At 41.7% G+C, this 126,211-nt stretch overlaps 2 protein-coding genes across 3 annotated transcripts; both read left to right on the top strand.

Annotated features, from left to right (window-relative positions):
- Positions 1-5,368: 5,368 nt before the first annotated feature.
- On the top strand, positions 5,369-90,106 carry CARD9 (caspase recruitment domain family member 9). Of its 2 annotated transcripts, none has more exons than XM_089677032.1 (13): positions 5,369-5,509; positions 37,122-37,327; positions 37,729-37,866; positions 40,732-41,057; positions 49,541-49,720; positions 52,785-52,940; positions 60,738-60,863; positions 61,088-61,273; positions 69,010-69,051; positions 69,538-69,583; positions 73,487-73,551; positions 75,805-75,878; positions 85,666-90,106. In XM_089677032.1, exons 2-13 carry the CDS (start codon positions 37,147-37,149, stop codon positions 85,745-85,747), a joined length of 1,602 nt encoding a protein of 533 aa, XP_089533158.1. In that variant the 5' UTR covers positions 5,369-5,509; positions 37,122-37,146; the 3' UTR covers positions 85,748-90,106. The 2 variants fall into 2 exon arrangements, with proteins under 2 accessions (XP_089533158.1, XP_089533157.1); XM_089677031.1 differs by having other exon boundaries at positions 5,369-5,514.
- Positions 90,107-104,437: 14,331 nt separating this feature from the next.
- On the top strand, positions 104,438-111,402 carry DNLZ (DNL-type zinc finger). The gene is made up of 3 exons (XM_089677030.1): positions 104,438-104,733; positions 108,686-108,825; positions 110,034-111,402. Exons 1-3 carry the CDS (start codon positions 104,509-104,511, stop codon positions 110,203-110,205), a joined length of 537 nt encoding a protein of 178 aa, XP_089533156.1. The 5' UTR covers positions 104,438-104,508; the 3' UTR covers positions 110,206-111,402.
- Positions 111,403-126,211: the final 14,809 nt, after the last annotated feature.

Here is a 126,211-nt window from a genome sequence, read left to right as displayed (position 1 = left end):
GATTTAAAAAAAAAAAAAAAATGAAAAACAGACTAATTTTTTTTCTTTAAGACTGTTCTTTTGGAAACCTGCAATCTTTGACGTGAGAATACAAATTTTGCTGTGCATTAATCACCTGTAAATCATCAATGATTTCTATAGTTATTACCCAGCCAATTCACAAATTGCTACTCATACAGTAGCTGTTAATTGTTTTGTAACTTTGGGGACATAAAAAACAGCTGAAAAAAAAGATCGGCTTTTGTGAGACCTCTTTAATATTGCTTGTGGATGCTGTGATGTGCTAATATGGTCATTTATAGTGATGTATGCTAATTAAAGGAAGGCTGCAGTCTTTTTGACATTTATGCTGTGTTTTTCCGTTTTTTTTTTTTTTTGTCTTAGAGGTACCTGATGGTGATGGACCTGAAATTCTAAATTTTATAAATGTAACCTGGTGGTTTATAAACCCTCCTTTTGTGTACAGTGTAATTTTAACTGTACAATAGAGGCAACCATATTTGTTAGATACAGTATACAGGCTGTGTTTCCAAGTGCTGCATAGTGATTATATTTTACTGTTCTTCTCTCAGCAAAGCTTTTTTACATGGGTCTGTGTGGTCTAAAGTTTCTGTTTAAAGTGATTGTGAACCCTTACATGTACCCAGTGAAGTGACTGGCCTAAGGTCATACACAGAGATGAAAGAAATCTTCCTACATAAGTTGTACCTATCTATCTGCAGTCTTCTCTTCTTCCATTCAAAGTGCTGAATTTACAAAGCTTGCCTGAGAGTTCAGAAAAACCTGAACTGTAATTACACACTGCAGAGCTCAGTGAGGAGAGCTCTGAGAGCTGATTGTAGGGAAAGGAGACACCCCCTTCACACAGCTCACAGGAACTGAGCTGAGGCTGTCAATCTGCTGGAGGTCCCTCCCCTGTCATCTTTTTTTTCTCCTGGTGTCAGGAAAACTTGTCAGAAGTGATTTCATGCTGATAACGGAGGAACGAAGCATCAGACAGAAATTACACTTGGTGCTCTGGATTGAGACAAATACACACTATAAAGGGATATACTTTTTCATATTTCATGTCTGAGGTTTACAACCACTTTAAGGCTAGATTTACACATGTGTGGGGCCTGCATGGTGCATTTGTGTGGGCACAGCAGCATGTTCATTTGAAGGTGTTGTTGTACCTATGGGAAAAAGGTCCCTGACCCCTAGTTCAAAATGCAACTGCAGGGAACCACATGGTGCTGTGGCACCATACGGTTTCATGCACCTGAAAACACACTGCATTTTCTGATGAGTGGGATGCCATTAACCACTTGCCCTTCAGAGGATTTACCCCCCTTCCTGCCCAGGCAATTTTTTTGCATTACGGCGCTGCATTACTTTAACTGACAACTGCGCGGTCATGCAACACTGCACCCAAATGACATTTACATCCTTTTTTTTCCCACAAATAGAGCTTGCTTTCAGTGGTATTTGATCGCCTGTGTCGTTTTTATTTTTTGCGCTATAAACAAAAAAAGCCTAAAAAGAATATATATTTTTGACTTTTTGCTATTAAACATGTCCAATAAAAAAATGTAAAAATTCAAATTTCGACATAAATTTAGGGCAAAATGTATTCTGCTACATCTTTGCAAAAAAAAAAATGTGTAAATTAATTGGTTATGTGAAAGTTATAGCGTTTACAAATGGCGGTATATACAAAAAAATAAAAATAAAATTCCAGTATACAGGTAAAACTCGAAAAATTAGAATATCGTGCAAAAGTTCATTTATGTCAGTAATGCAACTGAAAAGGTGAAACTAATATATAAGATAGACTCATTACATGCAAAGCAAGATAGTTCACGCCGTGATTTGTCATAATTGTGATGATTATGGCTTACAGCTCATGAAAACCCCAAATCTACAATCTCAGAAAATTAGAATATTGTGAAAAGGTGCAATATTCCATTTATTCTTTTATTGATATATTTATTTAGCGCTGCACTTTATTATATATATTGTTATTTCAAAGGTTACTGTGGTTACCTTGAGTGTCTCAGCTGCTATACATTAAGAGCGCTCAATATATTAACATTTTGTTATTCAATAAAACAAGGATTGTACATAGAACAATATCGGACCTCTGAAAAGTATAAGCATGCATATGTACTCAGTACTTGGTTTGGGCCCCTTTTGCAGCAATTACTGCCTCAATGCTGCGTGGCATGGAAGCTATCAGCCTGTGGCACTGCTTAGGTGTTATGGAAGACCAGGATGCTTCAACAGCGGCCTTCAGCTCTTCTGCATTGTTCGGTCTCATGTCTCTCATCTTTCTCTTGGCAGTGCCCCATAGATTCTCTATGGGGTTCAGGTCAGGCGAGTTTGCTGGCCAATCAAGCACAGTAGACCCACGGTCATTGAACCAGATTTTGGTGCTTTTGACAGTGTGGGCAGGTGCCAAGTCCTACTGGAAAATGAAGTCCGCATCCCATAAAGCTCATCTATGGAAGGAAGCATGAAGTGCTCCAAAATCTTTTGGTAGACGGCTGCGTTGACCCTGGACTTAATGAAGGACAGTGGACTAACACCAGCAGATGACATGGCTCCCCAAATCAACACAGACTGTGGAAACATCACACTGGACTTCAAGCATCTTGCAGTGTGCGCCTCTCCATTCTTCCTCCATACTCTGGGTCCTTGGTTTCCAAATGAGATGCAAAAGTTGCTCTCATCAGAAAAGAGGACTTTGGACCACTGAGCAACAGACCAGGTCTGTTTTTCTTTAGCCCAGGTAAGACGCTTCTGACGGTGTTTGTTGTTCAGGAGCGGCTTGACAAGAGGAATATGACATTTGAATCCCATGTCCAGGATCCATCTGTGTGTGGTGGCTATTGATGCACTGACTCCAGCCTCAGTCCACTCCTTGTGAAAGTTCCCAACACTTTTGAATGGCCTTTTCCTGACAATCCTCTCCAGGCTGCAGTCATCCCTGCGGCTTGTGCACCTTTTTCTTCCACAATATTCCCTTCCACATAACTTTCTATTAATGTGCTTTGATACAGCACTTTGGGAACATCGAACTTCTTTTGCAATTACCTTTTGAGGCTTTCCCTCCTTATGGAGGGTGTCAATGATGGTTTTCTGCACAACTGTCAGGTCAGCAGTCTTTCCCATGATTGTGATTCCTACTGAACCAGACTGAGAGACCATTTAAAGGCTCAGGAACCCTTTGTAGGTGTTATGGCTTAATTAGCTGATTAGAGTGGGACACTTTGAGCCTAGAATATTGCACCTTTTCACAATAATTTTCTGAGATTGTGGATTTGGAGTTTTCATGAGCTGTAAGCCATAATCCTCACAATTATGGCAAATCACGACTTAAACTATCTTGCTTTGCATGTAATGAGTCTATCTCATATATTAGTTTTACCTTTTTAGTTGCATTACTGAAATAAATGAACTTTTGCACGATATTCTAATTTTTCGAGTTTTACCTGTATACTGGAATTTTATTTATTTATTTTTTAACTAGTAATGGCTGCGATCAGCGACTGCAGCGGGCATTCTGACACTGGGGGAGGAACTAACTTGGTGTCACTAACATCCCCAGTGACATCAACACAGTGATTAGTGCTAATAAAAAGCACTGACACTGTACTAATGGCACTGGGCAGGAAAGTGTTAACGTGGAGCGATCAAAGGGTTAACTATATGCTGTTTCACAGTATGCTTTGTGTGTGCTTTCAACTGTAAGCACGCTGCTTTGTATGGCTCTGCTATGCAGAGCCATACAAAGCAGTGTGCAGGAGCTGACGGAAGAGAACTGTATTGTTTACATACAGTTCTCTTCCTCGTCGGTAATACTTGGTGATCACCGGGTGCCGGCGAGTGATCACTGGCTGGGACCCGGTGATTGACAGCCGAGGCTGCGAATGTTATGTGATTTTGCGTGCCCATGCCCCCCTGTAGCACTATTTCTGCTATAGGGCATATGGGAAGCGGATAAGAATAACAGCACCCTACATGTCTGCTAAAGAGAAACACATGTTGCCTGTGGGTCGCACACCTTTCCCAACCCGCATGTGTGAACCTAAACAGTCACATTTTCTCCAAGGTAACATACTGAATACACTGTTTGAGGTCTGCTTAAAAACCTCCCCTTTCCACTTTTTCCGGGGGGTCCACCGGTTTGGCCCCGCGGCTCACCTCAGATGTGGCTGGTGGGGTCATCCCGAGGGGATCCTGGAAGAAGATAGCCTCGTTCCTGCTTTTTGCAATTCCCGTCTCCCAATCCCCCTCTCTTCTTATCGTTCTTTATCTCTCCAACTGACTTCTCCTTTTTTCTCTTCTCCTATTTTCTTCCCCCCCCCCCTTTTTTTGTTTTGTTTTCCTTTGAATTCAGATTCATATACAAGTTTATACGGAACTAGCTCATTGTGTCTCCTACATCTCGTCGTGGATGCCCTCCTCGACACTATATTTATTCATATCTCCGTACTACATGCCATTATGTTATTGATCCTTACATTTTTCTTTTTTTTAATGGAACTATTTTCACCTATTCACATGAATCATTGTCACATTTGTGCGATGGCTTTTCTTATGTATGTCCACTTGTACCTGTTTTCATTTTGCCTTCATGCCATGTATTGTTAAACTGTTGAAAATGTAATAAAGACAAATTTGCCTTTAAAAACCTCCCCTTATACAGGCATTCAACAGGTTTAATGCTTGTAAAAGCATCTCTATGTTAGCCTGTGTGGCAATGCACATATAAGCATTTACAGGCATATTTGAAGGTGAGCATTTACAGGCAAAAAAAACCAAAAACATATCAAAGGCGCATACTGAAGCTTTTGAGCAGAAAAAACACGTATAAATGCACATAAATGTATTCCAATGGCCAGAATAATTATTATTCTCTCCAGTAGAATGCATTTATTCTTAAAACGTCATATGCGGAAAAAAAACACTTACATATTTGAACGTTAGAGGGGTTTTTTTCTGCCAAATTCTCACAGCACAAAATTGCTGTTTATTTTTATACGCCTGTGTGCATGAAGTGTAAATTGTAAGTTCTGCAGTCGAGTCTCGTAGTTGGGGAATTCACCCATTTAGCTGGATTTGGCAAGACTACAGTGATCCCCTTTATAAAGCACTGCTATAATCTTTCATTCCCCTTTTCTTAAATCAGACACAGCATTGAGTGCCTTTTACTATACCTTTTATTCATATGACTCTTATTTCTTGTGTGAAATGCCAGTCAGTACAGCATTGTCCTGCGTAGCATTAGATGTATTGATCTTGCCATCCAGGTGCGTCTACTTTTTTTATGCCTCTCCCTGTCACGAGACTCTCAGGAAATGGGTTGATACTCTTGCACTGTGGAATGCACAAGAGGAAGTATCCCACAGACAGGCAGCTCCTCCCAGCACCCAATCTATGCTCAGCCTGACACCCTCTCCCTGGAACACTCACATGGCACTGGAAAAGACCACTGGACCCTAATACTGGACCCCAAATACCTAGAGTAAGGTCAGTGCATTTTGTATTGCTAATGCTTATTGTGTTTTTACACATTGTTACATTCAAACACAGCTGCAATTTTTTGAAGCATTCCCTTTGTTTACTTTTTGAATACAGTCGGCAATCTTCAGAATGTAAGTTGTCGAACCACTACAATTAGCATGTTCTGCTAGCTCCTGCCGTCATCTGCTGTGGAACTACAAGTCCCAGCATGCCTGCCACAGCTGTGCATGTCTGTGCTTGCAATTCTTCACAACCCAGGCAGTGGTACTTTGCACCCATCTCTTTAAGTACGGACTTAAATACCAACTGTTGTTCAGTCTGTACCATCATACAAAAAGCACTTCTTTATCTGCTGCTGCAGTGTCATAACGCAAATTAGCGCTGACCAAACCGTTCCTAGAGCCCAAAGTCAATATAGAATTACCTCACTTAGTTTATTAGTTTTATAATGGCTTGGATTGGTATGTGATCGAATAGTATGGGAGAGAATAGCTCTGATTCAATCTGTGAATTGTCCGGCATCCTTAGCACTATTAATCCTTTATCAGGAAAAAACCTGATGATAAAACCAGGAAAAATAACTATGTACATCAAAGGTATTTTTCCTAATATATAATATATACATTACGATATATTATAATATATTAGGATATATTAAGGTATTTTTCCTAATATATATAATATAAATTAGGATATATTAAGGTATTTTTCTTAATATATATTTAGTGTCTGGAATAGTATTTTGTATTTTAGCGTAGTTCTGTCTCTGTATGTCAGACTCCCACTGTCTCTATTAGCTAAATTAAAATCTTTATCTGTTGTAGATTACAATGTTGTTTAAACAGAATTACAGCCAAACCCACAGGTCATATCATATTTTAGAGAAGGAACAGGCAGGCTTTATCAGGGCTTGTACCTAAAACCGTTCATAGCAAACATACTGTCTTGATGGACTTCAAAACTTTGTATACTTGCTAGGCAACAAATAGATACATTGTGACTAAATGTTTTTGAAATGAGGCTGATGAATACCCTGCCTGCCTGAAAGCTCTGTCAGGTTTTTATTGCTTTGCAGTAGGAATAATAATAATACAGTCACTTTTCCTACTTTTATCATCATTGCAAGTTATACATCAACTACACTGTACTTGAAAAATCGAGTGTAAAGACATTTTTGTACAATACACTTTAGATTTAGCAAAGCCTACCTAATTTATCCAATCATTTTTTTATCCAATCAGGCAGGCCCTTGCACTACATACAGTAGTTAATATTAAAGGAGTGGGAGATGGAAAGAAAGTGACTGTCCTTGACCTTGTAACCATGGTTTTACCGGTACCACACCCCTAAGGAAAATATGTTGAAAAAAACCCTAACCATAAAAACTAATGGGGCTTTAAAGGTAACAAACCATACGAATAAAAGTGAATTGAACAAATATAGGAACAGTAAATAAAATTGAACACCTTTTTATTAGGTTAAAAAACCATCCATAGGTGGAGCATATTCATCACACATAGAAAACCATAAAAATAAAATGCAGAAAGTGAGACCCGGCCACAGTATGTTGTTGCTGATGTCCTAGACACAGACGGTGTCATGGGTATCGGCCGCAAAAAACAGCAGCCATAGGTTAGAGCAAATAGGCTAAGCTGTACAAATAGTGGATAAGATGGTACATGGCTATCAATGGCAACAGATAATTGTATTATAGTTGATATAAAACACTTTACCAGATAGCAACATAGGTGTTGATGAATGAATAAACGTAGTTTCCACTTGAAACCATGAAAAGGTACTTTGTTTTGGGATTCCAACGTGTTTCGTGGGACAGGAACCATTTCTTTAGGGAACAAAACAAAACATAAATTCCAGTTGATGACACCAGCACAATCCCAGATAGCTCCTGCAAGATATGGGTCAATCGTATCTGGATGGACAGAGGGGGGCCTCCAACAACCATAAATAATGATAATTGATCAAGAAAGAATCCAAGTCCACTTGAAGACTTGTAAAAAAAAAAACAGAATCATCATTCATGCAATCAGATATCTATTGGCCAAATGCTACAGACCACCAAGTATAGTAGGGCTCAGATTACTTTCCATCAGTGGAGAAAAGTTCCTTATGGAAGGAGGGGGAGGGAAAAACCTCAAACCCTCTTCCCCCTGTGTTGTCCTTGTTTTTTACAAGTCTTCGTGGACTTGGATTCTTTCTTGATTGATGATCATTATTTATGGTTGTTGGATGACCCCCTCTGTCCATCCAGATACGATTGACCCATATCTGGCAGGAGCTATCTGACATTGTGTTGGTATCATCAACTGGAATTTGTTTTATTTTTTTCCCCTGAAGAAGTGGGCTCTGTCCCACGAAATGCATTGGAATCCCAAAACAAAGTACCTTCTCATGGTTTCAAGTGGAAACTACATGTTCGTTCATCAACACCTATGATACTGTCTGGTTAGGTGTCTTATATCAATATTAATACAATTATCTGTTTCCATTGATAGCCATGTACCATCTTATCCACTATTTGTACAGTTTAGCCTATTTGCTCTAAGGCTATGGCTACTGCTTTTTACGGCTGATACCCGTGACGCCGTCTGCATCTAGGACATCAGCAACAACCTACTATAGCCGAGTCTCACTTTCTGTATTTTATTTTTATGGTTTTCTATGTCTCTGTCTGATGAATATGCTCCACCTATGGGTGGTTATTTTAACCTAATTAAAGGTGTGCAATTTTATCTACTGTTCCTATATTTGTTCAATTCACTTTTATTGGTATGGTTTGGTACTTCTAAAGCCGCATTTGTTTTTCTGGTTAGGGTTTTTTTCTACATACAGTAGTTGTTGGTAGATCTAAAGGAGGTTCTACGATCAGATTGTAACATGTGTAATAAGCCTAAAGCTGGCCATGCATGGATTGAAATTCGGCCTGTTCATGCATGGTCCTGTGCTGAAAAGTGAATTCCGATGGCAGGGGAGTCCCACTGTCAGTGGGGAGGATTTCTGCATCCGCATCGAATGTGTGGATGGGGGAATTGGGTCAGTTTTCTTTTTTTTTTTGCTCAACCCACTGGCTGAATGAAAAAAAACTGACCCATGTATGGCCAACTTAGGAGTGATATTGTTCCATAGGATTTAAGCTTCAAGTACAAAGTTAGTAAAACATAATATCTCTATTGCTTTTCATCTAAAAGTAATGGGATTGTAGCCAACATGTTCAGAAATGAATCAACACAACAACAGCACTGGAAGTTAATTGCCCGCTGCCTCTTTATTACTGGTATGAAATATGTAAATAACTTGCATCACATTATCAATAACCATTTAAACTTACCGTATTTATCGCTTCATAAGACACAACTAGGTTTTAGAGGAGGAAAACAAGAAAAAAAATATTCTGAACCAAGGAGACTGTGGACATAGTACAGGGGATGACCAGAGACTGCGGACATAGTACAGGGGATGACCAGAGACTGCGGACATAGTACAGGGGATGACAAGAGACTGCGGACATAGTACAGGAGATGACCAGAAACTGCGGACATAGTACAGGAGATGACCAGAGACTGCGGACATAGTACAGGGGATGACCAGAGACTCCGTACATAGTACAGGGGATGACCAGAGACTGCGGACATAGTACAGGGGATGACCAGAGACTGCGGACATAGTACAGGAGATGACCAGAAACTGCGGACATAGTACAGGGGATGACCAGAGACTGCGGACATAGTACAGGGGATGACCAGAGACTGCGGACATAGTACAGGGGATGACCAGAGACTGCGGACACAGTACAGGGGATGACCAGAGACTGCGGACACAGTACAGGGGATGACCAGAGACTGCGGACACAGTACAGGGGATGACCAGAGACTGCGGACACAGTACAGGGGATGACCAGAGACTGCGGACACAGTACAGGGGATGACCAGAGACTGCGGACACAGTACAGGGGATGACCAGAGACTGCGGACACAGTACAGGAGATGACCAGAGACTGCGGACACAGTACAGAAGATGACCAGAGACTGCGGACACAGTACAGGGGATGACCAGAGACTGCGGACACAGTACAGGGGATGACAAGAGACTGCGGACATAGTACAGGAGATGACCAGAGACTGCGGACATAGTACAGGGGATGACCAGAGACTCCGTACATAGTACAGGGGATGACCAGAGACTGCGTACATAGTACAGGGGATGACCAGAGACTGCGGACACAGTACAGGAGATGACCAGAGACTGCGGACACAGTACAGGAGATGACCAGAGACTGCGGACACAGTACAGGGGATGACCAGAGACTGCGGACACAGTACAGGGGATGACCAGAGACTGCGGACACAGTACAGGGGATGACCAGAGACTGCGGACACAGTACAGGGGATGACCAGAGACTGCGGACACAGTACAGGGGATGACCAGAGACTGCGGACACAGTACAGGGGATGACCAGAGACTGCGGACACAGTACAGGAGATGACCAGAGACTGCGGACACAGTACAGGAGATGACCAGAGACTGCGGACACAGTACACGGGATGACCAGAGACTGCGGACATAGTACACGGGATAGCCAGAGACTGCGGACACAGTACAGGGGATGGCCAGAGACTGCGGACACAGTACAGGGGATGGCCAGAGACTGCGGACACAGTACAGGAGATGGCCAGAGATTGCGGACACAGTACAGGAGATGGCCAGAGACTGCGGACACAGTACAGGAGATGGCCAGAGACTGCGGACACAGTACAGGAGATGGCCAGAGACTGCGGACATAGTACAGGGGATGACCAGAGACTGCGGATGTACTACAGGAGATGACCAGAGACCTTTCAGCAATGCACATTTATACAGTTTGGTATAGCAGTCCACAGGCAGTCTATGGGGGGGAGGAAATACCTGGCCAGTTGGGCTCAGCATCCTCTCTGAGGGTGGGGCTCCCACTCACATTTCCTCTTCTACTAGCAGTTCCCTTCTGAGCATACAGGCTGCATGGGACAGGGTCAGTGGAGCTCCTGGACCTGCCCCCCCCCCCCCCCCCCCCCACTGCTGGCTGGGGATACAACGATGTCTTCAGTGTACCCTGTCAGCTCTGCAGTGCAGTGATCGGGGCCCCAATCTAAGGGCGGTGCGGGGTTAAGGGGCAACTGCTTTGGGCACTGCCTGCCGCTACTGTACTGCTGACTTGGACTCTTCCTCTTTCCTGCCACAGAAGAGCCAAGCGGCCGGCCTGGTATTCTAACACAGTGGCAGCGACTGGGGAAGGAGGTAGGTCTGGTCAATATTCACTCCATAAGATGTACAGACATTTCCCCCCATTTTTTTGTGGAAAAAGTGTGTCTTATGGAGCGAAAAATACGGTACTTTAACATCAACCATTGAGAGCAATCCAGCCACTATGACTCGGGTTAAAAATATATCCAAAGACATTTAAATAAACTGTCCCCCTTAGTAGATAGGTGACCAAAACCACATAATAATCTGGCTGTGACAAGGGAGGGGGGAGGAGAGCTGTCACACAGGGATATAGGGACTGGCTCAGAGCCCCTCACAGAGCCCTTTTTTATAAGGGTTAAGCCCTTTCTAGAAGGTTCCAAAAGGTCAGCTGACCCTAGCCTACAGGTCATGTGACCTTCCAGAATGTTCCCCAGGGTTAGCTGACCTATCCTGTCTCTGGGCAGATCACACCTGTGCCACCTGACAGGGAATGTTGCTAGGCAGATTTCCCACAGCTGGACCAGGTGTAACCAGACCTCTGACCACCCAGGTGCCTGAGGAGAAGGAAGGGGGGCCCTTAAGACAGGCTCCCCTTTACTTCCATTCTGCACGTAACATTCAAGTATACTTAAAGAAAAATATACACTCCTGAACTACTACAGACAAAATAAAGTGCATGCTAATATAACCCAATGGCTGTTGTACACTATATGCCACTTTAGCACTTTAATCCTTTTTGCTGCCAGCGTTGTTTTTGTGCACACGTTTAAAAAAATATTTAGGCCTGAAGATTACATAAAACCCCCAAAATATATATTTTCTAAAAGCAGACATCCTAGAGAATAAAATAGTGTACTTCTAATTTTAGGAAACTCAAAACTCAGTAAAAATGTTAAATAAAAGTTAATTTTAGGGTTCACAGAGGCAATAAATTACCCAACTTTTTGATAAAATATGAGATGAGGTTGCATCGAGTAAATAGATATGTCAAACCTTAAATATGTGTGCGCCCATGAAATGGCGGCAAATTTCAGTACCATATATTTTCCAATGGTGTCGCTTTAAAAGCCCCCAGTAGGTCGTCTGTTTATGGAGCTGGTCTGGTGCTCTCACTCCGGCATGCATGGTGATATGTAACACTGCATGTATATAGTATCTCAATCAACATTTACATGCATAGGAGCCCCCAACACGTGTGTTTACGTTCATATGTGTGTATATATGTGGGGGGGCTGCAAAAAAATTGAGGGGGGATTGTTATTTTTTTACAATTTAACCATTTCAATACCGTGCAATTTTACACCTTCCCTCCCAGGCCATTTTTCAGGTTTCAGCGCTTTCACACTTTGAATGACAATTGCGCGGTCATACAACACTGCACCCAAGCTAAAAGTTTAACATTTTCTTCACACAACTAGAGCTTTCTTTTGGTGGTATTTAATCACCACTGGGGTTTTTATTTTTTGCTAAATTAACAAAAAAAGACCCAAAATTTTGAAAAAAAAACACATTTTTCTTTGTTTCTGTTATATAAAAGTTTACAAATAAATAATTGTTCTTCATAAATTTAGGCCGAGATGTATTCTGCTACATGTCTTTGGTGAAAATAACCCAAATTAGGATGTATTTTTTAGTTTGTAGGAAAGTTATAGAGTTCACAAACTATGGTATAGATCTGAATATTGATCAATCCTGAAGTACTGACGGCCAATCTAATTTCTTGAGGTCCAAGAATGTCAGAATAGTACAGATATCCCCAAATGACCCCTTTTTGCAGAGTAGACAGTCCGACGTACTTCATAAGAGGCATGGCAAGTTTTTTGAAGTTGTATTTTTTTTGTCATAATTTTTCGGAAAATGAAAAAATTAAAAAAATTATTTTCACTATTTTTTTTTTTTTTACATACTGTCACCAGTGCAGTACAGCGTCATCATATAACTGGCATGGCGGTGAAGAGGGACACTGACTGGTGACAGTATGAAAAAAATATATATATTTTTTTTAAAAATTTTTTAATTTTTTTATTATTTTTAATTTTTTATTACTTTTTTTTAAAGATTTTTTCATATTTTACTATGACCAAAGTAGTACAATGTTACCATAGGCGGCAAATGGTTAAAAAAACCTTTTTTTTACTTAACTTTTGGCCGGGCGGCAAATGGTTAAAAAAACTTTTTTTTACTTAACTTTTTTTTTTTATCACACGGGACAAAAAGTCTGCTATGTGATGATTTATCGGTGACAGGTTCTGTTGATTGAGACATCCAGGGTCTAAAAGACCCTGGATCTCTCCCCTGTGCTACACTAAATGTAATGCAGCTGTCAGGTTTGTACTATGTATGGCCTTGGCAGCAAAAGGGTTAAAGTACCAAAAGGCTAGCTATGTATATGTTAGATTTATTAATTCATGCTAAAGAGCATGGATAGAGAAATCTCCCTGTCTACTGTTGTATTCAGAGAGCCAGCATCTGTGGCTGTCTGAGTACCCAAACAGTGACTGCATCTTTCAGTTGAAGTTTATGGTGCTGGTTGGTGCCGACAGGGCCGCCCACTACTTTGGCAAGTGAAGCAGGAGTTGACTAAAATTTGAGTTGTGTATGACATGCTTAATAATGTAAGTGGCAAAAAAAGTGGTTAACCCATACATGTACAGAGTCTTTCAGTCATTCAGTCAGACACTCTAATGTAGAACACACAAAGTAGTGACAAATCTCACCAGAGTACAATCCTTCAATATTTCTACTGTTAGCCCAGCTGGACTGTATATTTTCATAAGAGAATTATAATCGTACATGTGGTCATTTATTTAAGCCATTATGACAATGGACTGTTCCACACATAAGCATCTATTTGAATCAAAATGCAAATAGAAGATCTTGCATGAACACCTCAAGTGCCTTGGCAAGCACCCAGCACTATGTGCAATTCCTGGAATTGTCTAGAGAATACAATAAAGAATAAAATCTTTTATTCACTTGCCCTCCAGAGAATTTACCCCCTCCCCCCTCATGAACAGGCCATTTTTTGTGATACGGTGCTGCGTTACTTTAACTGACAATTGCGCGGTCATGCAACACTGCACCCACATTGTCCTTTTTTCCCCACAAATGGAGCTTTCTCTCTGTATTTGATTGCCTCTGTGGTTTTAATTTTTTGCACTATAAATAAAAAGACTGACAATTTTGAGGAAGAAAAAAAATATATTTTTGACTTTTTGCTATTAAACATGTCCAGTAAAAAAATGTAAAAAATCAAATTTCGTTGTAAATTTAGGCCAAAATGTATTCTGCTACATCTATGCTAAAAAAAAATCCCAATACGTGTAAATTGTTTTACGTGAAAGTTATAGTGTTTAAAAATGGCGGTATATATATTGAATTTTTTTTTTAAAACTAGTAATGGCAGCAATCAGCGACTTATTGCAGGACTGTGGCAGGCATTCTGACACTGGGGGGAACTGTCACTGACATCCCCCATGACACTAATACAGTTATCAGTGCTAATAAAAAGCCCTGACACTGTACTAATGACACTGAGCAGGAAGGAGTTAACATCTGGGGTGATCAAAGCATTAACTGTGTGTGTTTTACTGTGTGCTGTGTGTGTGTTTCACTGTGTATGCACATTGTTTTGTATTGCTCTGCTATGCAGAGCAATACAAAGCAGTGTGCAGGAGCTGACAAGGGAGAAATCTGTATTGTTTACATACAGACCTCTCCCCATCAGTGATACTCGGTAATCAGTTGTCTCAGGTCTTTTGCAGACTCTAACATGTTTTCTTCTAAGATTGCCCTGTATTTGGCTCTGACCAGCTTACCTGTTCCTGCTGAAGAAAAGCATCCCCACAACATGATACTGCCACCACCATGTTTCACGGTGGGGATGGTGTGTTCAGGGTGTTGTGCAGTTAGTTTTCCGCCACACATAGCGTTTTACTTTTAGGCCGAAAAGTTAAGTTTTGGTCTCATCTGACCAGAGCACCTTGTTCCACGCTTGCTGTGTCCTCCGCATGGCTTTCCACAAACTGCAAACGGGACTTCTTATGGCTTTCTTACAACAATGGTTTTCTTCTTGCCACACTTCCATGAAGGCCAGGTTTGTAAAGTGCAAGACTAATAGTTGTCTTGTGGACAGATTCTCCCACCTGAGCTGTGAATCTTTGCAGCTCCTGCGGAGTTACCATGGGCCTCTTGGTTGCTTCTCTGATTAATGCTCTCCTTACCTGGCCTGTCAGTTTTGGGGGACGGCCATGTCTTAGTAGGTTTGCAGTTGTGTCATACTCTTTCCATTTTCAGATGATGGATTGAACAGTGCTCTGTGAGATGTTCAAAGCTTGGGATATTTTTATATAACCTAACCCTGCCTTAAACTTCTCCACAACTTTATACCTGACCTGTCTGGCTTTCATGATGCTGTTTAACCACTTGCCTACCAGGCACTTATACCCCCTTATTTACCAGGCCAATTTTCAGCTTTCAGTGCTGCCGCACTTTGATTGACCATTGCGCGGTCATGCAACATTGTACCCATATGAAATTTTGATCATTTTTTTCTCACAAATAGAGCTTTCTTTTGGTGGTATTTAATCGCCGCTGGGCTCTTTACTTTTTGCGCTATAAATAAAAAAATGCAAAAAATTTGAAAAAAAAAAGTTTCTTTGTTTCTATTATAAAATTTTTCAAACAGGTATTTTTTCTCCTTCACTGATGTACGTTGATGAGGCAGCACTAAAGGGCACTGATAGACAGTACTCACACACATAGGCAGGTGTCACAGATAGGCGGCACTAATATGCAGCACTGACAGGCGGCACTGATAGGTGACACTGATGATGGGTACTGATAGACGGCACTGACTGGCATCACTGCTGGGCACTGACTGGCGGCACTGACTGGCACAACCCCTGGGCACTGACTGGTGGCACTGACTGGCAGCACTGCTGGGCTGCACTGGTGGGCGGCACTGGTGAGCAGCTCTGGTGGGTGGGCACAGGTGGGTGGCACTGGTGGGCACAGGTGGGTGGGCACAGGTGGGTGGCACTTCTGGGCACAGGTGTGTGACACTGCAGAGTGGCACAGGTGGGTGCACTGCTGGGCACAGGTGGGTGCACTGCTGGGCACAGGTGGGTGATCTGCTGGGCACAGGTGGGCGGAGCTAGTGGGCGCACTGCTGGGCACAGGTGGGCGGAACTTGCGAGTGGCACTGCTGGGCACCGATCATCAGGGCACTGATCATCAGTGCCCTGATGATCGGTGCCGATCCCCGCTCTGACAACTGCCGGTTCTCGGCAGTACTTTCCTCACGATCTGACAGCATGAGGAAAGTGCAGCCGAGAACCGGCACTTGCAATTCCCTCTGATCAGCGTGTCATTGGACACCGCTGATCACGTGGTAAAAGGCCGCTGTGATTGGCCTTTTACCAGATCACGTGATCAGCTGTGTCCGTAGGACACAGCGATCACAGAGATCGCCGGGTGCGCGCCCCCTGGGGCGCGCAGGAGAGCGCGTTCTGGGAGGCCGTCATATGACGTCCACTCAGAACTGGCCGGCCGCAGTGCAGCCGTCATTCGGCTATCTGCGGTCGGCAGCTAGTTAACTAATGTTCTTTAACCGCTTCCCGACCGCCCTATAGCAGAAATACTGCTACAGGACAGCACGGGTGCGCAAAATCACGTGTATACACACTTGATTTTGTATACCCGAGTAGCGGGCGCACGTGCCCTACCCGCGCTGCCATTAGCGGCCGCAGTTGTCAATCACGGGCCCCAGTTGGTAATTACCCGCTGGCGCCCGGTGATTACCGAGCATCTCCAATGGGGAGGAAGACTGTTTGTTTTGTTTACAATCAGTCTTCCTCCCTGTCAGCTCGGGCACACTGCTCGGAATGGCTGTGCTATCCCGATCAGTGTGCTTACAATGAAGCACACACACCACCGCTTCCTAGTAAAAAAACGACATACATATAGTTAACACTTTGATCACCTCATGTTAACCCCTTCCTGTCAGTAGTGTCAGTGCTTTTTTTTTAGCACTGATCGCTGTCAGTGACACCAAGTTAGTTCCCCCCCCAGTGTCAGAATGTCCGCCGCAGTCCCGCTAAAAGTCACTGATCGCCTCTATTACTAGTAGAAGAAAAAAAACCCCCAGTATCTATACCGCCATTTGTAAACGCTATAACTTTCACTTAAACCAATTAATTTGCATGTATTGGGATTTTTTTTAGGAAAGACGTCTCAGAATACATTTTGGCCTAAATTTATGACAAAATTCGATTTTTACATTTTTCCACTGGACTTGTTTTTAATAGCAAAAATTCCAAAATATTGTTTTTTTTTCTCAAAATTGTCGGTCATATTTTTATTTTGTATAGCGCAAAGCTCAATTTGTGGGGAAAAAAGGACATAAATTTCATTTGGGTGCAGCGTTGCATGACCACGCAATTGTCAGTTAAAGTAAAGCAGCGCCTTAAAGCAAAAAATGGCCTGGTCAGGAAGGAGGGTAAATCCTCTGGAGGGTAAGTAGTTAACAAACCTCTGAGGGCTTCACATAACAGCTGTATTTATACTGCGATTAAATTACACACAGGTGGACTCTATTTACTAATAAGGTGACTTCTGAAGGATGTAAACAAAAAAAAATGATAAACTAGCTAATGTTCTGGCTACTGTAGTATTATGATGGACGGAGAACGTCATAGATTCAATGTCCAAGTAATTTATCTCTTATCCTTATTTTTTTTTTTTTCTCCTGGGGTGCTGCAGCTCTCTGTTATCTCTACGGCAAGGGGCGGGGGGAAGAGATGACGTAAAACATACAAAGAGAGAGAGCAAATGATCACCATAGTGTAATACCCCTATATTATGATTATTATTCTACAGGATTTATATAGCACCAACAGTTTGCTCAGCGCTTTACAATATATCATAAAAAGTTTTCAGATTGCACTCACATTTTCCAAATGGTATAGAACATGTCTGCATATAGAGTGATGCGCTGCGTGGTCCCTGTAAGATCCGGGGCCTCTGGATGGTCTGCTGTCTGCCACAATCAACCAAGGACTGCACTGGAAGCGCGGTGACAGACCACTGTGCACGCGTCCGGTCCAGCCGGCTCGGCACTACGTTGCTAACTAGTGGGTATGAGGGAAGGAGAATGATGACAACAACAGGAACCCACGTCAGGACCACGTCATGGTTGCAATGTGTTTCGGAGGCGTGGCCTTCTTTTATCAACTCACCCTTGCCTAGGCACTTGATTTTATACACTTGTGACCATGGAAGTGATTGTAATATCTGAATCCAATGATTTAGAAGGGTGTCCCAATACTTTTGGCAATATTGTGTGTGTATGTATATGTGTATATATATCTATCTATATCTATCTATCTATCTATCTATCTATCTATCTATCTATCTATATATATATATAGTGTGTGTGTGCAGGGGCGGACTGACCATTTGAAAACTGGTGCACTGCCCAAGGGCCCAGGGTCAGTAGGGGGCCTCATGAGATGTCCCTGGTACCTTTTTCATAGGCTTTTTTGAGTTTGGGCAAGGACACAGGGGCCCCATGATCCCCTATTACCCGGGGGCCCCATGAGTTGTCAGTCGGTCCCTGAGTGTATGTGTGTATTTATATGTGTATGTATATAATTTTTTTTTTTTTTTTATAATATGATGTTTTTATGCAAAACATATATCTTTAGTAGATGACTAGCAATAGAAGTATGGTGATATTGTGCTTTGGCTTCTCCAAATCTTCGACATCACAGGATGAAGGAAGCAGCTGCTTGCTCAACATTGTAATGACATGGGTAGCAGATCGATGAACTCACTGCTGGACTGCCCAGATTATGCAAGATGCCAGCGAGTGACTTTCCTTCCTGTGCAGCCAGCTAAAACATGTTTTGTTTTGTGTGGTGTTACGCTTTAAAAGTAACCTAAAGGATAGCTGCTAACTATCAACGCTTAGATGGTTATCCACTGCCTATCTTCCTGAAGTGGTATTGTTGCCTTCCAGGTAGTCTCTGTGTGTGATGCTGCTGCAGCGGTGTTTTGCATACTGGAGACTTTGGGGGGTTTGGCCTAAAAGGTCCCCATTTGTAGACATAGAATGGATTTTTACTTTAAAAATGTTGGCTATAGGTGGAAAAGGCTAAATTGTCAACCTGTCCAAACCCTCATCTAATCATTCACAGATGACAGGATTATATGACCCCAGCTGCTTATAAGTGACTATATGCTGAACAAAACAAAATGAATACCAGGTTATAACGCAAACCCTAGTACCTTTTTGACTTTTTTTGAAATTACATTGGAATGCTTTGTATGTTTTTATAACCTGTCTCCATAAAAGCTTGTAAACAATACAATCCTGCTGTCCTCTGTACAGCCGCAATATCATAGTAAGCAGATATGTATTTTATGACACTGCTTCAATAAGTTCCTATATGGAGGTGTCTTCATAGAAAGCTGCCTGCAACACATGCAAACAGTGTACCTCTGATAAATGAAAGAGAATCTGGCAAGATAATTAATCTTTCAGCACTATGACGGGGCTTACTGATGCCTTGATCTGTCTAATTTTACATTCTCTGCACAATCTTTAGAGATACCAAAACTATGTGTTATGAGGGCTTCCCTAAACAATTAAATGTGTATCCATTAAGCAAACCCTACTTGGTGGTTTTTTTTAAAAGAGAGTTTACCAAGATATTGTGTAACGTGTTTGGGGAGCTTCAGATTTGCCAACAAATTTGTAAGAATCATCCTAAACATTCTATTCATGCAGGGTAGTCCCACAATACCTGCTTTTGCCAGTTTTGTTAGGGCCCTAACGGTGGTGCACAAGTGAAGGAACTCTGTGATTTCTGTGCACTTTTAGTCTGGAGAGAAGCTATAGCAGAAGTATCTGAAGGGATTAGCTCTCAGTAGATCAAAAGCAAAGTTGATAAGTTCAGATGAAGTGTAAAAGAGGAAATAGATCCTGGGTGCAGTTCTGGAGAGTTCAAGTCATACCAAAGCTAACAATGTTTTTAAATTAATGCATTCATTAGATTAAGGTAAAAAATTTTGTTTATTTCTCTACCCCCCCCTTCCCTGTTTGAAGGGGAAGAGAGGGAAGAATAGATCCAGTGTTGTTCACGACTGCATCTACTCTCCCCTCTCTTCCTCTTCACACAGCACTCGAGCAGCAGCAGGAGCCATTGGCAGTCAATCCAATGCAGTGAGGAGGAACTGGGAGGTGGAGCTAAGTACGCTGGGTAAGTCTATGGAGTGCGGCTCCATAGACACACAACTCTGGAGCGTGCAGACACTGTGTGCATCCATAGCAAGCCGCTTGTAATGGAGACATACGATGAAGAGGAGGTGCCAAGATCGCAGCCAAGGAACCCTAAGAATAAGAGGGTCGGGGTTGCTCTGTGCAATACTACTGCACAGAGCTGGTGAGTGTAACATGTTTGTTATGGTAATTTAGAAAAAAAGTTTGCCTTTAGCAACACTTTAAGGCAGTAGTGCTAAGGATAGACTGAGCAGACTAGGTGATTCCAAGAGAGTAGAACTGTGATGTTTTAAAGTGCCGGTTTCTAATATACAGTGTACACAATGGGTTGACACCCTCTCACAAAATCCTGTGCCTGAGCCGGAGGTGCCTGGGATGGAGGGAGGTGCTAGGGAGATCCAGCACTATGCTCAGGGCATCTGCTTCCTTCCCCACTCTGGCACCAAGTGCCCTAATTTTCCCCCAGTAGTCAGCAAGGGCTCTCCCATTTCCTCCTACCAGGTTGCTCAGACACCTGGGAACTGTGGTTCCTTTCAGTGAGGAGCGATTCCTCCCATAGTTCTCTTCTCAATAGCACCTCCTCAGCCCAGCATTAACCAATTAAGGAAAAGCATACAAACTCAATGGGATCACAGCAAGTGGACATGCTGGGATTTGTCCCACGATTACAGTTTTGTGCAATTCAGTTCAACTTTCCTCAAGCGGTTTTTTTCTTATGCCAGCACCTAGCTACATGTGAAATAAAAAAAATGCATATAGTGAATATTAAGATTAGACCTATTACCTGCATACTGTTAGACTATAGTATTTAAATTTTTATTTTTTTTTGCAATAATTATACAGCATTTATATAGCGCTAAAAGGTTTGCTCAGCACTGTACATTATAGTGGGGGACAGAACATGAGACAATACAGTAACAAAACAAAACATGAGGGGTTCAAGGGCCCTGCTTTTTCGAGCGTGTAATCTAGGATGCTCCTTTTAGCAGATATAATGTTACACGAATAAATTAAATATATCAAAAGTATATTCACCACACAAAACCACACCCCCCAATAAAATGAGTTAACCAATTTTAAATTGCCTAGCAATTTAATGAGTGAATAGCAAATTATTATTATATAGGACTTATATAGCGCCAACAGTTTGCTCAGCGCTTTACAATATAATGGGAGACAATACAGCAGCAATACAGTTCAATACAAGAGGGATAGGAGGGCCCTGCTCCTTGGAGCTTACAATCTAGGAGGGAGGGGCTAGTGGTACAAAATTTAGTAACTCTGGGGAATGGACTGGTTGGAAGAGTAGAAGATTCCATTATTAGCTGAGGGCAGGATAGGCTTCCCTGAAGAGATAGGTTTTCAGAGATTGCCTAAAAGTGAGCAGAGTAGGCGATAGTCTGATAAATTGGGGTAGAGAGTTCCAGAGGATGGGGGAAGCTCTGGAGAAGTCCTGGAGATGAGCATGGGAGGAGGAGACAAGGGAGCTAGAGAGCAGGAGGTCTTGCGAGGAGCCGAGAGTTTGGGTGATATTTAGAGACAAGATTGGTGATGTAATATGGGGCAGAGTTATAAATGGCTTTATACGTTATTGTTAATGTTTTGAACTTTATCCATTGAGCAATGGGAAGCCAGTGGAGGGATTGGCAGAGAGGGGTGGCAGATACAGAACGGTTAGTAAGGTGGATGAGTCTGGCAGCAACATTTGTGATAGACTGAAGAGGGGATAGCCTGCAATTCGGTAGGCCAATGAGGAGGGAGATACAATAGTCAAGACGAGATATAACAAGGGAGTGAATAAGTTGCTTAGTGGTTTCCCGAGGTTAGGAATGGGCGTATCTTGGAGATGTTGCGGAGGTGAAGTCTACAAGATTTGGACAGTGAATGGATTTGGGACTGAAAGGACAGATGGGAGTCTAGGATTACACCTAGTACCCTGACATGAGGGGAGGGACTGATGATTGTGTTATTGATCTTGATGGAGAAGTCAGGGGAGGGGGCATGGGCTGGGGGGAATACTAAGAGCTCAGTTTTGGAAAGATTGAGTTTGAGGAAGTGGAATGACATCCATGCCGATATGTCACTTGGTAGGTTAGTAATGCAAGAGGAGACTGAAGAGGTGAGGTGAGGAGTAGAAAGATAGATTTGTGTGTCATCAGCATAGAGATGGTACTTAAAGCCATGGGAGTTTATCAAGTGACCAAGGGAGGAGGTGTAGATGGAGAAGAGAAGGGGTCCAAGGACAGAACCTTGAGGGACCCCTACAGAAAGAGGGAGTGAAAAGGAGGAGCCAGCGTTTTAGGTAATGCTGAAGGAGCGCTGCGATAGGTAGGAGGAGAACCAGGAGAGAACAGAGTCTCTGAGGCCAAGTGAGTGGAGTTTTTTGAGGAGGAGGGGATGGTCAACTGTATCAAAAGCTGCAGAGAGTAGTAGTATGGAGTAGTAGCCATTGGTTTTAGCTGTTAGTAGATCATTAGTGAGTTTTAGTAGGGCAGTTTCAGTGGAGTGTAGTGAGCGAAAGCCTGACTGTAGAGGGTCAAGAAGGTTGTTGTCAGTGAGGTGGGAGCTCAGGCGATTGTAGACTAAGCGTTCTAGGAGTTTAGAGGTAAATGGCAGCAGGGAGATGGGTCTTAAGTTGTTCAGATTGGTGGGGTCCAGGGAGGGCTTTTTAAGTATGGGAGTGATGTGTGCATGCTTTAGAGGGGTGGGGAAGGCACCAGTAGAGAGGGAAAGATTGAAGATGTGAGTGAGGGAGCATAGGATGGAAGAAGAGGGTGACCGTAGTAGTTGTGAGGGGACAGGATCCAGGGGGCAGGTAGTGAGACGGGCTTCTGAGAAAACCTTAGTGACCTCTTTGGTAGTAGCAAGGTCAAAAGAAAAAAGTGTTGAGGGAGGTTTAGTATAAGGTATGCTAAGTGGGATGGATGTCTGTGCAGTGGCAATGCCCCTACGAATTGCCTCAATCTTGTTTTTGAAATGATTTGCAATCTCGTGAGCAGTGAGTGAGGTACTGGGTGGAGGTGGAGAAAGTAGAGAGTTAAAAGTAGAGAAGAGACTACGAGGACTGGATGACAAGGTATTAATAAGAGTGACAAAGTAGGCTTGTTTGGCAGCATGAAGGGAGGAATTGTATGTTAAGAAAGCAGATTTATATAGGGTGAATGCTTGTTGAGATTTGGTTTTACGCCACAATCGCTCCAGCGCACGGCTATGTCGTTTTTAAGATTTCTGGTGTCGTCAGTCTGCCAAGGTTGTAATGGTCGCGGCTTTATGCTTCATGTTGTTAGAGCAGCAAGTGAGTCTAATGTGGAAATTAAAGTGTTATTGAATAAAAAGTCCTTCTAATCCACTAAAGTCACCATGTGAGCAAATTAAATTAAGTGCACGAAACTTCACTCAAGTGTCACCATGTGCTCCAGAGAAAAACCTCCTCCAACTCACTGGCACTTACCAGACATCATGGCCCATCTAAACTTGATAGGCAATCACGCTTATGGTGAGTGTCAGATGTTATAAGGATCTTCAACAACTTAGCCTCTGGGCAATTAGAGGCTGATTAGATGGTGGGACATTCTCCAAAATATTTACTCCTCCCAGGAACTGGTCACCGATGTCATATACATCTTTCATCTGGAATTCATTCTTCTTGTCCCCTTGTGTATGTAAACGTAGCCACTCTTGTCTGCTCGAAAAATTGCAGTACACAACCCAGCAGCATTCCTCCTCCATCTCACACCCTTATTGTCAAAACCGTACAAACAATCTTGATATATCTCTTGAATGCAGCTAAAGCCTACATCTGATTATATTGGAAACAGACCACTCCCCACCATTAACATCTGGCTCAGTAAGGTGAACAAAATCAAAACTATGGCGGATGCTGTGGCTTCTTTAAATCACAAAGGGGAATAATTCCATAAAACCTGGTTCTATTGTATAGACCTTGGGTTTACACCTGAATACTGAGCTCCTTATGACTTTGAAAATCATGGATTGTTGAAATGAGCTTAAAAAAGAAAACCAATGCAGCCACCACGTCTAATGATTGGTAAGCCTCAATATATTTAATTTTTGGTTTTGGGTTTAATGCTCTTTACATTGGTGGTAAGTGGGAAGAATTCCTCAATTGTTTGCTCAGGAGAAACCTATCAATCTCTGAAAGAAACTCTAGTCAAGAAAGGCTGCTATAGATAATTGTGATGACTAGAGATGTAAAATTTCCAGAAATTTTGAAGTCATGGGGGGAAAAAAAACTTTTGTCTTTTTTTTTCCAGAAAAAATTAATTTTTTTTTGAAAATTACATAAAAATGCAGTGTTTGGTAGTCTTACAAATAGTCACTTGTTACACTGTTACTAGATCAGGGCTTTTTTTAAAACTTTTTTTTACCTTTGAGGAACCTCGGGACACGGCTGATGACAGATCTGAGTACCGGCCCCCGTTGCCGGTACCATGTCACCTGCTGTGACCAATCACATCAGGTCACATGACAGTTGTATACAATGGATGGCTTCATTCATGCCATCCATTGTATACTAGTGTCTAGCTGTGAATGGTCACAGCGATTACATGCACATGTCATGTGATTAGCTGTGGCCAAATCACAGCTAAGCACAAAAAAAAAAACCCTGAATGAATCGATGTCATTCAGGTAAATGCTTGCTTATAGCAAAGTAGTAATTCTTTGCTATAAGCAAATTGTGTAAAAAAAAAAAAAATACTGATCACTTCCCCAAAGTAGTACAATGTTAGTATGGTAACATTGTACTACTTTGGACATAGTGAAATATGAAAAAAAATCTTAAAAAAAAGAAAAAAAATGTAATAAAAAACTAAAAATAATAAAAAAATAAAAAATATATATTTTTTTTCATACTGTCACCAGTCAGTGTCCCTGATCACCGCCATGCCAGTTATATGATGACGCTGTGCTGCACTGGTGACAGTATGTAAAAAAAAATAGTGAAAATTATTTTTTTAATTTTTTCATTTTCCAAAAAATTATGACAAAAAAAATACAACTTCAAATAACTCGCCATGCCCCTTACAAAGTACGTCGGACTGTCTACTTTGCAAAAAGGGGTCATTTGGGGGATATCTGTACTGTTCTGACATTCTTGGACCTCAACAAATTAGATTGGCTGTCAGTACTTCAGGATTGATCAATATTCAGATCTATACCATAGTTTGTGAACTCTATAACCTTCCTACAAACTAAAAAATACATCCTAATTTGGGTTATTTTCACCAAAGACATGTAGCAGAATACATCTTGGCTAAATTTATGAAGAACAATTATTTATTTGCAAACTTTTATAACAGAAACAAAGAAAAACGGAGGGCCCGGGGTCAGTAGGGGGCCCCATGAGATGCCCCTGGTACCTTTTTCATAGGCTTTTTTGAGTTTGGGCAAATGGGTTTTACATTATCATACAGATGCAAGATCAGCTTGAAGCAGGTCAAATGATTTTAGAAGCATCTCAAACTGATGCCAGCAACCCAAAATCTGTGAACACAATTCCAACTACTAGTTCTATTATTTAACTTGTCAGTAATAAGCCATGCTTCAGATGCAGAAAACTGATAAAGTCAACAGTATACTGATACATCTTAATAACATAGTATCAGTAAAGCTTGTCATAGAGGTTACAATCTCCATTAAATTTACCAAGGCTATATAATGTGAGGCCATGCCTAAACATTCTGTTCACTTTGTAGCCAACCATAAAGGCTGTCACCAGGGGCGGACTGACCATTTGGAAACTCGGGCACTGCCCGAGGGCCCGGGGTCAGTAGGGGGCCCCATGAGATACCCCTGGTACCTTTTTCATAGGCTTTTTTGAGTTTGGGCAAGGACACAGGGGCCCCATGATCCCCTATTGCCCGGGGGCCCCATGAGTTGTCAGTCCGCCCCTGGTCTCATCTATATAGGTCGAGGAGCTCCAGGATACGTTTTTTGTTCACGGCAAACAGGTTGTTTAGTGTCTTGATTAGTAAGCCCTGGGTTGAGTCCTAAAGTCTGGAGACTTCATAGAGACATGGAAGATGAAGTCAATAATCCTTGGTCCAGGTTTTGCCAGAAACCAGCACACTTAACTGTGCACGTGCATGTAGGGTTTCTGTAAAGAAGATGACTAGAGTTCAGTGTTCCACCCTCCCAAAGGGACCGTGTGGCTGCAAGGGAACTGTTAGAGATGCATGTGTGCACAGGAGTTGTAGCAGATTGTCTGTGAAGGAACAGATAGAGGCTCTAAACCTGAGGGCCACAGCATTGTTACAAGACAATAAGCCAGGAGGCTGACGGAATACTTGTAGCAGAGAAAAGCTGAATAACACCTGCAAGGGAAACTTGTTTGTATTATGAATGTTCTTTTAAATAAAAGCTGTCAAGAAAGCCCTAAATGAAGATTTGGAAAGTGGACTGCATCCTTTAAGTGCTACACTTGAGCCAATTTCCGACACTATGTATTCCCCACTCGCACACCCCCTCTTCCTCAAAATGTTATATGGACAAAACTATGCTGTTACTGATGTAACCCATTGAAATGTTATTACTTGCAATACATTAAAGTGGACATTAGATTGTGGTGGCCTGCTATTCAGTTACTCACATTGACAGAACAGCCCTCTGGAACTTGTATTTTTGAACAGCAGGACTTGGCTATTAAACAGAGTGACTGGAACTACATTTCCCAGGAGAGGCAGCATTTGGGCGGGGGCATATAATTATCAAAGCCCGGGACATCGGCAGGGAGAGTGCGGAGGGAGATTGAAGAAGGTGTGCTGACGGCTGAAGTGCTGAACTAGGACACAGAGCCAGGATTGGAGAGCAAGCAGAAAGAAATTATTGATTGCCTGGCCTGCCGCGCTGCCAAGCAGGCCACTCTGACACAGGAGACTGAGCGGAACGCCAAGTGTGAACCAGAGGACCCGTGGGCTGTCCCTATCTATTGGGAGAGACGGATTGTAGCAATCCGCCAAACCACATTGATTGGGTGAGAGAGACCCATGCATCCACTAACAAAGTGAACATTGATAGTTCATCACCTCGGTTATCTACCTGCACATAGTTGTGAACATTACATACAGTTGCCCTATTTTGCGGCCTAGTTATACCAGCGCCATTGTTGGAATACATCTGGAGTACATTTAACTGACCACAGGATATACAGTTACAGATCAAGATATAGCAGTGCCAACTGAATCAACCAGTCCCTTTCCCTTCCTATAGAGCAGGATTCTTACTATGGGCCATCCTTTTGCCTTTGTCCATAGACATTTATACCAATCGTTGCTATTTACTACATCAAGCTCAATTCATGATTAGAGCTCTTAACCACTTGAGCTCCTGAGGATTTACCCCCCTTAATGACCAGGCCTCTTTTTGCTACTCGGCACTGAACTAATTCAACTGATAATTGCGCGGTCATGCAATGCTGCACCTAAACGAAATTTATGTCCTTTTTTCACACAAATAGAGCTTTCTTTCGGTGGTATTTGATCACCTGTGCGCTTTTTATTTTTCACGCTATAAACAAAAAAAGACCAAATATTTTGAAGAAAAACGATATTTTTTACTTTCAGCTATAAAAAATATATAGTAAACTCAAAGTTAGTTATAAATTTAGGCCAAAATGTATTCTGCTACATGTTTTTGGTAAAAAAAATCCCAATAAGTGTATATTGATTGCTTTGTCTGAAAGTTATAGCGTCTACAAACTATGGTATAGATACTGCAATTTACAACATTTTTTTGCTATATAGTGCTGCACTAGTTTAACGGACAATTGGTCATGCAATACGGTACAATGAGATTTTTTTAACATGAATAGAGCATTCTTTTGGTGGTCTTTGATCACCTGTGCACTTTTTATTTTTGGCGCTATAACCAGAAAAGGTTTTGAAGAAAAAATTTTTTTTTTTAAAAAAAAAACAATATTTTCTCATTTTTGTCATAAAAAATATCTAAAAAAACTAAAATTTCATCATAAATTTAGGCCAAAATGTATTCTGCTACATGTTTTTGGTTAAAAAAAATCCCAATAAGTGTATATTGATTGCTTTTTGTGAAAGTTATAGCGTCTACAAACTATGGTATAGATAATGGAATTTACATAGCTTTTACTTTCTGACTGCCCATCACATTTCTTGAGGTGCTAAAATACCAGAATAGTACAAACACTCTCAAATCACCCCTTTTCGGAAATTAGACACCCTAAGCTATCTGCTGAGAGTCATATTGAGTCCATAGAAGATTTATTTTTTTTCCACAAGTTTCTGAAAAATGACAAAAACTTCTTTTTTTTCTTTTTACACGAAGTTGTCATTTAAATGATTTATTTCTCGCACAAGCCATGGGTATATGTGGAATTACACCCCAAAATACATTCTGCTACTTCTACTGAGTATGGGGATACCATATGTGTGAGACTTTTTGGAAGCCTAGCCACATACAGGAGCCTGAAATCCAATGACCACTTTGAAAGCCTGAAGGTGCGTAACTTCCTCATTACACTTCCTCACTACCTATCACAGTTTCGAAGGCCCTGACATGCCAGGATAGCCCCAAACCCCCCCAAATGACCCCTTTCTGGAAAGTAGACACCCCAAGGAATTTAAAAAGAGGCATGGTGAGTATTTTGCAGATTTAATTTTTTCTCACAAGGTTTTGAAATATAAACAAAATAGAAAAAATGTTTTTGTTTTTTTTCTTCATTTTCCAAAAACTTGTGGCAACAAATGAGATCTGCAAAATACTTACCGTGCATTTTATCAAATTCCTTGGGGCGTCTACTTTCCAAAAAGGGGTAATTTGGGGGGGTTAGGTGCTATCCTGGCATTTCATGGCCTCCGAAACTGTGATAGGTAGTCTGGAAGTGTAATGAGGAAATAAAGCCCTTTAAAAGCCTGAAGGTGCTTATTGGATTTTGGGGTCCTGTACTTGGCTAGACTGCCAAAACGTCTCTCACATGTAGTACCCCCATACTCGGGAGAAGTAGCAAAATGTATTTTGGGGAGTAATTCCACATATAACCATGGCATGTGTGAGCAGTAAATCATTTAAGTGACAATTTTGTGTAAAAAAAAAATATATATATTTATTTTTGTCATTTTCCAAAAACTTGTGGTAAAAAAATAAATTCTTCTATTGATTCAACATTCTTTTCAGCAAATAGTTTGGGGTGACTACTTTCCAAAAAGGGGTCATTTTGGGGGGTGGGGGCGTTTTATGCCCAGCATTAGAAGTTTATGCCACACATCATTCACTCTTCTAACCACCTGAAGACCAAGCCTTTTTGTTCACATGAAAAAAATCAGTATTTTTTGCTAGGAAATTAATTTAAACCCCCAAACATATATTTTTTTTAAAGCAGACACCCTAGTGAATAAAATGGTGGATACTACAATTTTTTATGGCACATAGTACTCGCGCAGCGATTTTTCAAACGCTATTTTTTTTTTTAAAAAATACACTTTTTTTACTTTTAATGCACAAAAACACAATATATTGGCCAATATATTGGTTTGGTAAAATATAAAAGATAAGGGTATGCCGAGTAAATAGATACCAAACATGACATGCTTTAAAACTGCGCATGCCCCGTTCAATGGCGACAAACTGCAAACATTTTTAATATCCATAGGCAGCGCTTTAAAAGCCTTTAAAAGCCACCATTTTAGATTTACATTGGAGGTCTACTGTTAGAATTACTGCCCTTGATCTGACGTTCACGGCAATACCTCACATGCATGGTGCAACCGCTGTTTACATAACGGCACAGGGTCAAGGCTTGTGCACACAGGTGTGTGCGCATGGGAGGAGCAATTTTTTTTTTTTTTTTAGTTATTTTGATTTTTTTTTATTTTTACATTGTACCTTTCATATATATATATTTTTTTATATCATTTTTAATGCTATAACAGGGAATGCAAATAACCCCTATAACTTCAATGGGCATTGTCATATATTCTTTTTTGAGAAATCTGGGGTCTATCAGACTCTAGATATCTCCTCTGCCCTTACATTATCTAATCAAACCAAAATCGGTGTGATCAGATGCTTTCCCAATTTACAAACGGCGTTGTTTATATCCTGCGAAACTGAAGTGATGAAATGCTTGTAGCTTCCGAATTCTTAGACTATAGAGATGATTGGCACCATTCTGGTCTCCAATCAGCTCTATGGTCAGCTGGCAGAAACAACGGCTGCATTCTCAGGTTCCCCTGATGGCACGGGACTGCCCGAGCAGGCTGTGGAAGGCAGCGGGGGAGGGGGGATATAATCTCCCACTGCTTGTAAAAGCAATCTTGCAGCTAATTAGCCACTAGGATTGCTTTTACATGAAATCCGATCAACGGCTGAAAAGAAACGACACCAGGATGATGCCTGCTGCTGTAGGCATCATCCTGGTATAACCATTCAAATCCAGTGATGTACAAGTACATCACTGGTCCTTGTTGGTTATATATACTATGTTCTTTTTTGTATGCAGCCTGTGGAATGAATGAAAAAATTAGAAGAAATCTCTGCCAGAAAAAGTGTGTGGTATGCCCACCATTAGAATATACCGCCCTGCATCCACCCACTTCTAATGGTGGGCACACATTAGGTCACACTTTGCCACAAGTGCCAGTTCCAAGATTGAATAAATGTCTAAATAGTGGCACGCTTGAATAAAAATTGTCCACGTATAAGTGGTACCTCATATGGAAAAAGGATGACACCAAGTCCCAAACAATCTTGCCACTGCTCCCCATGTAGTCTGGGCATCCAGGGGGCTCCACGTGACTATCTTTTCCCTCATAAATCCGAAACTTATAAGTATAGCCTGTTGTCCTCTCACAGGTCTTCTACATCTTGACCCCATATCTGGCACGCTTGCAGAGAAATTGTTTGAATGCAAGGCGGCCAGAAAAATGAATAAGGGACTCATCAACGCAGATGTTTTGCTGGGCAGTATAGACATCTGCAAATTTTAGGTTAAGGTGATTTGCGAGGGGCTGAATTTTGTGGAGCCGGTCAAATTCAGGGTCACCCCGAGGACGACAGTGTATTGTCGCTGAAATGCATAAAACACATTATACTCTCATATCTATACCTGGCCATGGCAGCAGAGAACACGGCATATGATGAATCGGGTCTGCGGACCAACACAACCGCAATTAATTTCTTTTAGTAATGCCCATGTTGAGGGTTAGGCCCAAAAAAAAATGTAAATTTGAAAACCGTAATGAGTTTCCATGCGAATGGTCTGGCAAAGTTTGAATTTGGGTTGGCGGCAATAAATTGTTGTGCATGTAAATTGCTTTGATCCACAATCAACGCATACAGATATTCCGTGAAAAACCGCTCCAAAAATCAAGGAGGTATGTGAAAGACCAAGATGTACTAGACCGCTGGTACTCGCCAGTTCACCAAAAGGTAGAGCGGCACTAGTACTGGCACTCTGCTGCATATGAGAGTCATCAAAATTTACCGGCAAGTGCTAACAGAGATCAGGCCTGATTCTGCGAACACTGCGGTTTTGTATGCAATGTATCAAGTGACAGTGACCTACTGACACTGCACTTGCTGGGGAAGAAGGGGGGGTAAGTGTAGGGGCTAAACGCAGGTGTTGGCAGGTGCAGGGGCTGATCCCACTAACGCTGCATTTTTGGGGACGCTATACTAATGTGAACGCTAGTATAGTGCTGACCTGATCAAAGATATTGACCCGTTCAGACACTATACTAGCAATGGAGGTTTATTGTACATGAGCGTGCTCCTGGTAATCAAGGGGTTAAATGTGATGACTGGTGTACTGACGGGCAATCTGACGCTATCTGGGAAGGGCGTGAAAACCACGGGAGCGCGAATCACATGTATATATATATATATATATATATATGTGATTTTGCGTACCTATGCCGCCCTGTAGCAGTATTTCTGCTGTAGGGTGGTCAGGAAGCGGTTACAGAAGAGGTTTGTGTTACGGCTCTGCGTTACTTTAACTGACAATTGCGCGGTCATGCAACACTGCACCCAAATTAAATTTACATCCTTTTTTCCCACAAATTGAGCTTTCTTTCGGTGGTATTTGATCGCCTGTGCGTTTTTAATTTTTTGCGCTATAAAAAAAAGGCTGACAATTTTGAGAAAAAAACCAATATTTTGGACTTTTTGCTATAAAACATGTCCAGTAAAAAAAAATTAAAAAATCTAATTTTGTCACAAATTTCATCCAAAATGCATTCTGCGACATGTCTTTGCTAAAAAAAAATCCCAATATGTGTAAATTAATTGGTTTACATGAAAGTTATAGCGTTTACAAATGGCGGGAAAGATACTGGGATTTTTAATTTTTTTTTATACGAATAGCGTCGATCAGCGACATATGGCGGCGATCAGCGACTTATGGTGGCGATCAGCAACTTATGGCAGGACTGCGGCAGACATTTTGACACTGGGGGGAACTGACTTGGGGTCACTGACATCCCCAGTGACACCAATACAGTGATCAGTGAAAAAAAAACCCACTGACACTGTACTAATGGCACTGGGGAGGAAGGGGTTAATATTTTTTTTCACTGAAAGGGTTAGGGGAGTGTTTTACTAGGGGGTGGGGATGTGTGCTGGACGGGGGCAGGCTGATCGAGAGAAACTCTTCTCTCCCTCTTGAGCTTGTCACAAGCTGTCAGGGAACTGACACAGAGCAGGGCTGTGTGTAAACAATGCAGCCCTGCTCTCTGTCAGCGATCACCGCTAATCCTGGGGAAACGGCCGGTAATCACCGCCCGTGACCCGGCGGCTGACACCAGCTGCTGACACCAGCGGGACAGATAGTTTAAAAACGTAGTTTTGCCCAGCCGTGCCGACCTGCAACCGTTTTAATGCGGTGGCTGGGCGGCAAGTGGTTAAAGGGAACCTTGCACTAATTATTTACCATCAATCAAAGAAGTGTTAAATCTTCTCCTTTTCCCTCACTATCTTTGATGTGACCACCCTAAGGAACTACCATCCACCCCTTGATACAACTTTACATCAATCAGGCCTCAAAAAGCATGCAGAAGACATTATAGAGCCCTTAAAGGGAAAACTGCCAATTATAACTGAGAATTCTCTTTATTTCACATCAATCCTTGTTATCCAGCTCTGAGGACCCACAGTGAGCTTATCTGTTATTGATGGTCATTCCTGCACACTGGGGATTCAACAGTCCTCTCAGACTGGAGGCAGTGGATTATTTCTGAAAGCAGGCCTGCTAATAGTCACTGTTGCTTCATTGTGAATGTCGTTACTTTTGCCCACAATTGCCAAGAGTGATCATATTTGCTTTCTATATCAGTGTTATTTTGTTATTCTTGACTGTTAATTTGTTACTTCCAATACCAATATAAACTTAAATTTGGTTTATACTACTTTGCGTGTGAGTCCATTTTACAGGCGTGATATCATTGGGATACCAGAGCAAGGTGGTGTCAGCAGAGGTTGGGTTTTCAGCGAGAGGTCCAGAATGACAGGGAGCTTAAAAATTACTAAGCAACCCTTAAGGGGGTAGTGCTACACTGATATGCAAATTTTTTTTTTTTTCTAAAGTTAACAGCGCCTTTACTTAATCTCAAATCCCTTCCCCTGGTCACTCATGTCTGATGTCAAGAGCAGAGACACATAGTTGTCGTAGGAAATATAAAGGTCTCTTTGAGTGGTCTGTAATCATCTGCCTGGCTCAGCCTTCGCTATGTTGTCAGAGTGAAGATGGTGGCACTCAATGGTGGAATAATTAGGACCACATTTTAGGTGGTTTGTGGAAACACAAGGGTTACATTTATTAGAGAATATGCAAGATTAAATATTTGTTTCCACAGAAACTGCTGATGTGGCTATTTAGGGGCAAATATAGACACTTCACCAGTAACAGGTTCTCTTTATAGATTAAGCAATAGTCTTGTTTCTAAGAAGAAAAATATGAAAGAAGCCAGCTTCACCAAAATTGTCAGGAATTGTGCTTCTTCCCAGCTGATTTGTGCAATTTTCAAAGAACAGCATGAATCTGCAGAACTGATTGTTTTTTAGTTCTGAGATTCCTTGTTTGCAGCTTATCCACAACCAAAACTTTCACTCCCTGGTTCTAAAGAGAACCTTTTTTCAGCAGCAACACTGAGTAAGCTGGCTGTTGGTCTATGGGGGAAAGCCATGACTCTGATTGTCATTCAGAGCCAATTAATATACTGTAGAGAATAATGGAGCTGTGCCTGAAAGTCTTTCAGAGATACCATGAGCATACTACTACTTGTACATGCCATTACATAGTCATACCTGCCCTTAGGTGGATAATGCTGTGTTGGTAACCCAAATTGAGTCAACACAGCTGTGACATGTAGTCATGCAATATACTGTATATCTAGATTGGGAAATAAAAAAAGAGTACATAGTTCAGAAATCATCTGGAACAAACATGCAAACAGTGAAGTCTAAACCCTTTAAACTACTGGCCTGCTTGGTCATTACGGTGACATCCCCGATACCTGTGACTCTAAATGCCACATCAGCAATGGCAGCTGCTGATTTAAGCATCGGTGTCATGTGAGTACCAGGAGTGAACAAATGGAAAAGTAAGAAACAGAAGAGTTTTGTTAGCTGGCCATTTTTCCTAGCTTGTATTCCATTTCTCCACAGTGCTGCAATCAAGATCTAAACCCATAAAGAACAGGCTGCATGTAGTTTGAGTTTAGAGCAGCTCCCTGTTGCCCTCTGTGCAGCTTCCACTCTACAGTCTGCAGTATTTACCTGCAGCCTTTCCCTTTTTTATCCTGTGAGTATTATAATGTAGCACTGTTGGCATCAGTTAGGATAGTAGGATGTAGGCGAGTTCTTATCCAAACTCAGGTTTGGGCCAATTTTTTTTATGCCCCTGCTTTTCAGAGGCATAACAAAATGAAAAATTCCTTTTAAAAGCAGTTTTTTTGCTACCCGTGTGCATGGGTTTCTAAATATATTTTTTTGTATTGTCAAAGCCCGGAGGATGAATGGGCTTACCTAGAAATCACACATGCCTTGTGGCCACTTTTGAAAGACGGCTTGTTGACAGACATGTCATGTCATGTGCTCTCTTTTACACCTGCTGCTGTGCTGTGTGATAAATATGACCATGAGAAAAGTTTGTTTTCATTTGCCGGTAAAGGAAATAAAACATAAAATAAAATTTTAGGAATACAGCATAATTAACATTGTGTTCTCACATATTTATGTATTTATAGAAATAGTTCTTTGTGACTCTTAACCTGAAATCTAAAGTTACTATTTTCGTGCTGCAGTGCCAGGAAGACTTAGGCCTCATGTACACTGCTGCTTATAAATGTGAGTTTAGGAGCTTTTGGTATTTTGTTGCCAAAGTCCCTATACTCAGCTCAATAAAAACCTTTTATAGGCTTTCATTAGTGCTTAGCAGCAGCAGCAGCAGCAGCATTTAGGCGCAGTTAAATGTCCCTCTCCTAAACACAGAAGAATCGTGTTCAGGAGAGGAACATTTTGGCCAAAAAATACGTGTAAACGTGCCTAAGTCCTAGCCATGTTTAGCGCTTAGGCGTTTATTCATTTCAATCGCAAGTATTCTGGCCAATGAAATGAATTAACGTCCAAGCGCTAAACGCGGTATCACATTTACACACGTTTTTGCTGAGTTTAGCATTTTTCTGCTGCCAGTAGAATTAACGTCTCTACAGCAGTTCCAGAATACATGTAGCCTTGAGAGCTTAGCTAGAAATCACATGTTTCATGGCCACTAGTAAAAGACTGCTTGTTGAAAAATATGTTATCTGTCTTGCCTCTTTCCCAGTGGTGTTATCTGATTTGTAAATAGGGTAAGATTAAAGGGATTCTGCCAATTGAGGCAAATAAAATTCACTGTAACAGTAAGTGAGGATTTAGTGCTTCTTGAAACCAGTAAACCCAAAACAGGTGTGTGTTTTTTAAGGGCAGGACAGCTGTCAGCAACACATCCAATATCATCACACTGATTGGAGTCAAGGTTGGCTCACTCCTGGCTCCAATTAGCTCTGGGAGAAGTCATGAAGCTTAGGGCCTCACATTCTTTTTCCTCCCTGCACTGTGACTGTTTACATGTTATGTGCAATGAAACCATGGCAACATCTAATGTTTGTGTAGTATTATGTTCAGCAGACTGTGTTCTTCTATTGTTGTGACTTAGATGACGTTCAGAGCACATTTTATGCCCAATTCATGCAAAACTTCACGTAATCCCAAGGGGTTCACATACTTTTTCTTGCAACTGTATGTGAAGACACCTACACAGGTAACTAAAACATGTCCTTAAATTTGTACAATGACTATTTCCAGTTGTGGTTCTTAGCCTTTCCTAATCTGTTCCATGATTTCAGCAAAGAAGACTACTGGGCACTTTTCTTTGCCACTGATCAGTGGGGTGGCACAATTTACAATACTAGTGCTTGGCTAAAGTGCATAGTCAAACTAGTCTGATGCTGCAGTTGCTGAGAGCTACATCACTCTGTTTTGAGTGTAACCTTGCTTTGAACAGTTTAGCCTGCTTCCTAGAGTTTCACCACTGCAAGATGTTTTAAGGGTGCTCATGTAGATTTGCCTGACCTATTTTAAAGGGCACTACTATTATCTAAAGCTGCTTGGCATGGTCCATGGGGTAGCAAGAGCTTGAGCTGCTTGGCATTGTTCCCAGGATACCACAAGTTGGAGCTTATGGGGCCTGGTTTAGCCTGTATTGTTTTTTTTAACCATCTTTACGTATTTGGAACACAAGTGGTTTTAGGGGCTTTGCTAATCGTATCCTTCTTTCTAGATTATTAATAGCAGCACCACATACCTTTTTTTTCTTGTTATCTTTGATTTATATCAGTTTTGTCTTCAGATATGACAGCAGCTGGTAAAAGATGTTAGGTTGTGAATTCTTTAGACAAGTGCAGTCATCGTTGACAAATAAAATTTTGCATGTTGCCAAAGTGCGCTACTACAGTAGATGCAGCTTTAGAATAAAGTTTCATCCAGTTTATGCCTTGGAATGCTGGGAAGCTGAAGAGCTGGTACCTATCTTGACCTGCCACATTTAATTGTATCTTTATAGACATTTGCCGTGAACCCTCCCCATTATGTCTGAGGAAGAGGATGAAGGGTGCTGGAGTAAGCTGGAACACTACCGGGTCAAATTGATCAATGTTATAGATCCAAACAGGATCACCCCGTATCTGCGCCAGTGTCGTGTCCTCAACAGTGATGATGAAGAGCAGGTTTTTAATGACCCCAGCCTCGTTATGCGCAAGAGAAAAGTGGGTAAGTAGCCTTTTTATGGAAACGTTACCAGATTTTCAAAATGTAATTCTGGAGGTGCTTCCTTATCTTTCCTCCTTCTCTACCTTACTCCAATTTAACTTTCTTTCCATCAGCCCTCCTGCTGTCCCTCCCCCAGCCTTCCATCCATCCTTCACGCCAAATCTGCTGCCATCTTTCTCCTTAAACGTACTTTCTTTTTTTGTTTCTATTTTTTTTTCTCCCTCCTTGCTTCCTCTTATTTTCCTCCTTTCTCTCCCTTCACTTTTTCATCTCCTCTCACCCCTCTGTCTTTTTCCTTCCTCCACTTTCTCTCTCCTCTCCTATCTCTCTCCTGCAGATGAACACACCACTTTTTCCTAGTAAATGTGTTAAGTGATAAACCCACATATTCTTGACATCAGGTGTCTTGCTGGATATCCTCCAGAGGACAGGGTGTAAGGGCTATGGTGCATTTCTGGAAAGCCTGGAGCTGTATTACCCTCATCTGTACTTGAAAATCACTGGCAAGGAACCCTCACGTGTCTTCTCAATGATCATAGGTGAGTTCATGCCTGCGTGCTTCATCTGTGTTTGACTTTCTAAATATATCTGATTGTATTATTTCTCATCAGTGGGTGCTGCAGGTGCTACCTGTACAGATTATCAGCAGATAATGTCATATTTCCAGAGTCAATAGCAAGCACAATGTATTTTTTTTCTTTCTGTTGTTTTTTTTACAAAGAGCATAAAGGAATCTACTGCAGCATGCGGGTCCTCAGTTGCTTGAATTATTTTTTTCAGCTCTGCTTTTGTTGAATATTTAAACAAGAATTTTAAAAAATGAACAATAATAACAATGCATGTTAGGCAAGAATAGCATATTCCCACATTACAGTGTAGTGTTTAACAAATACAAAGTTATGCAAAACGTCAAAAGATTTAAAGAAGAACAATATAAAGGAAACCGTCACATCCCTGTTTTTTGAAAATGTAAGCTTACCACTCTTAAAATAAATAATTAGACCTAAATTTTTCCTTTGCGTGTCAGGATTACATTTCTATTCCGTTTTATTTCTTGCAGCATGTCACAGTTTTGACACAATCCCTTTTAAACTTGTTTTTCATACGTTTTATACTTTTTAACCTTTATAAAATAAAGTACTCCTGGGATAATGCACTAGGCTTGCGCGCCCTCTGTTGTTTATTTTCTTGCAGAAGAGTTAGACCCTCTGTCATGTAAACTGTCTGTCTGTGTTCCACTTTAAGCAGTATTAAACCGCAAACTAAAAATTTAATATAATGCTGCTTACCAAGCCTTAGATGTGGTGAATGCATTAGTCTTTTTTTTTTTTTTAGGCTTTTTCCCTCAGTTTTCACCTGGTGATCTGGTCAGTTGCACACCTCCTGTATTAGAGTCCCTACATTTTGGATTCTGGATGAAAGGGCAACAGAGACACCTTTAGACAGCAGTATCATTTATTTGAGTTTATGAATTTGGAAGGGAGGGGGAGTATTAGGTGTACTAGCAAATTTAAATACACCTACAAATTGAAGCCAAACTCCAGCTAACACATTTTAATCAGTTACAGCCACATTTTATGTTAATTTTGGGATAAGCATTTTACATAAATACCAGCTGATCATTGTAAGCACCCATGTCAGGGGTAAGTGGTTTTGTCTCAACCATCTAACTGCTATATCTGAAAAACAGCTTGTTGTGTTGAGAAATAAAAGACTTACTGGCTAGTTCACCAAGTGAAAATAAAAGAAAGCAAGCCTAAAAAGTAAACAAATGCAGCCATCATTTCTAAGAATTTTTAAGCTGCAATATAATAAATGGTTGCTTTTGGGTTTAATGCCACCTTGAGGGGTTTTTCCCCCTCACTTCCTAAGGAAGTGTGGCGAATCTACAGATGGGATACAGGCATATGCAGACAGACCCACGAATGGACATGCTATTTTTTTTTAGTTAAGTGGGTGAATCGGGGCAATTGTGGGGTTGCAAGGAACATAAATGCAGCCTTCCTTTGATGCATCCCAAGCAGCATTTCTCTTACTTTGCTTTTCTGGTCAAAGGACAGGTTTGCTTTAACATACATTGATAATGTTGGTTTCAGTAACAGGGAAATGTAGTATACATAACCTCTTCATGCTGGCCGAACGCCTAGACGCCGTGTGGCCGCACATTTGCATTGTATTAAAAAAAGAACATATGTGCTGAGAGTGCGCGCCCTGCGCGCTCCCAGCACACATGTCCGGTACTCACGGAAAGGTCCCAATCTCTTCTTTCGATCGGGACCTTTCCCGATCATGTGACGGTGTGTCACGGCGGTCACATGACCCTAAACCCCACCCTGCCTCCTGAAACCCTTAAAGGACCAGGAGGCGCCGGCGCGAAGGGGTTAAAGTGTATGTAAACCCAAAATGTATTATTCAGTATGTTTGTAATCATGCCTAACTGTATATAGTTTTATTTGGCAAATGTTTTTTTGACTGATCAGCAGGGACTGGACAAATGTTGATCAGAGTGTGGGCTTTAACACAGTTAAATACAATGTCCCAGCAGAGAGGGGATTTCTCCATCCACCTTGCTTGTGTAGATAGAGGAAACTGTTTTTTTTTTTTTTTTTTCAGCCAGCTTGATGAATGAAAAATAACTACCAGGTTATGGCCAACTTCAAGTGGTAGTACACTCATTATTTAATTTTACCTACAGGGAAGCTTATAATAAAGCTTCCCTGTAGGTAAAATTAATATCTCCTAAACATACATCGTTTAGGAGATATTCTCTTTCCTAAAGCCAGCATATGTGCTGTGAAGGAACAGCATACCCGTGCCGTTCCTTCAGAGCTGTGTGTCGTGGTCTGGGACTCCCATCCGCATGCACAGGAGTGACATCATCACAGCCTGGCCTGTCAGACGGCTGAAAATCGCGAACCTGGAAGAAGGACGGGGTGAAGATGGAAGCCTCTGCAGCGGTGGCAGTGCAATGCATACTAGCGCATTATGACATTACCTTGCAGGCAATCTTTTTTTTTTTTTCTTGTGGTTTACTAAAAAAAAAATATTATTACTATTATCATTATTAACCACTTCCTGTTGGACATGCACATATATGCGGTCTGTCAGCGGGTGGACTTTAATGATGAGTGGCTACATATATGCGTCCTGATGTAAACATTTTACCGTGCTGACGGCACGATCCCTGCATGCTCCCAGCACAGTAAACTGCGGGGTATCAGAAAGCTTCTGATGCATATGTACATTTTACAACAAAATCTTTTCTGGTAAATTATATTTTCCTGACAACTTGTTTTTAAATACAAAATGGTATAGAGACATCCAAAGGGTACATCAAAATACATACCAGTCCCCAGGTACATTCATCTGATCCTTTTTGTCTCTCTGATGTTTCTCTGGTGCAGACACTGCTGGTGAGTCTGGTCTGACCCAGCTGCTCATGAACGAGATGCTGAAGCTCCAGCAGACAATCCAAGAGGAGCGTAGGAAATACAAAGAGCTAAATGTCCAGATGGTGGAAAAGGAGGCCAGCATTAGACAGCTGCAGGTAAAGGACAGTGAGCTGAAAAAGTACCAGGAGAGGGACCATAAAATGAAGGAGGAACGGGACAACTTCAACATAGAGCTGAATAAATGCAAGGATGAGATCTACGAACTGGCCATGAAGTATGCACAGCTGAGTGAGGAGAAAACCAATGCTGTCATGCGGAACAGAGACCTACAGCTTGAGGTGAGTGTGTCGGGAAAAACACTTAATAAAGCATAGTAAAATAGCATAGCAATGAACACATTGATTTCAGTCTCTCTATATTCCCTAGCATTTTTACCAACACCTCTTTATTTCGCAATGTATACTCTTTAACACTTTTCTGGGTTACAGACCGGCTTTCCACTATTTTCTCATTTCTCAGCTCTTCTATCTCATGAAGATTGTCTGTTGCAGCAGCAAATCCTCTCTTGACTGTATACTGGTCAGCATCATCTCAGTCTAACATAGCAGGAATCCGTTTCATCACACCGTTACTTGGAGTGATCTCAGACATTTTCCTTCTTTATTATTGTTGAACAGTTCTGAGGTGCCTTCAGAAACACTTACATTTCAGCCTCATCCATCGGTTTCCTGTGCACCACTTCCCTGCACTTCCAGTCATGGAGGGTGTATTCAAAATGTAAATAAGTCCTGTGGCCACTGTGCTTGGTCTTACATGTCCATTAGCCATACTGCTACTGCATGTACACATCCATCTGGCCGTTGTGAGAATGCTGCCTGCGCTGATGCATACAAGGAGCTTGAAAGGATAACAAAAACAAGACACACCTATTCTTCCCGTTAGGAGCTGCTGTCAATCAGTTCTCATTCAGGTAGGTCAGAGGCGTGCCTTCTGTTTGGTGTCCTTTTGGGCTGCCTATGGATGTTGGGACAGGAAGCATCCACAGGTAGCACCATAGTCCCCTTCCCAGGAGCGCACATGTAAAGGTGACTTCAGAGGGATTTTTCAAGACAAGCAGTCAACCTTGCAATGAAAGCTTGGTCCAGCAGTCTGGGGGGAGTGGGAAAACAAGGGACAGAAAAAAATGCAATGCAAAGGATGTGTTTCTTACCAGGATCTTCTCAGAGGTGACGGTTGTTTTGGCCATATTTAACACCATAGAATTGAAACTCTTCCAGAGCATTGATATGCACTCCATCCACTATAATCCTCTCTGACTCAGCAATCAAGGGCTACTCCACAACCTTCCCAAGAACATTTTCAGTTTCGGATACCACATTTTTATCATAGCAAACTGCACTAACACATTTTCTCAAAACATCTTTCAGGACAGAACATGAGAGAATACAATTCCTCCTCCTCTCGCAGGAAACACACATCCACAGTCCTCAGTTATCATGTTTCCTCTGGCCAGGTAGGAAAACACAGGAACTGTGGGGACTACGTTATCTCAGGTGCTGCCTGAGAGGGGTCTTCTGTTTTTCTTTTACCTTTTTTCCTTGCAGTAGGGGTCCTCAAGGCAGAGTCCTGGGGAAGGGGGGGAGGGAGCCTGTTCCTGACTCCACTCTCCCCTTTCGGTGCTTGGGGAGAGCAAAGTGGCGCCGGGTAGCCTGTAGCCCTGATGTCCCTGTGTGGGCAATGGTGGCAATCATGTTTTTGGTGCCCAGTGGTGTCTGGGCATGCCGTGAGGTCACTACTGGGTAGGGGCGGAGCTTACGTTCGGGGATGCAGCATCAGTTCCAGCAGCAGGATTCAGGGGGGCAGGACCCAGCCAGTGCCTATTTCTGCTCCTGGACTGGTGCAGCAGCATTCAAGGATGCTGGGACCAGGAGACACAGCCACGTAGACCACTGCAGGCTCTGCTATGGAGGAGTTAGGAGTGAGTGCAGCTCTGAGAACAGGGGGAGACACCATCAATACCCAGGGAGGAGAGAACTTCCTATTGGCAAACTGTATTATGCTGCTTTTCTTTGGGGCACTGTGGTGTCTTTTTCACCCTAGTGGCTGAGGGCCTGTCTTATGCTCTGGATCCTGGGTGTGTGGGGTCAGTGCACTGGTGGTGTGGAGGTTTGGGCTCTGGATGCACTGGGTGCGTTTGTGTGTTTAAGGTCAGTCAGTGACTAAGTGGTTATGTTCCTTGTGCTTTGGCAGTGAAAAGGAATCTAGCAAGAAGAGATGTCCTTCATCAATTCAAGTGTAAATTGTTAGATGCTTGGAAAAAGCCTTTATGCAAGGAGTGCATTTCTGCTTTAGTGAGAGAGGAGACCGCGTCAACTTCTAGTGACTTTCTGGCATCCCTGAAGGCTGAGTGGAGTGTAACCTTGCAGTCTTTCAGAAATATGTTGGAGTCTTCCTCCCAGAGTGCTTCTGAGTCTACCCCCACACCTCAATCATTAGCTTCCTTGGAAGCAGGGTCAGGAATACCGTCTGCTCAGGTGGCTGTCTCTCCTCCTCGGTCAGAGAGAGCTTCAGAGGATGATGGGGAAGAGACGGAGGATTCCTATGAATCTAAATATGCAGTGAAGGAAATAACTATTTCACCCCCTGCTGATTTTGAATGTTTGCCCACTCACAAAGTAATGATCAGTCTAAAAATCGCATGGTCGGTGTATTGTAACACTGAGAGGCAGAAGAGCAACAAAAAATTCAAAAGAAATGCATGTCTAACAAATTATGCACTGATTTGCATGTTCATTAGGGAAATAAGTATTTGATCCCCTATCATTCAGCAGGATTTCTGGCTACCAGGTGTCTTTCATACAGGTAACAATGTGAGATTAGAAGAAGTCTCTTAAAGGGAGTACTGCTAATCTCATTTTGTTACCTGTATAAAAGACACATGTCCACAGGAGCAGTCAAACAATCAGATTCCAAACTCTCCACCATGGCAAAGACCAAAGAATGTCAGGGAGCGAGGAGCCAGACACACAAGGAGGTGCAATTAAAGGTAGGTTTATTTACACAGAAACAAGGCAAGAGTCTATGCAAGTCCGACAGCAACAGCGGATGACTGGGTAGGACAGAAGTTCTCCTGCCGAGGTCATCTTCTAGGATAATCAAGTCGAGAACCAGCGGGAATCGTAGCCAAAGCCGGAGTCAGAAGCCAGGAAGAATGGTCGCCAGAGCCAGGGTCAGAAGCCAGGAGGAGTCTTAGCCAAAGCCGAGTCGGTATCCAGGAGAGCAAAGAGTTAACTGAACAGGAGCTTGCTGCTGTGCAACAGACAGGACACAAATACAATGGACAGCTGCAAACAGCAGACTTAAATGTGATAAGCCGCCACCTCCTGGGAGGAGCCGCAGAGGGCTGAAAGCATAAAGGATCCCATAATGCTTTGCAGACCTGAGATGGATGCCAGCACATGGAGCAGCACAAGCCCTGCGGAAAGGTAGGACCTTGATAAAGAGCTGTCCAAGGATGTCAGGGACAAGATTGTAGACCTATACAAGGCTGGACTGGGCTACCAAACTATCACCAAGCAGCTTTGTGAGAAGGTGACAACAGTTGGTGCAATTATTCGCAAATGGAAGAAACTCAAAACAACTGTCAGTTTTCCAAGGTCTGGTGCACCATGCAAGATCTCACCTCGTGGAGTGTCAGTGATCATGAGAATAGTGAGGAATTATCCCAGAACTACACATGAGGATCTGGGTCGTGAATGGGTGTTCCAGCATGACAATGACCCAAAACACATGGCCAAGTTAACAAAGGAGTGGCTCAAAAAGAAGCACATTAAGGTCCTAGAGTGGCCTAGCCAGTCTCCAGACCTTAATCCAATTGAAAATCTGTGGAGGGAGCTGAAAGTTCGAGTTGCCAAATGCCAGCCACCAAACCTTAATGACTTGAAGAGGATCTGCCAAGAGGAGTGGGCCAAAATCCCTCCTGAGATGTGTGCAAACCCGGTGGCCAACTACAGGAAACGTCTGACCTCTGTGATTGCCAACAAGGGATTTGTCATGTTTTGTGAAGGGGATCAAATACTTATTTCCCTCATGAACATGTAAATCAATGCATAATTTGTTAGACGTGCATTTCTTTTGAATTTATTGTTGCTATTCTGTCTCAGTGTTACAATACACCTACCATTCGATTTTTAGACTGATCATTTCTTTGTGAGTGGGCATACATTCAAACTCAGCAGGGGATCAAATTCTCATTTCCTTCACTGTAAGCTGTCGCTGGAGGATGTGGAATATCTGCTTAAAGCGATTCATGCCACCTTAGACATTAAAGAGGAGAAAAGAGATCTCTCCCTCCATGATAAAATGTACCTGGGCCTTAGTGAGCCAAAAGGGGGATGTTTTTCTGTACATTCAGCCATCTCAGACATGATAAAAAAGGAATGGCAGGATCCAGAAAGGAAACAGTTTTTTTTTCTAGATCTCACAAGAGACGGTTCCCATTTGAAGAGGTCTCCTCGTCGGTATGGAACAAAATGCCTGAGGTAGATGCTGCATTTTCCCAAGTCTCAAAAAGCACAGACTTAGCCTTTGAAGACATAGGGAGCCTGAAAGAGGCTATGGATAAAAGAATGGATTTGCTGTTGAAGAGATCATGGCATTCCATAATGGAGAATTTGAAACCGGCTATGGCAGTCACATGCGTAACAAGAAAATGTATATTATATAGGGCGCGCTTGTTAGAGCCTAACCTCCTGTAGCTGTAGGATGAAGGTGCCAGATGGATTTCAGGGATGGATGGAAGCAGTAACACTGAGGCAGCTCTTCTTAGAGTGGAAGCAAGGCTCTAATGCAGTAAACATGAAAAAGAGTGGAAGGCGCCTCTAAGTGCAGTATTGACAATTTATTAGTGAACAATAGATATATTGCACTTGCAAGATACATAGTTAAAAAGACTCATCGTGTGGTGTAATAAGATTCAGATGAGAAATCCAGCCGTCCAGCAGCAAACTCTGTCTATGGGATCAGGAAGTAGAGCCCAGGATGTTCCTGTGCATCAAAATGAGGCTTGGAGAGCAGAGTCTGCTGTAGGAGGTGAAGGGGCGGTAATGCGTTTCGGAGCATGCTCAGTTGGCTCAGAGCAGAGAAGTAATATGGTCAGCCAGGGTTTTGAAACAGAGTTTGCAGAGGTGCTCCCAAGAAGGTTTTTTTGCTACGGATATTCCGAGGAATCCGGTAAAAGCTCTTGCTATGAAGAACCTGGTTCAGGATCTGCTATTCCAAAGAGTGGTGGTTCCAGTCCTGTCAGGGGAAAAACAAATGGGTTTTATTCTCATATGTCAGGAAAATTTTGGTTGATCCTCAACTTAAAACTCTTGAACAAAGCAGTGTGATAAAAGTGGTTCCAAATGGATTAAATCTTTTCAGTCAGAAACCTCCTGTTTGCAGATTGCTTCATGGCATCAATTAATCTAAGGGACACCTATTTGCACATCCCAATCAGAGAGCACTCCCCAAGATTTTTGAGGCTAGCTCTGAGATCAGGATGCGAAGTTCAGCACCTGCAATTCAGGGCACTGCCTTTCGGGATGTCACCATCTCCCTCCATCTTCACGAAAGTGATGGCGAAAGCCCTAGGTGTGATGGTAATTCCCTACCTAGATGATCTTCTGTTTCTTGCAAGCTCAGAAGACCAGTTGAGAAAGGACCTTCAGGTAGCCCACAGCCATCTGGAAAGTTTGGGCTGGATTGTCATGTGCAGAAATCTAATCTGACCCCGTCCAAGAAGGTTTTGTTTCTGGGGTTCTGCATCTGTTCAGCGGAACAGAAAGTTTTTTTTGCTAGAAGAAAATACAGGCAGCTTTTGACTCTTCTTCAAGGCAATCGTTAGGTGTCAGTCAGGTTCTTATGTTAGCTCTGGGACTGTTGACAGCCTCCATCCTGTCCAGTGGGCAAGATTACACTTCAGGTTCCTTCAACTATTCATCCTGAGAGTTTGGAATGGGGTGGTGGTGGAGGAGGCAGGAGGTTCTCTCCAAAGGTCCATCCTGGTCCTTTCTGGTGGAAAGGAGCCCCACCATGGATGCCAGCTCCTGGGGCTGGGGGCACACCTGGGAGGTCAGCTCACACAGGTGCAGTGACCCAAGCAACAAAGGTCAAACTCCCCAAACTGGAGGGAAATAAAAGTGATTGCTTTGGCTTTCTCTCAGGAGCTCAGGACAACGCCACAGTGGTAGCCTACGCAAATAAGCAAGGCAGCACAAGAAGCAGGAGTCTTCAAAGTCTGGAGGAAGAAGTTGTGACTTTGGCGGAAGTCAATTTGGCATCCTTGTCAGCAGTCCATCTCAAAGGCTTGCTGAACCTGGTAGCCGACTTCCTGAGCAGATACCAGCTGAAGGAGGGCGAGTGGTGCCTAAGTTTTTCCTCAGCTTTGTTCAGGAATGGGGTCAGCCACAAATCGATCTTTTAGTGAATCGTCAGAATACCAAAACTTGTCAGTTCTTTTCCCTGAACAAGGAAGATGGAGTAGTAGGTATCGATGCTCTCGCTCAAAGGTGGAGCTTCCAGCTGTGCTATGCCTTTCCCCCCTTCCAACTAATTCCCCTGGCTCTGAAGAAGTTGCAGTGAACCAAATGCAGTGTCTCCTGCGCTCCGGGACCCAGGCCGGTGGTGAGTAGATGGAATCAAACTCCAAAAAGGAAGGGACCACTGGAATAGACAAGGTCGTGCAGCTCCACTCCAAGGCTGGGGAAGCCCAAACAAAACTGTGAAGAAGAACAACAAAAGAGAAGCGCACCAACCTTGCTCTGAGGAAGAAGGCATGTCCTTCGAAACGCGTCAGCTGTACTGAGTGGCTTCCTCCATGATGGGATTCGCATTGGCATCTTGCCTCTAAAGTCCCTTTGAGGACTTACATGCTTGTTTTTATTCGCTGTTTGTGAGTACCATTCTTTTATTTAATAAATTTTGGTTACTGAGGTAATGCGCAAGGTTGGTGCGCTTCTCTTTTGTTGTTCTTCTTCACAGTTCTGAAGAAGTTGCAAACAGAGTTCAAGTCATTTTCGTGGCTCCCTTCTGGCCGAAAAGGTCATGGTTGACAACTCTCCTCCGGTTGTCAGACCATATTGGATGACCATATCAAGAGCTGTGGGCAGTGAAGGACGTAGAGCCAAATTATGTGGCTATTATCCACAGTCACCCACAGCCTGTAGGTCCAGGGTGAATAGTTGTAGGAAGGGAAGCAATGCCCAGAAGTAATATTGCTGGTTGGAAGACCAGGGCAAAGCACTCAAACTCTCTGTAGAGAGCTGACTCTGCTGTACTGAAATCATAAGCAGTGTTGTCGGTTCTGTCCAGTTCTCCTCTGTTATGGAGATGAGGATAGTGGGAGGTGATCCATAATTCAGCATTGGAGAACTGGGCAGGACTGACAAAATTACACTGTTAGGCTGGGGTGGGCCATTAATTTTCCCAAGAGGCCTCATGAGAAAGGGAATGCAGGGAATAATTTAATATCTGAGCCGCATTTTTACCCAAGCCCAACCCCCCCCCCCCCGTGCTGCCCACCGGAACTGTAAAATAACAGCCAAATGGGGCTGTTTATATGCCATGGCATTTTTAACTTGGGCTGCGGAGTTTGACAAGTGGTGCTGAGATCAATGCAACAGGGATTTCTACATATCCTGATCTGGAGTAAAAAAATAAGTGCATAACTCCTGGGGTTTGCAGCTTGCAGGCACTAACACAGGAAGTATTTGGCTGCGCAGCTGTGAGCGTGTCGAGACGTCTCATAGGCAAAGCTCTCTCACCAGAACCAAGCCTCCATACTGTTCCAATAAGCTCCTCAGGCCCTCTCCTTCCAGTTCTTGTAGCTCTCTGCATGGACATCTGTCAGCTTCCTCCATGAGGAAGATGACAGGCTCAGAGAGATATGCTGACAGGCATTGAGTGCTGGACAGGAACAGTCAAAAAGCCGGATGTGGTCCTAAGGCCCAATTTTCCCAGGTCTGCTATAAGGGAGATGTAAGATTCATTTTGTGACAGGAATCCGTGGACTATTATCTGCAGCCTTGCTGCCAATCTGAAGTTCTAAATGTCACTTATTTATTTTTTATTTATTTCAGGTACTTATATAGCGTCAATTTACGCAGCGCTTTACATATATATTATATATTCACATCAGTCCCTAACCCTCAAGGGGTGAACAATCTAAGGTCCCTAGCTTACATTCATACATACACATAGTAGGGCCAATTTAGACAGGATCCAATTCGCCTACCAGCATGTCTTTGGAGTGTGGGAGGAAACCGGAGTACCCGGAGGAAACCCACGCAGGCACAGGGAGAACATGCAAACTCCAGGCAGGAGGTGCCATGGATGGGATTCGAAACAACGACCCTAGTACTGCCAGGCGGAAGTGCTAACCATTTAGCCACTGTGCTCTTCTTTTAAATTACAATTCTACAAGAGATCACATGGCAATATACAACAGATGTCTAATTGTGGTAATTAACCACATAACACATTTTTAGCCAACGCAGAAAAAAACCCAAGCTGCGTGGACCAATCCTACTGCTGCAATGCTCAGGTGTGGATTAGGTAATTTACAACCAACCTCAAGTGAGGTAATGAGCACTTTTAATAATTTACACTCATGTTATTACGCAGAGACTTTCCAGGTTGCTGGAGAATCTGTATGTAATGGGGTTGATGCTCCTCTCTTCTTTCATATGAACCAACTTGATATTTGTGTTTAGTGGCCTCTTAAAAGGTGGCATTTGCTGTTACCTAGTAACTTTTTTTTTTTATCTCTGTTTGGATTCAGATTGAGAAGTTGAAGCACAACCTGATGAAGGCTGAAGATGATTGTAAACTGGAGCGGAAACAGACAATGAAATTAAAGAATGCAATTGAAAAAAGGCCAAGCAGGGATGTAATCTATGAGCTGCAAAGAGAAAATGAGCTGCTGAGAGCCAAAATCCAGGAACTTGATAAACCACTACAGGTGAGGTTTACTATTCCTTCCCCATGCCATTACAGGTCTGGAAAGTTATTATAAAACATTTTATCCAAAATCAAAAATAGTAGGAAGACGGGAGTGATTTTGTGAATGAGCCAATAGACATTTTTACTTATTGATATAAACCTCATTTAAAACGTACTTTTTAATAAATTGAAGCTTCCAATCCCATTAAAAAAAGCAGATCATTCTTAAAATATTTTTAAATGCCCCACATGTGCCAGATAGTATCCTTGGAAGTAAGTCCTCTCCTTTTCTGGGAGTTTCTAACTACTACTGTGTTGGCCCAGCTTCTCTGTTCTCAGCTCTCTACATAAACTTTAGTGTGGTTGTTGCAATAAAGATGTTAACTGTAAATATACCTTTACTGAAAGATTTCTGTTGAACTTAATTCCTAGCTGTATCTGAGTACCACAAACCCAAAATGCTGTTTAATTTTTTTAATATTCAAAGCAAAGTCACCCAGCCATCCAAGGGGGGGAGGGGGGTCTAAAACTGAAGAGTGCAAAATCTGGTGCATCTGCATAGAAACCAATCCGCTTCCAGGTTTTATTGTCAAAAGTTAATTGAACAAACCGAAGTTAGAAGCTAACTGGCTACCATGAACAGCTGCACAGATTCTGAATGCTCCAGTTTTAGAAAATCTCCCCCATGGCTGGTCAACCTACCTGTGCCATTGCAAGACATTTATAATACGAACTATGTTAACCTAATGCCCTTTCTGTTGTTTAGTTGTAATAGGGACATTGTGTTCAGTGGCACTGAGGAAGAGAGGAAGATCCAACAAAGGGCTGGGTATTGTGGGACATGTAGTCCAGAAGGCTGAGATTTGCAAGGAGCCGATGCATGCTGGGAGAGGATATATATGTTGGAATCCTGAGAGTGCGCTTCCTTTTGGGACTACGGGCTGAAGCTGCAAGCAGGGACCTTGCTGCTGTGAGAGTTAAGTAGGCTGCGTGGTCCGGATGGTGTGGAAAGTCTTTGGCGCATGAGCTACAGACCTGCCAGCAGATCACCTGTCCACAGCTTCCAATTGGCAGAATTGACTAACCTGAGACGCAAGCATTGTTGCCGCCTCAGTTACAGCAGTGTCACAAGGCGCTAGGCCGAGCATCCAATACTGGTTGCAAATTCTGCAGCAGCTTTCCAGGACATCCTAATCCCTTGAGCCACGGTATCATCAGGATCGGTGACCAGGCAGAAGCCCAGACTCTGTATACTCTTCATTAAGGGAAATTGCATACACACACCTTTTACGCCTCACATCTGCTTACAAGTTTGTGATCTTTACCTGGAATCATCTACCTAAATATCTACTACTGCTGGTCACCATTGTACAGCAATCCTTTCGGGCCTTTATTGAGCTAGTTGAAGACCCAGGATATTCTTCCCACCAAGACACACTTTGATACTCCTCAAGTCCAGAACTCTGTGCTTATTTCTGTGCATATCCTAAAGGGGGACTTTGTTTAGAGCTGTTCATTGCATAGCTTATACATTTAGCTTTACAGAATGTGTTGTTTATTTCTGGACCTGTTTCATCAGGATTTTAAGGGAGCAGGCTGACACCGAAAAGTCTTTCTTTTCCCTTTTATACCTGAGGTCAAAGGCTCCCTACTGAGCATATTTGGAGCACTGTTTGTATCATTGTGTTCATCTCTGCCAAGTTCACCTGTGTTCAAACTTTGAGTCCAACAAGGTAGTAATTACATAAAGAGATATTCACAAAATACTCAATACAATACATGTGCATTATGTCTGAACCCAGGGTGTCAGAAGTGTCAAAAGGCTTGCAAGGTTAGGGCAACCTTTGGGGACTATCATCTCACAGCGGTCCTCATGAGGGTGGCGCTACATATGTTAAAGCGGGACTCTGTTTAGAACTGTTCATAGCATAGCTCATTCATTTAGCTTTACAGAGTGTGGTTTATTTCTGGACCTGTGGCATCAGGATTTTAAGGGACCAGGCTGACATTGAGAAATTTTTATTTTCCCTTTTATACTGAGGTCAAAGGCTCCCTACTGAGCATATTTGGAACACTGTATCATTGTGTTCATCTCTGCCAAGTTCACCTGTGTTCACACTTTGAGTCCAACAAGGTGGTAATTACATAAAAAGGTATTCACAAAAATGTTATTTCCTTTTTTCTGGTTACATAATTCTTAGTAAATAGTTGCATTACTGCATTCAAGTGCCTGTTCAGTTGTGTCCTGTGTGCATTATGTCTGAACTCAGAGGTATTGGGTGGCTTGCAAGATCAGGGCAACCTTTGGGGGCCTGTGCTTTCTGCGGCCCTCATGAGGATAGCTCTGCATTAAAAACAAATTAAATAGCTTTTTTTGGTTTGTAGTGCTCAGATACAGGTAAGTTCCACTCTAAAGAAGAATTAATTTCAACAAAAATCTTAAGTAAATCTCCCCCAAGTCCTCATGCTTTATTTTATTGAGAAATCACTTTGAAAAACAATCCCCTAGCATTTCTAGCCACAGCCATCTTGAGTAAGGACAGCTGATTCATGTAGTATTTACTTCCTGGAATCCATTTGCCCTTAGCTCAGACATGTAGGCAGCAGGGAGGCTGATAAAAACACTCCTCATGCTCATGAAGACTCCTGGGATGTATGACATCATTTTAGCCTATGCCTGAAACCAGAAAGCAACTGAAGAAATTAAAAAAAAAAAAAAGTTTAAAATTGTTGAATATACCTTCCTATCTATTAACTTAGGCTAGCAGCATGAGAATTAAATTATGTTGACTGAGAGAGTAAAGTTCCACTTTAAGGCAGATCTGTGACAACATTGTAGTGTATCATTAACTGAGAAGTAATATGAAAGACATAACTCTTGCATTCTTATAACTGTTGGCGGAGGTCATTGTTGTCCGACTGTTTTCTGCTAGTCAATTTTAACTTTTCTTTTTATAAAAAGATAAAAAAAAATCAGTCAAAGCTGAGGTCCGAGACATTGTTGGACACCTCTTAATCATTGTTAGCAATGTGTTCATCTCTTGAAAATGTACCCTTAACAAAGACATATATATAACTTTCAGAATTTGCCAAAAGAGGAGACCTCAGAGAAGATACGGCTGTACATCCAGGATCTGGAAGGTGAACGTAGACAGGCCTTGGAGCAGTATCAGGAGATGGTCAACACCGTGTGCACGCTAAAAATGAGTCTGCGGCAGGCCGAGGACCTCCGAGACAAGGTATCTGAATGTATGATCACTATGGGACCATATTAAAAACACACTACTGTTTTGTAAAACAAAAACCCTGATGTATGGGTTACCATTATGCTTAGTACAATTTTTCTTTGACAGGCCTAAGCAAATCTCATCCAGGACTAGAGGCCAGTTTTAAAAACCTACGAGCCAGCACTATGCAACCTGCATATGCAGAAATATAGTGCCTTGAAATAGTATTCATACCCCTTGATATTTTCCACATTTTGTGATGTTACAACCAAAAACGTAAATGTATTTTATTGGAGTTTTATGTGATAGACCAACATAAAGTGACATATAATTGTGAAGTGGAAGGAAAATGATAAATTGTTGTCAATATTTTTTACAAATATCTGAAAAGTGTGATGTGTATTTGAATTCAGCCCCCTTTACTCTGATACCCCTAACTAAAATCTAGTGGAATCAATTACCTTCAGAAGTCACCTAATTAGTAAATAGAGTCCACCTGTTGTGTAATTTAATCTCAGTTTTAAATACTGCTGTCCTTGGAAGCCCTCAAAGGTTTGTTAGGGAACATTAGTGAACAAACAGCATCATGAAGGCCAAGAAACACACCAGACAGGTCAGGGATAAAATTGTGGAGAAGTTTAAAACGGGGTTAGGTTATATAAAATGATCCCAAGCTCTGAACATCTCACGGAGCACTGTTCAATCCACCATCTGAAAATGGAAAGAGTATGGCACAACTGCAAACCTACCAAGACATGGCTGTCCACCTAAACTGACAGGCTGGGCAAGGAAAGCATTAATCAGAGAAGCAGCCAAGAGGTTCATGGTAACTCTGGAGGAGCTGCAGAGATCCACAGCTCAAGTGGGAGAATCTATTAGTCGTGCACTCCACAAATCTGGCCTTTATGGAAGAGTGGCAAGAAGAAGGCCATTGTTGAAATAAAACCATAAGAAGTTCCGTCTGCAGTTTGTGAAAAGCCATGTGGGGGACAACAAACATGTGGAAGAAGGTGCTCTGGTCAGATGAGACCAAAATTTAACTTTTTGGCCTAAAAGCAAAACGCTATGTCATGCACCGCCTAGCAGGATCTCTAGTGACCCACAGAATGAGATTCCCCAGAATGCGGAGTCTAAGTCCCAGTCTGCCTTTTCACCAGAGCCCCTGATGGTGGGGATGGACTTGGTGCAAGTGGTGAGCCTGATGTGAAGAGGCTGACAGGTCCAGGACCCGTGCGGGATGGATGGATGACAGTCAGGAGTAAGCGTGGTCAGAGTAGCCTGGTCGGTAACGGTGGAGGCAGATCGGTACAGAGCAGTAGGCGAAGAGTAACCGGGTCCCGAGCCAAGGTTCAGCAACAGGAGGTCCAATAACAAAGGGGCAGGCAGAGGAATAGTCAGGGACGAGCCAGGGATCAGAGCAGGAGAAGGTCAACAGGAATCAGGACAGGCAGGGCGGCAACTAGGAATGCACTTCAGAAAACAGGTAACAGGAACTAGACCTTGCGGCAATCTGATCACCGCCTGGCTAGTTTAAATAGTGCGCCCTGCACCGTCATTGGTGCCAGGCGCACGCCCGCGTGCGCATGTGCAGCCGCAATTGCCACCGCAGGCGCCCAGGTCCTAATGCCTGCACATTGGTGTGCCTGGGCAATCTGTGCATGTGCAGACCCATGCGCCTCGGTGAGACCCACGGTCCCTGACACGCTATGTGTGGAGGAAAACTAACACTGCACATGGCCCTGAACATGCCATCCCCACCGTGAAACATGGTGGTGGCAGCATCATGTTATGGGGATGCTTTTCTTCAGCAGGAATAGGTCAGGGTTGATGGGAAGATGGAGGAAGGCAAACACAGCGCAATCTTGTATTGAACTGTATTGTTACTGTACTGTCTCCCTCCATAATGCAAAGCACTGAGCAAACTGTCGGTGCTATATAAGTCCTGTATAATAATAATCTTAGAAGAAAACCTGTTATAGTCTGCAAAACACTTGAGACTAGGGTGGAGGTTCACCTTCCAGCAGGACAATGACCCTAAACATACAGCCAGAGCTACAATGGACTGGTTTATATGAAAGCATATTTATGTATTTAGAGTGGCCCAGTCAAAGTGCAGACCTAAATCCAATTGAGAATCTGTGGCAAGACTTGAACATTGCTGTTCATAGACGCTCTCTCTCCAATCTGACAGAGCTTGAGCTATTTTGCAAAGAACAATGGGCACAAATTTCACTCTCTAGATGTGCAAAACTGGTAGAGACCTCCCCAAAAAAAACTTAGTTGCAATTGCAGTGAAAGGTGGTTCTACAAAGTCATGACTCTGGGGGGCTGAACACAAATGCACGCCACACATTTCAGATATTTATTTTGAAAATCATTTATCATTTTCCTTCCACTTCACAATTATGTGCCACTTTGTGTTGGTCTATCACATAAAATTCCAATAAAATACATTTACGTTTTTGGTTGTAACATAACATAATGTGGAACATTTCAAGGGTATGAATACTTTTTCAAGGCACTGTAAGTTTATCATATGTATATGTGTATCCATCATCAGCTTGATCCATATCGCAGTGCACCAGTATGGGCGATCCTTGCGTGCATAGAAGTTCATAAATACAAAAGCAGCCATAAACATTTCAGTAATGATAACTTCCACAGTTATTGGGTGTTTACAATTCTGGCTGGGTGTACGCAGGTGCTGGATAAGGAATTACAGTTTTAATATCAATATTTAGGCTGCTCTGCCTTTATTGTCCTGGCAGCTGTCCATGATAGGAATCAACGTACATCAGTAGGAAGTGACACAAAGTTCAGTGAACTCCAGTCAGGTACTGAGACAGCAGTTTGGCAGGGGTCATAAACACACACCATAAGCCCTTTGTGTTTATTTTGTAGGTTAACACTCATACCATATTCACTTTATTAGGTACTACAACTATCATAATGCTCCAGGAGGTCTCACTTGGGTTACAGGTTGAAGAAGCGGGTTGTAGAAGCATGCTAGCTGTGCCCACTGCCCATCTCCTTACTAAACCTGTTCCAGTCTCTACCAGCTTCTCCCAACAGCACCTTGTGAGAGTGGCAGTCAGCTGTGGGCAAGGGAAGGTGGAGCTGTTGGGGCAAGTAGTTGGGAAGGGACATACTTGAGTGGAGGGGAGCAGGAGTGGAGTGTGGAGGAGAGGGAGGAAAAAGTTATTTAATGTGCCACTCTTGCTTCCAAGCTGGACCAGGAGGCCAAAATAGTTTTTTCAGTCGCAGTGATGACCTGATGTTCAGTGAGGCTTTACACTTTCTGTTTTCCCGTTCTTACATATGGCATCAGACATGAATGGGAGAACCCAAAGCAGCAAAGCTGAAGTTTAGGTATGAATTTTATGTCATAGTTACATTCGTCCAGCTTGAACTCATATACTAATATAAAACACAAGGGTGCAGCGCTAAAAATATATCCTGATATCACTGAACAGGACGTAAATATGTGATGTTATAAAAACACAATAAAGTGCTCATAAAGTGACAGTGCAATTCACATATAAATCAGTCTGTAATAAAGTGCCATAAATGTGATAATCGTGAGCACTATATTCTGTATTTTAGAGAGACACCACTGTTTAACAGCATATGAAGTCCAGAAATGATGGTAAAAATTCATCCAAATATACATCCAAATATAGTCTCTAACAGGTGAAATGTGTGCTCCAAGTTATCATTCAGGTGATGTGCCAGAAAGGAATGTTAAGACTGCACACTCACCAGATAGATAATCATAATTCACAATGTATATGATAATCAGCCGGAGGTCTGCCTTAATGGTAATCAGCAGCCTGGTCAGGTCCAAGAGATCCCCTTCCTCCAGGTAATCTGCCACACAACTGCCGTCCTCCAGGATGGGCTTTGGATTTGGCTGTAATAAGACTTCTGTCTGCTTGATAATTTTTTCAGTCCATACTTTTGTGCTTTCAGCCTTGGCAAGAATATTCTCGAGGTGGGCATCTAGCTCTGTATTCTCTGCCTGTCCAAGTTTCTCTTCTGTAAACTGCACTGCCCAGCTCAGGAAGGTGCCGGCGTCAGTGTCACTTTATGGGCACTTTATTGTGTTTTTATAACATCACATATTTACGTCCTGTTCAGTGATATGAGGATATATTTTTAGCGCTACACCCTTGTGTTTTATATTTAAATGTAGTATCCTGGCACAGGGCATCAGTCAGAGCTGTTAATATCATACCATAACCACAATGTTTTACTGTTGTTGACGCAGCAATGGATGAATGATCTCTCTTGAAATCTGCTTTTACCATCACATTGCCTTATAGCTTACTGATCCAACTTCAAATTGTGTCCTACATTATTTGAGAGGTGCCATATTGTTTTTTCCGTTGTGGTTATAGATATGTTACCACCTTGTGGTAATCTGTAGCAGAGTAAACCACTTTTTTCAGACATGAAAACACTATGGGGGAATTTAAAGCTGCTGTTCCACTTTTTTCTGTTCCCTTTTGTTACTTTATTGCACCAAATTCATGAAGCATTTGCAACACTTCTGGTTCTGACAGCAACACATGCACCAAATTCAAATTCAAAGTCCTCTGAACTCTATTACCACCTCTCCTATGTGCCTCTACAGTATCAATTCCACAAAATTTTAACAAACTAGGATCTGAATTGTGGAATTCTTTAAAATGCCTTGACACACTATGATCCTTTTTCCCCTTCTTAATGTTGGCTACATGTTCTCTTAGCCTATCACGGAGGAAATATTGAAGTTGATTTTAATATATATAAAAGATGTAGCAAGGTATGATGTATAGGGATGAAATATATGTATTAATTATTAATTTTTGTATATGTAATATTTTTGTATTGTTGTGAGTAGGTTCCTAAGTAATAATCCCTGGGGGGGTCTAGCACAGGGCTTGAAAAAGCCGCTCGCCAAATGTGAGGAGAAATTCCTCTGTGTCGAGCAGCGAGTGGCTGCGAGCGGTGAGCACAGATGAAGCTTGGAGAGACTGCACCTGCGCTTCAAGCCTCATTGTGAAGCCAAGTTCAGGTTTACAACTTCCGGTTTCTGGCTTCTGCGGCACTGATGCCGAGGAGACAAGTGCAGGAGAGGTCCGCTCTCCGCTGAGACACCCTATCCACCACCGCGGGGGACTCGGGGGGACAGTAAGTACTGTATGTAACATGTCCTATCACTATAATGGAGTACAGGGGAGCTGGGATATACATTACTCATCTCCCTGTACTCCTATATAGTGATATGACATGTATACAGTAATCATTACTGTATACATGTGATATCACTACAATGGAGTACAGGGGAGCTGGGATATACATTACTAGGATTACTGCATACATGTCATATCACTATAATGGAGTACAGGGGAGCTGGGATATACATAGTGTATACATGTCATATCACTATAGTGGAGTACAGGGGAGCAGTGATATACATTACTGTGTACAGTTTTATATTTCAGACTATTCTAAAGATAAATGTAATTTCATAAGCTTTAAGGGGGCGTGGTTGGGATTGGGGGCAGGCCGGGGGTGGGGTTGGTGGTGGGCCTGGGCAAGGTTGGGTGGGGCAACTGGTGGCGAGTAAGTTTTTTGTGACCGGCTAGTAGGTCTGGATTTTAACCCCTGGTCTAGGATTTATAGCAGTATGAAGAGGGACAATATTTAATCCCTGGTTGTGGTAGGATATATCATATCAGAAAGAGTGGTGCTCATGGGGATTAGCTGGAAGTCCTTAGGTATTTTTTATATATATATTGCTGAAATTGTATGCTTATCAGGGATTGAATCTAGTGATCGTGTCCATTTGCGGCTGTGTGCCCTTGAAGAATATGGCGGTTCCAGCTTCCTGCAAATTACACAGGTCAGGATAAGAGGAACCGCCTCTCAGACATCTGGATCCATTCAGAAGAAGTTCAGAAGTGACGAAATGCGTCAGGGGACGTGACGTCTGATGTAATTGCGCAAAATCGGAAGTGGCGGTGCGGCCATTTTGTTGACTGGAAAAACGTGGTTTTTGATCCCTGGAAGCTGCTGTGTCTGGATCATGGGAATCTATCACTGAATATTGAAAGTCCCTAATGTAAAATGCTGCATTAAATTTTTTTTTTTTTTTTTAAGTCCGCAAACGTGGAACTGTAACGAAAAAAACCCGTAAGTGTCCGCAAAAAAGTGCAAGTGCAGAAACACACACACGAAAAACGTGCACTTAGGGGTGTGTTTGTCCTACCCCCGAAAGGGTTGGACCGTTCACCCGATCCCCCGGGGCACGAAGCTCCTGACAGGGACAAGGTTCCCATTTGGTCCTCCTGGCCAAAAGGCCTGGTGGACCACCGTTCCTTATGCCCAGCCGAAGCCGGACATCCAGTACTAGGCAAGGGGGTTCTCCCGAAGAGAAAACCCCCTAGGGATCAGGGGAGGAAGGAACCGTATGGCCACACATCCTCCCCCTAGACTTCAGGTAAGGCCCATTTTTTAATACATATTACATCATGCTACATGGGTCTTTTCTATCTTTTATGAGGATGATGGTGAATTGAAGGCTTACCCTACATACAGTTATTGAGAGCTTGGAAGTGACTGTCATAACATCTGATTATCCCTTAAGGCTTGATATTACTCCATGAGGGTAATTGTGCGCATTCTTGCCATTTAGAGGTGGTCACGGAGTGTTCACTTTATTTGTTTTAAATTTACTTTTGTTATTTATATCTTTATTTTTTTTTGTTTGGTTTGAGTGTACACAATTTGTCACTTTATATTAGTTTATTTTAGTGTACACAGAGTGATTTTGCATGATTCACGTGTTACTTACAGTTGAATCTATTTTATGAAAAATAATTTTTGCACAGATATTGTATATACTTATTTTGGTTTGAAAGGTGTATATACACATATTTTGAAGGTAATACACTATTTTAGTTTTATTTTCTCGAGGTAATCACTGGGTTTGGAATGCTGGAAATATTTAAGTTGGACATACAGCAGTGAGAAATTTTAGTGGACTTAAAAAATAAACTTTTTAGGACTTTATTTAATTTTATGGTTTAATTTATCTATTGAGTTAAGGTGAAGAAAAAGGTATTTGAATATTGGTATTTGCTTTCAAGGGTGAAAGTGTGACTTTTTCTTGGGTTTAAAGTGGAGTATTCACTATATGGGTATATTTAGGTTTTAGTTGCCGAGTGATTTATCTAATAATGCACCAAATTCAGTTTGTTCTAAAATGCTCCACGTTTACATTGTGTCACATTGAATACACCATTTCCACATTGTGTTGCATTGAATGTGCCAATTGTAAAAGTGGAGCTAATTAAGACCAACTCTCTTTTCGTGTACAGAGAGAAAAACTGGCTCAGACAGATTCTGTGAAAGTGTCTCTCATGCATTCTAATAGAAGAGCAGCATGAGCCAAAATCAAGTACAAGTTTTAGGTACATGAATTTGGTGCATTCTTCACCACTTTTAGAATGCATGAGAGACACTTTCCCAAATCTGTCTGCATCCATCTTTATGAACTCCAGGGTATATATTCTTTAGGACAGCACGAAAAAAAAATCTCTCTCTCTCTCTCTCTCTATATATATATCTATTTATATATATATATATATATATATATATATATATATATATAGATATATATATATATATATATATATATATATAGATATATATATATATATATATATATAGATATAGATATATATATATATATATATATATATATATATATATATATATATATATATATAGAGATATATAGTAATTGCCTTTTGTATTTCCCAGTACTTAGAAGAGAAGGAGGTGTCAGAACTGCAGTGTACAGCCCTGAAGAAAGACTCCAAGATGTACAAAGATCGAATAGAAGCCATTCTACAACAGATGGATGAAGTGTGTATAGAGCGCAATATGGTATGTACCTTCTTTTATTTAAAATCATTAATCTTTTAAAATTCTAAATAAATTTCAAATGTGTTTTTAGCTGTCTGCCTGTAGTTAAGATTTAAAGCCGCAATCCTATAACTGAAACCATTATACTTACCTAAACCTGTTTGTTTGATTTTATGTATACAGCTAGATTTTGTTTTATACATAGCTCTGTTATTTCATAAATTTTTTTTCCCCCCACGTATCAGGCAATTGCAACACGGGAGGAATTCCATACACAGTATACCAAAGGTCTGAAGGATAAGGACGCTTTAAGGAAACAGCTCCGGGAACTAGGCGAGAAGTATGATGATCTGCAGATCCAGTTGATCAGAAGTGAGGGGAAACTGCTATCTCTGGAGACCAAGCTGAAGCGAACAGAGTCACCAGCGCTGGTACACAACACATAATACCTACATAATTTACCTGGGAATATCTGGATCAATCATCTGTAAGAGGTCCTCACTCCGCTAGAGGCCTACAGAAGAATGCCCTTCAACAGATTTTATTGTGAGGTTTAGGCTGCTTTCACACTGCTCCATTGCAAAAAAGCGGTAAAAACACATGCATTGTTCCTTGTTTGTTACTGCATTTCCGATGCGTTATGCACCTGTGAAAAAATAACACGTGACTCCAAAAACACACCAGTGGGTGAGTTTTTAATTCATTTCAATAGGGAAGTTCATTTTTGGTGCATTTCTTTACCGCAACAAAAATGCATAAAAAATGTAGTTTGCATGACTATTAAAAATGCAACTGACCCACAACGGACTGGTGTAAAGAGCTTTACCTACAGGTAAGCTTATAATAAAGCTTACCTGTAGGTATAATGAATATCTCCTACATGATACATGCACAGCGCTCTGAATTGAAAGTATACAGAGTATGTTGTCAATCCCGAGCACTGTGACTGTGTCTACCATGTGCATGTGTGGGAGTGACGTCATTCCGTCTCAGCCATTCAAATGACCAGAGCCCATGAACCCGGAAGGAAGACCGGGTGCAGATGGAAGCCCTGTCAGTGGTGACAGTGCGCCATTGGAGGGCTTTGTTTAAGGGTACCTTTATCATAATGTGCAAATATGTGGTACATACTAGCACATTATATCATTTACCTTGCAGGGGGACTTTTTTTTTTTTTTTAATTACCACTTTAATGGTCATGCATTTTTCTTCCACTTTTGGTAATGCAAAAATGGAAGAAAAACTGATCAGTGTGAAAGGGGCCTAATTTTGTAACTAAAATCTTTCCATATGCAGACCAACAGTGCCACTTGTAGGCTGTAAGCTGGTACTATACTACATGCAATTAAACATGAATATAATGTGCATAGCTTTGCTAGCATAAACACACAGTTGACTATAATCCATTACAGAGTAATTCCTTATATGTTTGGTAAAAACATATAAGGAATTTATTGCATATCGGTGCCTTCTATTGTTCTGTAAATATTGAGAGAGATATGTGCAACAGTAGCATGTAACAGAATTAAAGCAATAGCGGAACTCTTCAGAGTGAGTGTAAAGTGGAGAGTTCTGCCATTTATATAACCCCATGATCAGCAATAAGAAACACATTGCACATCCTTTTATATACAGTCAGGTCCATAAATATAGCCATGTCTTTTTACAGTGATTTCCAGCGGCATCGACCAGGTATAGTATACAGTCAGGTCCATAAATATTGGGACATTGACACAATTCTAACATTTTTGGCTCTATACACCACCACAATGGATTTGAAATGAAACGAACAAGATGTGCTTTAACTGCAGACTGTTAGTTTTAATTTGAGGGTATTTACATCCAAATCAGGTGAACGGTGTAGGAATTACAACAGTTTGCATATGTGCCTCCCACTTGTTAAGGGACCAAAAGTAATGGGACAATTGGCTTCTCAGCTGTTCCATTGCCAGGTGTGTGTTATTCCCTCATTATCCCAATTACAATGAGCAGATAAAAGGTCCAGAGTTCATTTCAAGTGTGCTATTTGCATTTGGAATCTGTTGCTGTCTACTCTCAAGATGAGATCCAAAGAGCTGTCACTATCAGTGAAGCAAGCCATCATTAGGCTGAAAAAACAAAACAAACCCATCAGAGAGATAGCAAAAACATTAGGCGTGGCCAAAACAACTGTTTAGAACATTCCTAAAAAGAAGGAACGCACCGGTGAGCTCAGCAACACCAAAAGACCCGGAAGACCACAGAAAACAACTGTGGTGGATGACCGAAGAATTCTTTCCCTGGTGAAGAAAACACCCTTCACAACAGTTGGCCAGATCAAGAACACTCCCCAGGAGGTAGGTGTATGTGTGTCAAAGTCACCAATCAAGAGAAGACTTGAAGAAGTGAATACAGAGGGTTCACCACAAGATGGAAACCATTGGTGAGCCTCAAAAACAGGAAGGCCAGATTAGAGTTTGCCAAACGACATCTAAAAAAGCCTTCACAGTTCTGGAACAACATCCTATGGACAGATGAGACCAAGATCAACTTGTACCAGAGTGATGGGAAGAGAAGAGTATGGAGAAGGAAAGGAACTGCTCATGATCCTAAGCATACCACCTCATCAGTGAAGCATGGTGGTGGTAGTGTCATGGCGTGGGCATGTATGGCTGTCAATGGAACTGGTTCTCTTGTATTTATTGATGATGTGACTGCTGACAAAAGCAGCCGGATGAATTGTGAAGTGTTTTGGGCAATATTATCTGCTCATATTCAGCCAAATGCTTCACAACTCATTGCACGCCGCTTCACAGTGCAGATGGACAATGACCCAAAGCAGACTGCAAAAGCAGCCAAAGAGTTTATTAAGGGAAAGAAGTGGAATGTTATGCAATGGCCAAGTCAATCACCTGACCTGAATCCGATTGAGCATGCATTTCACTTGCTGAAGACAAAACTGAAGGGAAAATGCCCCAAGAACAAGCAGGAACTGAAGACGGTTGCAGTAGAGGCCTGGCAGAGCATCACTAGGGATGAAACCCAGCGTCTGGTGATGTCTATGCGTTCCACACTTCAGGCTGTAATTGACTGCAAAGAATTTGCAACCAAGTATTAAAAAGTGAAAGTTTGATTTATGATTATTATTCTGTCCCATTACTTTTGGTCCCTTAACATGTGGGAGGCACATATGCAAACTGTTGTAATTCCTACACCGTTCACCTGATTTGGATGTAAATACCCTCAAATTAAAGCTGACAGTCTGCAGTTAAAGCATATCTTGTTCGTTTCATTTCAAATCCATTGTGGTGGTGTATAGAGCCAAAAATGTTAGAATTGTGTTGATGTCCCAATATTTATGGACCTGACTGTAGTTCACATATGAAACTCATAATGCAGTAAACATAACAAACATACTAGGAATGCCACATTCTTTGCAACAGGCTGGCTGTAATTTCATTACAGGTTCAATGTACATTTCTGAAAGAGGCTATGGCCAATTACAGGAGAAGGACAGGTGAGGATTCTGAGAAATCCTGTCTCCAAAGTGAAGATTGTTGCCATGGCTATAAGGAAGAAACATTTAAACTGGTTGCAAACCCTCACATATACAGTGAACTGACTGGCCTCCGGTAATGCACAGAGATTAAACAAATCATCCTACATAAATTGTACCTATTTATTTGCGGTGTCCTCTTCTCTAAATCTTTTCAAAGTCCAGATCTTATAAAACTTGTTAAAGAATTCAGAAAAAAGGGGACGGAGAGCTAAAATTACACACTGCAGAGCTCAGTGAGGAGAGCTCCGAGAGCTGATTGGAGGGAAGGGACACCCCCCGCCCCTTCCATACAGCACACAGGAACAGAGCTGAGGCTAGCAATATGCTGGAGCTCCCTCCCTGCCACTATTTTTCTCTTGTTTGGGGTCTACTCACTAAGAGATAAATACTGCATTCATTTTTGAGTTAAAATAACTCGGGCGTTATTTATCTGAAAAACAGACACTACACTAAATAACATGCGTCGTTTACAGAATGTGTTAAATATTTATGTTTTGCGATAATTATTCAAATTTAGCGTTATTTTGGGGGGTTTTTTAAAAATTTTTTTTTTGCATGCAAACACTGCATCAGAGGAAGATAGTTCTGTAAATAAATGCAAAATTCTCCGCAAAATTAAGCATGGAAACATGGATGGATGGGGGAGTTTGCTTTGAATATTAACAATTAATTAAATGGTATTTTTGGTTTGTGGTGCTCAGATGCAGTGCAGTTCCACTTTAATGGCACCGTAAACAGTTTGTTTATTGAGCCAAGGAAGTACAGGCATCAGTAGCTACAAGGATCGCTGACAAGCCAATCTGTAGTTAGGAGCAAAATCAACATCCATCAATTTCCACAATCGAGCAATCATCTGGGTCCTCTGCATCAAAACTGCAGAACATTTCTGCAGTTTTTAATGTTTTTATTTGGCTTCTGCTGTTCTACTTTTTCCTGTGGGTACACTTCTGTTATTGGCCTAGTAAGGCTTTGAAGTGTATTTGTCTCTTTGATTTAAAAGAGATGCCCAAGCTGTTTTTGTTGATTAATATAGAAAGGTTCCCCATTATCAGATGCAATTTAATCAGCTTTGCCTCCCATGACCTAAGGCTCCCTACATACCATTACACTGTAGTAATGCACATTACAGGTGTTAGTGCATTGCAGTGAATGGCATCCCAATTTGGGTTGCCACCTCATCTCTTTGAAACTGAACACATAATAATTACACAGGTTCTGTGGTTGATAAATGTAGTAATTAACTTCACTTAATATTTTATCTGCATTACATTTGCCTGCTGTAATTAGTATGTGGTTGATTTTAAAGGGATGAGGTAACAACCCTAATCCCAATGCAAAGCGTGATACCACACTGCTGGGCATTGCACTGGATATAAAGATGCAGGTGCATTTATTTTGTCTTCTTTGGTACATCGACAGTCCACCTAACCACTCTTAGGTTTATATCAACATAATGGACAGATTAAATCCAGCCTAAGGGTTTATTTAAATTTTCCACAGCCTCTGAAAAGCAATATGTAGTGGATCATTTTTCATGTGACAAGCAGACAGGGTTTTTGAATGGGAATACCGCACTGCAACTACAGGCCTAGCCTTTGGTGAACAGTTGTGACGTGGCCTTTTTCACATTTTTGAGGTGGCAAAGCATTGTGGGTACAGCATGTGTACAGCTTCATCCAGGCTACCATGTTATTCTAAGGTGGGTGGTCAAGCAGTAGTAAAACCATGGCTCAGTATCCTATTTTTACCACTCCCTCACCACATACACAAATGAGTCCTAGTTTTTAAAGGTAAACATGGCTGCCAGGTTCACTTTAAAGTTTAGGAACTTTGCTTAAGTTGTAGCTCTATTAATGCACTTTTGCAACAATGCAAATGAGTACAGTCCATGATATTTTTTTATTTTCTCTACTAGCTATATTTTCAGGACAGCCTACTTTTTTTGTTATCTTGCAAATTTCTTCTTAACATTCTACTAAAACCATTGTTAATTATACTTAGCCTGCTTAGCCTTAGACCCTGAAAGAAGGGCAGACCCTGAAAGCTTGTCCTGAAAATGCTGTTAGTGCAAAAAAAAAAAACCAGTATCAAACGTATCAGGGACAGCACTCAACTATGTTAAGAACTTTGAGAATTCATTATAATCATAGTATCCATCTTTGTGGAACCAGTTCCTCAAGGCTCACAGCCCAAGACTAAAAAATCAGGAGGATATTGCCTATCTGTAAGCAGGAAACAGACCGCCCACTTACATTCCATACTGGCAGGGCTCAAAAACATCTTCCAGATTTACAGTATGGCTGTAATCATGATGATTTAACTGGAAACTCTGCATTTCTTCTTCATGGGTCACTCTGCATCAGTGAACCCAAATTGGGTTGCTTTCTCCTCTTGCTATGGAGTGATCACAACTAGATGTAGATTTATAACTACATAGTTTCTAGCCTTTTCTGTAGTTCAGCATCCACAACCTGGCAGAGGACAGTATGACACTGCTCCTTTATTACTCAAATTACTCTTCACAAGTGAACAACAAACCCATGATGTTCCATCTGCTTCACAATTTGCATCCATTGGTTACCCCCTTTCTTACTGGCACATTTACAAGATCTTTTCTGGTGATATTTAATAGGGTGAAGTCCAAAAATAGAGAACTTTACTGACAAACATGTAGTCTTTCAACAAATGAGGAAGTCAAACAGACTTCTTCTTTAATGACGACAGATTTCTTTTTTCTGTCCCAATCCCCAGTGCATTCTCTTGTTCAATCTCCATCTCCTATATTGATTAGTCACAATCACAGCACCATACGTGGAGACATTATTTGTGTCTCCACCAGAAGCATCAACAAAACTCCCAGGGGAGCGCGATCAAAGGCAGAATCTGACCTGTATTGTGGAGTATATCTCAATACACTCAGACAGTGGTGTATTTAGGTTTCGTGCTGCCCTAGGCAACACAAAAATTGTCTCCTCCCCCCGCACGGAGAGACACTGACAAACAGCACCTCACCCAAGGGAGCCTTCCACTACCACTGCCCCCCATACACTGGCAACCCCTCACCCCACCCTGGAAAGAGAGAAGACACTCACCTTCACAGCTCCAGACATCCCCGGGAACAAGAGTCAGGCTCTTCATACACTATTAAGCAGCCCCTCTCATTTCCACCTGGTCCCCATGCTGCGTGTGTCCTTTCTTCCATCCCTTCTTTCAGGGGGGGGCGCTGTCCCCCAGAAAAATGCATCTGCCCCACCAGAAAAATGTAGCTGCCCCCTGAAAAAATGCAGCCCTAGGCAAATGCCTTGTTTGCATTGTGATAAATACGCCCCTGCATTCAGAGCAGAATGCTATTACTTCTAGCTACGTGTATCCTCAGCCTGAGACCAACTAACAAATATCAGATACAAAACTGTATTTCCTTCTTCAATCCTTTTTGCTTGATTGTAGCAAAACCTCACCCTGTTAACTGAGAGAGAGCAGCTATTGCTTTGGACTCCCTGAAGGAGAATAGCTGTATCTGCTATCCAGAGGTGTAACTAGAACCTTCAGGGCCCTTGTGCAAGAAACTATGAAGGGCCACCCTGACACCTCCTAAGCAAATAAGTCACAAAATAATTTGAAATGTGCCTGCATACTAATATGGCAATCACATGGGCAGGTACTTAGGATTACAGGAAAAGGACTTCTACCTCTTCTTCACTGACTTTAAGGGTTCTGATTCAGTGACTCTGAAAGTATGAAAGCCAGAATCAGCATTATACCCAGGGGACTAGCAATCTGTGTTCAGCAATGGCATATTTTTTCTCATGACAAGTTTACTAGAAGCTATTAGGTAGTTTGCCTTAACAATCCACTTAAAACTAAAGGAAACTATAAGATAGATTTTGGGTGAAGTTTGTACTTTCACTTTGGAATGTAGATGAAACACACAGTATGCAGCCCCGGGCTTCGTATTACTGTGGAAGGCCAGAGCGGGTTGTGCACCATGAGGGACTAGCACCTGGATCAAAGAGGAAGCTGGCAGAATGATATTTATTTATTTCAGGTACTTATATAGCGCCATTAATTTACTCAGCGCTTTACATATATATTGGACATTCACATCAGTCCCTAACCCTCAAGGGGCGTACAATATAAGGTCCCTAACTCACATTCATATACTAGGGACAATTTAGTCAGGAACCAATTAACCTACCAGCATGTCTTTGGAGTGTGGGAGGAAACTTGAGTACCCGGAGGAAACCCATGCAGGCACAGGGAGAACATGATGTGCAGGAGCCTTTTAACAGCACCATATTTTCCATGCAATCTATATAAACTGTATCATACTATCATCCAGGCTATCACGTGCTTGATGGATGAGTTAAAGAAACCAACTCAGAGGAGCATTTTCTGCAAATGTTAAATGGGTATTCTCTGCCTTGTCATTCATACAGTAGTTTATGAATGGCCAAGAAGATATTTCCCAGAATTCTCTGGCTACTTTGCTTTATCAGCAGCTGGCAGCCTCGAGGGTACAATATTCTGTAGCTATTTGCAAAGCATTCCTAGGTAATGGGTCACAGAAAGTGTGAAACGCCTATTGCACTGGATAACAGGTGATAACATGCCTTTTTGTCTTTTTTGCAGTCCTCTGATGCAGATGAATGTTCATCTCGAAGTTCTTTAGAAGTAAGTTGACACTTTCTGCGGATTTCCTTATTTGCACCCCCCAACTATCTAAAAAGAGAAGTCGCAGTAGCTTCCTTTGTCCTCTCTTACACTGTATTAAGTGGTATATCTTATTTAAAAATCATCAATAGATTATCATTTATAATAAAAATGTATTTCAGAATTCTGAATCATAGGATTTCTCTGAAACGTTTTGTGTTCCAGCTTCTCCTCTCCTTATTATAAAATAAATAAAAAATCACGCAGCTATAGTGGGAGTCCCTCATAAACAACAGCAGTAGGTGTGCAGACCCAGAAACTCAGCATCGAAAGTGAAGAGATTGAAAAAACCTCCCCAGGGGGGTTTCACCTGCAAATATCCATCAAACACCGAATTATCATTAAAGTTTAGGGTGAAATTACCCTTTGTTAAAATTATTGTTTTATTACACAGTGCAGGTGGAATTTTGCTTTTTGCTGACTTTTTCTTTTTTTTCTCTCTTGAAGATAACTACTTTGATCAGTGTACCTGAGAACAAGACACAACATGATAGTAAGTTGTGTACTAAACTGCAAGTAAACATTTTGAGAAATTGAAATTAAAGAAAAATTTCAGTTATGGATATTTTATACAGCTTGGACCAATGTAACTATGCATATATCATACCTGGCTGATGCCCCTGGGAGCTGGAATCACTGAAGTAGATACGCCAGTCATCTCCACTTGTTTCATTATTCATCACCATCCCTCCTCTTCACCTTATTCAATCAGAAAATGTTTTGCATTCATTCAGAAAATGTAAGGCATTCTCTGAATGGCACCCATGCTGAGTGGCTGACCTCCAGTGCTCAGAATGTAGCAGGGCAGCTGAATAGGGCCCATAATAAGTGGTGATGACTGGAATAGCCATGTCTTTTTACAGTGATTTCCAGCGGCATCGACCAGGTATAGTATACAGTCAGGTCCATAAATATTGGGACATTGACACAATTCTAACATTTTTGGCTCTATACACCACCACAATGGATTTGAAATGAAACGAACAAGATGTGCTTTAACTGCAGACTGTTAGTTTTAATTTGAGGGTATTTACATCCAAATCAGGTGAACGGTGTAGGAATTACAACAGTTTGCATATGTGCCTCCCACTTGTTAAGGGACCAAAAGTAATGGGACAGAATAATAATCATAAATCAAACTTTCACTTTTTAATACTTGGTTGCAAATCCTTTGCAGTCAATTACGGCCTGAAGTCTGGAATGCATAGACATCACCAGGCGCTGGGTTTCATCCCTGCTGATGCTCTGCCAGGCCTCTACTGCAACTGTCTTCAGTTCCTGCTTGTTCTTGGGGCATTTTCCCTTCAGTTTTGTGTTCAGCAAGTGAAATGCGTGCTCAATCGGATTCAGGTCAGGTGATTGACTTGGCCATTGCATAACATTCCACTTCTTTCCCTTAAAAAACTCTGGTTGCTTTTGCAGTATGCTTTGGGTCATTGTCCATCTGCACTGTGAAGCGGCGTCCAATGAGTTCTGAAGCATTTGGCTGAATATGAGCAGATAATATTGCCCGAAACACTTCAGAATTCATCCTGCTGCTTTTGTCAGCAGTCACATCATCAATAAATACAAGAGAACCAGTTCCATTGGCAGCCATACATGCCAACGCCATGACACTATCACCACCATGCTTCACTGATGGGGTGGTATGCTTAGGATCATGAGCAGTTCCTTTCCTTCTCCATACTCTTCTCTTCCCATCACTCTGGTACAAGTTGATCTTGGTCTCATCTGTCCATAGGATGTTGTTCCAGAACTGTGAAGGCTTTTTTAGATGTCGTTTGGCAAACTCTAATCTGGCCTTCCTGTTTTTGAGGCTCACCAATGGTTTCCATCTTGTGGTGAACCCTCTGTATTCACTTCTTCAAGTCTTCTCTTGATTGTTGACTTTGACACACATACACCTACCTCCTGGAGAGTGTTCTTGATCTGGCCAACTGTTGTGAAGGGTGTTTTCTTCACCAGGGAAAGAATTCTTCGGTCATCCACCGCAGTTGTTTTCCGTGGTCTTCCGGGTCTTTTGGTGTTGCTGAGCTCACCGGTGCGTTCCTTCTTTTTAAGAATGTTCAAAAAAGTTGTTTTGGCCACGCCTAATGTTTTTGATATCTCTCTGATGGGTTTGTTTTGTTTTTTCAGCCTAATGATGACTTGCTTCACTTAACAAGTGGGAGGCACATATGCATACTGTTGTAATTCCTACACCGTTCACCTGATTTGGATGTAAATACCCTCAAATTAAAGCTGACAGTCTTCAGTTAAAGCACATCTTGTTCATTTAATTTCAAATACATTGTGGTGGTGTATAGAGCCAAAAATGTTAGAATTGTGTCGATGTCCCAATATTTATGGACCTGACTGTATGCGTAACTACATTGGTCCCTGCTGGACCAACGTGACTATGTATAAAATATCCATACCCGGAATTGTCTTTTGGTGTGTAACACTTAATTCATAGCTCTGAAAAATGTTAATCGCTTGCCATGGTTTCTTTCATTCCTACTTAAGAGGGTTCTCCATCTTCAGTGGCATAAAAGCAGACCCCCAACTTCTAATTATCGTACTGTTATTAATTCTGTTAAGTCAGATTTGTGATTTACATACACTCACCAGCCACTTTATTAGGTACACCTGTTCAATTCCTTGGTAACACAAATTGCTAAAAGCCAATCACATAGCAGCAACTCAATGCATTTAGGCATTTAGACGTGGTGAAGACGATTTGCTGAAGTTCAAACCAAGCATCAGAATGGGGAAGAAAGGGGATTTAAGTGACTTTGAACGTGGCATGGTTGTTGGTGCCAGACGGGCTAGTCTGAGTATTACAAAAACTGCTGATCTACTGGGATTTTCAAGCAACCATTTCTAGTATTTACAGAAAATTATCTGAAAAAGAGAAAATATCCAGTGTGTTGTGTGGATGAAAATGCCTTGTTGATGTCAGTGGTCAGAGGAGAATGGACAGACTGGTTCGAGATGATAGAAAGGCAACAGTAACTCATGTCAATATGGACCAAAATCTCTGAGGAATGTTTCCAGCACCTTGTTGAATCTATGTCATTAAGAATAAAGGCAGTTCTGAAAACAAAAGGGGGTCCAACCTGGTACTAGCAAGGTGTACCTAATAAAGTGCCTGGAGAACGTATGTCTGCCACACTGAATAGCCAGGCAGGTCACTTCTATTTCCACATACAGCTTTAGAGCTCCTGTATCACCTCTCACTTTTCATTTGTCCAATGAATAAAGAGTTGACCACAAAAACAGTAAAGAGGGACCAATAAGCTGCAGAATGATCTATGCAGTTTGGCAAAGACATGTAAATCTTAGGATTAGCTGAACAGAGTTACAAATCAGATAAACATGCATACACTGTTTGCACAATTATTAGGTAAGTTGAATTTTTGGAGATTAATTTCATTATTGAACAACTACAGTGCTCTCGGTCAATCCAAAATGTTAATAAACCTCAAAACTGAATATTTAAGAAAGTAAAAGTGAAGTTTTTGCTTTCTTAGGAGAATATCTATGTGTGCACAATTATTATGTAACTAAATGAAAAACAAACGTTTTCCCATCTCACTTGTTTATTTTCATCAGGACACCATCCGTCATCTCATTAAGAGCATGCCCCAATGTTGTCAGGCATACAAGCACTTGGGGGGCCATACAAACTACTGAGTGCCATTAGGAGCATGCCCCGACGTGCATACAAACACATGGGGGCCATACAAACTACTGAGTGCCATTTTGAGTTGCTGCAATGACATTTCAGCAAAATGGACTAGCCTGCCAGTTGATTTTTGGGGTGTCTTTGAATTCAGTCCTCCTGTAGGTTGATAATTTTCATTTCTATCAAATGATGGGAAATCCTTATGTTTCTTACATAATACCCATATCAGTATAGACATCTAGCATGATATTTTCTTTGTATCTGAAAGACTATAGAGTAGAGAGGGTTGCAGATAAACAAAGTACAGAACTTACACAGCAAATTGCACAGCACAGAGCTGAGTGTAATCGGAGATCCGAGTGGAGGGATTGAACACGCCCACTCTACACAGTCTCATTGGGAGACATGCACATCTGAGACTGTCAATCGCCTGCTATGTGCTGGGAAAAGGAGGGGGGGTGCAGTTGTTGTCCGCATACGCTGTCAGAAGTGACAAAGGAATGAGAGAGGAGATGGAAATCACACCAGGTGCTTTGCATAGTGGCAAGTACACACTATAGAAGAATATGCTTTGTTCTTTTTTCTTTTCAGAGATTTACAACCACTTTAAAGGGCCAGTAAACCCAAATCACAATCTGTCCTAGATAAACTCAACATGTTTTCGAACTGATAAACTATAATTTCCCACATTATGTAAAGTCTGACTTTTTTTTTGTCCTGTCTGCACAGAGGATCAACCAAGACCATTAGAAAATGGAAGTGATCATGGGGAAACACCCAAGACAGAGGAAAATGTAAGAAGCCATTTTTTTTCAGCCACAAAACTGACACATTTGCACTCTTTTTAGCCTGGCACATTTCAGAGAGTGAAGTAAATTTGTCTATATGAAAATCCAAATAAAAAACATTTATTAATAAATGTTAATATCAGTGTATATATGTAAGTTCCATGTCTGTTTTTTTGGATCTTGAAGTTGTAGAAAAAAAAAATCTGTCTCTGTCCCAGGTTCCAGCTCGAAGAAGCTCTAAATTCTACTTGACATGTCTAACACAAAATGGTGGTGTCATAACCACACCCAAGTTTATTTTCATGTCAGATAAAATGCTGTCACTAGTTAATTCTATTATCTGCTGTCCTATTCAACTTTACACACAATGAATTTAGAACTATCAATAAGAGGTACGTTTTGTGTAGAAATGCTGCAGGAAAAAAAATACTTTTACAAACGTGCTGAATATTTTAGGTATTCATTGTAATTCAATACTTTTGTTGAGTAAACAATATTCCCCTTTGGGTGATCTATGCACATTGCAAGGATTTTAACAAACTTTGCTGCAGATTCCTACCTTTTGTTATTCTGAAGAAAGTGCTGTTTGTTTGTGTCCATGTGGAAAGTGAACCTAATGGGAGTGGTTTTATAATTGTCAATCATCTACTGCACCGCTCTGAGGAATATTGGCAGGGTCTGCATCCCTTTACACATGATTTCCTATTGGGAGTATCTCACCAAAAATGAAATTTTTGTTGCAGGGGATGCCTGAAATATGACTTGTATCTTAGTGCAGACTTCTGAGAAAATCAGTAAGCCAATCACTCAAGCAAGAAATTATGTTTCTGGGGGCGGTTCTGTACACCATCTGTGTACGGAACGCCTCCAGGTAGTCATATTGCATTGCATTTTACAGAAAATTACAGCTCTGCAGATTGAATAGGAAAGTTAATTTTTTATAACATTCAATTACAATATGGTTTGTGTTGCAATTGTCTTCGCTATATTATTTTTTTATTTGCTATTTTTTTTCCCACAAAAGTGGAGTTACCCTTTAAAGATGAATATAACAGTTGCATGTCAAACTGGAAAATATAATATGCAACTATGTACCAGGTACATGATCTAACTGCCCAGTGTCCTAGTTTTTGTATCCTGATGTTGAAGAACACAATACCACCCTGCATTGACTGTAGATATCCTGATGATCTTGGAACACACAGTGCTGAGTGAGCATTTGTTTCTGCAGGCCAGGAATTCTCAGCCTCACCCTCTGTCATCTGCAGCATAGCTACATGCATGCATACTGTATGCAGTGCACACCCCTAACAAATATATAAAAAACAATGTAATTACACCTTGGTGCACTCCACATGCAGCCTACAAGTGTTGTTGACCTAAAAGAAGGAAGGAAGCTGCACAGCACAGGGGTTGCAGGACTACTGAAAGCCTTTCTCAATCTGCCTGACTTTGACAGTCTCCCAGTTGCCTTTTTATCATGCAGTGTTAGGCATTCACTGACAGTATTTGCTATCTGGATCTGTTAGTTAATTCTTTTGAACATGCAAGTGAGAACATAAAACAAATATTTGTACTTTTCACTTCTGTGAGGCTTATGACATGTGCATGATGCTGTTCCTGTTGATCCTATTCTGCACCTGGAGACAGGATCTCTAACTGACCACTTATGTGTTTCTCTTGAGTCGCTCCTTGCTAGCTGTAGAGACGAAGATTTGCCAATGGGGCAGCAAGGGAGCGATTCCATAAAAGCAGGTGGAAGCCTCTTCAGGTGATTTTTGTTGCTGTGTTACCAGCAGCAAAACTACCCTTGTGACATCAGCCTGACTGACGGAACAGGAATTCTGACTGTTCTGTTTACATGAAACACTGCACATACATACTTAAAAAGTTTTAAGTACCTAATTATAACTTCTATAGCTGTCCATACATAGCTTGACCACTTTATAGTATGCCAGTCCAGTATACCACCCCATTGAGAAAAGATTTATGGCTGTTCTATGAATTAAAAAATAGACTTCCAACCTTTGACAGGTCGGTGTGGCTACGGCAGAGATTTAGCCTTTTTTCCTGTAGTGGTGAAATGCAGCACTTGTTTTCCCCTCTCTTCACTACATTCTTTTGAAAAGCCACTGGAAGTCAATGTGATTGCATCACTGGGCTATATGAAGGATGCAAGAAAAGTTATGACGGGAGCTTAATGTTGCGTCTTAGGCAATGTCCGTGATGATGTCCATTGCTGATCTCCTCTCTGTGCAGGAACACAGTCCAGTGAATGGTGAACCGCTATTTAAAGCCAGGAGGAAGATTAGGAGCTTTGAAGATAATCGCAGGTAATGTGCAAGGCTGTTTGGTTTGGAATAAGTTATTCAATATAATTTATATTTCTCTGAAAGTTTTACTAAATATGTTGAATATATCTGCATTAGGGTGCATATGCGCTTGCAAATGCACCCTGTCTGTGATCAGTTAGGAGAACTCCAGGGGGGGTTCCTGCAATTAGCCGCTTTGAATGGGGCTGCATACTCACAGCTAATTGCGAGAATCCTCTCTGGTGTTCTCACAGCTCATCGCAGACAGGGTTAATTCGCAACTGTGAGTGCAGCCTGAAACTTGAAGGGCAGTGCCATCCAAAAAGCTATACATGTGTTGTAAAAACATTACATTAAGTGTTTTACTTGTCAGAAAACGCGTGGATTGAGCTATAGCAGACAATGCAACTGCTTTGGGACCCAGGAGCTCAAAGCAAATTTATGAAGTTACCAGTATCATTCGGCAGATACATTTGGGTAAAATTAATATAGGAGGGCTTTTCGAAAAGCGGGCATAACATTTTTATTAACTTACAGAGTTTCAGATTCCAAATGTTGGTAGAGTAAATCTTCCACTATAGTAACTATTCTTTTGCATTGCAGGTAAACGATGGATTCCAGGCAGAAGCAATATGCAGTCATTGAGTTCTTGACAAAGGAGGGGTGCAGGTTGTCTGACATCCATGGAATGCTACAGAATGTTTATGGCGATGACACCATTGACAATAGTCCCCAATGTCAAGACATTGCTGTTTTCAATGGTGTAATCTCCATAAACATTCTGTAACCTTCTGTGGATATCGGACAGCCTGCACCCCTCTTTTGTTAAGAACTCAAAAAAAGCATATTGCTTCTGCTTGGAATCTATTATTTACCTTCAATGAAAATGAAGAAGAGGACCTACTATGGAGGAATAATTTTTCTACCAACATGTGAAATTTGAATGACCTATTTAGGCTAATATTTATTTATTTATTTCAGGTACTTATATAGCGCCATCCATTTACACAGCGCTTTACATATATATTGTACATTCACATCAGTCCCTAACCCTCAAGGGGTGTACAATCTAAGGTCCCTAACTCACATTCATACATACACATACTAGGGCCAATTTAGACAGGATCCAATTCACCTACCAGCATGTCTTTGGAGTGTGGGAGGAAACAAGAGTACCCGGAGGAAACCCACACAGGCATCGGAAAAACATGCAAACTCCAGGCAAATATAAAAATGATTCCCACTTTTGCAGTACTTTCTGTATACTCGCCCTTGTATATACAGGTGAAACTCGAAAAATTAGAATATCGTACAAAAGTTAATTTATTTCAGTAATGCAACTTAAAAGGTGAAACTAATATATGAGATAGACTCATTACATGCAAAGCAAGATAGTTCAAGCCGTGATTTGTCATAATTGTGATGATTATGGCTTACAGCTCATGAAAACCCCAAATCCACAATCTCAGAAAATTAGAATATTGTGAAAAGGTGCAATATTCTAGGCTCAAAGTGTCCCACTCTAATCGGCTAATTAAGCCATAACACCCGCAAAGGGTTCCTGAGCCTTTAAATGGTCTCTCAGTCTGGTTCAGTAGGAATCACAATCATGGGAAAGACTGCTGACCTGACAGTTGTGCAGAAAACCATCGTTGACACCCTCCATAAGGAGGGAAAGCCTCAAAAGGTAATTGCAAAAGAGGTTGGATGTTCCCAAAGTGTTGTATCAAAGCACATTAATAGAAAGTTACGTGGAAGGGAAAAGTGTAGAAGAAAAAGGTGCACAAGCAGCAGGGATGACCGCAGCCTGGAGAGGATTGTCAGAAAAAGGCCATTCAAAAGTGTTGGGGACTTTCACAAGGAGTGGACTAAGGCTGGAGTCAGTGCATCAAGAGCCACCACACACAGATGGATCCTGGACATGGGTTTCAAATGTCGTATTCCTCTTGTCAAGCCGCTCCTGAACAACAAACAACGTCAGAAGCGTCTTACCTGGGCTAAAGAAAAACAGAGCTGGTCTTTTGCTCAGTGGTCCAAAGTCCTCTTTTCTGATGAGAGCAACTTTTGCATCTCATTTGGAAACCAAGGACCCAGAGTATGGAGGAAGAATAGAGAGGCACACACTGCAAGATGCTTGAAGTCCAGTGTGAAGTTTCCACAGTCTGTGTTGATTTGGGGAGCCATGTCATCTGCTGGTGTTGGTCCACTGTGCTTCATTAAGTCCAGGGTCAATGCAGCCGTCTACCAGGAGATTTTGGAGCACTTCACGTTTCCTTCCACAGATGAGCTTTATGGGGATGCTGACTTCATTTTCCAGCAGGACTTGGCACCTGCCCACACTGCCAAAAGCACCAAAACCTGGTTCAATGACCGTGGGATTACTGTGCTTGATTGGCCAGCAAACTCGCCTGACCTGAACCCCATAGAGAATCTATAGGGCATTGCCAAGAGAAAGATGAGAGACATGAGACTGAACAATGCAGAAGAGCTGAAGGCCGCTATTGAAGCATCCTGGTCTTCCATAACGCCTCAGCATTGCCACAGGCTGATAGCTTCCATGCCACGCCGCATTGAGGCAGTAATTGCTGCAAAAGGGGCCCATACCAAGTACTGAGTACATATGCATGCTTATACTTTTCAGAGGTCCAATATTGTTCTATGTACAATCCTTGTTTTCTTGATTGAATGTAATATTCTAATTTTCTGAGATTGTGGATTTGGGGTTTTCATGAGCTATAAGCCATAATCATCACAATTATGACAAATCACAGCTTGAACTATCTTGCTTTGCATGTAATGAGTCTATTTCATATATTAGTTTCACCTTTTAAGTTGCATTACTGAATTAAATGAACTTTTGCACAATATTCAAATTTTTCAAGTTTCACCTGTATATTAAAAGTAAAGAGGACTTGCTTTTCTGCAGGGAATAAGGTCTCTTGCACAGTGAGTGTCAAAAAGAATACTGTATTTTAAAAATAGTTTTGTTTTTTTATTCTTCCTCTAAACGGCCCTCTGTTAGCATGTGTGTCTTTACACACATAGGCATTTAGAAGCAGGGGCGTTTAGAATAAAAACCCAGTGCCAGCACGTTCAGGAGAGGAGCGTTTTGCAGCAAAAACAGCCCGGCTTGCCTAAATGCACGCTGAAGCACTAGGTGTGTTTAGCACTTGAGTTTTATTCATTCCAATGGCCAGAATAAATAAATGCATATTAGATGCATAGAAGATCACCAAAAAAACTTAAAGGGGGGGAGGGTTACTGTTTCAAATGAAGACATAATTTGGTATGTTCCTGGTTCAAATTTATTGCTGCCTGGATCATATTCCTGCTGATTGGGATGATGGTAAAGATGCTGATTTATTGTCCAATGAGCAGGCTGGTAGGCAGACAGACACATAAGGCTGCATTGCTAAGCCAGTAAATAAGTGAGTCACCTGCCTGACTGTACAGCAGCAGATAAGTATATCCCAAGACTGGCCAAACAGAATTTCAAATCTCTGGGCAGTAAAGTCTGTAGACATATTTCATCCATGTTTATTGCTGGCTGTTTAGAGCTAGATGCTCTTTCTTCTGTTTGAAAAATGCTGTGGGAACATAAGAATCTACTTTGAAGTGTAAGTAAACCCTAACAATTAACTTCCTTTTTTGCTACCTTTTGGTCTGATATAAATACCATTGGGTGTATTGTGTTATATTGGTTTGATGAATGCAAATAAATCTGTAGATCTTGTCAGAAATCCACAACTATCCTGTGTCTTGTGCATACATCCTGTGTTATCCATATCTGTTACTGTTCTGCTTTGCGTTATTGAACTGTTGTATAACACTAGTCAGACAGTCTAACAATAATTCAGAAGTCAAGAAATGTGAGACATCAGATCTGTATGTATTCTTTGTTCTCAATAACTTTGTAAAACTACAACATAAGCACAAACAAAACATATGTGTCAGTACATTAAACATTATACAACAGCTTCATCCCATCAGTGAGTGTACTTACAGACAATTCCACCATAAGTCCAGGAATAGCTCAGAGCTCCACTGTATGCTACTTGCTAGATCCAGAAGCAGTCACGAATTGGAGGATAGGAAGTTCCAGGTTAAAGGTCACTGTCTCTATGTGAAAATTACCACTTCCTATCAAGACCTGATATAACTAGGCATAATAATAACTCTGACCAATAGATGGCAGCAACATCACATAACATTGCAGTATATTACATACATTATTTTCAACAATATGAGCAGAACAGTTATAGTCTATTAAAACTAATTATTTTGGACTATAGATTTAGTCTTTATGTTGTAGATATCCGCTCCCAGCACAAAGACCGCAGTGTCACTGAGAGCTCCGGATCCCGTTCTAATGATCGGGACCCCGAACTACCGATTCCGAGTCACATGATCGCTGTGATAGCCTCTGATTGGCTATCACAGTGATCAGTCACTGTACAGCCCGGCCCCCTTGTGTTTTTTTTCTCTCTATGAATGGAGCAGAGAGATACATTGTAACTCCTGGCAGAGGGAAAAAAATAGTTTGTAAGAAAAAAAAAAGATAAATATTAAAAAATAGAAGAAAAAAAAAAAAGAAAAAAATACCTAGATCAAAGTACAGTGCCAGGGTAAGTGTTTGGGTCAGGGTCAAAGGTCAGGGTCAAAGGTCAGGATGAAAAAAAATTGATGTCAGTGTGTTATACATAAAAAAAACAACAAAATGTGCACTATTGTTTCTGGGCTGTATTAACCACTTGAGCCCCAGCCACTGCATTAAAACGTTTGCAGGGCAGGGCTGCGCAAAACCACGTTTTAAAACGCGGTTTTGCAAAACAGGTAGGGGGCGCGCCCGCCCTACCTGTCCCGCGGGTGTCAGCAGCGGGTCTCAGCCGCCGGGTCACGGCTGGTCATTACCGGCCGTTTCCCAGCGATTAGCGGCAATCGCTGACAGAGAGCAGGGCTGCATTGTTTACACACAGCCCTGCTCTCTGTCAGTTGCCTGTCAGCTCCTGACAAGCTGAACAGGAGAGAAGAGTTTATCTTTCCGGATCAGCCTGTCCCCATCTAGCACACACACCCGCCCCCTAGTAAAACACTCCCCTCACACAGTTAACCCTTTCAGTGAATAAAAATGTTAACTCCTTCCTCCCCTGTGCCATTAGTACAGTGTCAGTGGGTTTTTGTTTCACTGATCACTGTATTGGTGTTACTGGGGATGTCAGTGACCCCAAGTCAGTTCCCCCCCCAGTGTCAAAATGTCCACCGCAGTCCCGCAGTCCTGCCATAAGTCGCTGATCGCCGCCATTATTAGTATAAAAAAAAAATTAAAATCCCAGTATCTTTCCCGCCATTTGTAAACGCTATAACTTTCATGTAAACACATATTGGGGTTATTTTAGCAAAGACATGTCGCAGAATGCATTTTGGACAAAATTTGTGACAAAATTAAATTTTTTTATTTTTTTACTGGACATGTTTTATCGCAAAAAGTCCAAAATATTGTTTTTTTTTTCCGCAAAATTGTCAGCCTTTTTTTTTATAGTGCAAAAAATTAAAAAAGCACAGGTGATCAAATACCACCAAAAGAAAGCTCAATTTGTGGGAAAAAAAGGATGTAAATTTAATTTGGGTGCAGTGTTGCATGACCGCGCAATTGTCAGTTAAAGTAACGCAGCGCTGTAACACAACCCTCTTCTGTAACTGCTTCCTGACCACCCTACAGCAGAAATACTGCTACAGGGCGGCATGGGTACGCAAAATCACATATATATATATATATATATATACCTGATTCGCGCTCCCGTGGTTTTCACACCCCTCTCAGCGTCAGATTGCCCGTCAGTACACCAGTCATCACATTTAACCCCTTGATTGCCAGGAACACGCTCATGTACAATAATCCTCCATTGCTAGTATAGCATCTGAACTGGTCAATATCTTTGATCAGGTCAGCACTATACCAGCGTTCACATTAATATAGCGTCCCCAAAAATGCAGCGTTAGCGGGATCAGCCCCGGCACCTGCCAGCACCTGCGTTTAGCCCCTACGCTTACCCCCCCCTTCTCCCCCAGCAAGTGCAGTGTCAGTAGGTCACTGTCACTTGATACATTGCACACAACACCGCAGTGTTCATAGAATCAGGCCTGATCTCTGTTAGCACTTGCCGGTAAATTTTGATGACTCTCATATGCAGCAGAGTGCCAGTACTAGTGCCGCTCTACCTTTTGGTGAACTGGCGAGTACCAGCGGTCTAGTACATCCTGGTCTTTCACATACCTCCTTGATTTTTGGAGCTGTTTTTCACGGAATATCTGTATGCGTTGATTGTGGATCAAAGCAATTTATATGCACAACAATTTATTGCCGCCAACCCAAATTCAAACCTTGCCAGACCATTCGCATGGAAACTCATTACGGTTTTCAAATTTACATTTTTTGGGGGCCTAACCCTCAACAAGGGCATTACTAAAAGAAATGAATTGCGGTTGTGTTGGTCCGCAGACCCGATTCATCATATGCCCATGTTCTCTGCTGCCATGGCCAGGCATAGATATGAGAGTATAATGCGTTTTATGCATTTCAGCGACAATACACTCTGTCATCCTCGGGGTAACCCTGAATTTGACCGGCTCCACAAAATTCAGCCCCTCGCAAATCACCTTAACCTAAAATTTGCAGATGTCTATACTGCCCAGCAAAACATCTGCGTTGAGGAGTCCCTCATTAATTTTCTGGCCGCCTTGCATTCAAACAATTTCTCCCCTGCAAGCGTGCCAGATATTGGGGTCAAGATGTAGAAGACCTGTGAGCGGACACCAGGCTATACTTATAAGTTTCGGATTTACGAGGGAAAAGATAGTCACGTGGAGCCCCCCCGGATGCCCAGACTACATGGGGAGCAGTGGCAAGATAGTTTGGGACTTGGTGTCATCATTTCTCCATACGGGGTACCACTTATACGTGGACAATTTTTATTCAAGCGTGCCACTATTTAGACATTTATTCAGTCATGGAACTGGCACTTGTGGCAGAGATTTCTTCTAATTTTTTCATTCATTCCACAGGCTGCATACAAAAAAAAAAAAGAACATAGCATATATAACCAACAAGGACCAGCGATGTACTGGTACATCACTGGATTTGAATGGTTATACCAAGATGATGCCTACAGCTGCAGGCATCATCCTGGTGTCGTTTTTTTTCAGCCATTGATCGGCTTTCATGTAAAAGCAATCCTAGTGGCTAATTAGCTGCAAGATTGCTTTTACAAGCAGTGGGAGATGATGTCCCTTCTCCCCCGCTGCCTTCCACAGCCTTCTTGGGCAGTCCCGTGCCATCAGGGGAACCTGAGAATGCAGCCGGTGTTTCTGCCAGCTGACCATAGAGCTGATTGGAGACCAGAATGGTGCCAATCATCTCTATAGTCTAAAAATTCGGAAGCTACAAGCATTTTATCACTTCAGTTTCGCAGGATATAAACCGCGCCATTTGTAAATTGGGAAAGCATCTGATCACACCGATTTTTGTTTGATTAGATAATGTAAGAGCAGAGGAGATATCTAGAGTCTGATAGACCCCAGGTTTCTCAAAAAAGAATATATGACAATGCCCATTGAAGTTATAGGGGTTATTTGCGTTCCCTGTTATAGCATTAAGAGTGATAAAAAAAAAAAAATGAAAGGTACAATGTAAAAACAATAAAAAAAAAAATCAAAATAACTAAAAAAAAAAAAAATTGCCCCTCCCATGCGCATACACCTGTCTGCACAAGCCTTGACCCTGTGCCGTTATTTAAACAGCGGTTGCACCATGCATGTGAGGTATTGCCGTGAACGTCAGATCAATTTTTTTATATTTCAAAACCTTGTGAGAAAAAATGAGATCTGCAAAATATTCACCATGCCTCTTTTTAAATTCCTTGGGGTGTCTACTTTCTAGAAAGGGGTCATTTGGGGGGGTTTGGGGCTATCCTGGCATGTCAGGGCCTTCAAACTTTGATAGGTAGTGAGGAAGTGTAATGAGGAAATTACGCACCTTCAGGCTTTCAAAGTGGTCATTGGATTTCAGGCTCCTGTATGTGGCTAGGCTCCCAAAAAGTCTCACACATGTGGTATCCCCATACTCAATAGAAGTAGCAGAATGTATTTTGGGGTGTAATTCCACATATATCCATGGCTTGTGCGAGAAATAAATCATTTAAATGACAACTTCGTGTAAAAAAAAAAAAAAAAAGAAGTTTTTGTCATTTTCCAGAATCTTGTGGAAAAAAAATAAATCTACCATGGACTCAATATGCCTCTCAGCAGATAGTTTAGGGTGTCTAATTTCTGAAAAGGGGTCATTTGAGGGTGTTTGTGATATCCTGGTATTTTAGCACCTCAAGAAATGTGATGGGCAGTCAGAAAGTAAAAGCTGTGTAAATTCCAGTATCTATACCATAGTTTGTAGACGCTATAACGTTCACTAAAAGTAATCAATATACACTTATTGGGATTTTTTTAACCAAAAACATGTAGCAGAATACAGTTTGGCCTAAAATGAGAAAATATTGTTTTTTTCAAAAAGAAATTTTTATCTTCAAAAATTTTTCTGGTTATAGCGCCAAAAATAAAAAGTGCACAGGTGATCAAATACCACCAAAAGCATGCTCTATTTGTGTTAAAAAAAAGGACATAAATTCCATTTATGTACCGTATTGCATGACCGCGCAATTGTCCGTTAAACTAGTGCAGCGCTGTATAGCAAAAAAATGTCGTAAATTGCAGTATCTATACCATAGTTTGTAGACGCTATAACTTCCACACAAAGCAATCAATATACACTTATTGGGATTTTTTTTACCAAAAACATGTAGCAGAATACATTTTGGCCTAAATTTATAACTAACTTTGAGTTTACTATATATTTTTTATAGCTGAAATTAAAAAATATCATTTTTCTTCAAAATATTTTGTCTTATTTTGTTTATAGCGTTAAAAATAAAAAGCGCACAGGTGATCAAATACCACCGAAAGAGAGCTCTATTTGTGTGAAAAAAAGGACGTAAATTTAGTTTAGGTGCAGCATTGCATGACCACACAATTATCAGTTGAATTAGTGCAGCGCTGAGTAGCAAAAAGAGGCCTGGTCATTAAGGGGGGTAAATCCTCAGGAGCTCAAGTGGTTAAGGTTACGAACAACATAACATACACATATATGGTATCGCTGCGATCATCAAGAGCTGGAAAATGTAATTTGGGTTGTTCTCTGATGGTAGGTTATGGTAGTAACAAGAAACACACAGCTAAATTTAAAAAAATAATTTTTTTTTTTTACTATTTTTGACCAGTTCTCCTTTTTTTTTTTTTTCAATTTGTCCTGAAAAAAACCAAGGTATAATTCACCTGGCTATACAAAGTAGTTGTGATGATATGTACGGTTTTACTAACATGTCAACGTTGCCAATTTGTGCTTAGGCATTTAGATTTGTTTTATCCTTAGGAATGAAGGGGCTAATCAGTTTGCAGGAATGCTGTTGTCAGCCCATACCAGAGTTTAGGAGATGAGTGCATTTTAGGCAGATCAATCAGTATTTTCCTGTACTTGCTGGGTTGGAAACCATAAAAACTGGGGAACATGTTTGTATTGCAGAAGATGTACTGTATATGTTTTTTCCTTTTTTTTGCCTTGATATACGCTATATTTTTTTCTAACCTAGCACCATCTGCTAGGATAACCTTTAACTTCCCTTACTAAACCTTGTCTCTCAGCTAATGTATGTGATGTACTTAATGGCATCCTATAACAAAAATCCTTCATTTTCCTTGTTAGGATCAGGGCCTTGAAATTCAAAAATTCCCCGAAAAATGAAGAGTGTTATACGTCAGAAAGTGAAACTGACGTGACCCCATAAAGAATGGAGAAACCAACACAGCTGATCATCAGAGATGTGACAATAAGCAGCATTCTGATTCAGTGGAAACCTTCGAACCACCAACTGTAAGGGCCATACATGGGTCGATTTTCAAACGATATTTTGTTCGAAAATTGGACCGAAGAATAATCAGCCAATTTTTGCTGTTAGTGGGGCAATGGCACCGGCCGATTTTTGTGGTTCCTCCCCATTTCGTTTATCAGCATGCTGGAAAATTCATAAAAAATTACTGATTTTCAAAATCATTGGTGGCACCATCGGATTACAGAACGAACAATGTTTTCGATCAAAAAATCGTTCAGAATTTGACCCATGTATGGCCTGCTTAACACTGCCTACAAACTCCAACCAATAAGCACTGCCAACTGGTTATACTTTACAGGTGTGTTGCTGTAGATATATACAGAAATCTTTCCCCCAGAAAAGCAATTTCTGCAGTTCCCTAATTAGACAGAGCAGCCCATTTTTATCAAGCCAGAGTCTGGATGTCTAGATTCATGTTACAATATTATATAACTTTTTCCAGCTTTTTAATATAATTATCTGCAGTGCTCAGAGCTTCTGGCTCTACAGTTCGAGAAGTTACTATACGTTTCCAATACAGGGGATTGCTTCCCCTACTGTCTGATTGTTCCTTATTTCCTGCCTGTATGACACCATAACAAACAGCAGATTATGCCTTGAACAGGAAGTGAGGAAAATGTCTTATATGGGGACACAAGCAGTACTAAAAGTATGGCTAAGGTTATAACCTTAATCTCTGCTTTACCCAAAACGATACCTACAAAGGTTATAGTGGGACTCCTGGAGTGATCCAGACAAATAAACCCAGTTCAAGCAGTTATATTAGCCACTATGCTCTGAACCTGCAATTATATATGTGTTACAACTACTTCTGACGCATGCGCGAACTCTGTGTGCCTACCTAAAACATACAATGGCCTGCTTCAGGTAAGGCAAAGAAAAAAGAATATTGAAGTATACCTAAAGACAAAAACTTTTTAAAGTGGAACTAAACCTATTGTTGTAACAGTTTAAAAAAACAGTTACATTCCCGCCATGCAAGGAAGGCTAACTTGTCACATTTGCTTGCTTGTCACCAAGCTGTCAAACCATCAAATGGCTGGTCTCAGAACTGATGGCCGCCCCATGACAGTTGCATATCAAATAGAAGCTAAGGTGGCAGCTTCTTTGGGTGTAAAGAATAGAAAGGTTTAGTTCCATATTAAGTGTTGGATGTAGTGCAGAATGCCGGTCAGATTTTTGTTGCGGTCTATGCACCCACTGAGGAGATTCATCCTCTGACCATTGTCACAGGACAGAAAGTGATGGGAAATCCAACATTTTACAATCATTACCAGAACAGGAAGCAGGGGATTTCTTCTCATTTCCTGTTGAGTATCTAGGACAGGAAATGAAATGAAATCTCTCCAATGGGATGCAGACCACAATAAGGCCCTGACAGGGCATCAAAACCTTGTCTCTCTGTAACTTAAAAAAAGTGATGTGTATAAATATATTTTATTTTTGATGTGGTCAGTTCACCTGCAAAATCTGATTTTTTTTTTTTTTTTTGCACTAATGTCTCTTTCGACAAATGGGACCCTTTTACACAAAGGCTTCGAATAGCTCTGCCTGTCAGTTTTTCAGACTTGATTGGATGGTGAGTTCGGCCCTATCGACTTGTGTTCATTTACACCCACCTACCTTCAATCTGATCTGGTCTTTAAAAAAAAAAAAAAACAGGAGGGGATCCGTCCCGCTTTGTCAAGGTGGGTCAGATCAGAGGGCAGTTGGGTGTAAATGGACAGCGGAGTCTGTTTACACCCAGCTGCCTATAGAGCAGAGCAGGCTCTGTCTCTGTCCACTCTACATAAACTGAGCTGACATGGAATAAAGCGAGAAACTGTGTGCCGCTCCAGGTAAACTGTCAAGCTTCCTTGCTGCAAGTTTCAAACAAGGGTGCATGCACAGCCCGTCTGTGGGAGCATGCAAAGAACAAAGTCTGGAATTTACTGCACTCCTCCATTACTTTATTGTAGTATTAAAAAGACATCACATGCATAGCAGGAATAATAAAAAGACATAGTTTGAGTAAGTGCTGTTTCTAGCGTGAAATGCGTTACCTTTTATTATTCGTGCTATGTCTGTGATGCCATTTTGATACTACAATCAAGCAATCAAGGAGTGCAGCAAATTCCGGACTTTGTTTTTTGCGTGAGCTGACACGGACCTGTCATCCACCCGCTCTGCTCTGATCAGCGGACAAATACCATGCTGATCAAAATGGAGTCTGCCCTGTCTGAAAGAGGACTAAGAGGCAAACCAACAGCTGTGCAACATGTTGTATTTTGCAGTTTAATGTTGTTGGCTAATTATTTTTATATGTTTTCTTTTCAAGGATCACTCAGATACATTTAGCCATAAATATTTCTTGCATAAATACACATCACGGCATTCTGTACACAGTGAAGGTGCCATTTAACAGCACATACTAAAACATGCCTAGTATATGAACACTGGCACACCAAAAAAGCAGAAGGCTAAACTGTACTGGAAGTCTATATTACCTAGATTGCGCACCCATATTTTTAAACTTTCAAACAAATCAGTAAAGGTTAAAATGTCAGCTGTAGAAGCAGTGCGGGTAACTGAGCTTGCCATAAAAGGAGATAAACTGTTGCTTGTCATGCAGAGTAGGCGAAAGGCAATGCCACTTGTTCTCATGTTATTTTTTAACCAATGTGGTAATAAAATAATATTGCACAATACAGACACATATTGGAGGGTGCAGCTGAAACAGTGTTATGTATTTATCTTAAAGAGTCAGTTCACTCAAAATGTCAGTTTTTGGTAAATACAGGAGTTAACATGACACTAAACTCAAGTATGGATTCTCAACTCAAAAATGTACCTTCTATTGCTCTCCGCCTCCTCCAGATGTCCGGATTCTTTCTTTTTTTTTTTGTGCTGCTGTGGTCCGACTTCCTATTACAGGAGGTGATGTTCATTCGCCATGATCTGAATGTATGTAGGAATGTAGCCAACCTCCCTTAGATGGACTAGATACTATGGGATTTGTAATAACCACAACTAAGGCGCATTGCTCTCTCCAAGCAAGTAAGGGGAAAAAGAGAGGCATGGGAACTCACAGAGGATGTTACAAGGAGGCAGAAAAACACAGTAAAAAATAATTTAATGAAAAATAGATTTCAGGGCCATTAGGTAGTACAACTGTATAGATTATTTTTAGATAATAAGAGTATGGTTTAGTGTTCCTTTAAACCGCTCATTGTTTTTTTTTTTTAATATCTCTAGGAAATGGGATCGCTGTTGGATTTTCCATGTATTCTTTAACATTGTAGAGACTAAAGCAGAAGGGAAATTAAGTGGTTTGAAGGGACGTAGCTGCGAACTCAGACCCTTAAAGCAGAACTGAAGACACAAATATTTACCTTAGTTTCAATGGTACAGTGCCCACGAGGTCCCTCTCTGACTTCTCCCTGGTTTCTTTCAGGTGATGATCTTAGGCCGTTTTGATTTCCTGGGGCAGGATGATGTCACTTCTGTACTGTGCTTCTGTAAACTGACGTCCAGGGGCGGACTGACAACTCATGGGGCCCCTGGGCAATAGGGGATCATGGGGCCCCTGTGTCCTTGCCCAAACTCAAAAAAGCCTTTAAAAAAGGTACCAGGGGCATCTCATGGGGCCCCCTACTGACTCCAGGCCCTCGGGCAGTGCCCGAGTTTCCAAATGGTCAGTCTGCCCCTGCTGACGTCACTTCTGTAAACTGAGCTGTGCATGCATTCTGCAGAGGATGGCGAATAGGAATGGAAGTGTATTTTATTGCAGAAGAGACACTGCATGTCTCTCTGCAATAAAAAGCCTACCTTCTCATCATTTTTTATTTTTGCATTTGGGTTGGTTCAACTGGAACGCACATGAGCTGCCAAACGTACCGCAAGGACTACTTTTTCAGGGCGTACCCACCAAAACTTGTTGGCCACAAACATGCGGGTATGCATTTGGGGTGCTGTTAACAATTCATTGGCACCTGTCTGTGTCTCGCAAGGGTAGCTCCTTCACGTGCGGTGTTTGCCTTTCCTGCATTACGTTTAGTTGTGAATGACCCTTAGTTCTGCTTTGGGCAGATAGAGCTAAGGTTCACCCAAAACTGAAATATTTTAAGTAGACTGACTCTTTCAGCTAGCAGCCTTATAAAGTTGTATCAGACCTAAAAATGTTTGTAATGTCATGGAAAAATGTGTTCATGTTTTTATAGACTTATTTTTTTTAAAAAAGTAAAAAATGTTCTATTAAACTCACTTATTGATGCAGTCATTGTTGGTGTGGTTTATTTGTAATTTGCATAAAGCTGGATGAATTAACTGTTTTCCTTTTATATGCTAGGTTCACACTAGTTGGGGCCGTGCAGCCTGTGTTTGCGCAGTCATGGCAACACATTCATTTGAATGGGATGCTGTGCCTGCGTTTCATGCAAAAAAGAAAGGTGCATGCACCTTTTCAAAAACACATCCACAGGGAAACTGCATAGTCATAAACTGCATGGTCTTTATGACCATGCGGTTTCCCTGCAATTCCTACACCCACAATCTGAGATGCATCGGGGGTGCCATTCAGAATGAATGGGATCCCTGCGTGTCTCACAAGAGCAGCACGATTCAGGTGCAGGGACAGGTGTGATTCTGGTGCGATTCCTGCACCCGCAACCAGCCTGCAGTCTGAGGGCTAGTGTGAACCAGGGCTTACAACCTCCAGCTGCCGAAGAATAATAGTTAAGGGGAGAGATACTAATGAACGATTCTCATCAATGAGCAACATCAACCCAATATGATACAGCAAGACCTTTTTGTCCTTTGAAACCAAACTGGTGAGTCCTAGGATGCTCTCAGCATACTGTAAACGTTCTATTAAATGATATGTAAATCTATTAACAAAAATGAAATGTGTTGCAGATTAAGAGTCCTTAAATGTGCTGGCTTCATTTGTCCTTGTCACCTCCTGTGAGCTGAACTGAAAGCTCAAAATATGTTATCTTCTGTACATGATTAATTCCACCACCCCTCATGTGATGGAGATAAAAAGGTGCTTGAAGTCCAGTATGTGTGACAACCATCTCTCTCACGTCCATAGATTCAGTAGAGGAGTGAGTGTAGCCACCCAGGTACAAGTAAAGTTTTCTTTACATGATTACCGGGTGAAAAGCGGAAAAAGCCTGAAAAATAAAACTAATGCAGCCATAGCATCTAAGGACTGGTGAGCTGCAATATATTAAGTAGAACTATAGGCAAAACCTTTTTTTTTAATTTTGGATAAAGCAAAGTGAGGTTATAACCCGTCAGATTTTTTTTTTGTCATCTATGTCCCATTGCAGAGATTTCCCTTCACTTCCTGCCCATAGCCAAACAGGAAGTGATGGGAAATCCCTGCAAATTAGGGAAATCCCTTGGGGACCCTCAGGTCACCATAAATAGTCAAAATTATTTTCTGAGGATAACCCATAATTTGAGATTTTATTTTACTTTCACTTCCAATGATAATGGTAAATAGGACAAATAGAGAGAATAAATCTCCTTAACGGGGCACAGAGTGCAATAGTTCCTCTCCACTCTATCCAAAACTTAAAAAATGTTGCCTTCAGTTATACTTTAAAGGTTTATTTTTTTCTTGGGGGGGGGGGGCTAGATACACTTTACTTAACTTTTATTTTATTATGCAAAAATATTGTGTGCATCACATTCTAAACTTCTGGGCATTGTTATTTGAAGCTGTTCTCAACAATTCTTTTCACTATCATTTTGGTTTGTAAAGCCACTTTACTTGCATTGTGCTGTCTACATGTGTCCATAGAGTATTCTGCACAAAGAAAATTATCAACAAGCAGTTCTACAAAATATATATTGTTGTTGCCAAAGTCCCTTGCAGCAAAAAAAAAGTATGACCATTTCTAACAAGGGAGAGTTCAAGAGTCTGTACAAAGATGCAGCCAAAATTGAGATATTCCACCGTGCAGTCAATGTACATACAGTATATCAGAACCAAGAGTGCAAAGCCAGCGCTTACTGTAGCAGCCAATGCACCAAAAATTAACCACAAACGTTCTCAGATGAACCAATCATAAACGTAGTGCAGCGCTAAACAAATAATCACCAATATGATATAGAAATAATAAACCGTTCATAAATAAGATTCAAATTCAATATGCAATATAGTGTCCAAAATAGCTAATCGGATGGTAGTGATAAATCCCACTGGTGAGCGATGGACCAATATAAATATGTCCCCGTGTATATAGATCATGAAATCCGGTGGCGTGCGATCAAGGTGGATATAGAAAGGTTGCCCACTTACCGGAAGCGCAATCTTAATGTGCAAAGATCAGATAAACCAGGAGCAGGGGTTCCCTTGAGGGTACAGCCTGGAGCAGGATCCTCTCTTCTGTAACTCTGGGTAATAGATGAATCCCTCCCAGATGCCATGGAACAGGTTGACTGCAGTGGGGTCTGGTCACTGGTTCCCTCCTCTAATCCTGGTGGTGCACCTGGGGTCCTAGATGGATTTAATTGCTCGGCACGGAGCAAAGAAGATGGATTCCCATAGTGTAGTATTCCATAATATTTATTGTGAATAATAAGGTTAAAATATATTACGTATTACACGTACAGAATAAAATCAGGTAGATAAATCCTAGGTAATATGCAGATAAATTGAAGCAGTACTGCTAAATATCCCTGTGTATATAGATATATTTCATGATCTACATACACGGGGAGATATTTATATTGGTCCATCGCTCACCAGTGGGATTAATCACTACCATCCGATTAGCTATTTTGGACACTATATTGCATATTAAATTTGAATCTTATTTATGAACGGTTTATTATACATACAGTATATCAAATGGAGCAGCTGAGAGGGATTAATGATCAAATAAAAAAATCACATGTAGCTGTAGTATGATATGCATATATTAATACTATTTGGAACATTAAATATTTTGCTGTCCTTTACTCAGCCTGGTGTAAACTTCAGTGCCTAGCTCACAGTTTGAAATCTGGGTCCCTCTCTTTGTTGAGTGCTGGCAGTGGTTCCTGTTTGAACGAAGCTTGCAGTCCTTTTTTCCAGGCTTCATTCTTTAAAAAACTTAAAGTGGACCTTGACTCATTACATTTTTTTTTTCTCTGGTTCCTCCCAGCTTTCTGTTACAGAATTGGAAAATGTTTAAATATTTTCAGAAAAGCATGTTACCTTTTGTGTGACAGCGCAGCACTTCCAGATCCTCATCGAGAGTAGATTGCCTCACTGCCTCCTGGGATTGCCATGTGACATCCAAAGAGGAATTGTTTTACACCAGGGTTGCTCAACCTTTTGAACAGTCAGAGTCACTTGAGTGCCCATTCACATCACATCCAATCCGCATGACATGTGAAATACCATTGCTTCCTATAGTGCCTGTTCACATATGTCCAATGCATGGACGGTGCAGATTCAGTGCGGTTTTCAAGAGTCATGTCTGATTTCTGAGCAGTGGCTTCAGGTTCAGGTGCTTATTACAGGCTATTGACTTCTATGGGAACTGCTACTAAACTGCATATGTGTGAACAGGATAAGATCCTGAGCTAATCTTGTCCTAAACCTGATGTGAACCTGTGAACAGCTACTGTATCAATTAGCTGTGAAACCTGAGCTTCAATCCGCACCACATATGTGTGAATCAGCTCTTAGCCTTGGTTCACATTTGTGCTGTCGTGCAGGCCACGATTTGCGTGGACACGAGAGCACATTAATTTGAATGGACTTTCGTGCCCTGGGACACGCAGGGAAGTCCCTGCACTACTTTGGAAATTGCAGCCGAGGTTCCCAGTATGGTTGCGATTTCCAGTGTGGGCAGTGTGTCATTAAAATGAATGGCACCCGCCTGCAGATCCCGCATTCCTCTTTGTGGGTGGTGTGGCTGAAGGTATTTGTGCGGGTTCCACAGCAGCACCATCCGCACAGATGTGAACCAGGGGTAAGTGATTTGGTAACAGGTCTTGGGCCACAATGAAATGGTTCAGAAGTTTGATTTTTTAAAAGCATTTTGGATAGCATAATGAACATTTCCTCCTGCAGCTGCTGAATGCCGGCAGGAGGTAGAGGAGGAGAGGCTGTCTTTCAGTAGTTGCAGGGGGAAAATGGAGAGAATAGGTTTCTGTATACACTATCCCTGCTGCTCCCCCTGTCCAATTGTAAAATAGAATGTGACAGGGAGTCAACATAAGCCCCCTGGAGCATGTGGCAGGGTCGCCATTGCGACCCATGACGCTACATCAGTGGCTGGGGGTGTCGTAAAAACACTTCTCAAATTTGGAGTTTTACCATCCCCAAACCACAACTGTTAATGAACCCTTATTGTCCTGAAACCCTATAAGGTTGCTTTCATACTGATGGCTACAGTTTATCCGCACTGCGGGTGCAGCACAGCGCACTTGTGGCTTTCCTGTGGGTTAGCTGAGCTTTGCCATAGACTTCCATTATATCTTGCAGGTGTAGTGCACTTTCTAAAAAGCACACCAAAAATTCCAGCATTCAGTTTGAGGCCGGAGGCCACATGAGAGAGCTCTGAGGGCCACAGGTTGAGCACGCCTGATTTACACAGTGGTGCGTGCTCAGACACCAGAATATGTCCCTAATACCTAGCAGAGACCTGCAACATGTCTACACATTTAAAGATAACAGGGCAGAAGAATATGACCCTCTGGTTAAACAGTTGACTTCTGTTCAGCGTGGGAGCCCAAAACTGATGAAATTTTGATCAGTATAAGGCCAACTTTTGATGCCCCTCTAAAAAGAGATATCGGATAGATTGCTTTTCAGAGGTATTTGACAGGTGGTGAGGAGGTGATATGTCAATAATTAATTATTTTAACCCTGTACGTCTACTACTATGCCTCATGGGTCACATTTGGCACCAGTATTACCTGCCAAAAGAGACCAGGAATATTTTTTTCCCCATAGCCACAAAGCATCACAATGTGGCATGTTCAGCCGCCTCCAGCTGCCATTGCATCTTAAGCCTAAGTTTAATTTTATGATTTTGGTGGGGAGGAGGGAATGGTGGTAAAAACAGGCATTTGAGATGCTGTTTTCACTGTTCCCAATCCCCCCTGTAACAAGGCAATGGAACTTTATAAAGATGGAAAAGGACATAAAAAGATGTCAATGTCTTGAATATGCCAATCAGTACTGTTAAATCACCTATTAAGAAGTGAAAAGTTCGGGGATCTCTTGATACCAAGCCAAAGTCAGGTAGACCAAGAAAGATTGCAGCCATAACTGACAGAAGAATTGTCTGGGATTCACAGAAAAACCCACAGGCAACCTCAAAAGAAATACAGGCTGCTCTGGAAAAAGATGGTGTGGTTGTTTTTAAGGAGTACAATATGGTGATACTTTAACAAAAATTAGCTGTTTGGTTGAGGTGCCAGAAAGAGAAGCTTTTACTTCACCAATTCCACAAAAAAGCCCTGTTACAATATGCCTGACAACACCTTGACATACCTATCCAGGCCTTTTTGTGTCATTGATGCAGTAAAGGCTTCTTTCTGGCACCTCGACCATGCAGCTCAATTTTGTTCAAGTGTCATCATATTGTGCTCCTTCAAAACAACCACACTGTCTTTTTCCAGAGCAGCCTGTATTTTTCTTGTGGTTTCCTATGGGTTTCCCTTTGTATCCCAAACAATTATTCTGGCAATTGTGGCTGCAATCTTTCTTGGTCTACCTGTACTTGCTTGGTATCAAGAGGTCCCTGAATTTTCTACTTCTTAGTTGAAATTATGCCTTGCATATTCAAGGCTTTGGACACCTTTTTATGTCCTATTCCATCTTTATAAAGTTCCATTACCTTGTTACGCAGGACTTTTGACAGTTCTTTTATGATCCCCATGGCTCAGTATCTAGCCTAGTCAGTGCTTCCACGTAAGAGCTAACAAACTCACTGATTATTTATACACTGACACTAATTGCAATTTAAAAAGCCACAGATGTGGGATATTAACCTCAAATTGGCATTTTAACCTGTGTGTGTCACCTTGTGTGTCTGTACCAAGGCCAAACATTCCAGGGGATGGAAACTTTTGATCATGGCCATTTGGGTGATTTCTGTTATCATTATGATTTAAAAAGGAGCCAAACAACTATTTGATAATAAATGGTTTTATATGCTCATCATCCTTCAATAAAAGAAAAATTTTTTTGCATGATCAGTCAATTTTTAATATCAAAGCCAAAATATTGCAATTTCTGCCAGGGTATGCAAATTTTTGAGCACAACTGTATTTCTAAAAATATCCACAGAGGGATACAGCATTACATTCAGAGACCAAGTTGACCAAGAAGAAACCTGTTCCCAGAAAACCTTAGAACACAGTAATCAAAAATGTGCAAAAGTCAAATATACATATGCCTGCCTAAATCTGTGCACATCCAAAATAGTTTTTTTTTTTTTTTAATGTATTACAAAAAGGGAATAAAGTGAAAAGGAAAAAAGGGGAGAAAACAGAGGAAAAAAGAAAGAGGGGGGAGGGAAAGAAGGTAAAGAAGGTCACCACTGGGGGAACCAGAAAGACATAATTCAGTACCGTGATCCAATAGAAAGCTGGAACAAAGGAGCAGTATGGATCACACATATTGTAGGTATTCATCAGAGAAATGAAAGAGATTCCAGTAGAAGCACCTGGTCCTATGTTCATCAGTTTTGTCTCCAAGGGTTGAGATCAGGTCCTCCAAATGTTCGATATCATTCAGTTTTGCGAGCTAGTGTGAAACTGTTGTTGCAACCACTTTTTTTTTTATCAGTCTGGAAAGGACATGCTGAAACAAACCGCTACAAAAAAAGGTAGGCATCTGCAACAATGTTTGTGAAAATCCTTGCAATGTGCATTGCTCATCTGGAAGGGATTGTTTTTTTCTAAAATAAAATTGTGTTACATTAGGTTGTAATAGGAAAGTATTTTTAAAATAACCTCCTACGTCAAGTGTGGTGTTTAGTGGTCTATGAGCTGTCACTCTTCAACCTTGACGGTATGAGATCACCATCCTTTGCTGTCCCCTTAGGGCTGGGAAGTCCAAAACATAAAACACTATGAAAACAAAAAAGGATGCACCAGCCTAGTACATCTTCATATATGATTTATTAATATAATAAAAGCAAATGTTATACTCACACACAGCAGTATATGTTATCCCATCAGCACAATCCAACACCAAAATGCCAGGTCCACTGCACATATTCTTTGTCCTAGAAAGCAGCCACCCAGGTAAGTTATGACTGATGCTTTGCAAGGGGAATCCCCTTTTCACATTGCGGTTCAGTGACTACTGTGTCCAGTGAACACAGCAAATCACGGTGTTTGGTACCCGGCTGCTGTGAGTAGCCAGGGTAGCACTATAGTGACTCTCTGAGCTACTCTGGTGACTGTATATAAAAAAAAAAATATTGTAAAAAAAGGAAACTTTTTTTTTTTAAATGAATAAAAAAAGTTTTTTTTTTTTTTTTTTACATACTGTCACAAATCTGTATCCCTGATCACTGCTATACCAGTCATGTGATGATACTGCACTGGTGACAGTATGTAAAAAACATTGTGAGAAAAACACATTTATTTAATTTCTTCATTTTCCAAAAAATTGTGAGAAGCAAATTATAACTTTAAAAACTTGCAATCCCTCTTATTAAATAGCTTGGACTGTCTACTTTCCAAAAAGGGACCATTTTGGGATATTTGTCTTGTCCTGACACTTTAGAGCCTCAAGAAATAAGATTGGCCATCAGTACATCAGGATAGGTCAATTTTCATATATGAAAAGAAAAAGAGACGAAGGCGACTCTAAGTGCAGTATTGACAATCTGAAGAAGGAGCCTATTGAGCAAGCTCCGAAATGCATTACTGCCCCTTCACCTCCGACTCTGCTCTCCTAGCTTCATTTTGATGCACAGGCACATCTTGGACTCTTAGACTGGCCATACATTATACAATTTTCTTTAGAAAATTGCTTTAGATTTACCAAAAACCATATAATATGAGGTCAAACCTGAACAACACTTTCAATAGTATCCAATTAAGCAGGCCCTTGCACTACATAGTTGAAGGTAAATCTAAAGGAAATTGGGCAGAAATTGAACAGAAAATTGTATAGTGTATGGCCAGCCTTACTTCCTGATCCTATAGACAGATTTTGCTGCTGGACAGCTGGATGTCCCACCTGGATCTAATTACCACAGGATGAGTCTTTTTAACTATTTATCTTGTAAGTGCAATTTATCCATTGTTTATTAAATAAATTGTCAATACTGCACTTAGAGGCGCCTTCCTCTCTTTTTCTTGATACTACATTAGAGCCTTGCTTCCACTCTAAGAAGAGTTGCCTCAGTGTTACTGCTCCCATCCATCCATCCCTGATATCCATCTGTCACCTTTATCCTACAGCTACAGAGGTTGGGCTCCAACAAGCGCGCCCTATATAATATACATTTTCAATTTTCATATATACAACCCATAGTTTGTAGACTTTATGACTTTCCTACAGACTAAATAATAAACACTGATTTGGGTTATTTTCACCAAAGAAATGTAGTAAAACACATTTTGGCCTAAATTTATGAAGAAAGATTTTTTTTTTTTTTTTTAACATTTGTAACAGAAACTAAGGCTGGCCATACACTATACAGTGTACCCAAAAAACCCCCAGTGGGACTTTAATGCAGCAATAGGATTATACATTAATTGAAAAATGCATTTTGTTAAAAAAGTTTTTTTGCAACTTTATTACATACACATTTTCATTGTAATATTAAATAGATGATTTCTAAAAAGAATATTGCTCTGACAGTATGCTTACAAGGGAACTCTTAATACAAGAATATGAAACCACACAGAAAAGAAAGAAAAAAATCTTGACACGTTTCGATCAATCCACATTCTAGATCTTCCTCAGGGAGCATGAGAGACAAAAGACTAAAAACATATGTCAGAGCAAAAGAGAGGATGACTTCCAAGATGAGAGGCTGGACACCATGTTCCGGCAGGGTGCATCATCCAAGAGAGCAAGAGTGGTCACATGTAAGTCACCATATGACAAGGACTGACAGAGGGGCACCAAAACATCCCCCCAATAGGACATGTTTTGAGCAGGCCAATGTATGGAACAAATAGAATTTCACTTGGTAATGGATTTAACAACTCAAGGAAATCGAGTGGCAAATTTGAGATATTAATTTCTCCAAGGAATGAAAATGTCAAATCCCATGGAACAAAGACCAAAGTGGCATGTAAGACAAGTCTGCAAGGAAGCACAAAAAAAAGATGCTGTAGGGAACAAATCCACCAAATCATCAGAGTGAAACACAGGCAGCCTGTGAGTCAGAATACCAAGAGGTGGATTTGTTCCCTACAGCATCTTTTTTTTTGTGTGTGTGTATGTAATAAAGTTGATAAAAAAACTTTTTTTAACCAACTGTCTTTTTCAATATACAGTTGTGTTCAAAATAATAGCAGTCAGACATCACTAACCTGATCAATCACTGTTTTTAGTAGAAATGATGTTTCTACATGGTAAATAATTTACTAGTAGGTGTAGTAGAGTAATAGAAATCCAACAGACCCAACAGTCATGACATGCATGCTGCTGATTCTGTGCAATTGAATCACTAATTGAAAGGGGCATGTTCAAAATAATAGCAGTGTGGAGTTCTATTAGTGAGGTCATTCATTCTTTGAAAAACAGGTGGCAATTATTGCCCTTATTTAAGGAAGGAAGGCAGCAAATGTTGTACATGCTGGTTACAGTGCATTTCTCTCTGAAATTCTGAGGAAAATGGGTCGTTCCAGACATTGTTCAGCAGAACAGTGTACCTTGATTAAAAAGTTGATTGGAGAGGGGAAAACATATAAAGAAGTACAGGAAATAATAGGCTGCTCAGCTAAAATGATCGCAAAAGCTTTAAAATGGCAACCAAAACCTGAAAGTCGTGGAAGAAAGTGAAAAACTACCATTCGAATGGCTAGAAGAATAGCCAAAATAGCAAGGACTCAGCCAACAATCAGCTCCAGGAAGATCAAAGAAGGTGTAAAGTTCCCTGTGAGTACTGTTACAATTAGAAGACGCCTATGTGAAGCCAAGCTATCTGCAAGAAGCCCCCGCAAAGTCCCACTGTTGAAAAAAAGACGTGCTGAAGAGGTTACAATTTGCCAAAGAACACATTGACTGGCCTAAAGAGAAATGGCGCAACATTTTGTGGACTGATGAAAGTAAGATTGTTCTTTTTGGGTCTAGTGGCCGGAGACAGTTTGTCAGACGACCCCCAAACACTGAATTCAAGCCACAGTACACTGTGAAGACAGTGAAGCATGGTTGCGCAAGCATCATGATATGGGGATGTTTCTCATACTACGGTGTTGGGCCTATTTATCGCATACCAGGGATCATGGATCAGTTTGAATACATCAGAATACTTGAAGAGGTCATGCTGCCTTATGCTGAAGAGGAAATGCCCTTGAAATGGGTGTTCCAACAAGACAACGACCCCAAACACACCAGTAAACGTGCAACATCTTGGTTCCAGACCAACAAGATTGACGTTATGGAGTGGCCAGCCCAATCCCCGGATCTTAATCCAATAGAAAACTTGTGGGGTGACATCAAAATGCAGTTTCTGAGGCAAAACCAAGAAATAGAGAAGAACTGTGGAATGTAGTCCAATCATCCTGGGCTGGAATACCTGTTCACAGGTGCCAGAAGTTGGTTGACTCCATGCAACACAGATGTACAGCAGTTCTCAGAAACAGTGCTTATACAACTAAATATTCATTAAGTGATTCAAAGGAAAGCAAAATCTTCAAACATTTTTCAGTTTATATAGTGAATGTTTGAGTTTGTAAAGAAGAATACAAACACTGCTATTTTTTTGAACAGTCTAATATTCACTTTTCTTCAATTTTTTTTAGAGGAACAGCACAAATTTGATATATTTTTCTTCATGTTTTGATTTGGAATAGAATGTGTAGTGTTCCCAATGCATTTGTGTGTATGGAAATAAAAGCTATTAGAAGGATTTTCAGCTTTATTCACTTTTTTTTAACACACTGCTATTATTTTGAACACAACTGTATGTATGATCCTATTGCTGCATTAATGTCCCACTGGGGGTTCTTTGGGCACGTGCATTCATATAGGGACTAGCAGCCAGATACTCGACTTGTTTATACACTATACCAGTGATGGCGAACCTTTTTGAGCCCGAGTGCCCAAACTGCAACCCAAAACCAACTTATTTCTTTCAAAGTGCCAACACTGCAATGAAACCTGAATATCAAGCTTTTGGTTTAGAAAAAACAACTCGTACAGTAGTGCAAACTCATTAACAGTACAGGGATGACCAGAGACTGCGGACACAGTACAGGGATGACCAGAGACTGCGGACACAGTACAGGGATGACCAGAGACTGCGGACACAGTACAGGGATGACCAGAGACTGCGGACAGTACAGGGATGACCAGAGACTGCGGACAGTACAGGGATGACCAGAGACTGCGGACACAGTACAGGGATGACCAGAGACTGCGGACACAGTACAGGGATGACCAGAGACTGCGGACACAGTACAGGGATGACCAGAGACTGCGGACACAGTACAGGAGATGACCAGAGACTGCGGACAGTACAGGGATGACCAGAGACTGCGGACAGTACAGGGATGACCAGAGACTGCGGACACAGTACAGGGATGACCAGAGACTGCAGACACAGTACAGGGATGACCAGAGACTGCAGACACAGTACAGGGATGACCAGAGACTGCAGACACAGTACAGGGATGACCAGAGACTGCAGACACAGTACAGGGATGACCAGAGACTGCAGACACAGTACAGGGATGACCAGAGACTGCGGACAGTACAGGGATGACCAGAGACTGCGGACACAGTACAGGGATGACCAGAGACTGCGGACACAGTACAGGAGATGACCAGAGACTGCGGACAGTACAGGGATGACCAGAGACTGCGGACACAGTACAGGAGATGACCAGAGACTGCGGACACAGTACAGGGATGACCAGAGACTGCGGACACAGTACAGGGATGACCAGAGACTGCGGACAGTACAGGGATGACCAGAGACTGCGGACAGTACAGGAGATGACCAGAGACTGCGGACACAGTACAGGGATGACTAGAGACTGCGGACACAGTACAGGAGATGACCAGAGACTGCGGACACAGTACAGGGATGACCAGAGACTGCGGACAGTACAGGGATGACCAGAGACTGCGGACACAGTACAGGGATGACCAGAGACTGCGGACACAGTACAGGAGATGACCAGAGACTGCGGACAGTACAGGGATGACCAGAGACTGCGGACACAGTACAGGAGATGACCAGAGACTGCGGACACAGTACAGGGATGACCAGAGACTGCGGACAGTACAGGGATGACCAGAGACTGCGGACAGTACAGGAGATGACCAGAGACTGCAAACACAGTACAGGAGATGACCAGAGACTGCGGACACAGTACAGGAGATGACCAGAGACTGCGGACACAGTACAGGAGATGACCAGAGACTGCGGACACAGTACAGGAGATGACCAGAGACTGTGAACAGTACAGGAGATGACCAGAGACTGTGAACAGTACAGGAGATGACCAGAGACTGCGAACAGTACAGGAGATGACCAGAGACTGCGGACACAGCACAGGAGATGACCAGAGACTGCGGACAGTACAGGGATGACCAGAGACTGAGGACACAGTACAGGGATGACCAGAGACTGCGGACAGTACAGGGATGACCAGAGACTGCGAACAGTACAGGGATGACCAGAGACTGCGGACACAGTACAGGAGATGACCAGAGACTGCGGACAGCACAGAGATGACCAAAGACTGCGGACAGCACAGGGATGACCAGAGACTGCGGACAGCACAGGGATGACCAGAGACTGCGGACAGCACAGGGATGACCAGAGACTGCGGACAGTACAGAGATGACTGCTGACCTTTGGGGAGGGAGGGGGAGCGGGTACCTGAATTTGACAGGTACCCGCTCTTACTTCCGCAGAGTTTTTTTTTTATCTTACCTGTTCCTTTATCCAGCCGTGCGCTGTCTTCCCGGCTTCTGTAGTGTGGGCGCTCGTCGGACAGCCGGATGCCCAGTGCGCATGCGCGAGAAGCGCTGCGCTTTGTGATTGGTCCGGCGGCTTCTGGGATCTGTCATGTGTCCCAGGTACCGCCTTACCATTCACAAAGAGCACTGCTTCTTGTGCATGCGCACTTGGGACCCGGCTGTCACGCACACTACAGCCGGGAAGACAGCGCGCCGCTGGATTCTCCTGGCGTGCCCACAGATAAGGCTCGGCGTGCCGGCTGTGGCACGCGTGCCACGGGTTCGCCATCACTGCACTATACAATTTTCTTACACATTTCTGCCCAATTTCCTTTAAATTTACCTACAACTATGTAGTGCAAGGGCCTGCCTAATTGGCTACAATTGAAAGTGTTGTTTAGGTTTGACCTCATATTATATGGCTTTTGGTAAATCTAAAGCAAAATTCTCAAGAAAATTGTATAATATATCGCCAGCCTTTTTCCCCCAACATTTTTTCTATTTTTTTTAATTTAGCAAAAAAATGAAAACCCAGTGGTGATTAAAGTGTTACTAAACCCACAACAGTAAAATCAGTCTGTATATGCTGTAAAGCGTGCTTGCTTTAGTCACTCCTCCCCTTCTTCTACAGGGTTAATCCTCTGCATTGTGTAAAAAAACTGTTTGATGCTTGGATCTTCTTCTACTGTCCCCAATCCATCTGTTGGTGGGTATTGCTAAAGAGGTTTCTTTCTTGGGAGAGTGCATGTGACCAGCACAGGTCCAATCAGCATTGTCCAGACAGAGGGTCAGGGGTCCTGCAGCCTCATGACAAGCAGGGGAGAATGAAAACTCCTCTTACAAGCTTTAACCAGTGCTCTGCTGAACACTGATAGAAGTCACAAGACTGCTCTAACTGCTGATGAGAAAAGGTATTTAGCAGTTTATATTTACTACAATAATTGCATTTCCAAGTTGTATGTACTGTGGGAGACCAGGTATAGTGACTGCAAGGTCCTAGGTATAGTAACAACTTACATACCACCAAAAGAAAGTTCAGTTTGAGTGAAAAAAAATGATATAACTTTAATTTGGGTACAGTGCTGCATGACTCCACAATTGCCAGTTAAAGTAGCACAGTGCCGAATAACAAGAAAAAAAATGCCCTGGTCATGAAGGGGCTAAAACCTTTCAGAGGTCAAGTGGTTACTATTGTTCTAGGGTCTAGGCTCTGGACAATGACAGGCAATGTAAATGCTTCATTTGTAACACACCACACGAAGAACAGGAGGTACTCCCCATAGGGGGTGGTGCTGGTGCTTTGTAAACTCATTATTTTAGTTCCGCCCACTTAATAAAGCAGTTTCCAGGATCAGAAGTGACGTAAACCCTATATGTAAACAAAAAGCTGATAACTTATCAACCGCCTGGAACCAAGACAGCGACAAGCGGATTGGCTGTTCTCTTCGTATTAACACCCGCCTCACAGACCTAGTGAAAGGTTCCCGTGCCCATGAGCAAGATGGCCTTAGCAATCTTCCGCACACTAACTTCCGGTCTTGTGCCGCTAGACTCCTGAACCATGCTGGCAGCACGCTGCTGGCGGCTCTTATCTCGCCTGAGGGGACCGCGTGGTTTCAGGGCGGGTCACGTAAGCAGCTCGGGGGCCAGAGGGGCCACACACACCCAGACTTTCCTGTATGTGCCTGGAAACATTGCCCCACTCCACACCTCTGCCCAGCGGTACAGTGACCAAAGTGTGGGCGGCGCCCCGGCCAGCCACTATCAGCTCATATACACCTGCCGGGTGAGGAGACGGCTCGTCATTCACTGTACTATTAGTTACTTCTCACACTGCCATGACTCCTTGTGTCCAGGGGTTAAACAAGCTTCTGTCAGAAGAATACTCCTGAGGGTGCCTCTAGTGGATAGGAGGGTGCACTTCATGTAGCATCCGCCATTTTGAAGCATTTGTGTCTCCAGTGGTGAGATTTCTCAACTTCCTATTCTTGAGACAACGGGAACTGAGAGGAATTATCCTGTATTTGTTACCAAAATAGGTGTTGCTGAAGGAAAACAACTTCTTTCTTCCTCTTATGGTGACAACCTTAGTATTTTACATTTCTCCTCCCTTTCTGTTAAAGTGAAAATCTTCACCAGGGCCAATAGAGAAGGGGACTCCCTCCAGCCAGGACACAACAGCATTCAGCACCTTGGGGAGGGTGATATTGCTAGACTCTCAAGTCAGATCAATGAAACCATTCTGTGCTCGTGCAGTGGTGCTCAGAATAGCCAGCTTGGGGTAACAGACAGACGTCAGATCTAGGGCTGCTTTCACACTGATCCGCTTTTGTATTAAAAGCTGAAGAAAAATGCATGACCATCAAATCCTATGGAACCCTAAACACTCGTCAGTTGTGGGTGCTTATGCTTTTCAAAGTCCTGCTTGCTGCATGTTTTGGTGCGGTTAAAAAAAAAAAAAAAAAAGTACCAAAAACGCACCTTCCTGTTGAAATTAATGGAAAATGCATAAACGCACCCATGTCTTTTTGCAACTAAGCAGTGTGAAAGTAGCCTAACCCTTCCACACTCCCAAAGCTAGAAAATGTTTCGGCATTCAATAGACTTTCACTTTGTAGTATCAGCCATGGTTCACACTGATGCAGTGCGGAATTCAGTGTTTTCTGTGCCAGTTCCGCATCGCACCCCATTCATGTGAACTGCTGTGGGTGTGTATGTTAAGTCGACAACACCCCGGAAGCAGGCCACAAAACGTGGTGCGATGTTCAGAATCGCATAGGTGTGTATACCCACGTGATCCGATTCTACTGCGGACCCAAAAAAAGGCTCCTGTAACTTTTTGATGCGTGTGAATAGAGACATATAAAATGTATGGCTGCAATCACACCGCACACAAATCGCATGTGATTTGTACAGGAATGCGGTGCGGTTCCTGTGCGAATCACATGCGATATATCGCACCGCACTAATGTGAACCCGGGGTTAATGTGGTACGCTTGCAGTAAGGGCCCATTCTACACTCTGTGCAGTTACCATAACTGCAATGACCAACACAAAACAATCGTTTTTGGTATGTCCTGGTCAGACCAGCGCGCAGTGTTACACGGTGTTCCACAGCACTGCGATATTCTGGAATTACAGACAAGGAAGAGAAGAGCCTATATTATAGAACATGTCACTGCGCTCCATGATGCTGTATACTGACATGAATGAAGCGTCACTTTATGCATTCAGAAAGGGGGAGAAGTAGCTGTGTAATGTAATACAATGCGTATCATGCCACCCCCTGCCGCTCAGCTGTGCAGCTCAAATAGCGATTTGGGCTTCAGGCTTGTGTGAACGGCCCTTATATTTATAGCTGTAATGATCAGTATAGGGCTGCTTGCAGACGGGCAAGAATTAAACACAAATCAGTATTTTTTGCTAGAAAAGTACTTAGAACCCCCGAATTTTATATATATCTCTTTTTTTTTTTTTTTTTTTCTCTTTTTCTAAAGCAGATGCCCTAGAGCAGTGGTCTCCAAACTGTGACTGTTTGCCTTTACCTGGCCCTTGGGGCACTATTTCACCAACTGACACCAATGATGGGGCACCATTCCCCCTACTGACACCATCAATAGGGCACTATTCTTCTAATATAAACCAATGATGGGGCGTTGTACCCGAGGTATTTTCTACTCCCACTGGCCGCAGCCCAGGCCCCCATAAAGCCAGCAGGACAGTATACTGGTCCTTTGCTTAGAACGTTTTGAGACCGCTGCCCTAGAGCAACTTTTGAGGATCGAGGGCCACTTAAGTTGTTTGGTTGCAGAATGATAGTGGTGCTGATCGCAGCAAATTGTGCTGTATATGTTTATTGAAATTTCACAGTGACATTTCAATAAGTACCATTGGCCGCAGTGCAAGGCCATGGACTGTGCTGCACTGGAAAAAAAAAAACCAGTAATGCATGCAGTATTTTTTTTCAGCACACACTACCACAACACTGTGATGTGAAACAGACTGGTAGGAGATGAGGCATCTTGCTTTACCTTGTGGTGGGACTGCACTGGAATAGCTGCACGGGCAGCACAGTGGCTAAATGGCAGTACTAGGGTCGTTGGTTCGAATCCCAGCCACGACACCTCCTGCCTGGAGTTTGCATGTTCTCCCTGTGCCTGCGTGGGTTTCCTCCGGGTTCTCCGGTTTCTTCCCACACTCCAAAGACATGCTGGTAGGTTAATTGGATCCTGTCTAAATTGGGCCTTGTATATGAATGTGAGTTAGGGTCCTTAGGTTGTACGCTCCTTGAGGGTTAGGGACTGATGTGAATGTACAATATATATGTAAAGCGCTGTGTAAATTGACGGCGCAATATAAGTACCTGACAAAAATAAATAATAGCTGCTCAGTGCAGTTCTACCGCACTTGGTGTGAACAGGCCCTGAAACTCAGGAAAAGCAAATATCTATTTACAGGAGGCATGTCTTATGTAAATATTTGAGTCTTGATGTGCTTTGTGTATTTCTTTTAGATCTGTATAGTAATCTAATGTACACAATTCTCTGTCCAAGGGCTTCCTGTACTGAAGACCAGTTACTGCTGCGCTCTCTCTCCTTGTGCATGGTGACTGGTCTTGTCTCCACCCCCTCCTGTGTTTTTTTTTTTTTTTTTTTTTTCTTTTCCCCTGCAAGCAACCTGTGGTCGGTTGAGCCTGTGCCCCCCCCCCCCATATCTCTGCACATGCTATAATGCCTTTGCAAACCTTCTGGAAATGGCACGTGTTGATGTGCCATCCTGGAGGAGTTGGACCGCCTCTGCAACCTCTGTAGGGTCCAGGTATCGCCTCATGCTACCAGTAGTGACGCTGACCCTAGCCAAATGCAAAACTAATGAAAAACAGTCAGAAGAGATCAGAAAATAAAAAAAATGTCTGTGGCCTCCACCTGGAAAAGCATTCTTGTTTTGGGGGTCGTCTCATTGTTGTCCATCTAGTGTGCCTGTTGTTAATTTCATTAACACCAATGCAGCTGAAACTGATTAACAACTCCCTCTGCTACTTAACTGACCAGATCAATATCCCAGGAGTTTAACTGACTTGATGCTATACTCTGATTACAAAGTGTTCCTTTAATTTTTTTTAGTGTGTATGTGTGTGTGTATGTGTATATATATGTGTGTGTGTATGTGTATATATATGTGTGTGTGTGTGTATGTATGTATATATGTATGTATGTATGTATGTATGTATGTATGTATATATATGTATATATATGTGTATATATATATATATATATAAAAAGGAACATATTTAAATATGTTTTGGTGCCTGGAATTCAGCTTTAATTGTCATGCTCATTGCCTGGAATACCATTGATACAACTTAATTTGTTTTCTACTCCACCCAATTTTTTGGAGTGTCAGTTTAATACTAACATTCTTATTTCCATATGTAGTAATTTATGATCCTTCCATTGTTGTATGTATAATATGTTTGTCTTCATTGACTAGGTACAATGTAGGTGCCTCTCCCCATTTACATGTGGAGGCAGACTCCACCCTCAGTGCTAATGTTGGCCCAACACAGTGCTCTGTGCTGGAAATATTAACAAACTGTTGCTTCCAACATCAGCAGATCAAATGAAGATGGATTACTTGCAGCAGTTTATATATTTACTTGGCATGGATAATGTGATAATTTACCAGAAATGGTACCTTGCCAATACTTTACCTCCATTTTTTTTTTCTGCTCTTTTCAGGTTTGCTCAACAAGGTCTATGAAGAAAATCTCAAAGTTGGCGTATCACAGTGGAGTGGTGATCGTGAAATGCCCTGGCTGCAAGAACCACCACATCATCGCCGACAACTTGGGCTGGTTCTCCGACCTGGAAGGGAAAAGGTAAATAGTGCTGATATTTCTACTTTATTTTTAAAATTGTTTACAGCGTACATGGGCAAGCAGCACCATGCCACATACACAGTGACTAAAAATCCCAGCATACCATTCCAACTACTGATAGGTTTACTGTCATCCCTTCTGAAACCTCATTATAAATATTTAACTTAAACTTGGTGATGGCAAGAAATATTTATAGAGAATCTGTAACTCTGGTTATTTTATTGTTAGAATATCTCCTCACAGCTACTTCTGGAAAATGACCACATACCCTTCCTCCCAGGATGCACTGTGTTGCCCTGACAGGTCAATTGCAAGGCCCAAAATGTGGCGTAATACCAGTAACTTTCTGTAATGTCAGACATAAGGCTTACATAGGGATTAGACCCAGGCTTTGTACCGGCAAGTGGTGGTGGGGGCAGGGGTGGCAGCTTCTGATGCCCTATTGTTGCCTTATCTTTCAAAGGAAAATTGTGTTCTTTAAGAACAAATGCACCTGTTGCAGTGAAGAGGTATTTATATGGTGACCCATGAACTTGATGACTGTATGCCTTTACTTTTTGAAGAGCCTCTCACAAAGCTATATACTTGCTGCTTGTTCTACCCTTCTTAGGACATATTCCAGCACTTGAAAACTTCAAATTGAGCCTTGAAGTTTTTGCTTTTTACTTTTCACCTGTAAATGAAGAGACTTTATACTGCCTGGTCCAATGCCCATTGATAAAATATTTGCTCTGCTGCAGAGCTACAATATTTGAATGATTTTTACATTCAACACACTTCCAGGAATTTCAGATGCCAGCTTCCCCTGCCACAGTCTGTGGTTCCTCCTGTTGACACCCTACGTTTCTATTGTGTCCTGTAGAGGGAACTTTGGATACACCCAAAGTGTGAAGATTTTTTGAGTGGCATAGTTCTGCAGTAGAGTGAAGACTCTATGAACATTTGGCTGATCAGGTAAGTATGAAATCACTTCCTTTTCAGGGGCTGTTTTTGTTTTTGCTTTTTTTTTTTTTTTTCTCTTTCCAGCATTGGGGTCACTTTAAGACACTGTATTCCATGTGTAAAAACAGCTAGAGGACATCATTTTTAAAAAATGTCCATGATTACAGTACATAAAATGTCCATGATTACACACACAACATCATTGTTTAAAAAAAAAAAAAGTGCTTTCTGTGATTGGGGTTGTTTTTGGTATTATTGCACTGAAGGAATATTGAAGAAATCTTGGCAGCCAAGGGGGAAAAAGTTCATCGTGTTGTAGGAGAAGACGCCCTAGAGCTGCTGCTTGAGAGCAGCAGAAGAGAAGAAGTTCCAGATCAGTCAGAAGACGACAACAAAATGGCATTTCCCCCAAGCCCAGAAGATAAGTCTGTTACATGATGCAGTTGATGACCTAAGAACTTACCTTATGGTAGATAAAGATGGTTTCTTACAAGATTCTATAAAGTGAGGTCAGCCTTCTTGAGAATGCCATTAATCCATTTCCTAGCACATGAGTAGATGACCGTTGGTAATCTGCTTTCTATATACCAACCTAACTTGGATGCAGGAAAGAAAACCTGGCTGTTATCAGAGTTGCAGTTGTGTGGGACGTTTACTTTTATTCTGGTTGGTATTCCTCTTTAATGCATTTTTCAAGAAAATGTATTACTGCAGCATACTGGAACCTGAAAGCAAAAAAGATACATATAGGCCTCATGCACACAAGTGTACTGATCCATACAACTGTGTGGAGTACCCACTTCGCCTGCATGTGATGCACAGGTGTTCTGTGCATGTAGTCTCTTCAAATTAGTGACAGGCTACACTGATTTAAAGATCATTCTTGACTGTAGATCTGTATGGGACTGATGTTCAGATCAGAACAGTCTTTCTGTACAGATGCACAGTTGGGGATGTCCTTGACATCCATGCAGCTGCACTCCTGCTTTTGATTTGAATAGGCTGCCTGCACAGAACACCTGTGCATCCCTCGCTGGAGAAGACTCCCCATTTCATGGGTGTATGTATTGGTACAACCGTGTGAATGAGGCCATACTATAAACCCCATGCAGCTACAGATCACAGCCTATGCACAGATAGATACTTTTCTGTTTCTCACTTTCTACTATAAAATCGGCCCCTGCCTATTGCATAGATTGCTGACAGTTTTAACTTAAAAAAGAAAAAAAAATCCTACGTTTTTGGGTTGTGCCTAGAAGGCGGCTAGTGGGGAAATCTTCCAATGAGGACACTAGTTCTGGTGACATCCTGGGATTTCCTCACTTAGAAGGGATTTCCTCTCGCTTCCCATCCAGATAGAGAGGAAACAAAAAGTGATAGGTCATCACTCTCCCTTACTCTATCCAAGATGGGATAAAATGTTTTATGCCTTTACTTCTTTAAGCTCCCTGGAGACATAAGTGTGAGGGTGGGCAGAGAGGTGAGGGGGGCAGGTTCTGGTTTAAAGCTAGTTTTTAAAAAGAATTATGAGATGTATATTTGTCATTTTCTATGTGTGCAGTTTTTATGTATCATTTAATGGCATGTTAGAAATACTATTTTAAATGTATGCAATAAAAACATTTTTGTGCATTGTGTGATTGAAAAGTCTTTCTGCATGATGTTAGAACATGTGCTTTGCCTTTCCCAGTGCCACAAAACTTCCCCTTCTCTCATTTATTTAGTTAGCCACTGAGAGTGAGAAAAATATCAGGAACTTCAGTATGTGGAGGAGCATGTGCCTCGTTCTCCTACCTCTTGTGACAGGGCAGGAACCTGGTGATCATTTAGTGTTGTAACATGGTTTGAGGACACAGTTCTCAGCCTTGCGTAAGTTCCAACTAGAGAGTTTATGTACGGCTTAATTTTCCGTTCTTCTGTAAGTTCAATGGCCTGCAAGTGAATGATAGCAATATGAGTTTCTGATGGTGTTTGCTTGTATATACAGGGCAGAGCAATAGATTTGCAATCATGAATAATTTACATTTGTGCCACAATTTTTTCATACCTTTTTAGAATAGCTTCTCACAAACTCAGAAGCTTTTCACACTGATGCTATACACACAAGCCCAAAGCCCATTAATGCAGGCCTTAGTGCTTGATAGGCAGCCCAATGGTCAACTAAACGCGTACACACAGCTGACTGATAGAGGCACATTTTAGGCCATATCCTAGCATTGTTAGCTTGAAATAGGAAGTGCTGTTATTGGCAAGATCTCCAGGTAAGATATTTTGCAGCAGATTCACAAATAATGATGTGATTTAAGGAAATTATATGCGTAAGACATGAGTCCAAACATAATGAAAACTAGTTTTGAGGTTGAATACAGTACATATATATGTTCCATAAAAAAATAGCAGCTTGAGGACCTCTTTTGAATAAACATTTTTAGTAAAACAAAAATCACTGTGGCATATAAATTTAGTAGGCTGTCAACTAAGGCCTCATGCATATGGGCAGTTTGGTCTCTTGGCATCAATTCCTTGCATTTTGGTTTCCTATGAGGTACAGGTGCAGCGTCCGTCTCCTACCAACAGCCTGTCAAAATCTTGGGCTGAAATATGTAGCAATAGGATGCTGTAACAAGTGGTACTTGTTCTTAGGAATGTACAGTATGTGTTCCTGAACTAAAAAATTCAGCGATTAGGACGTACATCCTAGAATACATATGGCCCTAAGCATGATTACTGCAAAAGCAATGTGAACTGAACCGGAGAGGGATGTGCAAACAGGTGTCACCTGATTCCAAATTCATGAGTTTTTTTTTTTTTTTTGTTTTAGGATGCCTCCCTTGTGAAATTACCCTAAGGGCTCTTTCACACTGATACATTTCAAGTGTTTTTAAAACAGAACTTCAGTCAATTTATATATTGATTTTTTTTTTTTTTTTTACCATGCAGTGGGGCTGCATGGATCAGCTACTTGTTTTTTTTTCTAGAGGTGACGACTAAGCTTATACTCGCCTGTCCCGCTGATCATATGGAAAAACATGTCCCAACCCCCCCCCCATGGTCCATTGGTGGACTTTTCCTGTCCATTTACAAGGCCTCTGGGCCATGCGGGGGGGGGGGAGGTGAAAGGGACTGGTCTTGTGCAGGGAGGATCTGTGGGTCTGGTGAGTATATCTTCGGTGTCCTCTCCCCTAGAACAAAACGCGCGTTCAACCAGTGCAGTGAGGGCACAGTCCCATGGCCCGGGCGAAAAAAATTCCCGGAATTCTACTTACTGGTAACTGGTTTAACCACTACCTGAAGTCTGTTTCCGGTACCCTGTACTGTTTGGGAAAAGTAACAACTGAACGGTTCCTCAGTTTGATGTCATTCCCCTGTGTTCTTGAGCTTAACTTTATAGTGACAATACTGCCCTCCTTGAGTTTTTTTTCACAGCCTCATATTTAAAGCTGATCTCCAGGTGTGATCTTTTATTTCATATTTACATTGGTTAGTTTGGACTAATGTAAGTATGCATATTTTATACCTGAGGGTACCATAGGGGGACTCTTGTTTGCTTCCAGTTGCAGAACTTCTTGTAATTTTTTTTTTTTTTTTTCAGTTAATACACGGCATTCTCTGATTGCATGAAGTAAAGTTTGTCATGACACTGCCCCTCCTCCCCACTTTAAAAAAAAACAAAACAAAAGTCATGGTGTTCTGTGAATGGTGGCAGTGGCAAATGAGCAACTTTCTCCTGTGGTCATTGTGCAGGCCCAGAGGATTGTGGCTAACACTGTAGAGCCACAGACTACTATAGTGCTTGTCCGCTTCCCCAGTGTTCCCTCAGGTTTCCGATATCCATATGAAGCCGGCCATAGATGGCTCAAATCGTGGCTGGTTCATCAGGGGCCGGACGAAATTTGATCCATGTATGGGCAGGCTCCCCACTGGCTGAACACAATAGTGGTGGGGGGGGGATTCCCCTATCAACTTCTAGCTGTGCTGCATCTGTCCCCTGCCGCTTCTAAGACTGAGAACTGAGCGATCAAAGACCCCTTATCGGTTATGTCTCAGTCTTCAGTGAGCAGTCTGTCAGTTACTGGCTGTCTGCCCCTCCAGCACTCACTGGAGCGCTGGGCTGTTGCGCAGTGGGAGTGACTGGCTCAGACACTCAGAGGATTGCTAAGAGGCTAAGCTAGCTGCCAGTCTGGGCATCTGGGTGGAACCTGACTGTAAAGTTGGGATCTTTCCTGAACCTGGACCAACTACACTCCTGTAATCCATAGAAGTAAAGCCAAAATAGCTTTGGCCCTACTTCTCCTTTTAAAGGCTTCAGTAATGTACCCTTTTTTTTTTTTTCCCTATTGAAGCTGTAGATAGATGTTCCTTCTGCCTCTTCTGTTATATATATATTTTTTTATCCATTTTAGATTTTGCATAAGTTTTCTTACTAGGCTCTGGATCTTTTCAATATTTTTTTTTTTTTTTAAAGTGGGTTCTTCAGGAGTGTACTGTTCATGAGGTCTAAGTTCTATACAGTGGAGTCAGGACCTTTCTTCCTGCTGGTGATCCCTCTCTTCAAGCCACCCAGAACTGTATTCCTCATTGTCTGGCCACATTGTTGATATATTTTGCAATCTTTTCAAATAAGAAGCCAATAATGTTTTTATCTAAAGCTTTGGCTAGTACTATACCCCAAGGTTTTTTTTTTTTTTAACATTTAGGAGCAATAATGAACTGGAGTCTTCACTGCTTTGACTATTTTCCAGCAATGCTAAATACCTCCAGGAACATAAACCCACTTTACGTTCTGTTGTGTCATAAGCAAAATGGAATACTTTACACACCAAAGGTTCAGTTATATCACTTACAAACAGATTAAACAGAGTAGGACCTAGCATACAGCCTTATGGTACACTACTAGTAACTGTTTCATTTCCAAATGAGCTGCAAGTACAACACTAATATCTACCCTTTAGCAATCTGTATGTCTACTGAACCAACAAGGGGTTAAGTCCTAGCTTGATATGCTACAGCCTTACATTTTCTCTGTGGCAGGGGCAGCCGATGGCAAGGATCTGGAGATTCTTTCCAGAGGTTGTAAATACTGCTTGCACACACTATGCGAACAACTGCAGCTGTCAGATTTGTACTCTGAGCAATGAACACAGTCTACAACTGAACCTGGACACAGCCAGTGTGCATTCAGGGTCAGCGTTTCTGCGGAGGTCTGACCACACAAACTGCACACAGGCCAATTTGTATGCAACCATAGCAGAAGCGGCATTTAGCACACTGAACACCGCAAACTATCTGCAGCTGAACTGCTGTATGAATGTAGCCGAACACATTTTAACGAGAACATTAGTAGATCTGTATCAAATGTTTTTCTGAAATTAAGTCTTTGTGCACACTGGGCATATGCCAAGCTTTTCTGAACACTGCTTCCATGTTTGTTAAATGTGTTTAGGCATGTCAAATGTTTGGGCGTTCATTCATTCCACTGGCCAATATTCTGGCCATTGAAATGGATCAGGTGCTAAATGTGCCTAGTATTTAGCTGTCTTTGGTGTTTTTCTGTCAAATTGCTCCTTTCCTGAATGTGCAACTGATGATTTGTTTTCTGCCTCTAAACACTCCAGTTTCTAAATGCCTATGTGTGAATGGATACATAGGCTGACATGGAAGGGTGTTTAGAGGCTGAAAAAAATTGTCAAACACCCTTTAAAGTGGCGTTTTTGATGTCCAGTGTGCATGAGGGCTAAAAGAGGCTATGTCGCAGTACCACCCTGCCCCACAAACATTTGTGTAAAATAATAAATATATAAATAGGATTAGTCTGACACAATCTGCTCTGACTAAAGCCGTGTTGCATTGGGTCCAGCAAATTGTGTGTTTGAATGATTATTCTTTTTTTTACCTTTAACGTTACTACTGTATCTGTTTAAGCTTCTTGTCCCATAATTCTCAGTTTCATATGAAGTATTCTTCCTGTAGATAGGTACAATATTCGCTATCAACCAGTCATAAGAAGCTGCTTCCATTAGAAGAAAGTGTTAAAAGAAAAAAAAAAAAAAAGCTTTAAAGTGGAATTCTAAGCCAAATCTATCTAATCTTAAATTTGTTCCCATCCCTATTCTAAGTCCAATGCTAACTAGCTTGTACAACAGGGGTATTGAATTCAAATTCATGGAAATCCAGTCAATAAAATATTCTTCTGAATTGTTTGTTCGTGCGATGACTCAGATCCTTCATGTCATAGCCCCCCTCTCCTCTTAGGCTAGGTTCACATCTCTAGCTGGGGAACGTGGCAAAATCACATGCGTTCCCGAACTGCAGAGAAATTCTTTAATATACAATGGCACCCCCACACGTCGGCACCTACAGCACATTTTTGTGTGTGTGCTGATCCACATGGTGCTGCAGCATGATCTTACAAACAAAAAATCTTGCAGGTAAGGGCAGCCCAGTAAAATGAATGGGCTGCCCTACCTATGATGTGTTGGTGCAAACGCGCATGTACAGATCTAAACCGAGCATCTAATCCCAATCTTATATCCTCGTCCGTAGCCCCACCTTCACATCACAGTCCCTCCCCATAAGTTTCCTCCCCTTCACACTCCTGTCCTCAGACCCCTCCCCACGTATTATTGTACTCCACATGCTTTGTTTTCTTAGCGCTCTGGAAAATTATCTGGATCCATTCGTAGTTCATCTGTCAGCTCTGTCTTTTAAAAAAAAAAAAAAAAAAAAAAAAAAAAAGGCACTGCTACTATGATTCAACAACCTCTTTTGAAAGCTGGTAATCTTGCAGCATCACTCTGTAGTCTTGAGTCACACATATGTAAAAAAACAAAACCTCAGCGCTCAGGACTTCCTATTTACCATACAAAACCCCGTGAGATGCAGCTGTGCACAGGTACAAAAGACCAAAAACTTTTAACAATGAAAACCAGCGCAAACCCACATGATCAATTACATTACTCAGTGTAAACCCCACAGTTTAGTGTGCAGCAGGATGGCAGACCTCAGCTACAGACTCTTCTCCTTAGACTAAGATGGCCCCTTGGAACGCACCACTCGGCGTGCGCTCCACTCACCGGAAATGACGTCAGGCGACGGACCAGGCAACCGGAAGTGCGTCTTAATGTTGATTTCTGCACTGGTGGATGGTGAAGGGATCCGTAACACGGAAGAATCAAATGGAAAATATATTATAAATTAATTTGATTAATTTTGTCACGGGACTTTAATTATATATATATATATATATATTTTCTGGGATTTTTCTGATTTTTTGTCACTTTGTTTTTTCACTGGACTCATAATTTTATATATATATTTTTGTATCAACATAATTTATATATAATTTATTATATATAATTTTATTAGCACATTAATGTTTTTTTACACTGAGTAATGTAATTGAGTCACACATACAATGGGGCTAATTCTGCAAGGCAAAGTTCATTAACCTGACAAAAGTAGATTAACTGTCCCATGTCTGACATAAAGTGCATGTAAATGCTAATTATGAACTTCCATTTTGGTCTGTTAAAAAAACTTTTGAAAGTGTTTAGTTATATCGGTTTGACAGTACAAAAATTATACCTACTGCTCCTGCTGGAAATCTGTTGGCTGCTAATTTCCTGTGCTGTCCACCAGCTGTTAGCAGATACATTATGCCTACAGTGGATATAAAAGTCTACACACCCCTGTTGAAATGTCAAGTTTCTGTGATGTAAAACAACTAGACAAAGATGAATTGTTTCAGAACTTTTTCCACCTTTAATGTAACCTATAAACTGTATAACTCAGTTGAACAACAAACTGAAATCTTTTAGAAAGAGGGAAGTAAAAATAAAAAACTAAAATAATATGGTTGAATACCCTTAAACTAATACTTTAATCTAGCTGGGCCATTCCAAAACTTTAATCTTCTTCTGGTGAAGCCATTCCTTTGTTGATTTGGATGTATGCTTTGGGCCATTGTCATGCTGAAAGATGAAGTTCCTCTTCATGTTCAGCTTTTCTAGCAGAAGCTCGAAGGTTTTGTTCCAATATTGACTGGTATTTTGAGCTGTTCATAATTCCCTCTACCTTGACTAAGGCCCCAGTTCCAGCTGAAAAAAACAGCCCCAAAGCATGTTGCCACCACCATGCTTCACTGTGGGTATGGTGTTCTTTTGGTGATGGTGCAGTATTGTTTTGCGCCAAACATATCTTTTGGAATTATGGCCAAAAAGTTCAACCTTGGTTTCCTCAGACCACAACACATTTTCCCACATGCTTTTGGGAGACTTCAGATGTGTTTTTGCAAAATGTACCGGGCTTGGATTTTTTTACTTCATAAAAAAAGGCTATCGTCTTGCCACTCTACCCCATAGCCCAGACATATGAAGAATATGGGAGATTGCTGTCACATGTACCACACAGCCAGTACTTGTTAGATATTCCGGAAGCTACTTTAATGTTGCTGTAGGCCTCTTGGCAGCCTCCCAGACCAGTTTTCTTTTTGACTTTTTATTAATTTTGGAAGGACATCCTGTTCTTGGTAATGTCACTGTTGTGCCATATTTTCTCCACTTGATGATGACTGTCTTCACTGTGTTCCATGGTATATCTAATTCCTTGGAAATTCCTTTGTACTCTTCTCTTGAATGATACCTTTTTATCAATGAGATCCCTCTGAGGCTTTGGAAGCTCTCTGCAGACAATGGCTTTTGCTGTAGGATGCGACCAAGAAAATGTCAGGAAATACCTACTAGAACAGCTGAACTTTATTTGGGGTTAATCAGAGGCACGTTAAATAATGGCAGGTGTGTACTGACTCCTATTTAACATGATTTTGAATGTGATTGCTTAATTATGAACATAGCTACATTCCCAGTTATAAGAGGGTGTGCACACTTATGCAACCACATTATTTTAGTTTTTTATGTTTACTGCCCCCCCCCCCCCAAAAAAAAAAGATTTCAGTTTGTTTACGTTTGTTTTTCAATTGAGTTGTACAGTTTACAGGTCACATTATAGGTGGAAAAAGTTCTCAAACGATTTATCTTTGTCTCATTTTTTTACATCACAGAAACCTGACATTTTAACAGGGGTGTGTAGACTTTTTATATCCTCTGTAGCTGTCTCTGACAATTACAGAACCCCTCAATTCTAAGTTCTGAAGGGGGGGGAATGTTTGTAGTCCAAATCAGGAGAACATCTTTGAGTGACTGATGCTGTCCTATAGATACAGCACAGTGAGTAAGCCTTATCACCCTAAGACAGGTATTGTGTTACTGGCAGGAATGCCAAATGAAAATTACCAGGAAAAAAAAGAAAATTATTTCAGCCACCACCACATTTGAGGATTACAATACGGGTGCAACATACAGTATATTTTTACTAATCAGAAGTATGTTCTACAGTGGCCTAGGATCGCCACTCGGTGGTGCTGTTACTCTCAAATTGGTAATAGTAACAGTTGCTGGTGCTGAAGTGTAATTCAGCTTTTTTCAACCAGAGTTCAGAAGAAACCCCAGGCTTTTGCTAGGGATTCCTTGGGCAATGAGCAATTTCTGCCTCTCAGATAAGTAACCACTGAAACCTATTATCTTTATAGCTATATGTAAAGGAGAAATTTTTCCCACTGACCAATACTGTAAGGAGTATTCTTTCCCCTGACAACCAATTTAAAGTGGCTCTATATCCTAAATATTTTTTTACCTTTTTTATTGAATTTCTTGCATTAAGGTGAAATATGTTTAATTAAAAGTATCTTCCTCTCACCGCCCCCCCCCCCCCCCATTGGCCCCTGCTGCCATCAGTCATATCCTGTCACAAGGGAGCAGGGGTGGGTTTGAGCTGCGCTGGTTTATGTCTATGGACACAGTCAACACCGCTTGGGATTAAGCCCACAGGCATTCCATGGTGGGAAGCAGCATCCTATGGTGGCACACAGAGAAGAGGAGGAGCCAGGAGCACCAGCGAGAGACCCAAGAAGAAGAGGTTTGGTGCCGCAAACATGTTTGTTGCTGTGGTGTGTTTTTGTTTTTAATTTGAGCTTGCAATCACCTTTTATGGAGTATTGTTTTACAATGATCACATAAGTAATAGGCCCCTTCTCCCACTGACTACCAGATTGAGGTAGCTCCTTTTAACCCCTATCGATTTGGAGTATCGAGTTTTCACTTGTAACTCCACTCTGTATCTTTTTCTTACATAGTTCAACCATAGAAAAAAAAAAAAGTTATCCTATACCCACAGTTGATCCAGAGGAAGGGAAAAAAAAAAATTTGCACCTGCTGGGGAAAAAAATTCCTGCCTGATCCCCCGAGAGGCAATTGGATATTCCCTGGATCAACTTTACCTATAAATGTTAGTATCCAGTTATATTCTGTGTATCTAGGAAATAATCCAGGCCTTTTTTGAAGCAATCCACTTTGCTGGCCAGAACCAACTCTTGAGGGAGTCTATTCCACATTTTCACAGCTCTCACTGTGAAGAAACCTTTCCGTGTTTTGGAGATTAAATTTCTTTTCCTCCACACGTAAAGAGTGCCCACTTGTCCTCTGTGATGACCTCAGGGTGAATAACTCTACACCAAGTTCACTATATGAACCACTGATGTATTTATACATGTTGATCATATCCCCCCTTAATCTCCTCTTCTCAAGAGAGAATAAATTCAGTTCCTCTAATCTTTCCTCATAGCTGATCTCTTCCATGCCTCATATCAGTTTAGTTGCCCTTCTCTGTACTTTCTCCAGTTCCCCAATGTTCTTTTTGTGAATTGGTGCCCAAAACTAAACTGCATATTCCAGATGAGGTCTTACTAATGATTTGTACAGGGGTAATATGATATCTCTCTCCGGAGTCTATACCTCTTTTAATACAAGAGAACATATTGCTCACTTTCGAAACCGCAACTTGGCATTGCATGCCATTATTAAGCTTTTGATCTACAAGAACCCCCAGATCCTTCTCCACCATTGATTCCCCCAGTTGTACTCCCCCTAGTATGTATAATGCATGCATATTCTTAACCCCCAAGTGCAGAACCTTACATTTATCAACATTAAACCTCATTTCTTACATAGTTGCCCAATTAAACAGTGCATTGAGGTCGGCTTGTAAGTTGAAGACATCCTGTAAGGATGTTATTCCACTGCACAGCTTGGTGTCATCTGCAAAGACTGAAATGGGATTTTTAATCTCAGACCCTATATCGTTTGTAAATATATTAAAAAGTAAGGGTCCCAACACTGAACCCTGGGGTACACCACTGATGACTCCAGACCATACAGAGTATGAATCATTAACCACTACTGTCTGAATACGATCTTTTAGCCAGTTTTCTATCCATTTACATACAGATTTTTCCAAGCACATAGACTTTACCTTACACATTAGATGTGTGTGGGGAACTGTGCCAAATGCTTTTGCAAAATCCAAGTATACCACGTCCACCGCCACTCCTCTGTCCAAGGTTTTGCTCACCCCCTCATAAAAAGAAATCAGATTTGTTTGACAACTTCTGTATTTCATGAATCCATGCTGTCTGTTGCTTTAAAATATTTTTTTCCAGTAAGAACTCATCTATGTGATCTTTTATTAAACTCTCCAGTATCTTCCCAACTATAGAAGTTAAACTAACAGGTATATAATTACTTGGTAAAGATTTTTATCCCTTTTTAAATATTGGCACCACATTGGCCTTATGCGAATCCAGTGGTACTATGCCAGTCATTAAAGAGTCCCTAAAAATTAGAAACAATGTGTTTGAAATGACAGCTCAATTCTTTAAGGACCCGTGGGTGTATGCCATCTGGTCCAAGTGCTTTATTCACCTTTGTACTGTCTAAATATTTTTGGATCGTATCAATTGTGAGCCAATGTGGATCATCTGGAGCTGTCAATACCATGCCCATTATGGACAAGAGCTCCCCCATACTCCTTTGTATACACAGAGCTGAAGAATTTATTAAATAAATTTGCCTTCTCTTTATCCCCAGTCACCCACTCTAGATTATTTTGTAAAGGGCCTACATGCTCGGACCGAACCATTTTACTATTAATATATTTGAAGAATTTTTTTTGGGGGTTGGTCCTGCTATCATTTGCAATCTGTCGTTCGTTTTCAATTTTTGCTGCCTTTATTTCCTCTTTGCATATTCTGTTTTATTCTTTGTAATGTTTAAACGATGATAGTGCTCCTTCATTTTTATATTGAATAAAAGCTCTTTTCTTGTTATCTATAGCCTTTTTAACTTTGGCCGTAAGCCACATAAGTTTGATTTTTAGCCTTTTAAACTTGTTGCCCATGGGAATATATTTTGCAGTGTTTATATACAGTCTTTTTAAAGAACTCCCATATCTGTGTTTTGTTCATCAGTGCCAATATTCTTGATGGATCTTTTTCCGCTTTGGGCATTATTGAGCTCCAGGTTTTTTTTTTTTTTTTTTTGATTGTTTTAGTTCTTGGCTTACTGAGATCTCTGATTCCTACGTTAATAGAAATCTATCCATGAGGGTAGTATGATTTCCTCTGCAACAGAGACCTCCTTTTTTCATAATACTTAGCTGTACTCATTGAGATGCTTTACTTTTCTCAGGCCCTATCCCTTTTGAAGGATTTTATTACTTCTAATAACAGGGATCAGTTTTCACTACTCTGTTGTCCTGTGATAGCCTGACTTATTTGAACTCTTGATTTACACCCTACCCACAGCACTCATGGATATGCCTACCTAAGTCCAAAGTTAATTTCTTAGCTTCTCCATTGTGGAATGCCCTGAAGAACTTCTCTAAAAGAGCCATTGTCCTAGTTTTTCTCACAGTCCCTGCTCAGCCAAGAATTCTATTACTTATCCTCCTTTAGGTATAGCAGATCTCTTCCCATTTAGCTCTTTGTGAAATTGTGGGAATACTCCGTCTTCATACATCCTTTTCCCATGTTTCTTTTCTTTTACATGGAAGAATCTGGAATTTGGACAATGTAAAAAGTTGATCCTTTTGGGTCAGTCATTTCTGATAACTGTTAGACCCGGGTCACATCTACACAGTTTTCCTGCGGTCACGTTTGCTTGAGCACAGCAGCCCATTTATTTGAATGGGCTGCCATATTTGCTGAAAATGCAGGGAAAAGGTCCCTGCACTTTTTCAGAAAATGCAGCCGCAAGGAAATGGCATAGTGCATTCTGGTTCCCCAGTGTGTGGGGTTGCCATTAGGATTAACTAAACTGCATTGAATTTTCTTCTGTGGGTTCAGGAAGGCGTCCATTTACATGCCTTCCTGCAGCCTGCACTTATGTGAACCTAGCCTTAGAGGAAATCTGATTAAGGCCTCTTCCACACTGCCACTTGAAAAAGCTCAGCACAGTGTTTTTTACTGATCTAAAATGCAGCTAATTGTGTACAATGTGTGTATTTGAATAGGTGTGTAAAGGCATAAGCCCTCTAAACATTAACATCCCTAGGTTCTTTTATGCTAAAACTCTGGGTGTGCAGCAAAACTATTGACTGATTATTGGTTCTTGTAGAGAGGTTAACAGACTTTTTTTTTTTCTTTTCTTAATGTCGCCAATTATTCCCTTAGTTATGCTTATGGGGTGCCTTTTAAGCCTGTGCATGGTCCCCTAGTAGTGATGCATAGTGCATCTGTGTAGACTTATGTCTTCTGCTCCTACATGAGCCAGAGTGCTCTGCGGAATTTCTTTGCCTGCTTGGCCGCGCCTCTTCCTCTTGGAGACATAGTCCATGAGTTGGCAGCATCTCCTGGTTTTCTCCTCACTGCAGGCACATAGGCAATGAGAATCGTGATACCTGGGTTGCTGTGGACTACAGGTGATTGGGAGCAAGGCATTTCTCTCTTTTCATTGCAGTGTTGTGAATAACACTCTGGGGACAATATTCACTGTTATGGCAAATCACAAGGAAAGGGAAAACTGGTCAGATGGACTTTCTAGGTCAGGCTCAACTTTTAGTCAAATTGGAGGTAGTAGTTCCTCTGTTCAGGGCCCTAATAGACTTTCTTCTGACACCCTGCCTTCCTTTGGTTCTTTGGCTGGTCTTCCAGCCACTCCAATCTCCTCTTTTATATTTAGAGAGGAATTTTCTGCCACAATGTCATATCATGGGCAGAATTTCAGGCCTTTTTGAGGCTATAGACCAGGCATCACTAAATGGCAGACCACAGTCCAGATCCAGACCAAGACGCTGTCCCATCCGGACCCGTGGTCACGCCATTTGGGAGCTTTCCTTTCCCTGACCTCTACCACTATCAGTCGCAAGGCAGCGCGAAGAGTGGGAGGCAGGGGATAGCAATGAACAGAGAGCACACAGGAGGCACAGCCTCACTGGATGAAGGGCGGGAGCTGCACGAGTTAACTTTCCAGATTACCTAGCGTGTGATTGGTTGCTAGGACACCAGAAGGTCCAACAACCAATCACCAGCTTGTTAATAGGTAAAGTAAATTTTGGCAGCCTACTGCTTTCTCCCTCCATCCAGTGCTGCTGTGCCTCTCAGCTGCTCTCTGCTTGGCGCAAGGTAGGCAAGAGGACATGACTGTGAAAGGGGGTGGAGGCAGGAGGTGACATGAAGGGGGTGGTGCTGTGTGTGTAGGGAGGTGATTTGAAGGGGGCAGCAGATGTGAAGGGGGCAGAACACATTATTGTGGTGGTGGGTGATGAGAAAGGGGAGCAGTGCTGCAGGGGGAGGGTAATGTAAAGGGGAGTATTGCTTTGAGAGGTGATGTGAAGGGGAGATGTAAAGGAGGTGGGGGGCAAGTGCAGTGGGGGGGAAAGATGCAAGGGAGACCAGTGCTGTGGAGGTGAGAGGGAGATGTAAAGGGGAGCAGTGCTGTGGGGGGATGTCAAGAGGGTAGTGCTGTGGGGGATTTGAAGTGAACCAGTGCTGTGGGCAGTGCGATGTGAAGGGGGGCAGTGCTGTGGAGGGTGATTTAAGGGGGGCAGTGCTGTGGGGGTTGATGTAAAGGGGAGACAGTGCTGTGGGGAAGAGTGGATGAGAAGGGTAAACTGATGTGAAGTGGGTGACTGTGATGTGGGGGCGACTGACGACACTGATGTATGAATAGGAATGTGCTATAAAATGAGGGAGCTGAGTTGGGAAGGATTTGAGACATTGCACAAATATGCAATTCTGACCTCTACTGGGAGAAAATTTTACTGATCAGACATCCATAAATTTTAAGTCAATACCCATGCTATAGAAAGTATTGGTTATAACCTTGCCCCTCCAGCTTACCTTCCTTACTCAGTCTTTTGATTTCACCTCTGAGCCAGACATAGTCCTTTGAGGAGGAGGTAGCTATCTAGGAAAGAGCAGGATCCCTCACCCTGTAAGGCATCAGATACGGAAGACACTCCTACTACTGAGATTTCATCCACTCTAAATACTATAGCTATACTTAATATTGTACTCTCTTGCTTAGCATTGGAGTTCACCCAGTATGGGGTCACTTAAATGCCCTAAACCAACCAAGTCTTTTGTGGCCCATTTGCCAATACAACCTGTCCTATATAGGGACTGGACTTAACCAGAGAAGATTTTTTTTCTCTTTTTCGAAAACATTTCACCCCCACAATATCCTACTGAGAAAAGTTTCCTTTCCTTTGAGAGAGGTCTCCATCTAACCTTTTTGTTGAGCAGCAGGGGTCCTCCAGTCACTGTTCAAGACTCCTCTACCCCCCTTCAGTGATCGGGGAGAGCCAGTACTGCCGACAGGTTGCAGTCCCCTGTTGTGTCTGCATGGTGGCGGTCATGTTTTTTGATGTGCAGCAGCATCTGGGTATGCCTGTGATGTAATTTGCGGGTGGGGGAAGAGCTTCTGGCTGGGCATGCGGCTTCAGTTCCAGCCACTGGAAACTAGGCAGAGGGGATGGATTCTATACGGTGCCAATTTCCGATCCCAGGCCGGCGCAGCAGCGTTTTAGGATGTCAGGATCAGAATCCACAGCCATGGACCACTGCATACTCTGCAAATGGAGGTACCAGGAGTTGCAGTTCTGGGGATAGGCAGAGACCAAGCCCAGGTAGGAAAGGGGCTTCCTGTGGGCTGTCATTTGCTGATGTCATTTTGTGTTTGCACTGTGTTTCACTGTGCTTGTGTTGTGGTGTTTCACTGTGGGAATTCCCCCTGGTGGCTGAGGGGCCTGTCTGTTCACTAGATCCTACTGAATAGGGTCAGTGCACAAGTGGTGTGGCGTTTATGGCTGGGAGGTGGTTCACAGGTTTTGATGCTGTGGTGTTTTGTTAGGCTGTTAGGTCAGTTCTTAGGTGGCTTTTCTGTTCTGGCCAAATAGTAGATCTTTCCCTGTTCATTCAGCTATCTCAGATATAGTAAACAAGGAATGGCAGGATTCTGAATAGAAGCCATTTTTTCCAGATCCCACAAAAGGAGGTTTTCATTTGCGGAAGATACCTCAGCAGTTTGGAAAAAAAATGCGAAGGTAGCCTCGG

Source organism: Staurois parvus, unplaced genomic scaffold (assembly GCF_062004578.1).
Source record: "Staurois parvus isolate SC_StPar_1 unplaced genomic scaffold, SC_StPar_1.0 ptg000176l, whole genome shotgun sequence".
Taxonomy (NCBI): domain Eukaryota; kingdom Metazoa; phylum Chordata; class Amphibia; order Anura; family Ranidae; genus Staurois; species Staurois parvus.
This window is presented reverse-complemented; position numbering and strand designations above follow the sequence as displayed.

Excerpts from the sequence above, each read along its gene's own strand:
- CARD9 (XM_089677032.1), top strand. The coding sequence starts at position 37,147 with ATGTCTGAGGAAGAGGATGAAGGGTGCTGGAGTAAGCTGGAACACTAC. Across the intron at positions 61,274-69,009 it reads GAACAGAGTCACCAGCGCTG|TCCTCTGATGCAGATGAATG; the intron begins GTACACAACACA and ends TCTTTTTTGCAG. Across the intron at positions 69,584-73,486 it reads GAACAAGACACAACATGATA|AGGATCAACCAAGACCATTA; the intron begins GTAAGTTGTGTA and ends CTGTCTGCACAG.
- DNLZ (XM_089677030.1), top strand. The coding sequence starts at position 104,509 with ATGCTGGCAGCACGCTGCTGGCGGCTCTTATCTCGCCTGAGGGGACCG. Across the intron at positions 104,734-108,685 it reads AGCTCATATACACCTGCCGG|GTTTGCTCAACAAGGTCTAT; the intron begins GTGAGGAGACGG and ends TGCTCTTTTCAG. Across the intron at positions 108,826-110,033 it reads TCCGACCTGGAAGGGAAAAG|GAATATTGAAGAAATCTTGG; the intron begins GTAAATAGTGCT and ends ATTGCACTGAAG.